Source organism: Phoxinus phoxinus, assembly GCF_949152265.1.
Source record: "Phoxinus phoxinus genome assembly, chromosome: 18".
In the NCBI taxonomy this organism is placed as follows: Eukaryota; Metazoa; Chordata; class Actinopteri; order Cypriniformes; family Leuciscidae; genus Phoxinus; species Phoxinus phoxinus.
Window position 1 is genome coordinate 8517204 of NC_136893.1, and position 144179 is coordinate 8661382.

At 37.1% G+C, this 144179-nt stretch overlaps 5 protein-coding genes and 1 long non-coding RNA gene across 9 annotated transcripts; 4 read left to right on the forward strand and 2 right to left on the reverse strand.

Annotated features, from left to right (window-relative positions):
• Positions 1-935: 935 nt before the first annotated feature.
• On the forward strand, positions 936-57743 carry itga5 (integrin, alpha 5 (fibronectin receptor, alpha polypeptide)). The gene is made up of 30 exons (XM_079587897.1): positions 936-1389; positions 15683-15813; positions 21350-21450; positions 21930-22053; positions 22144-22205; positions 22301-22346; positions 22977-23105; positions 23224-23268; positions 23676-23719; positions 23916-23969; positions 24897-24949; positions 25034-25242; positions 25954-26154; positions 26238-26283; positions 26609-26722; positions 28331-28386; positions 29409-29566; positions 30735-30872; positions 33571-33638; positions 35790-35937; positions 36699-36791; positions 39131-39210; positions 39825-39905; positions 40030-40135; positions 41098-41256; positions 42783-42890; positions 46192-46305; positions 47476-47577; positions 47664-47786; positions 55394-57743. Exons 1-30 carry the CDS (start codon positions 1193-1195, stop codon positions 55472-55474), a joined length of 3171 nt encoding a protein of 1056 aa, XP_079444023.1. The 5' UTR covers positions 936-1192; the 3' UTR covers positions 55475-57743.
• On the reverse strand, positions 57672-93353 carry rapgef3 (Rap guanine nucleotide exchange factor (GEF) 3). 3 transcript variants are annotated; one of them, XM_079587900.1, is made up of 28 exons: positions 93174-93353; positions 87564-87634; positions 80467-80511; positions 72315-72421; positions 71945-72066; positions 71630-71810; positions 71038-71122; positions 70884-70944; positions 69505-69581; positions 69226-69372; positions 69033-69145; positions 67843-67925; positions 67461-67539; positions 67192-67342; positions 66795-66877; positions 65905-65935; positions 64498-64576; positions 64248-64385; positions 63995-64092; positions 62851-62976; positions 61302-61483; positions 60211-60301; positions 59721-59771; positions 59550-59637; positions 59386-59450; positions 59209-59263; positions 58732-58803; positions 57672-58640 (listed from the first exon to the last, which is right to left on the reverse strand). In XM_079587900.1, the coding sequence occupies exons 2-28, from the start codon at positions 87615-87617 to the stop codon at positions 58522-58524; spliced, it is 2583 nt and encodes an 860-aa protein (XP_079444026.1). In that variant the 5' UTR covers positions 87618-87634; positions 93174-93353; the 3' UTR covers positions 57672-58521. The 3 variants fall into 3 exon arrangements, with proteins under 3 accessions (XP_079444026.1, XP_079444024.1, XP_079444025.1); XM_079587898.1 differs by lacking the exon at positions 93174-93353 and adding an exon at positions 90155-90318; XM_079587899.1 differs by lacking the exons at positions 87564-87634; positions 93174-93353 and adding an exon at positions 85043-85320.
• A 2166-nt stretch (positions 93354-95519) lies between these two features.
• On the forward strand, positions 95520-100404 carry slc48a1a (solute carrier family 48 member 1a). Its single transcript, XM_079588346.1, has 3 exons — positions 95520-95776; positions 96546-96713; positions 96831-100404. Exons 1-3 carry the CDS (start codon positions 95647-95649, stop codon positions 96965-96967), a joined length of 435 nt encoding a protein of 144 aa, XP_079444472.1. The 5' UTR covers positions 95520-95646; the 3' UTR covers positions 96968-100404.
• Positions 100405-101098: 694 nt separating this feature from the next.
• LOC306985936 (chitinase-like protein 3) lies at positions 101099-108355 on the forward strand. 2 transcript variants are annotated; one of them, XM_079588730.1, is made up of 11 exons: positions 101099-101469; positions 102127-102186; positions 103151-103183; positions 103390-103558; positions 104018-104065; positions 104490-104655; positions 104761-104870; positions 104966-105023; positions 106504-106692; positions 106793-106873; positions 106958-108355. In XM_079588730.1, the coding sequence occupies exons 2-11, from the start codon at positions 102153-102155 to the stop codon at positions 107324-107326; spliced, it is 1257 nt and encodes a 418-aa protein (XP_079444856.1). In that variant the 5' UTR covers positions 101099-101469; positions 102127-102152; the 3' UTR covers positions 107327-108355. The 2 variants fall into 2 exon arrangements, with proteins under 2 accessions (XP_079444856.1, XP_079444857.1); XM_079588731.1 differs by having other exon boundaries at positions 101373-101469; positions 102141-102186.
• Positions 108356-113054: 4699 nt separating this feature from the next.
• Positions 113055-124142, forward strand: LOC306986120. Its single transcript, XR_013794909.1, has 4 exons — positions 113055-113405; positions 113490-113648; positions 114672-114800; positions 124054-124142. It is a non-coding gene; the product is annotated as an uncharacterized lncRNA (long non-coding RNA).
• On the reverse strand, positions 118237-124341 carry tmdd1 (transmembrane and death domain 1). The gene is made up of 4 exons (XM_079589015.1): positions 124006-124341; positions 123513-123632; positions 120336-120473; positions 118237-118608 (listed from the first exon to the last, which is right to left on the reverse strand). Exons 1-4 carry the CDS (start codon positions 124205-124207, stop codon positions 118304-118306), a joined length of 765 nt encoding a protein of 254 aa, XP_079445141.1. The 5' UTR covers positions 124208-124341; the 3' UTR covers positions 118237-118303.
• Positions 124342-144179: the final 19838 nt, after the last annotated feature.

The following is a 144179-nucleotide window of genomic DNA, read 5'->3' on the forward strand; positions in this document are numbered from 1 at the left end:
TAGAAAGCTTCTCACGGCGAGTTCCCTGTAGCCATACAGCCAAATTTGGCTCCCCATTTCAATCCCTTGGGCAGAGGCTGAATCAACTAAAACAACATTCTAATTCCACTCTATAGAGAAGTGGCTTTTTACAGCTCGCGAAATTTCCCAGCTCCGTGTGTCCTGACGGTGTCAGATCTATAAATGGAGATTGCTCAGTGTACGCTTAAACATTTCTCTAAATTAACACAGACTCACACACGCGGAATTTCTAGTAGGCTATTGCTTCAAAACTTCTGTGATGGCTTGACAAGCTTTATCAGCATAGCGTCTATAAACTCGATGCCGAGAAGGTTTATGTTGAAGGCAACAAGTTTGGAGATCGTTGTTTGGAGGATAACGGACTTTGAAAACAGCCCTTTCTTTGTTTAAAGGGTTAATCATTTATTTAGCTATCTTTGACACATATGCAAAGAGTCCTTCAAGTGGACAGATGAACTGTTGAACATGTCACAAGTCTCACTTTTCTCCATTACTTGTTTAGTATTCTTTTTATTTCATTTTTAAAATATATATTTTTCTTTTTAGATATTAGTGGACATTATATGTTATCAGTAATTCTTGATAAAAAAGTAGGCTACACAATTTATATAATTTTTTTTTTTTTTTTTTTACAAAGCCATAAATTGCCCTATTAAAAAAATTTTTTTTTTGTAAAATGCATTCATTTCGAGAAATGAGCCCCTAAAAGGGTAATAATTAGTTAAGTTAATGTGTAGGCTATGCGTTTTTATAGTTCACTATTTGTCTCTTTGTTGTAGCCAATAGCCATTTATCCCCCTGCTTTTGCAATGTATTTCTCCTCATTTGATGAAGTTATCAATCTCAACATTGTACCACTCTATTTTCCCACTTTGTGAATTGTGCTCTTAGCTCCACCTCTATGGGAGTTTGTCACGAGTGGAAGAACTGAACCTCCTCCTTCTAATACCCCTTCAATTAAGCTTGAGGGAGGACGCAGAAAGGAGAGAAGGGGACAGATAGACGGAGGCGCGGATAGAGCGCTTGGAAAAATAAGGATCAAGCTGATACACTTCTTCACTGAGGCATGAGATTTGCGTGAGGCAGCATCTTCAGGAGGATTCCGTTCAAGTGCCCCCTTTTGTTCTGAAAGAAGTTTAATAAAGAAGTGGATTGTGACATAACGATTACAATGGGCTCCAAAAGGCATCGTTCAAAGATTTCAGCGTCTTCACACAACCCAAAATGCTCTCCAATGGGACTTTCACTCTTGCTTCTTCTACCTTTGTCTGTTGCCTTCAACTTGGATGTGGAGAACCCAGCGGTGTATAACGGACCCAACGGTAGTTACTTCGGGTACTCGGTGGACTTTTATATGACTGGGTCAAGGTAGGTTTCCTTCTTTGATTCCATATGTTGAATTTGAAGAGGCTTGGCGTGCATTCAGAGAGAATTACAACTAGACCAAGTTCACTGATCAGTGCCCACCATAGAGCTGTTTAATTTACGAAATGTACTATTTAAATGGTATTTAATAACTTTAATTGCCAAACATCACTGTTGATAGGCGTTTTGTCCTCCCTGATATTGCTGTACATCCTGATATTACTGTATGTATGTCATTTTTGACTCATATGCACTTTCATCTTAAAGAATTAGAATGGGAATTAGAAATTATAATGTAGTGACACCTTTGTGTCCTCAGAACAGAGAGTAATGTCTTATTTTTCAGTGTGATGAGAAAGAGTCTTTCAACCAATGGTCTCTGAATGTAGCCTACTCCATGTGTCCATAGAGAAGATATAGTATGTCATACATGGACATTTTTAACAGTTTATTGATTTCTAACTTTCTAACCAATGTTTTTTGATATATTTATTATAGTAATGTTAGCTAAGTTGTTTCGATACTCATTTGGTCCCTGGGTTGGCTGAGAGTTTGAGTTGGTGGTTTGGGTGTGTAAAGGTTGAAAACCATTGTCCTAAATTTAACCTAGTTCATTCTTTGATTCAATGTGTTTATCTTTCATCGTGTACTAGTCTTCTAGAGCTCAGTGTTAACACTGACCAGTCCAGGGGGCAATGAAACCAGGGGTATCCCCCAACTGTTGTTTACAAAGCCAACCCAGTCTGTGCACTGCCATTTACATCAAAGCACATCTCCACAGTTGGGGAGCAACAGTCCTAAAAGTGTGGTTTAGTGTTTGTGTAGTGCAAGCCTGAAGTGTTTGTGCATGTTTACATGTGAGCGGATGACAACACATGTACCTGTCAGTGGCATCGCTGGTGGTTTTTCCATTTATAGGACTTCACTAGTGGTTATTATGATGAAGTCACAGTAAGGTACCAGCTCTTCTCAAGAGGAATGCAAAGATCGCCCCCCATAATTATCTCTGATTGCACGTGTTATGGTCACTTAAAGTCTCCTGCATAATCTAGCATGATAATCTCCAACCATTCAAAGATGACCTTTGCTAGATTATGTGAGGGGAAAAGCCAAAAGTTAAATATCTCTGATCTGTATTCATACGCTATGTGTTCGCTTTAAACTTTTTTGATGTAGATGAGTCACACAACTCACTTTTAGAGTTTCAAAGACTAATTTGAAGTGATGCTTCATTACTTAGCTAATATACTGATTAACTGCTGATTCTGGGTGAGATCTTTCATGTTAAAGGAATAGTTATTAAAATTCATGTTGGCAAAAATATGTATGACTTTATTTCTTCAGTATAACACAAAATAAGATATTTCAAAGAATGTTTTAACTGTTTTTGTTTATATGATAAAACCTGAAGGCATCCAAAAATAACATTGGGACCCATTATGCAAAGTGCACACACATTTTTCATAATATCTTTTTTTGTTATTCACAGAGGAAATGAAGCCATCCAGGTATAAAATACCATGAGTAAATTACAGATTTCAATCTTTTTTTAACCATAAACCATCCCTTAAGTGCTTACTGATTAGTAATATTACCCTAGAAGCCAGTATAAGGTGGCTTTATATGTACCCCCCAAATACCGGCAGTCTGCCTTCGGCACAGTTTTGAATGGAGAATTTTGTTGAATGGAGCAGCAGTAATCGTAAATATAATCTTCTAGCTGTGATTGAAAGACCATATGATTACCTTCAACCCATAGATATTATCTTGGCATATGGTGAGGTGATAAATCCAAGGGGAAATCACAGAGTATGAGGCATGCCATTCAATCACACTGCTGATCTGTTGGGTTTCCCTGCCCTTTGGCTGCATTACTCACTGTTCGGAGGTATGATTGCAGTAATAATCAACTCACTCATGCCCTGACTAGAACACGCCACAATCAGCCATCTCCATCTGTGTTTGTCTGCTGGACTGTGTCTGGCCGTGCACAGCTGTAGAGGGGCTTTAGTCAGAGTGGGCTCACGCTGGCTCTGGTTTCTCGGGGGCGTTATTTTCAGGGAGCGCTTTCCTTTCCTCTAACATTGCTCACCTTCTCTAAAGCAGACCCTCCAGCTTTTGTTTTAGTCTGCCATAGGGTGTGTGTCTGGCATAGATGAATTTCAGAAGCAGCAGATGATTTAGAGCATGACGCATGGTTGAATGAGTCAGAGGAGTGTGTGTGTGCACCTACACGCGTGTGGGTCTCTGATGATGTAATTCGGCATGGTATTTAAACTCCTCACCCTCTATTCCAGTCTAATACTCTAGACTGTACCCCCCCCCCCACACACACACACACACTCTCCTATATGCAGTATATTGGCCTCATTCTTATGAACTGTGAAGTCATGGCAAGAGGCAGCTCTCTCAGCAATGACTTCATCTGAACTTTTCACTCCCGAGATGTCGTTGTGGAGGAGGATGGATGGGCCTCAAAGAGGCTGAGTGAAGGGGTGAAAGAATGCACAATATCAAGAGTTTTCTTCCCAGGCGTTTGATAGAATGTGTATTTCTAAGTTTTCCGGTGCTGTGTGTGATAGATGGTTGACTAGTCGGCCATCCTGCCCAAGAGCTGTCTATGGGGTATTGAAAATGACTAACAGATCATGACTAACTGAAGGTTTTTTTTAGCTTACATTTTTACCATATACATTTTTATTTAATCAAAAATAATCTTTTGTTACAAATTCACTAATTCAAGACAATTAGTCTACAAAACTTCAGATCGTCTATGGAGTAAGAATTATTTCATTGCGTTCTATTTTAGGTATTTGGTTTGTTTATATATTTGTTGAATTTACAACAGTTAGCCAGCCTATTGAATGGCTATGCATTTATTGATTTAATTATTTGTTTTAAATGTTAGGTTATGTAAACATGTAGACGATCATCTTTGACCCATGATTCCATTACTTTTGTCTTCCAGTTGTGAACATAAGAACATGTCCTTTATGGAAAACCTCATTAGAAACAGGTCCTGGCTGCGTTTCCCAAAAGCATTGTAAGCTTAAACAGATTGGTGCCAAATGCATGGTTTCTACAATCTATTTAGACTAACAGTGTTTTTGGGAAACACAGTCCTGAAGTGCATCCATATTATTATGGGTTTCAAAAAGTAGTGGTTTGATTAATGTGTATTTCTGTAAAATCATTGTCAAATTGGGGCAAAAAAGCTTGTCTACAGCTTTGTCTAAAAAAAGAATCTGGTGCTAGGAATAAACACTCTGTCTTGCATGTCCTCTCTCATTCTCTTGCTCTCTATATCTTCCTTTCTGACAAAACATTCACTCCTCACCTCGTCCACAGACTCCCTGATAGTCTGGCCTCAAAGGGGCATGAATAGGTCTGAGGAGAATAGCACTCCTTGGCACGCACTAATAGAATTAGCTAGTGTGCAGACCACCACAGAGAACTGCCCGAGGACAGGGTTCACGATCTTGTTGTCAGGGGGCTCTACAGCTATATACATGGAAGAGAAATTTATGGTTCTTGAAAGTTGAGAGAAGAACAGCACAGGTCCTATGTTGGGGCCTCCTCCGGATGGTCTGGTATATAAACCTAATTTGTCCTGAAGAATTGTGACTCTATGTTGAAAGTCCCACTTGTTCACTAGATTTGAGCTGAATTGAAATGTCTTCTAGTTGATTATTGCAACAAGTGTCTCCTTGTATATGTAACTTCTCATCAGATATCCATCAGTTTCTATGTCAGTGAAGTTAAAACTCTTCTACCACCACAAATGGTGATGTGCACCACATTCCTTAGTCTCTGTATTCTTTACCTTTGGATAAGAAGATGATCCTCTGTACTGTGAAAGGGCAAAGATCAGGGTCTGGATGTAGGGTTGAATGTCAGAAAACCAAATAGCTTTATTTGAAATGTTTATATTGCAGAAACAATAGAAACCGAATACCACCATCTCTGTTCCTGCTGGGATTTGTGTGGCTCCGGATGAGTGTTGTTTTCAGAGAATAATGTGTTACTATGCATAAATTCCTTTTGTGTTTATGATGTTCAAAAATATGTTTTTGGTGTTTGATGATTGTTGGCGAGCGTTTGAAGCTTGTGGTTGAATCCAAGGAGCTGGACTGTCTGCATTAGCAGCCAAAGGCAACAAATTTACAGCCACAATGGCAGGAATATTACTGTAAAAACTTTCTCACCTGCCTCAGTGTATTTTATTACCCGAAGATTCACAAAGTTGAGGTTTACCAAGTTGAGTTGGCTATTAAAACCACAGGGTTTTCTCTGATAGTGAGAAAAAAAAGAAAGTAAGTTCTTAAGATAAATTATAAAAAAACAAATATATTAAGAAGAATATCCCTAAGTGAAATTTTTGAAAAAAAATCAAAAGTCCTGATTGTACACCATCTTATTTGTGAGGTTGCCTTGTCTAATACAACAAATTTGAAACTTTACACTGGTAAGTTTTAACAATACATTTATCCATCTATTAACCTTTAAATAGCAATCAAAATGAAATTTTGTAGTAGTCATGTGTTTTTATATGTAGCTAGTCTTATGTTGACATTCTTAATATTTAAAAACAACCCAATGAATTCATGAGGATTTAAGACAAGTTGAAGGTTATCCAATCCTAAAGTTATTTACGATTATGTTAAGAACATTTCATTCAAGAATTTTAATTCTTAAGTTTGTTCTTAGGACTAAATTTCAGAAGGAGAAAGAAAATAACATTCTTAAAGGATTAGTTCACTTTCAAATGAAAATTAGCCCATGATTTACTCACCCTCATGTCATCCTAGGTGTATATGACTTTCTTCTTTAAGACGAATACAATCGGAGTTATATTAAAAATGCCCTGGATCTTCCAAGTTTTACAATGCCAGTGGATTAAAATACGAACTGATTAAAGCTTGTGCATCCATCCATCAAAAACAAACTCCAAATGGCTCCAGTAGGTTAATAAACACCTTCTGAAGCAAAACTATGAGTTTGTGTAAGAAAAATGTTAATATTTAAAACGTTATAATGTAAAATAACTAGCTTCTGGCTAGTTTGGAGTTTGTTTACAATGGATGGATGCACGTTTTTGAGCTTCAATCTGTTGGTTGCAATCCACTGCCATTATAAAACTTGGAAGAGCCAGGATATTTTTTAATATAACTCAGTCGTCTAAAAGAAGAAAGTCATATACACATAGGATGGCTTGAGGGGGAGTAAATCATGGGCTAATTTTAATTTTTAAAGTGAACTATTTCACTGCTATTTTAGGGAATACACTTTCTTTTTTTGCTTAAAAAATAAGAAAGAAATTGAAGTTAAGAAGAATCTTGTGCTTAAGAATGTTTCATTAATCTGTCCCTGGGTCTTGTGTATATAGAGAACGGCATATTTGATTTGCAAGATGGTTTGGCCGTGATATAGAGTACAGTAGGTCATCTTCAGCTGTGGTCATCATTCTCACAAAGTTTACCCTCTCTAAGAAGGTCATTGATAGATCAATGTTTACCTCAGACCTTGAGCTCAGTTTGGCTTTGCTAAATACAGAGGACCCACTTTAGCTAAACCAGGGTTTCGTCTGCTGTTTATCATTTCTACTCTTCCTCCTTGGATTAGGCTGTCTGTTGTCCATAGTCTTGCATCCAGCTGGAGATGGGTGTGTGTACGTTGGCTGCCAAGCTATTCTTCAACCAGGTTCTCCCTACGACGACTAGTGTTTTCCATGGAGTCGGTACAATAGAGGCCTTTGTGCATTGGTTGAAAGGTTTGCTGTTTTCAGTAGCAAAACTTTTCCATGTGACTTAAATCTCTATTTATTTATTCATGTTTTGGGCTCGTTTTCTTCATGATAAAGCCTTGTTTAGCTCTTTTGGCTTCATGACATTTGGCTCTGATGGTGGTGTCAATCAGATTGGCCTGTTGTAAAAATTATAGTCCTCTATTTTGCATGTTATAGGGTGCAACCTTAGCTGATTGGGACTGTGGGTTAGGTTGTCTTTACCATTCACAAGTTGTCTGCTTTTTATGACCTCGTGGGACCTGGCAAGCTTGTATAATAGGCTCTTGTGTGCAATGGTGTACATGTGCCCTGGTGGAAAAACAGGCATGTGTTCGATCACGGTAGAACAAATGCCCCAGTCAACTTTGCAGACATTTAGGCATTGGGCTCCACAATTGCCTGGGGTTGCCACCTGGAGTACTGCAGATCTCCATTGTTCCTGATGTACATTTTGGGTAGATCATTATCATCTTGATCTGTTCTGTTCTGGTTTACCAGGCCCCTGCTGGGCTGGCAACAACAATGAATGTCCAATCATCTGGCATTTAGATGGCCTGTTTATTGCCTGCAGGATTACAAACAAAGGACGTGAGGCATAGCATGCAAAGGTGAGCGATTGATGCTAATTGTTTGGACCTGATGATGGCCCCTTTTACTCTTTTCAAGTGTGAAGATGGGACTCCATGCTGAGTAAGCTCCCTCGGAGGTGTCGACGGCCAACTCGCTATGGGATGTTTTTTGGTCTTCGCGAATGTGTGAATTATAGGTCGTTGGGGGCTGGGGTTACAATTTGGTATCAAGAGATTTAAGAGGTAAAACCACACTCTGTGTTTATGTAAATGTCATGGGGTGCTTTAAATGTTGTCGTGTCACATATAAAATGTGGCGTGCCGTTGAATGACAAGGCTTGTGCTTTCTTAGATGCATTTTACAGACTGTTTTCTCCTAAAAGAGGTGTAGTTTGTTCTTTAAAGTGAGAACTTTTGTCCATTGTTAATGTGGGGACATCATATCCCTGCTTAAAATCAGCTGAATTCCTGCATCGGAAGTCGCATACTTCCCTATGAAATAGTAGGTGAAAAACATTGTTAAAAAATAGTAATATTTCTGAATTTACAGGATTCATAAACAGTAGACGAAAAGTATCTGGATGACCTAAAACTGGGTATCCGATGGATACTTTACAATCCTATTAGGGGATTTGTGAATGGTAGTGAAGTGACTCAACTGATGATGTAGGTCACATGACTATGATAACATGGTGAATGTAGTACGTCCAGATAACTTTATGGTTTCATAGCTAGTACATTAATGAGCATAGCTGGTAGGGCGATTTTTCAGATTTTTTTTTTCTATTAATTTAAATGTAATGTTTTGCCATAATTGTATTATTTTTGAATCGAGAAATCACAGTTTTTAATAAAAAATATTAGCAAACGTTACAATTAGACATGTTGATAATTCAGCAATGTTAACAGTTTAGACAAAACAATTATTAGACGTGAGTTAAACTTATTTAAACTTGATCACCACGTTTTTAGAATGCCGTCTCATGGGTGAGACAGTGCAAAAGACGTGAGACATGAGTGCAACAGCCAAACACGTCCGCCAAACATAAAAACAATAGGAAAAATAGCACAATGGAAAACCTGTAAAGAACTAGGCCTACTACTGTATGTCTGATATTTCATGTTTGCATGATTGGCTGAAAGGTGCTGTTATTTTCTGTTTTTACAAAGCATTTGCTTTTAATAATAGCCTCTTACTGGTGATATTTATTGCTAATACTTTTTGGCTAAGAAATATAGGTATGTATAGGATATGTTTAAGATAAGTTTGTATAATGTTTGCCTTCCTATTTCATGCATATTTTCTGCAAAGATATTTAAGAAAAGTTTTTTTTTTTACATTTACACCATGTCGATCACTTCAGGTGTGGTGCAATATAATTTTTTGAAAGATAATGTTACTTGAATCGAATTGTAGTTATGTTTTTAAGTTGACTAGTTAAACATTTTAAAAAATCGAAATCGTCAATCATTCTGAAAAATAAAAAATAAAATTCCAGATTTTGATTGATATCGCCCAGGCCTATTAGCAGGTAATGCAGATCTGGCTCTTTGCGAATCAAGCCAAGAGCTCTATATCTGGCTGATTTTTCAGCACCTGGTATATTATGTTAATTTGAACCATATCCTTTGAGAGGAAATGTTTTTGTGGTGACATTTAAAATATGCCTGTGTAAAACGGGGTGGGGTGTTTATCAGATCAACAGTCGAGGGCATGTGTGCAGATTTAACGGTTATTCCAGACCAGCACAACACTTCAGCAAACTTTGCATGAGTCCATTTTTTTACAAGGCCGTGAGGTTTTACTGTTGGAGCTGTAGATGGTTGTCGCATTTTGAATGCATTTTGCAAATTTTCCAACAGTTTGACTATGAATTAATCGGTTAATTGTTTTCATTGCAACAGTCTGAGTGTGTTTCGTTTTCTTGCGTTATATCATGTGAGCCGGTTTCATTTTTGTATTCATATAAGATTTAGTGACCGCTTTCTGTTGTCTTCCTCCATTACTATGCAGTTCTCCTCAGGGCTCTTGGCGCGCCAGCTGTGTGAGTGAGCTGTCGTCCCTCAGTGCCAGCTGACCCAGCGGTCACTGCTTTGCTCATCATCTTTGGGCCGCAGCTCCCAGACAGCAGAATAGAGCACGTGCAGATCAGGTCTACCGAGCACTTTTATCCGTCTCATTATTAGCTGCTTCCATCGCAACCGCTTAGCTGCTTAACGATCCAGAGACAGGCTGGCATCCCAGTTAAAGCTCGCTGGCGTCGCACAAAGAGCAAAAGACCCAAAAACGAACCGTCCGGGCCTTGAATTTCACTTTGGCTTTTCTTTGATTTTGAGAATGTTAGTTCATTGAGATCATTGAGATGCAAGAGTTGCAACAGTGTATGCTTTGTTTTGGATCCATTCCACATCTTCTGGGAGGACGTGGCATGCTATCACTGTAACCGTTTTTGCTAATAACAACATGCCTCTGAATAGCCGGATAATTGTTCGACTTTGTTTGCATAGATTTTCAGAAATGTTTCTAAGGCCACAAACTGCAATCAGTTAATATACATCTGTTTGGCATGGGAAAAGTGGGATAATCACAAATAAAGTTACTTACAGAAGTGACTGATGGTAATGAATTGTTCTTGGCGCACATATTGAGTTGCAGTTAGCTTGATTTATTTTGTTGTTGTTTTCTGAAGTTTGGGGTCGAAACTATTTTTTTGTGTTTTCGAGCAAACCCTCTTAAGCTCACCAAGGCTGCATTTATGTGAATAAAATCCAGCAAAAAGAGTAATATTATTACATTTAAAGTATTTTAATATATTTAATAATGTATACATTTTTATTTATGTCTGTGATGACAAAGCTGAATTTTCAGCATCATCACTCCAGTCTTCACGCATGATCCTTCAGAAATCAGTCTAATATGCTGATTTCTTGCTCAAGACACATTTCTTATTATTGTCAATGTTGAAAATATAAATATTTTTGTGGAAACTGTTTTTTTTGGATGTTTTGATGAAAAGAAAGTTCAAAAGAACAGTATTTATTTTAAATGCATGTTTTATTATATGTATATAAAAGGCTAAATAAAATAATTAATCTCAAAGTATTCAAAAATCTTACTGACCCCAAACTTTTTGGAACTGTAGTGTACATGTAACTTCTAATGTTATATATAAAGTTTCCCAGAAAATTCCTGGTTTCTGGATTTTTTGTGTGCTTTTAACACAAGCAGATTTCTGTGCCATTCACAATGGCAGACTTGTGTGTTTTGTCTGATTGTGATTTTCTTCCACCTTCATTAGCAACCAGTGTGGTTTCTTGGCAAGCTCAAGCTTTTATAACAGCGTTCAAGTGACATAAGCTAAACAGCTGGATGATAATGAAGTGTGAAATGGGTGGGAGAATGTTTTAGGCAGAAGAAGTTGGAAATTAAGGCATTTGCCATCTAATGGCCTCTAACCATTCGTGCCATTAGTTTTGCGCTATCAGCGTCTTTCACCCAGTATTTTCTCGCCACAACTTAAGGTGATGACATATGTGGCACTGGCACACCAATTTATTTTTATAGCTTTAATTCTGGTCTGATTACCAAACCTCAGAAGTGATGGGTTAAATGTTAAGACATACTTTGCTTCAGTGGTGAGCATCTAGCAAGCTTAGCATTTTAGTGGTAACACATTCAAGCCTGATTTTCAGACTAACTCAATTAGCTTAATTAGAGCCACACTGAGAATGGAGTTTGCGTCTTGGTTAGAGTCAGTGGTTGTCTGTTTTAGAGATGCCACAAAGGGTGTTAATGTTGTTTTTACTCTTAAAAATCAATGTAAAATCAAACTAACTCTGTTTACTTTATGCATGTTCCTTGCATCATTGAGTGAATTATTCTTTGGTGTTTCGCTTCTGAAATGCCTTTCAAAAAATCTATTTTGAAGAATGTTTCAAAGTGTTTTTTGTCTATATGAAAGTGAAATGGGCCCAAAACAAAATCGTGCCCTGTTTTTTTCCACTGATGGGCAGAAACAAAACGGAGACCAATTTCGAAATATAGTCAGAAAGAAAGCCACACAGGTTTGCAATGTCATGAGTGTGAGTAAATAGTGACAGAATTGTCCGTTTTGGCTGAAATATCTCTTTAAGACAACAGCCTCCAAAGACAATAACCTGACCTATAATTCTGATCACCAACTACTTACAGATGCTAATAGCAGTTAAAGCCAAATTTGTTCTTCGTATAACTGCATTGAAACAACATTCTGTTGTTCTCTTACAAGGCCAGATTGTTTTAATTAAAGTGAGCTTCACTTTGGCAATCCCTCTGCTGGAAGGCCTCCTGAAGTCTCTCTCATTTTATGTGGAGCCGTTACAAAAAGCTAGCATCTAAGCCAAGAGCAATCTGGCTCTTATCATTATGCTAATGTTAACCCAACGTTTAAGTATTCAGTGCATGGAGAAAAGAAGGAAATTTAGGAGAGATGAGATCTCCCCACAAGATAAACCCCCATTACATGCTAATTGTTTCTTATTTACAGTTCTTTCAGATCATTATCACAATGGTACGGTTTAGGCTACATTAGCTTGAGTGTTAGGCGGAAGACACAGTTATTTCCACTTGTTGATGAAAGCAATGTTGTGTTTCTAAAATTCCTTTTGAATGTGTTTGATGGTGAGTTTTGTATATTATAATTTTACATCAATTAAAGTGGCACATTTAGGTCTTAATGTACCGAACATAATGTGTGCCATGTAATTAGGTTTTTGTTATGCAAATGACAGCGGTTACTTGTTTTATCATGCTTAACAACCTTGTTTCTAGTTTTCTTTTTAAAGAATGAATATGTAAAACATAATTTTTGTACTTGTTTTGCATAGCTTGGAAACTACCAATAGCATTCAAGATAAAACTCAACTATAGTGAAACTGAATTTGAGTAACTTATCATAACAAAAGTGGAACGTTTGTAGCTTTACTGTAACTGTACACTTGTGAGCAGTCAGCCAAAGCGGTAGTGTAAGTGTACAGCATTCCAGGAACTCGAGGAAAAGAGTGAAAGTGCTTGGGAAAGTTAGTGAATATGCAGCTGTTAGACACACTTCACATGCATCATAGCAACATAACATTTCATCAGACTGGTGCACTTGAGTTCATTCATAGTGTGCTTGGGTTCAAATATGGTGGTGTATCAAGCCTGTTCTGTTCACATTTTAGTTTTAGACATCCCTAAGGTATTATCGATGAGATCTAGAGTAGGAATATTGCAAGATGTACCATTTAATTCTAAATTCCCTGGAGAAAGCCATGCATCGTGGGAATCTGGGATTGACATTACACCTCAGCTAGTGCTCTGTAACACCTCTGGGACACTCCCTCTGTCCATACACACATATGGCGGAAAAACTGGATACTCTCTCCAAGCCGGAAAAGGTCTTTGTTTTGGTTTCCCTTTTTAAAAAAACAAAATGAGCGTCTGCTTTTTTGTGTGTGTGTTTGTGCTCCACTTGTAGTGGCCTTGAAATCTGGTGTGACCCTAACAAACATTTCCATGTTTAATGTCCTGCCTATTTATCCGTCAGTCAATTGTTCAGGCCTTTTCCTTTTTGTCTGGTATTCCTCAGAATTTGGAAACTGTCCATGACTCCAAAGGCATAGCAAAAACAGCAAAAAATAAAGTCAATTTCCCAAAATTTGTAATTTTTTAATATTAAGAGTTTAAGAGCTACAAAATGTGATATATTTCCAAAGTGGGCCATGAAACTATAGACTTTGATGATGATGTACTTAACTTTGTTCAACTCTTTGAGTCCAGTCTTTGTAAATAACAGCTGAGAAAAACCAGCCCTCTCATTTAGGATGCGGTCAACTGTCTGTCTCCTGTTTGCTCTGCTGTTTTTGACCTAAATGGTCATCTGGTCCTACCTATATGACTCTATCTCGACAGTCCATCTAAAGTGGGCTTGAGTCTCCGGCTGACCGGAGGGTTTTCTGAATACAGCCTTTGTAAGGAAGTCCTCTGTTCCGCGTCACTGAGACCAGCCCAGGGGGCAGGAAAGGGTGTTCTCTTCCTGTACCTTAACCCCCCCTGGAGATGCCCTCAGTGCCCTCTCACAAACACCTCCACCACACCCCCATCCCCCATCTCTCAATGGACCGGCCTTAATGACAGGAAAGATGATAGTAAGTTTACAGACAATGAGGTCATGGCGGCACTGCACCAATCCATGCCGGCTCTTGGAAAATTAGACGCAGATTAGAAGAGCAGGGACTGTGGGAGTGGCTGTCTAACTGTTGGGTACTTTTCAGAGAGCTTGTTTCAAATGTCAAATCTCAAGATGCCATGTGTTATTACCGTTCTAAATGATCATTCTTACAGTTTTCAACCAGTAGATATAAGAATGGGTGGGAAAAATCCCATAGACTTACACTACCGTTCAAAAGACTGCTCGCCAAGACTGCATTTATTTGATCAAAAATACAGCAAAAACAGATATTGTTGACATTGTTATTTATTCCTGTGACGGCAAAGCTGAATTTTAAGCATCATTACTCCAGTCTTCAGGGTCACACGATCCTTCAGAAATCATTCTAATTATGATGATTTGCTGCTCAAGATGTTTGATGAATCTAATGCATCCTTGCTGAATAAAGGATTCAATAAAAAAAAAAATGTTATTGACCCCAAACTTTTTAATGGTAGTGTGCATAAAAGGAGGGAATTTAGCCATATTTAGAGACCAGAATATCATACAGACATACAACCACCTTGCAACCACATGGCAACCTGCTAAAGACCAATCAGAACACCTTAGAAGCCACATATCAATGTCCTGGCACTCACATTTTCTTCAGAGAATGTAAAAATGCAGTTTTAAACCGTTCATCCGCCTCCTTTCTCTCGTCCTGTCCAACTACAATTGTTTATTCTCTCTGGTTAGAAGTTTGTTTAGTTTGTGAAGTTTTAACATATGCATTAATTAGAGAACATGCTTTTAGATGTGTGGCTGTGTTTGTCTGTATGTGTTCAAATATTTATAATAACCCAGGGGGGAAAACAGCTGTAGGAGCAGAGCTAACTCGACTTTTGCAGGCTTGGCTCTTGTTTTCTCATTGACTTATTACCCAGTGGGACTGGTGTGTGTGGTTGTGTGTTGGTGGTCACATGTCGCCAAACAAGTTATTAACCAATGCACATGGCCACGCTGTTACATAATGTCTCTCTGTATGGTAGGAGACACTCGAAGATCCTCAAAGATTATATTTTATTTTTAAAGGGATAGTTCACCCAAAAATGAAAGTTCTGCCATTTGCCAAACCTGTATGAATTTCTTTCTTCTGCTGAATACAAAAGAAGATATTTTTGAAGAATGTCAGTAACCAAACAGTTGATGTGCCCCATTGACTTCCATAGTATTTCTTCCCATACCCATCAACTGTTTGGTTACCGACATTCTTCAGAAGATCTTCTTTTGTGTCCAGAAGAACTCAGAAATTCATACAGGTTTGGAAGAACTTTAGGGTCAGTAAATGATGACCGAATTTTCATTTTTGGAATTTTGAAACTATCCCTTTAATAAAACCTGAAAATTAGAGGCAAACTAAGCTAAGAAAACTTTTCCAATAACAAGCCAATTTTCATAGCGATGTATCATATGTTTTCAATGACTTGTTGAATTCTGTTTGGTTCAGTTTAGATCTTCAATTTTGACAGTAGCTTAAACAAGCTACTGTTATAAAAGTGCTTCTCAACACTGATGTTTTCATCTTTCTTCTTTAACATAGAAGGATTGTTTCTTTACAACTCTGATGTTTGAATCCAAACCTTTTGACAAATTGTCCCATATACTTTTTGTGAATTGGAACACTGTTGTGCTTCCTGCTCTCTTATTAATATTCATCATAGTCTTATTAGTATGCTAACATCTTCCTTCATCTTTTTTTCCTCCTTGAACAGTGTGAGTATTATAGTTGGAGCACCCAAAGCCAACACCAGTCAGCCCGACATCAGAGAAGGAGGATCAGTCTTCTACTGTCCATGGAGCCTCAGCCAATCACAATGCAGCAGCATAGAGTTCGATAGACAGGGTAAGTCTCACTAACCAGTTGCTGTGCTCCATTTAAACAATGAAACCTTTTAAACACCAATATTACACATGTGATGTGGGTGTTCACTAAAATATGTATTGAGACTACATTAGATGCACCAAATTGAGTTTTATAATGAAATTTGTTGAAGGTGCATCACTCGAATACACACTATGGTTTTGTTCCTCAAATCAAGTTTTTCAAGCTTGCGCAGCTAAATTAGCGCACAATGTACACTGCTAATTGTTTACCGGAACTTAAAGTGGATCCAGTATTTTGACTTAAGTTTCTACATCCTCCCTCAAAACAATCCCAGTGTTGATTGATATCTGCTCCTTCCATTATGTGGCTTCCTCCAAAGCTTTTTGGGTGGACAGCTCTCTGCCTTTCTTTGTGTAGACTTTGCTCTGAGAGGGTGACGGAAGATGGGATTTAGAGGAAGAGAAGGCAGACAAGTGCTCGAGCAGACTTCCTGATGTATATGCAGGCTCAGATCTTTCTTAAAGTATTTGATTTTCTCAACAAGGAAGGCAGAACATGATAGCTAGAAACTGCTAAATTGGCGTATAGAGATGGTTTTATGAAATTTGTTTCTGGAAGTCATATATTTACATCTAGAGCAAAAATATATCTGGAATGGTGTTACGTGACTGAAAAAATCTGATGTTATTGGTCCATGAAAAAAAAACCTACAGGAAGAAAAAAATGTCACAGGAAGTATTTCAAATTGTAAATATTTGATCTTGATATGAACTGTCTGTTTTGTGGCTGTCTTGTTTAGTGCCTGCATGTTGACATTGCTCGCATTGTTGGTCGTTGATCTACTCACCATGCCGGAATAATTTCTGTTGTGGCGGTGACGTAAAACATAAAAAATGCATTTTATTAGGACTCAGATTTCTGTGTGCTACAGCAGAGACCACAGCAAACACTCTATCAATTGTGAATTGTCTCTTGCTTGAATCAGACACAGTCTTAAGAACTGATCCAAGCTGCGGAGTATGTAGAACACATGTCAAGGGACAATGAAGTGTTCACAATGTCAGTGAGAGAATCTTGGCTTTCCTCCTGCAGAATCAGTCTCCTCTGAACATCCAAGCTGTGATTTACTGCATATTACTCAAACACAGGGAGAAAACTTCCAGCAAAAACTTTTTACAGATTCATTTTTATAATTATTTATCTCTGCATATGCCAGCGACGTCATCATATAGCAGATTTTCCTATGTAGGGCTGCAAGCACGCTGTGCGTTTAGTCATGTAAAACGTCATGCTCTTCTTTTTATTACGTTTGACTTTAATTAAAACATAATTTTGTTTTGGTTGAACTCAATAGCCTAGCAGAAGAGCATGATTGAGTTACGCTAATACCCTGTGACGTGTGATGCATGGTTTAGCCTTGGAGGTTAATGCTTATCCAATGATCATTCAATTAGATGTCAATACATCCTGACAGATCCAAAATGGTTGATATTTTGACAAGTGGTTTTTATGCAATTTTCATTAGTCTCAGCATTCGGGCAATAACCTGAAATAACCACCTTATAATTTATTTTATTTTATATTGTTGTTTTGTTTGGACGCAAATGTATAATTACTTAAGAGGTTGTGTTAGATCTTTCTAGTCAGAACATTTCTAGTAATTTCCCCTTTATTTTCCTTTTTTTTTTTTTTTTTTAACAGTTGAAAGCATATGTCATTGTTTAAGAGCTCATGTTAGGTCATTCATATGTTATTATTAAAAATCTATTTTGCTATGGAGAAAATAAATGACCGTTGTACTCTATTAACAGTTGACCCATTTAGTTTACGGCCATTAAGTCACTGCAAATACTGTAGGCTATATATCAACTAAAGATCTCACCACTTAAATCTGGGCTTGACCCTGCGGCCACTGATGCGTCATTGTGAACCTCTTGTGTGCCACTTAGAAAAGCCATAGTACTGTACTTCCTCCTGCCTAACATCCCTCAGTCAGAGAGAGTATTAGCTGACCGTGTCTTCAGATCTGACCTCTTTCCTCTTCCTCCCTGATAAGAAAATGATGAGAAAACGACAAAAGAGAGCGGGTGGGAATCAGAGGAGAGAGAGCGTTGACTCTTGTCTATTCTCATTTCCCTGTCTCTCGGCGTCTCCCTAGAGACGCTTGATGTGATGACTGAATTTAGCCATGTGGCTCGTGCCTTCCGCTACCCCTTCCTGACCCTCCCTTTCTCTTACACAGATCTAGATACTCCACTAATGGGGTGGTTCTCTCATCGCTGAAAGAGAGAGGTGCGTGTGTGTGACCCCTTCACCTCCACTATCCCACGAGAGAGTCGGCCGGGTCATCTTGGCCTGACTCCAGGATCTGAGAGCACTCATAGGATTAGCAATCGGGGGAATTTTGATTAAAATGGCTGTATATCACAGCAGAGGTGTCTCTTAAGGTGCCTTAATTGTTGGAATACTTCCTCTTAAATCCTCTAGGTTACATCAGAATTTGTCTCATGTTACCAGACTAAAGTCTCATCTAAATTGCAGATTATTCTGGACAAGAACCACCCACTCAGACATGTAAAGTAGTTTCACTTTTTATGTGACATTTAAGATGAAATTCGATTTAACCTTGAGCAAAACAAAATGTCTGGTTTAATTTCCGCAATTAAAATGCTTGAATATCTGTCAAAGATTCAGTTCAATGAATCATTAACCAAGTCCAGTTTCTAATTCTTTCACAGAAGCATCCATTGCTGCACGAGAACGTCATTTTAGTTTTCTTTTAGTTTTTATGTTTAGTCTTAGTTTTTATGTTTTCTAGTTTTACTTTTTATTTTATATTAAATATTAAAGTGTTACATTTCTCAGCACAGTCTCGTGTTGATGTTTTTTAGTGGCATTATTATGTTTCATGCAGGTGGATTGTTTTGAGTTTTATAATATAACATAAAAAAAACTAAAAGATTAACTGAAATTAACATGTTACATTTTTTTTTTACAGTTTAGGAGTCAACTTATTTGAGTGTATTTTGTTTTGCTTTTTTATTTCATTATTTTTTGTATTTATTTATTATTATTATTTTGTTCAAAGTTGATATCATTGTTGAAGAGCTCATGTTAGGTCTAGAAATCATATGTTACTAAAAATCAGTTTTTTTCTATAGAGAAAATGAATGACAGTCCTACTGTTGCACTCTTTTTACAATTGCTATTTAGCCACATAAATATTAAAACTAAATGTAGTCTAGATTTCGTTTACAATAATAAAACTGCTCGAGTTGAGTGAAGCCATTCAGTCAGATTAGAGCTTGCCATTTTTGTGTGTAAAACATGTGAAAAATGCCTAGAATCAATCTCCAACTGCTGTAACTCTACGGTATCTTGCATCCAAGTATTAAATAATCATGGTTGCCGTTCTGACACAAATATCACTCAGTTTTGGGTCGTTCTCCCCTAACTGTAACCAAACAACACTATTTCCCCCACCTTCCCCGCTGAGCTTTATCTTCCCACCTCACCCATGATGTGGAAAGTGAGATAATTGTTAGTTTTAACGGTCCACTTCCATTGACGTTGACTGATTCTCGTCCCACAAACTGTCCACCCCAACTGCGCACCAGGAGGACACGGCATCTTCCATATACCGTGTCTTGGAGCGCAGTACACACACTTGAGTTTTCAGTTGTAAGGACTCTCACAGGGGCAGGGCTGCTGGTTCTCTTTACTTTGGCAGTGAGAGAGGGAAAGACGGTGGAGGAAAAGAAAGAGAAAACCATCACCCTGGAGGTGACCATAAGGCATATATCCTCTAATGTTATTAGAGGGCTCTAATCCCCTCTGCTTTGCTACTGGGGTACCAAACATCCTTGAGAGAAGGAAACAAAAGATGTCTGGGGAAAAGGAGGCGCGTGTGTGTGTGTATCTGGGTTAAGGGGTGGTTTGGAAAGGAATAGGACAAGTCTACAGAGATGACAAGTAGAGGGAGATAAAGAAACCATACAAGATAGTAAAAGAATGAGTGGGAGTTGGTGGCTTAAACAGAGAAAATAATAAAGTGGAATTCCTAGAAAGGGATGACAGACTTTGAGAAAGGGAAGAGGAAGGTGAGGGGTGCTATGAACAGAGAGAGAGAGAGAGAGAGAGAGTCTGAGAGTGTGTGTGTTTGTATCTGTAGGAGTGTATCTGACAGATAGCTTGAGCTCCTGTTTTGCTTGGATGAGGATTCCTGGCACGGTTTCCTCTCTCAGAATGAGACGAAGTCCTTTTAGACCGTAAAATTGGGTCTTACCAATTGGACGAATCACGCTAAGCAATGTTTGGGTTATATTTCACCCTAGAATTGATAATTATGTTTGCATAAAGATTTTATTAGGCCTTTTTTAGTACCATTGTTTTTTTAATTTTTTTATTATGACATTATTTTAATGGCAATTATGCATATTTTTTTCCTGGATTATTTTTTTTCATTACTGTTATATGAAAAAAAAATTAATGATGATGCCTATTTTGGCTAATTTAATCATAGACTTGGTTTTCTTTGTACAAAATATAATTTCCTGTTCTTCTTTTGATTTGGGGCTGCACTATGATCCAGACATTTCTTGACAGTTTTCACAATATTAACCCACACAACTTGAGCTCCTGTTTTGTTTGGATGAAGGTTCCTGGCACAGTTTCTTCTCTCCGAATGAGACCAGCCCCTCTTCAGAGCCAGCTGAGAATTGTGTTACCGCCAGTTGTACCTTTCACTCATTTCTCCTCTTCCTCAATCTCTCGTTCCCCGTTCCCCTCCATCACACCACAGAACCCTGTTGCATCATGCTTGTAATTATGGTGCAACTGGAGAAATGTCTGTGGCCCAGTTCAGTTTGGCAGTCACGGATGGGAACCGAGTGTTTTGAAGGCGTTTGGATGTTCTGGCCTAGTGACTCCTCTGGCAGTTGAACCTGAGCTCTGATGGTCTTGGTCTAGTGATCTCTTTTTGAATCCCTACCCCTCTCATTGGTCAGAACATGTCACCTTTGTTTTGATTTCAGCCCATATGTGACCATCTGTCTTTTCTCCTTCTTGTGCCTTCTCCATGATATGACCTTTAACCTCAGTGGACACCTGAGCCTGCTTTGTACAGTCTGTTCTCTTTTTTTCACCTTGGACTTTTCATTTTATTATGGGTCTTAGTGCATTCACAACACATTTAACTTCAGTGATGTGACATTTCTAAGTGCAACAGAATTGTGAAATGCGATAGTTAATATTTTTTTCTTGCCCACACGACTGTTTCAGAGGAGGTTTATAAATTGATAAAACATTATTATTACTTATTCTTTCTTTATAATGACAATTAATGATGGATTGTGCACAATAACAACATTCACATTTATTACATTTGTGTTTTTGTAAGTAAACTGAGCAACACAATTAATTGATCATTTATTTTATTTATTTATCCTTTCATTTAATTGTTCATAAGTGGTATCATCATCATATTCATTTATATTATGTATATTAATATTATATATGAATATGCATATTTTTATGTATTTTTTTCTTGCTGTAGGAGATCTAAACGTGACTGTAAATGGAACACTCTATCAAGGAGAGTTCAAATCCCATCAGTGGTTTGGAGCAACAGTACGAGTGCATGAAGATAGTGTGCTGGTAAGATCTTTTTTTCTTATATTTTTGACCGTGTAAAAAAAAATAGTCAGTATAATATTCAGTTTGGACTCATTCAACAACAAAAAAAACTAAATCAGAACATTTGTGATTGAACGCATTACATTGCCTTTAATCACACATGCTCTAGAAGAAATAATGGTTCGTGACTCAAGTCTAAAAATGCTCTTAAATTGTCTGTGTTATAAACCGATCAGATCCAGCTCCTTATAATTCCTTCGTTTTCTTTCTGAATTCGAACTTTGGCTGGTGGATGATGCAGGATTACTGTCTGTAACATCAAAAGCCCAGGTGCTGTTCTTCATGGATTATCCTCAAACAGTGACCTGGATTCATGGTCATGGTTGCTTTACTCCAGAACTACTGTTGACCTCTCTTAGTGTCTTCTCTGCACTCAACTAGCATGTGGGTTTTGTCTTTATAGAGTTGACCTTTAACTTCTAGCATTATCCATTCCATAGGCTTGTGCCCCCCTTTACTCATGGAGAACCGTGGCGGACGTACCTCGTGCTGATACTACTGGCTCATGTTTTCTGGCCGTCGAAAACTTCACCAAGTTTGTGGAATACGCTCCGTGTCGCACAGGTGGGCTTGAAGTCGGCGATGATTTTTTGAGACACTGTCCAATAGAAGTTGTTTTGAAGTGAGAGTGACATAACTTGCTGTCCGTTGCAGAATTTCATGGAAGAAGAGGACAAGGCTACTGTCAAGGTGGATTCAGTGCTGATTTTACTCAGGTGAGACATTGTTAGAACTGAATTGAACGTATCATTTCAAAATGTAATGCATTTTCTTCTTCTGATCTCACCTAGAAACTGTTGCTATGTTACAGGAAGGAAAGGTGGTGCTTGGAGGTCCTGGCAGTTACTTCTGGCAAGGTTTGGCTTTCAAAATGTAAACTAGTTTGAGAATAGTCTTCTAAAAGCTCATCAGTCACATACTAATTTGGATTTATTATTTATATTAAGTATGGTATGACCACTTTAATTGAAAAAATTGGGGTCAGTAAGATTCTTTTTATCAAGGAAATGTGCATTAAATCAAAGGTGACAGTAAAATAAATGTATAAAGGCAGAAGAATGAACTGATTTGATGTAATTTCGAACAAAATCAGGCCAAACTGAGCTTCGTTTGTAGTTAGTTTTGGGAGTTCAAAACAGCTTGCCTAAGTGAACTTTCCGGAAAAGTTCGCTACGGCTGGTAAACACCTTTGTACTGCCATTGGTTCGTGGCGATTACGTAATAGGTACAGGTTATTATACTTTTCTGGTTCATTTCCTCTGTTAAGTCTATCCAGGTCGGACATCCGTAAGTAAAAATTTGAACGCACTCGAGTAATAAATGAACGTGACTTTACTGGCTTGACTTTGCTAGAGAGCCTAATTGCTCAAAAACAATAATTTTCTCTTCTCAAAATGTGAATATTTACATTTATTATTTGCATCGACTGTGACCTTTAGCTCAATGCAAGTGCAATTAAAAGATCAATTTCTCCTTGCAATCTCTAGGCCAATTGATCACTGCAGTTAAACAAGAAATCGTCAAGGCCTATTACCCGGGATACTTCTTGACATCAGTGGATGGCCAGATTCAGACCAAACAGAAAAAAGAGATCACATTTGATGACAACTACATGGGTACGTCTTTCCATCCCCCTTTTATTAGTTGAGTCGTTTTTATTATTGCCTTATCGCAGGGTGTTTCCTGTTTGTCACCACCCACATTTTCTTCTTTCCACATTCATTTGTTTAACAGGTTACTCATTGGCTGTGGGCGAGTTCAGTGGTGATGATATTGAAGGTGGGTGTCGTAACTCTAAAAAATCTAACCTCTACATCATAGTGCTCAATTAGGTTACCGTTTCACTAGATTATTTTGGTGTCATTTTTAATTTACCCATTTAAAATGGAAGTAGAATGACTGTGAAAGTGTTTTACCACAGATAATGATTTAACGTCATCATCTGCTGTTTGAATAACCATGGACAGAAGCATTAAATCGGAGCACTGTATGTAGAACCTTTCAAAGGAAGTGTTATGATTATACCCTATTATATCCATTTCACTTAAACAAACTTGAAAACAGAGCACTTGGAGCGGCTCTGATCACCAGAATTCTCCGAGTTCCTGAGGAACCAACACATTTCCATGTTTCCACTACTAAATCTTTCTCTTTTTCCTCCTTTTTTTTGGCTTGTCTGCTCTCAGACTTTGTGACTGGAGTTCCCAGGGGAGTCAGACTCCATGGACAGGTGAGAAGAAGCAGTAACGTTATCAACCGTGACATTTTAGCCAGATAACTTTTTTGCTCAAATTGGGGGTTACAGCAACTTTTCAGTGTGATGCATGTGACAAAATCCCTTACACGTCCCATAAAGTAACCCAGAGATTGATATGATGGTACTTAATGGAACAAAAATTATAGTGTGTTGCCTTTTTTAAAATCAGGTTTCCATTCTCAATGGCTCTCTGGATTTGCTGAAGACTTTTACTGGAGAACAGGTAAGTTTGATCCCATTTATTTTATTTCCAGTGTGACAAACATTAAACAAGTGCAACATTCGGATTATAGTAGTATTAAACTTTTGGTACATATCATATTCCACACTATCTAAGGTGAAATATGCATTGATGATTAAACAGACACAATTATCAGAGAGACTTGGTTATGGATTATTGTGGCCAGTAAGAAACCACAAAGTAACCTTGAACATTTTAGCAACCGCATAGGGATGCATAGTAACCATACAGAGCATCTTATACAAGTTTTGTATGGGCATGCACCACTGTTGCACCACCATTCAAATCTAGTTTCTAATTTGTTCTATTGGCCTTTGTGGTGCAATACTAATAATATATGACGGCAGCTATTTTTGGACGTGGCATTTAAACAGAAGTTTTGTCATCCTTACTGCTTTGCGAAGCTTCATCCCACCATGATATTCAAACTGTTGCACACTGATGATATAAGCAAAAATAATTTCCTTTAACAAGTCTCTTTAAACTGGGCTAGAGTGCTCTGTGGTGAGCAGTAAAGAACGGATTATGTGAGGCGAGAGCTTACGGGCAATTTTCCTAAACTAGCGCCACAGTTTTGCAAATGGAAATTGTTGGAGGCCTTTAACTGCTCTGATTGCCTCAGCTGAATAAATACAATCAAAAAGCATTTGTGTGTGTGCCCACCTCAGGGGGGCTAGAAAAAGAGCCACATCTGAATCATCAAAGAGCTCTTTTCATGTACTCGCACCGCAAACTGGAGTAAATGTCAATGTATGCCTTTAGGCCAAAAGTAATTGTTCATGTGACATTCATAAGATCCTAGATGCTGTTTGCATGTACAGTGTAAGAATGTGTAGCTTGTATCTGTGATGATTCAGATCAATTACAGGTTTTAGATTTGAATTCACCAGATGTTCCCAAATTTTTCAGATGGGCTCCTACTATGGCTACTCGGTGGCTGTTACTGACATCAACAATGACGGGTAGGTAATCATAACCAGGTTTAGACAAGAATGTGCCACAGGAATGTTATCAGTGTTTAAGTGTGTGGTTCGTATCACCTTCAGAATGACAGACCTGCTAGTTGGCGCTCCCATGTTCATGGTCCGTGACTCTGATGGGAGGTTAGAGGAGTTGGGTCGGGTCTACGTGTACTTGCAGAACGGACCTCTGGATCTCACACCTCAGCTACCTCACCTCACCGGCACACAGACGTTCGGCCGGTTTGGCAGCTCCATTACTCCTCTTGGAGATCTCAACCAAGATGGTTACAACGGTGAGAGATTTGTCCAGATTTTTTGCATTTGTTTATTTTTACCATATCGGTTATCAGCCGATATTGGAGTTTCATCATCAGTGTTGGTTGTTATTAGATCTATATCGGACAATATTTAACTGTGCATGCTTATTTGTCTAACTTTGTAGTCATCTAAAACTCACTTAAGTACAGGAATAATAATTTAATAAATAAAAAAAGAACACTGTGAAATGTAATCTTTAGCAAATCTCAAAATGAATATCATTCATATTGTACGTTATAATTGTTATGATGCCTAAATTCACTTAAAGAATTTAAATATCTGTGACTTATCGGTTAATTTAAAATAATTATGATTTTTTTTTATTGCCTATATAGAATTTTAATATCTATCATTTATCGGTTAATTTTAAATGATTAACTTTAGTTTTTAGTGTTTAAAAAAACAATATTTAGAGAATATAATATGGAATTTTATTTGTAGTTTTATTTATGTAGACAAAATGATATCGAATTTTTATATCTGTCTTTTATCTGTTCATTTAAAATGATTACTTTCAAAAATAAAACAATAAAAACGAATTTATTGAGACAAGACCATAATATGGAATTTTTACATCTGTTATTTATCATTTATCAGCCATAACATGGAAGTAATTATCAAATTTTTGGTATTGGCCAGAAATGTAATTGCAGTGCACCCCTAATTCTGCAATCTGCTCTCAACAGATGTGGCCATCAGCTGTCCGTTTGGTGGGGAAAACAAACAAGGATTGGTGCTCATCTATAACGGACATGCTGGAGGACTCAGGGAAAAGCCCTCTCAGGTGATCGCTGGCCAATGGGCTTCTGCCGCACCGTCAGCTCTACCTGCCAGTTTTGGTTACGCCCTTCGTGGAGGCAAAGACCTGGATAACAATGGCTACCCAGGTGAGAAAGCTTAGTCTGTTGAGCTATCATAGACCACCACTACTTTTGAAATTTAGTCTGATATCATGTTTTTGTTGTTGCAGATCTCATTGTTGGTGCATTTGGTCAGGACACAGCCTTTCTTTACCGGTCAGTCAAATAAATGTCGTTATTTTGAACTCCCTATTCATGAAAGAATCCAAAAAATGTATGTCAGTTTCAACAAAAATTAAGCAGCACAACACTTTTCAACATTGATAATCGTAAGAATGTTTCTGAAGCTCCAAATCAGAAATAATATTTCACAATTTAATTGTTTTTACTGTATTTATGATTAAATAAACAAAGCATCTGTAAGCAGAAGAGAGTACTTTCATAACCTTTCAAAGGGTAGTGTAGCTTTGGAAAGCTATTACATTTTTTTTTATCATAAAACTGTTTAAAATGCTAAATACTGATGTTATGCTATTTCCAGGTCTCGTCCTATTGTGAACACCAGTGCCACCTTGACTGTGTACCCAACTATGATTAATCCTGAGGAGAAAGTTTGCCCCATAAGCCGTGGGAATGAGACCCTGCATGTGTCCTGGTATGTCTGCCATCAGAATTTGTTGTATTCCTGGTTCAATGTGGTAAATAGGATTTGGATAAACTTTAAATTGTCGGGCCTAATAAAGTCTGAGCTTTCAAAAAGCAATAATATGGTACAAGATCATGATCTTTTACATTTAACATCAGTTAAGCAGCATTGAAGTGCACTTTTGTAGGAATTTTACAAATCTAATTTAGTAAATTAAGGTTACTTGATTACATCCACAGTCGGGCTTTCTGTGTCCGGCCGAGCATATGGAAAGGTGTAGTTATGCTATCGGCAGATGCTTTTTTCCAAATGGTTTGGACACGCTATGCTGGTTGAGAATGAGTCAGGAAGGTGGCGAAAAGCATGAAATGGTCCTTTCCCACCTCCATTACGTGCGTTTTTGAAATATGCATCCTATCTGTGGAGGGAAAGGAAACTCCACGGGGCTGGTCTCCATCTGACGTAAAACGTCTGTGTCTCCGCCTGTTCTGTTTTATACAGGGAAAGTTTGTATACGTATGTCTTGATTACAAGTCGTTGCCTAGACACAGAGGCTTTTGGGAGAATTTAGAGAGCGAGAGAGAGAGAGGTCTAGCAGTGGCTTTGAATGAGATATTGTTAAGTGGTGGAACAGCTGGGAAACATCAGGACGCACTGAGCTGCACACACACACACACACACACACACACACACACACACACACACACACACACACACACACACACACACACACACACACACACACACACACAGATGTATGCTGAGGCTTAGAAACACACATGGGAACACACTGCGTTTATTGCACAGGTCAGAAGTAGGCTGGATTGTGATTTTTCTTTTTCTTATTCACTCTTTCACTCTTCCCCTTCTGTATCTTGTTTCTTTTGTGTTCTTTGTTTTGTGTATCCTTTTTATACTTGTATCATTATTATAGCATCCTTTCCTGTTACTTTTTCTCTCTTTGGAAACTTGTCTTTGAACTTTTTCAGACCTTTTTTAAACTGGTTAACTTTTTCCAATCCTTTTCTAAAAGGTTTTCATTCTTTCATTCAATTGCATTCAATTGATCAAAAGTAAAACTAAAGACATTTATGATATTACAAAAAGAGATATATTTCAAATGAATAACTTTCTATTCATCAAAGAATCCTGACTAAAATGTTTCACCGTTTCCACAAAAACTATTTTCAACATTGATAATAATAAGAAATATTTATTGAGCGCCAAATCGGCATATTAGAAGGATTTCTGAAAGATCATGTGACACTGAAGACTAGAGTAATAACTGGTGAAAAATGCTGGAATTAATTACTACTTCAAATTAAAATAGGAAAAATAATATTTCACAATATTATAGTATTTTTTACTGTAGTTTTGATCAATTAAATGCACACTTAGTGAGCATAAGGTTTTTTTTTTTTCAAAAACATGAAAAAATTAGACCGACCCCTTCACTTTTGTTGGGTACATTACATCAGTTAAATCACCTTTCTCACACATCACCTTCATTCCTTCCTTTCTTCAAGCTCTCAAAGCGATGCAACCAATGTGTTTCTAATGCCTCATTGTAATAAATCCACTTCATCTCTCATCATTTGTCTGCTGTGCTTCTTACAGTGTCAACCTGAGCTTTTGCCTAACAGCCAATGGGAAGCACCTACCAAATGATCTCGGTAAGCCACATCTGCTCCCGTTCACATACCTATAGGATCCCCTTTGCAAAGTTATCTTAAATAATATTCCTTTTTAGATAAGCAACCACCTGTAACACCCAAGCATTGTGGTGGAAAGTTATTCTAGGTTAAATTTCTTAAGTAACCATAAAATATTTTTTTTTGCAGAGCTTTGCTTAATATTTCTGTTTCCAATTCCATCCATAAGCCTTTCTTTGTCCATATGCAACCTTTACAATGCATTTATTCAGTAATTGCTTCCCTCTATATGGAAGGCATTTTATGCCAATTTGAAATAAATAAATTAAATGATGAAAAATGAAAACTAAAACCAGATTAACAATTTTATTATAGAAAACTGTATGCACAATACGTGACAAAATTGAAAATGAAATTATTTAATTTTAGTTTTCACATTGACAATGCATCATCCCTGTCAAATCACCAATTGCATTTTATTTTTCAATTTGACAGGGATGATGCACCTTAAAAATCATTTAATTTTCAATTTTGTCACCCATTTAGCATGCAGTTTTCTATAATGAAATGGTTAATCTGGTTTTAGTTTTGATTTTTTTTTTTATCATTTCATTTATTTATTTAAAATTGGCAGAAAATGCCTTCCATACCTCTATTCCCCCCGGGCTAATGATACCACCATATGCCCTGGCATTAGAGGCCTAGACTATGTGTGAAGAATAACACCTACTACACACGCTCAGATAACTGAGCACAGGTGCTTAACATACATCTGAATGGCATGCAAATTCCTTCATGCCCATTAAAAGCATTATGGCTTTTCTTATAGTCATTCTCTTCAGGTTTTGGATGATGATAAAACCTAAATGTTTGGGAGAACTTTCCACTCTTGCCAAAGCAAAAATTCTGATCTGACCAATGGGCTTTGAGATTTAGTGGCGTGTCAGCATGGCGCCGACCTGCACCTGTGCGTGGAGCCAATACTTAAAAGCACCGTGCCCAAAAGACTTCTAAATATTTCTGTTAATGGGTCTGTGTTGTAGAGTTTAACGTTGAAGTTCAGCTGGACCGTCTGAAGCAGCAGCAGAAGGGGGCCGTACGGAGAGCTCTGTTTTTAGACACCCATCTTCCCGTACAGAAGAGGACTATGACTGTGCCAAATGGAGGCAGATTCTGCAGCGACACTAAGATCTACTTGCGGGTGAGTTTTATCTACAAAACTTTTGTAAACCGGGAGATTAATGATATTACTAGAAATATAACAATACACTTATGTCATGTTTCAGTTCGATACACAATACTGATCTCACGAGACAATACTCTCAACAACTTTAACAACTTAAAGGGTTAGTTCACCCAAAAAATGTCATTATGTTATCGTTTACTCAAATTGTTCCAAACCTGTATGAATTTCTTTGTTCTGCTGTACACAAAGGAAGATATTTGGAAGAAAGGAAAGCATATTTCGCCCCCATTGACTACCATAGCTATGGTAGTCAATGGGGGGGGTGAGATCTGCTTGGTTACAAACATTCTTCCAAATATTTTCCTTTGTGTACAGCAGAACAAATACATGTTTGGGTGAACTATTCTTTTAATACTTTTATACTTCAAACAAATCCCCAATAGAGTTAAAATGGGATAAAAAAAAATATAAAAAGATAACTTCTTAGACATATGATAAACAGTTAATTAAAAAAGTAGTTAATTAAAATGCTAAATTTGGTATTACATCAGTAATGGATTTGAACAGGGCAATGGTGACACCAGCATAGAACTATTCATAATTCTAATTTTGTTAGATGCAAATGTTTGCGGTCTATCCCATGACTACACATATTTAATATGCTATATTATTAAATAATGTATTTTAATGTATTATATTTAGTAATACACATGGAAGTACAATGTGTGACCTTCTGGGATGACCATATTTGATGTGGCATTGTCATATTTGATGCTAAATAAAATATTTATTTCTGTACATGATGCATATTGTTTTCATCCATGATATATATTGTTGCATTTTTGCATTGCGATGTATTGTGACACTCCTAGGTATTACTGTTGCTAATCTATTAAATTTAGGCATGTAATCATGTCCTAACGTGGCATTCAGAAGATATTTGTTGTTTATTAATGTACATTTTATAAGCAAGGGGATTGTGAGCCAATGAGAATTAAGAGTAGGCGGGGTTAACCAATGGAAATTGGCTTGAAGTGTGAATTCTTTCCATTTATTAGTTCTAGATACGTGTTATAAGTGAAGATAAGTGCGGCAACACAAAAAAATGCAGCGAGGGATTAAGAGGGTCATTTCACTTTCTGACCTTTCTCACGAACTCCCTCTCTGTTTCCCCGGAGTGTAGGATGAGAAGGACTTCAGGGATAAGTTGTCTCCCATCTTCGTTGCGCTCAACTTCAGCCTGAACCCTCAATCCGCGGCAGACAGACACGGCCTGCGGCCCATCCTCAACTACCAGACGGCGGAGCTCATCGAACAGAAAGTACGTACATTTTCCGCTGCAGATATCCCACAATGCTTTGCAGGAGTAAACCGAGATATTGCATGGTGCGGTGTGTTCTTCTCCCCCTTCATGATGAGATTATCAAAACATACATCTGGGATGTTCTCCAAATTGTCTGGAAAGCCGTTTGAGAGCCAGAGGAAACGTGTAGCGTGTACAGAGGAGAACTTTTCACTGTCCCACCAGGAGAAGCTCTCTGGGCATTGTGGAAACTCCACTGTAGAGGTGTTTGTGTGTATAAAGGGTTAATAGATTTCTGTTTTTTTCCGGGCGGGCCCTCACAGGCCATATGCCGTCTGTTTAGGTTTAACGTTTTGGGTGGCAGTTTTCTCTCGGTAGTCATTGAGGCCGTGCCGAACACATGGGCCGCTGTGTTTCTGCATATGGTCATTCTAATCAGAGGTCTTGGAAACATTGCAGATGGAGCGGTGCCCTAAAACCTTCGCTTATTCGGGCCAAGTGCAAGCTCTTTCATTCAGGATAAACGATTATCCATGATGATAATCAAAAGGAAAATTCTTGTTCATGTTGGTTTCATATGATTTTAAATAAATAAATAAATAAATAAACATAAACTGTTAAACTATTTTTATTTTAAAATGTGATTACACTAAAATATCATTTTGTAATCATTTATTATTATTTATAATAATTGTTATTAGGACTACTATTAAGAATATTACACTATTATTATAAATATTGCATATGTTTAACATAAAAATACTGTGAAAAAATAGATATACAGTGTATATGTGTGTGTGTGTGTATATATATATATATATATATATATATATATATTGTGTATATATATTGTGTGTGTGTAAAATATATGCAATATTATTATTAATAATGAAAGGGTAATACTATTACTACTAATTTTTTATTTATTTACTTTGTTACCGCAATATTTTTTTATATATAGAATAAACATTATATAAATATCCACAATGTTTTAGAGTACTTACCGTAACTAAATAATATTGTTGTTGTTGTTGTTGTTGTAACCACAATATATTTTTAGAGAGTATAAATACTAATATTGTTGGTAACTTATAAAAAATATATTGTGGTAACAACAATATCATTAATATTAATTACTCTAAAACATTGTGGATATTTATATATTAGAGTAATTACATTTATACAACATAATAAAATACTTCTTTATTAAATAATATTTTTTCCTAATAAAAAATAAGAGATTATGCCGAACTAAGGCTTTTTTTTTTCGTTAATTAATTGGATTAAATCAATAGATCTGACAAAAAGCTTGTGTGTGGTTTTTATTTGCATGGGACTATTAATGTGAGGCTCCATATTCGCCATCGTCTTGCCTTTTGACGAGAGATGTTTTGGACCTCCTTTGATAAATGTTGTGAGTGATCTCGCTTGGCGCCCTCCAGTTTGCTGACCCAATCATGCTGTTTGCAGACCTTGACACTTCCGTAAACACTTGATGGTGGTTTTGGCTGAGGGTCAGCTTGGACATATGCACATGTGACCTCCACTTGGGCTTCGAGTTGTTTGGTTGCTGCAGTGAACCCAAACAACCCTCTCCAGGAGGTTCAGAGTTGTGGAAAGGGGTGGGTTGTAATTAGAGCTCAGCGATCGCTGATTACAGGGAAGCCACTTTGCTCTTTCTAATCTCCCATTCTATTTTTTTATCCTCATCGTCATGTTGCGTCATCCTCGCACATGTTGGAAATACGGCATCAGGTGGAAGCAATTAGCCGTGGCACGACTTTCCCCCTTTCTTGATGTTTTAGATTCATTCATGAATTGTATATGGAGATGGATTCTCTCTCATTAATGTGTGTGTGCTTTATGTGAGTGTGGTGAGAGTTGGGTGGTGTCGCGTGCAGCTAGCATGCGGTTTAAGGGTGGCAGCCTCTGATGTGGATGTTGGTGGCAGAAAGAACAGCCATAGCTCTTTATTCCTTTAAATGAGCTCTATACGTTTTTGAAGCCAATACACATCTGCTCTTCAGCCCAGAATTCATTCAGCGTTGTTTACTATTCAAAAACTTATTTCGGGCGGCTGAGAAGTGATGTTTACCAATGCAAATGGTAATGTTTATAGTCATATTGTATTTTATTCTTGGGTTTTATTCCAGGGTTGCCATGTCAGCTGTTTTTCCGCAGAACTATATAGGGTACTTTTAAACTTGCTGCGGGTTGATGACTTTTTTAAAGGTTTATTTGACTGAAATGCTTGTATTGAGATATTTTGCTCATTTTACATTCTAACAATGATACGACTGTGCTAGATGATGAGTTTTGTGAGGAAGGGCACTGATAGGGAGCTAATTTATTAAAACAGACTTTTAACAGACAGCATTTGATTACTGCTATATAGTGGTTTTCAAGTTGAGTTGTGTATAACACATACATTCTAGGTATGGGAGTGGCATATTTTGAGTTTTGATATTTGGGGAAGGGTAATTGGGCTACTTTGATTTAAACTTTGGGCTAGTTTTGTTACCTGGCAACCCTGGCAACCCTGCTGCCTGCCGTCATTCTGGTTGCCCAATATTCAACATCCAAACGATTTCTGAAACCCTGTTTCACTCAGAAATAAGCCGCATTACAAAAGTAAAATGGGTTGCAAATTGACAATACAATAATCTCTCTGACATTAAGTAACTTACCTTAACTTTTTTCCTGGCTTTTGCTCTAGGCCCAGATTTTATTGGACTGTGGAGAGGACAACATTTGCGTCCCTGACCTGAAACTCTCCGTGCACGGGTAAGATGATCAGCTAAAAATGCAAATAAACAAAATAAAGACCTGGGGTTTAGTTTGCTTGTTGCGAAGTTTGCAGTAACGCATATAAAGTAGAACAATTTTAGGCTCAAGAAAGAATGAGTAATTGTTATTCCAGATACTGTTTAGATGAGAAATTTAGATAAATATATGTGATTCATATATTGTCATGCTTTGAGTCACAGCTTTTAGAAAGTCTCAGTAATGGATAGAGTTGTCCCAGGTGAGAATGGTGACACACATGCACAGATACACACTGACTTAAAGAAAAGAAAAAAACAGGAAGGAGGGCTAAGCAACAGGTGCTGGGATTGGCTGATTTAGCTAGCTTAAAAAAAAAAGAAAATGGATAGATGAACCGGATAAGTTTGGAATATTCAGTTCCCTGCAGTTGATTTGTGAAATCTGTGGGTATTTTCTCTGTCTTTTATACACCGATTTGTTTGCATTTGCTGTTATTCTTCGACCGCAAAAATGCGCCTTACCAAAAACATTACAGATTCGTTGCATTTGTCTTAGGTCACATATTTATGAAACTGCGTAGGGCATTAATTCTCTCCGCAGAGTGATTTGGATTATCTTGACATTCAACAAGCAGAGGGAATAATACGACTTGGAAATTCACTGAAGGGGTTATTCTTTAAGCGAAAATGTGAAACTACATCTAGACGGCTTCCCAGAGAATGCCCGGGACAACATGTCTTTTCTTTAGTACCACTGTCAGCATCTGCTTCCCAGGTCCATGTTGAGCAAACCCAGCCAAGTTCTCTGTTTAACTCAAATTAACTCTTTGTACTGAGTCACTTCCATGTGATTATTAGAGCTCACTGGTGTTAATTTGTTGTGAGGATCGTGATATTTATTTTGATTAGCAGTTGAATGCAAATCTTGACCTTCTTGTGACATGAACCCAACCTCATATGTGCCATCTGAAGGGGTTTGTTATGAAAGTGCAGCAAGCGACGGCTTCCATGTAGGTTGGAGTCCCCCACCAGCCGAGTGCCAGTGTTTGAGTTCAGTGTGTGCCGCTCCCCCAGCATGGCTTTACGAGGCCAGGCGGTAATTGGAAGCGTCTGTGTGGCCCTCGCATGGAATTTCTCATTGTGTCTGAGATGTAGAGAGAAAAGAAAGGGGGTGAGGGAACATGTAGGAATAGAAAAAGGGAACTTTGCGGAATGTTTCACAATCTTTGTCGTTGTATGTTGAACTTTATTGCTACAATGGAAATTAGGGGTTTTTAATAGGAAATGTGTGTGAAATGTGTGTGTAATGCAGGAGGAAGGGCTTCCTGTCGGAAAGATCTGGATGATATTTCACCGCTAGATCAGCAGAATTACACTTTCTTTTTTGAAAAGAAATTAATACTTTTATTCAGCACAGATTGATAAAAAATAACACATTAATAATGTTACAGGAGATTTCTATTTCAAATAAATGCTGTTCTTTGGAACTTTCTGTTCATTAAAAAATCCTGAAGAAAATGTATCAGGGTTTCACAAAATATTTATGCAGCACAACTGTGTTTTTTTTAAACATTGATAATAATAATGACATGTTTTTTGTGCACCAAATCAGCATATTAAAATGATTTCTGAAGGATCATGTGACACTGATCTGAGTAAAAATGGATGGAGTAAAAATGGTGAAAATTCAGCTTTGCCATCACTGGAATAAATTACATTTTTAAAATATATTTATATAGAAAACAGGTTTTTTAGATGCAATAACATTTTACATCTTATATTTTTGATCAAATAAGTGCAGCCTTTGTGAGCATAATAAACGTATTTAATTTAAAAAAAATTTTTTATCATACCGACCTCAAACTTTTGAATGGTAATTTCCTCCATGGTTTATACTTTGCAACAAAATTACAAAATGTAGGTGTATATCTATCTACTTTTTTGTTGATTAATTAGTGGTGCTTGTTAACACACTAAAGCTATTGCTTATATTCAGGGTTAGAGATTTAAATAAACATTGGCCAATACCTCCTCCCACAACGTTTGTACCATTGCTCTAAGATTAAATCAGCACTTGATAAACTCCATAGAAGACCCAGACCCTATAGAAGGTAAATTAGCTGCCAAGGCAAGAGTTGAATGTTTTTTCTTCATGTTTTGGGTACTGCAGGGACAGGAAGGAAGTGTACATGGGCGATGACAACTCTCTGACCCTGACTTTCAACGCGAAGAACGACGGAGGCGGAGCTTATGAAGCCGAGCTGTATGTGGTCTTGCCACCAGAGGCCGACTACAGCGGAATAGCCCGCAATAATGAGGTGAGATATGGAGACCCTCCCTCCAGGTGCTGCCTATTACACGGACGTGTGCCAGATCCCGTCCATTAACTCCTACATGTGTTCAGCATTTCAGCTGAGAAAGACCTTTGTTCTGTTACTTTGATACTCAACAAAAGATGTGTTTTTTATTAATGGAGACATGTGATGAGAAATCCCGTAGTGAGGCAAAACTTGACAGCGGTCGGTGTTTTAATGTGGCGGTTTTCAAACTGGTGCTTAGGGGATCTGTGGGACATTTAAGAGACAGAAAAAGACGATTTCAGTCTTTTGTATTTAATTTTAGGATTTTTTTTAAATGAAAATATTTTCATTATAAATATTTTTTTTTGTTAAATTATAAAATTTATTCAAATAAAATATTTTAACAATTTGATTAATTATTTTTGCTTTAGTACAATGATAATTATTTGATTTGGTAAACAACATGTCTTTATAATAATAACACTATTATTTTCTTACACAGTATAAATTGATTTTTATACATGAATATATATAGATGACTATTCAAGGAAGAAGTGTCTCTCACAAAAGGGGTCATGGGCATCAAAAAGGGCTAACACCAGTTTTAATGAATTACTTGAACATATTTTCATCCCTAAGGATAATTTAGAGCAAAAATGTAACATTCAACAGTAGTACCAGAACTGGTCTAAACAGTCAAGACATGAGTCAGGAGTATGGAGTGTGTGTGCGTGTGTTTTCCAAAATTTACAGGTCTTTTTCTCTATTTCTCTGGACAGAGTCTGACCCAGCTGACCTGCAGTTATGAGACGGAAAATCAGACCCGTTACCTCAGCTGTGACCTGGGGAACCCCATGAAATCAGGCACCAGCGTAAGCACACTTACACTCGTCTTTCTGTTTGTGTGCGTTACACACTAGAGTGACTTGAGGTTTCACATTGTGATTGAAAAAGCACCAAATACGATTGAGTCTTACTAATTTCCCAGTGTGTCTGAAAATTGTTATTTTGACAGTCATGGAAATGTGTAGTCTCTCTCTCTATATATTGTCTATATCTATCTACATCTATCTACATCTATCGTCTCTATCGTCTCTATCGTCTCTATCGTCTCTATCGTCTCTATCGTCTCTATCGTCTCTATCGTCTCTATCTATCTATCTATCTATCTATCTATCTATCTATCTATCTATCTATCTATCTATCTATCTATCTATCTATCTATCTATCTATCTATCTATCTATCTATCTATCTATCTATCTATCTATCTATCTATCTATCTATCTAATATCTATCTATCTATCTAATATCTATCTATCTATCTATCTATCTATCTATCTATCTATCTATCTATCTATCTATCTATCTATCTATCTATCTATCTATCTATCTATCTATCTATCTATCTATCTATCTATCTATCTATCTATCTATCTATCTATCTATCTATCTATCTATCTATCTATCTATCTATCTATCTATCTATCTATCTATCTATCTATCTATCTATCTATCTATCTATCTATCTATCTATCTATCTATCTATCTATCTATCTATCTATCTATCTATCTATCTATCTATCTATCTATCTATCTATCTATCTATCTATCTATCTATCTATCTAATCTATCTTGTGTCTATATCTATCTACGTCTCTCGTCTCTATATCTATTTATCAGTCTTTATTGTCTCTATATATATTTATAGTTCTATTTATTCTCAACTATAACATTTTTCCTTGGATAGAAATAGCTTTTTGTGTGTGCAATTTCTATAAAATAATTTTTTAACAATCCAGTTATGCTTATCCAGTAATCAATATTCTGAATACTGACATCTAGCATTCTACCAAATGAAATCCAGACCTCCAGCAACCACAATTGTGTGTCATGTTAGTCATGTAACCTTTATTAGTCACCTAACCTGTTAGTCAGCTCGTAGTGCTGTCTGGGGGTCTTGTTAAGGGCTGTGTTGGATCATGTTTGGAGGAAGTTTCCACTAGCCATGCAGGAAGTGACAGTCATGTAGGCTCTGCCCTCTTAGAGAGTGGAGTTCCCCTTTCCAAAATGCCACTGTGTGAAGATGGAGAGATTTGTGGCTTTTTAATGTGTCCGCAGAGTTTGAACAATTACCCAATTATACTCCATGTCAATATGTGTGTCCAGACACCTCTGTATGTTTCAGTCAGCGCAGCAACGCTGCTCTCATTAGTTCAAGGCAGGTTATCTGGGTGATTTATTCAGCAATTTTATTATTAACGCTATTTTTAGATTCCAGGACCACCAAAGAGGTTCCCCGCAACAACTGGCCTGTATCTGTAATCGTATCTTATTTAATGAGATATTCAGAAATCACACCTACCCCCACGCGCACACACACCCACACGCAAACTCTCACGCATGAGCTGAGTGAAAACGAGAGCCGCTCGTATAGGGTCTGTGTGCCAGAGTTTGTGTGCGTGCGGTGGGAGCATAAAACCACAATTATAAAAGGGAGGCTGGAACTCCCATGCAGTCTGGGGGTTGTGTAGGTGACTTCAGCACTTTAGGGATGAGGGTAGTAACTAACTGGAGTGCTTTTGACAGTGCAGCTAAACATGACATCACTAAGATGAATGAGAGAGGATACATTTTAGTGTTTCCACTTGTGTTTTTTGGATGGAGTACAGGAAAGAAACATTCCACCAACCTCAACATCCATCCTGTTGCTATGGTAGACAGTGCATTATGGGTGATTTGTATGTTCTGTGTGCTGTAGAGAATTCTCTGGGGTAATTCATGGACAGCTGAAATTCAGTATCGTGACATTGCAAATATTGTTGGCTCCTTTATGATAAATTGCTTGTGTCGTTTTAGCTAAAATTACCTGATGAATGAAATGTACGTTTATATATATAAGGGATGTGTGTAAGGGATAATGTATAGTGAGGCGGTTGTTATAGCGAATACAACCACAACAGGCTGATCGGACTGCAATCGTTGAAGAACACCGTGTCCATGGCAACGCTCTGTTTTTCATGGCAACGGTGTGTTATACTTAGTAGCAGCGGTCTGTTATCAAAAAATAACTACATTAGCATTCTACATTAGAATTTAACCAAGTCATGTAATAAATATATATATATATATATATATATGTGGAGGAATAAAGTTGACATTACCTTATGGGATAGTATGATTTAGAAATGTGTATTGTTACATTTTTTGCAGCTATGGGCCGGACTGCGATTCACAGTACCACGTCTCAAGGACACACACAAATTTGTGCAGTTTGACCTACAGATCCGTAGGTATGAAACTTGAGAATATACACAAATAAACACAGCTTATTTTTATATATGTATTTGTTTTTTGAAAATAAACATTCACACGATACTGTACAGTAAATAAAATCTATACAGTAGCAAGCATGGATAACTGTTTAGTACTGTTAGTAAAAGATCATTCTGCTTGAGTTATAAAATATAATATATATATAGTTTATGTATACATGTCAATATATACATACATACTACATACATATTATTATTATTATTATTATTATTATTAATAAAAGTTTGTGTTTACATAATATATGTGTGTCTACTGTGTATAATTAATTTGTATACATAAATCCACACGCACATGCATGTATATATTTAAGAAATAAAATAAATTCACATTTGTATTCATATTTAAAAATATATATGATTGACAACATTAAATACATTAATTTAACGATTCATTTAAAAATATAATTAATACTGGACATATGTTTTATTTTATTTTATTTTTTAAATTTTTTACTATTATAAAAAAAATAAGTCAGACTGTTATGGTATCATGCATCTGTAATATACGGTCAGGTTAGTTGCAAATGCCCTAAATATGCTCTTTATTAAGATCTGCTTCTGTCCATCTGCAGTAAGAATGAGAATAACTCCCAGAGTGAAGTCGTCCCCTACAAGTTGGAGGTGGTGGTCCAGTCTGATGTTATTCTGCAGGGGTGAGTTCACATGCAGAACCCATTTCGAAGTGCTTCACGAGACCATAGCTCTTCTGGAGCTCTCACTAGGAAGCTCTCCCTGTTCCCTCACCTTCTCATTTTCTCTTTATCTCTCGTTTTACAGTGTTTCCAGACCAGACAAGGTCTTCTTCCCCCCTCCGAACTGGAAGTTGACCAAGAATGTAATGGTTGAACAGGATGTCGGACCCTCCGTCCAGCACACGTACGAGGTAAAGACCTCGCCTGAGTCCTTCAGTTGGAAGGACTTGAAGAGTGGCCTGTCATTGATAGTGATTTACAGCCATTAGTCTGGATTCCTATGTACAATTTTTGGATGTACGGTTGCCTAGCAACTAGCAGTTAAATTTGCAGCATCTAAAATGTCTGCCCTTCTAGTTTTTTGACCTTAAGACTTCAAATCATTTCATAATTTATTTTCATGAACCGAATATATATATGAAGAGTTCAGATGCAAAAGCATCTAAGTGCCATCTGAAATTTTCTTCTAGAATGATCATTTTTTTATCAAGCTCGTTCAGTAATTTCACTTAAATGACAATTAATAGGTTATTTTCATTGCCAGTTAAGTGAAATTTATTGTTTTATTGAAAATTAAGTGAAAGTGAAACTTAAATATACAAGCTTGATAAAAATGATAATTCTTGAAGAAAATGTAAGATGGCACTTAGAGGCTTTTGCATCTGAACTCTTCATATACACATCATTTAATTTTTTTATTTTAGGTTATTTTATTTATATTTTTTATTGGATTTCATTTGAAGTCCATTTCATATATATCTTTTTTTTTTTTATGTCAGTGAGTGCCGCTGTAATTGCTGCTTGCAGTCTGGTTTCTTTATACATACAGTCTGCCAGGATTCTGAGTCATGCAAACAACTTGTACATGGAGAAGTTGTCATGGAGAATCTCCAACAGTTACACATAGGTCCTGAAATAGCGCAAGGCATCAAGTCATCCTTTTATGATGACCAGAGAGTACAGAAACACCTGTGGAGCACGACTTCTTGAAATCTGTGGTTTTGATGGCGTACGTGTAATCATGAAAATAACAAAGCCACGGCCTTGATGTTAAACCAATGTGGTTGAGAGGGTTTATTATGACAACATACACTCGACTCATCTCTCTCTCTCTCTCTCTCTCTCTCTCTCTCTCTCTCTCTCTCTGTCTCAGTTGGTGAACAACGGGCCGAGCCGCATCAGTCACACTCTTCTTCAGCTCAGATGCCCCATGAGACTTCAAAGTAACAGGTTCATTTACCCACTGGAGGTCACGACGGAGGGGCCTGTTAACTGCACCACCCACAACATAGTCAACCCCTCGAACCTCAAGGTAAGACGCCCCGGGTTAACTGCAGGGCAGAGATTTGATCAGGGTTCACCTGATGAAGTGATTAATACTGGAGTGCTGTCTGTCATTATGTGCATGACTTTGATCTATCAGGCTTTTCTTTTAAAGCACTGTTTACGTGCGAGTCTAATGAAACTTACCAGGAACGTGTCTGGATCATATATCACCCAAAATAAAAAATGATGCCTATTTCTAGACCCATAGGCTTGAATACATTATTTTCATGAGAAATCTCATTAACGCAATGGAAAAATGTCATTCTCATTATTATAAAAAAAAGAAAAAAAGATTTATATATCACGGTTGTATTTGTTGTGCTGGCCTTGTTGATTTTAAAACAAAGAAATTGTATTAAATTGTATATAAAATAATACACACACACACACACAAACACACACACACACACACACACACACACACACACACACACAAAACCATTAATATTGAGAATAATGACACAAAACATAAAGTAAAGTAGAGTAAATTAGAATAATGATAATTTGAAATTGTGCCTAATTGTAATGAAAATAGTAATGTAAAAAGCTTTAGTTTAAATAAAATGTGTTTAATTTCCCTCATGGGAAAAAATTAAATAGGTTTTTTTGAGAAATATTTTTGAAATTTTCTTTTTTAAAGATAGCAATGTATGCTGTAAAGATATTAGACCGGAGACTCGCATGCAGTCATGTGAGGAGAGAACAGAACCTCTTAAAGGAGACAGAGCTTGTTGATGACCAGCTAAATTTCAACTCAAGGGACATCCGCTGTCAGTAACACCCAGTATGTCCCAATACAGTCTCAAATACATATGCCAAACACATGAACACACCACCCATCCATCCACATTTCCTAATATGTCCACCCTGTCCCTCGAACAGCCCCACCCAAGGGCATTAAACCAGCCTTTGATCCTCCTGCCATACTCTCATCTCAATCTGCTTCCGCTTCGTTCTTCACGTCCCACTGCTGTCTATATAAACACAGCCATCAGCTCAATCAGAGCTTCTTATGATAGACCCCTCAACAACACTTCCCTCTCACCAATGATCTGAACAAATGTGGGATCTCGCGTTAAAAAAAACGTATTTGAATCTCAATAAATGTTTTCTATTTTCTACTAGTTATAAGTTTCTCTCTATTCTGTCCCATCTGATGGGCGTCTGGATGATTCGTAACACAAAACTGCTGTTACATCTGGGATTGCGCAGAACTCCTCTCCGAAGTGGTTGTTTGTTCAGTTTCTCATGCTGTTTAGGGTGTTTTCTTGGGTTTTGAGGAGAGTATGAGTCTGCACAATGGAGAAGTTGAGTAAAATTCAGACATCTGTTGCAAAATACCCCCTTGTGTCCGGCACGTTGTGTCCCTCCCGTTGAGCTCACGGCTGAATGTCAGTGATGAGTCAGAGGGCGTCAGTACAGATTGAACCGTGATGTCAGTGTCCACAATGTCCAAAAGGGTGGCGAGTTTCCATTCAATGTTCTGTTCTCTCTTTCTCACTCTGTCTTTAGCTCCAGCAGTCTTCTACCGAGCAGCCTCCTTTGCGAGACGCGGCACGGGAACACCACATCGAGAAGAGGGAAACGCACAAGGGCGAGCTGTCCCAGCTGACCAATCTGGTGAGATTTCTTCAATGTGAAGAGGGGAAAAGGTTTATAAAAAAGGCAAAACGCAAAGAAAGCGAGTGAAACATTAGCTCTGTTCAGAAACCTAGAGAGCTGCCTTCTAAGACAACATCCTAACTGAACCAGAACCTCATAAGTGAGTCATTTGACGCAATCTGCATATAGTCAGCAACTCAAATAAACCAATTAGCACTTCTTGCAACTGATTCCAGTAGAGTTAGTAAGCTAATGACTTCTCTGCTGAAAAGACATCTTATGCCATCATGAACTGGCTTGCTGGTCTTAGTTGTTCTCCTAGCCTTGTCAGGCTGGTCTGTTGGCTGATTTTGGAGTGGGTTTTGGAAACTTTTCAGCTGGTCAGGCTGGGAGACCAGATAAACACCAGCTCAGCCATGCTGAGAGACCTTCTTAACCCTTAAACACATACCAAGACCCGGGACGTCATTCACTACCCTCCTCCTCATTCATTTTTTTTTTTAAATTAGACATCAACCTTCTTAGTATTCCTCAATACATTTATTATAAACAATATAACAAGAATTATTATAAAAAAAATTGTAAAAATTGTATCGGGTCGCTAACAACCCGAGCTGTGTAACAGTGTAAATATATTTTTCTGCTCAACGAGCAGTTTTCAATTATGAATTCAATTCATAATTTAATCTTTGATGACTGAATAAGTGCAATTCACCTTTATTCCACAAGGTGGCAATGTCTGATACACAGTGATGAAGTGACGTTTCACTTATAGTTGTCGTAGGCAGAAAACAAAATCAAAGGAAGTATCATCAGCAAAACTTAGCGATTTACTGCAGAGCAAGTACTGAACGCAATTGAATAGTGTTACTGTCACTTGATGGTGGATCTGGTGGAGAAGCTGTCAGAGATCATAATATTGATTTTGAAGATGTTGAAAATGATAGTTTTGAGAATATGATCACGAATATGAGCCAGATGTTGAATCTATTGGGAAATGAGCTCTGATGACGAGGACAGTGGTGATTGTATAAAACATCTGCTCAAACTGAACCCTTCCAAGCTCCAAAATGTAACAAAATATGCTTATAGATCCGGGTCGCTAAAGACCCGAATATGTCAAAATGATTGGCGAAACATTCATGTATTTATAGGTTACAGCAGCTAAGAACAACAAACCAGCGCTGCATTTCCCAAAAGCATCGTGAGCTAAGTTGATGGTAGAGAACATCGGTGGCAATGGTCTCCTCCGAACATGGTTGGGTCTTTACAGCTGGGATTATACTCTAATAAAAAAACATAACCCACATACAGTATTTTTAATCAGTACTTTTCAGTATTAAATGTACTTGGATGCCAAAGTGACTTAGGGATGAAAAAAAATTAAATGTTCCCTCACAAACCATATTTTACCACCATTTTGGATGCATACATTCAGGATTACCTTCGCTGAGAAATGCAAATGTTGAACAAACACATCCAACATGGCGTCTGAGGTCATGAGAATGCAGCGAGACCTTTCGTTCACTAGTGTAGTAACTCAGAAGAAGGTCGAGTCACACAGGGTCAAAGATCTACTCTGACTGATTGGCCGCGATTAAAGATGTTTTGCTTGGTCGGTCTAGGTGCATGTGTGCGTGTTTGTGTGCTCGCGTATGTGCGTGACCATTAATGACCTCATTACTCTCCAGAGTGATGGGTCTGCCGAAATGTCCTCGCTCTACCCTCTAATTCCCGGTTGTTCTCTGCGTCATTATCCGCTCCAGCTACCAGCTCTCTCAGACAGCAGCTGCTTGTGTAGTCCAGCTGTAGGTAGCTGTACCTGACCAAATGAAAGAGGGCTTTGTCGCCTGTTGCGCTCAATCGCCCACATTTATCATCTCTTGCTTGATGAAGTGTTCCTAGAGGGCTATTTATTTCTTCGCCTGTTCCCTTGTGCTAATTTTGTTGAGGGAGAGCAGGAGTCTCCGTTGACATGTTCTGTTAGTGGAGATGTGTTACAGGACTCAAAAGGTTTGACATCTCTCGACTAGGATGAGGTGTTAATAGACGGTGACACTTTACAATAAGGCTTCATTTGTTAACATGAACTATCAATGAAAAAAAGCATTTATTAATCTGACTTATTTACTTGTACGTTAATAAAATCAAAAGATGGACCTGTTCATATTATTTAATGATAACATGAACTAACAATGAATAGTTATACTTTTACTAACTAACCTTAACAAAGATGAATAAATACTGAAACATGAATTGCTTATTGTTAGTTCATATTAGTTAATGAAAAATGAACTAATTGGAACTTATTGTAAAGTGTTACCAAATAGACTTAAAAATATTGAAAAAGATACATGTACTTGACATTTTTGCTTATATTATAATATATTTTTCTTATCTTATTGGCAAATAGTTTTTCTTGTTTTAACCATTAATTAACTTCAATAATTAGTGTACATAAAAATGACAAATCTATAGAAATAATACGTGAATATATTTACATCAAGTATTTACACACACACACACATGCGCGCGCATATATGCATTTATATTTATATATATATATATATATATACAATTATTTATAAAAAATTAAATCAAGTTTATTTTTCTTAACTATTTGTAATATATAGATATATATAGTATAAATATTATATTAAATATGATATGCTGTACAAGAGCTGGGGGGGCTCATGTAAAGTTGGGGTTGTACCACTATAGGGAAAAATGTATGTTCCGTGATCATTTTTTCCCACCCTCCTAATGAAAGGAATTTGACGTTACAGGGATCCGTTGATGAACGTGGTAATGCACAGCTTGTAAAGACCAGGGAGCTGAATGTTATTGCATCTGTGGGTTGGAATTTGACTTCAGGCAACTGTAGGCAGGATTTTACTGTCCTGTGACTCTTCTACTGATTTCCCACTAATTTAAAGCAGTCGATGCACGAGACGCTAACATTAGGTCCTTTGTCACTGCCGTTGGCTCGTGACGCTAATGTCTGTCCCATGGTCCCGTCTCTCCATCCGGATCCTCACATTCAGAATTATTGTTGGGTTTTTAATTAATGCTTGTGTCTCAAATGACAGCCAGGCATGCTTTTATGGTGATTTTATTTATTTCTGCCAGGAAATTTAACTTGTTTGTTTAAAAGGCACATCTTTTATAGCATCATTACAATTCAGTGTCAATTGTTTATTTGAATAACTGCAGTTATGAAGGGTTTGTAATGAGTTATGACATGAGCTAAAATGCACTGTGATGAAATAGTTCTGCAAACTTCCATAAACTGATTATTAACTCTGTTTTTCTGATGTAGTCTTGCTCCAGTGTGGATTGCTGGACTCTTACGTGTAACGTTGGCCTGTTGGAGCGAGGGACGAGTGCCATACTGCATGTTCGCTCGCGAATCTGGGCCGAAACATTTATGGAGGTGAGCGGAAAAAACCTTGGTGCAAGCAGTCCAAAGCTGTCGTCTCAATAGATTATTACTAATACTGCAATACAAGCAAGTACAAGCTTGTTAGTCTTATTTGAGACTCAAACAAGAGCTTGCATACCTCTCAACGGCTGTCCCATGATTATACTGGTTAAATTGATTATACTTTATAGTTTTTATTGTAAAGTGTGACTGCTTCCTGTGCGAGTGTCTGTTCATGTATGTTAAAGAGAGTCAGATGATGTCTCCAAACAGGAGCTCTTTTGAGAGACGCCTTACATGCTCTCTGCAGTTCTAGCCAATACAAAGCTTATAAGTGAGTGCATTGAAAATACATTAGGAGAAATCCTGAGAGCTCAGCGGATTGGAATGTCAGAGGGGTTTTGTGAGAACCAAAGCCAGAAACACTGGGATTCAGTGAAGCAATACCGCCCCCAGGTGGACGCAAGTGGGATTGTTACATAAATCAAACTAGGCACATTCAAATTAATGCACAGACAGTTTTACGTGTGTGTGAGATTTGAAGTTGCATTTTCTCTTAAATTGTAATGTTTACATATTTGTTTTTAAAAACTGTAGTGAATAATTTTTTTAAATATTTTTTTTATATTATAATATAAAATATACAATTATAGTTGTACAATAAGCAAAATAAAATGTATTATTATTATTATTATCATCATTATTTTCTTAACATTTCAACATTTCAAAACATAATTGAGACTACTGACATTATCCAAAATGTATATATAATTTTCTATAAAACCTAGACTTTTATTTATTTATTTCCGTATTAGTGTTACAAATGTAGTGTGTGTGTGTGTGTGTGTATGTGTGTGTGCGCGTGGCTTTGCATATATATATATATTTGTATTTTAATATGTATTTTCTCTTAAATCATAATGTTTACATATTTTTAAAAACTATCGAGAATTTAATTTTTTTAAATAAAAAAACAGTAAAAATGCTATATTAAAGTTATACAATGTACAAAATAAAATATTGTTGTTATTAATAATATCATCATTATCATTATTTTCTTGTCTTATTTCAAACTGATATTATCCATAATGTTTATTTATTTTCTGTAAAACCTAGACTTTTATTTTCTATTTATTTCACATATTGAGGTTACAAATGTAGTTGTTGTGCTTTCATTTGCAGAATCCTTATAAAAGCTTCATTCTGGAGTGCCTTGCTAGTTACAAAGTGGAAAAGATGCCATATGCCATTTTGCCCAAGTTGACTCCTAGCGGTGCTAAAAAGGTAAACATTCAAGTTCATCACCAGACATAATCTATAGTTCTTCTTAAAAATCATCCAGTGATGCTCATCTTTTCTCTGTGAACTAGTTGGTGACTCCTGTGGTGTGGAATAAGCCAGACAGTACATACGCCGTTCCTCTGTGGATCATCATTCTGGCTATTCTAGCCGGCCTTCTGCTGCTCGCTCTGCTGATCTACGTCCTCTACAAGGTCAGTGTCTGCCATTTTGATTTCTAGTTCAAGATGGATAATCATAAACAAATGATTTTCCTTTACTATTGGTTGCAAACCTGTCTGACTGCAAAGTAATTTTAAAACTTACAATTAATCATAAATGAACATGTAACTTTCATAAAGGGACTAACTTGTAGCTAATTCTAAAATAAATCTTATCCTTCATCCTAGAAGTAGATTATTACCAATTGTAAACTGATTTGTATTCATTGTTGCCACTAGTTGACAATCATGAACAAATCTTAATCTTTGTAGTTAAGCAAGTAAGTCATTAATTATAAGTTAAATATTATCCTATACATTAAGAAACACTTGTAACTAATCATAACATAAATCTTATTCTTAGTCCGACTATCTTTTAACTAATCGTGAACCAATTCTTATTCTTCAGTCGAATTTACTAATTGTAAATAAATCCCTATCTTTCATAATGGAACTAACTTGTGGCTAACCATAAACTAAATTGTATCAACCTAAACTAATCTTTTGTAGTCAGACTATTTATCTTTTGTAGTCGGGCTATTTTGTAACTAATCGTAAATCTTATTCTCAGACTATTATAACTAAGCATAATAACCAAGTATAAACAAATTCTTATCAGTTATAGTAGGACTAATTTGTAAATAAATGTGAAAAACGTCTTATCCTCCTTAGTTTGCAGGGTTATTATAGTTCACTGAATAAATATAAATGAAAATAAATCCCTAAAAAAAACTTTACTTACTTGAAATAAAGTAAACGCGTTAAGTGAAATAAAATATAAATATAAATATATATATATATATATATATATATATATATATATATATATATAAAAAACCGCCACCCCGGTGCCTTTAGGGTTCCTGTGCACAACGGGCAATAACGTAACTCCGCTTTGACTGTCGAGAAGAAGTCTGCTTTAGAGCTTGCATCAGTGTGGGTTTTGCAAAAGTGCGCATCGAGGGCACATATAAGAAAAACAATTGTGTATATATATATATATATATATATATATATATATATATATATATATATATACCGGTATGTGTGTATATTCTCCCCCCTGTAAATTAGAAAGTTGTCCGGCTCAAGGAGAAGAATATATATATAGATTTTTGTGACTGTAGGTAAAACTAACCCCCCCTCTTGTGTCAAAAGTATCTTGAAAGTGACACACTTCCTGCTGCCAGTTGGTGGCGCTATAACTTTGACTCACAATAGTCACATCCATGTGATCGGCCTCTTACAGCGAACACACTGCTGAAGTTTCATCAAGATCAGTTAATGTATGAGGATGTTATAACACACTTCCTGTTTCCAATATTCGCCTTAAATTTGTTTCCTCGCCACGGCCAAACCGTTCGAGATATCAAAAATCCCCTGGCAATTTAGCATCCTCCATGTCTTGACTTCATGCTGACCGAGTTTCGTGGTCATCGGATGAATTCTCTGGGAGAAGTGTTTCAAATGCCAGAACATGCGTTTCCATACAACCCATAATAGCCGACTTTCTGTTGGACTGGCGTAAAACTTAGAGCACGAAAGTTGTTCGGCCCGATGAGATCTATATGTGTACCGAGTTTCATATTATTCCATGCAAGCGTGTTTTATATATGGACATGTTTTTGAATCCCATTCCAGGGGGCGCTGCCGAGCCCCCCTGCCACATCCGGGTACCAGCTTCAGTTGTTCTGACATTTGTGCAAAGTTTCAAGAGTTTATTAGCACGTTAAGTCCCCCAAAAGTGCACAAAAGGTAGTAAAATAATAATAATAATAATAATAATTAAAGCTGCAAGCAGCGATTGCGGGCCCAAGCCGGTGGCACCGCCACCCTGGTGCCTTTAGTTGCACTAAAGGCACCGGGTGGCGGTGCTACCGGCTTGGGCCCTCCATCGCTGCTTGCAGCTTTAATTATATATATATATATATATATATATGCTTGGAAACATCACAGTGGAGCGGTGCTTACTGTGAACGGTACGAACTGTACAACTGACTATTTAAACAGAGCAGTGTAATTTTTTTATGTTAGGTTGACTATTTTATTATTAAATTTTATTAAGGCTATGATGAACATGCTGCGATGTCAAGATTGGAATGCTGTGTGTGTGTGTGTGTGTGTGTGTGTGTGTGGCTCGATCGAATGGAGACATAAAAACATACTCCGTCATTTTGTTCACACAGGACATCATTCAAAGTGTTTCTCTATATTTGTGTACACTCGCAATAAAGCACAACATTGTGCTTTTGTTAAACTATAAACTCTTGTCAAACTGTAACCTACAACTGTCACCCAACCAAAATATCACACACACACACACACACACACACACACACACACACACACACACACACACACACACACACACACACACACACACACACACACACACACAGAATGGCAGAGAGACAGAGAGAGACACAATCCACATTCAAACCACAATATCTGACTTCCTGTTGGTCGGAGCTAATGACTGTAAATTAGAAAGTTGTTCGGCTTGATAAGATCAATATACACGCTGAGTTTTGTAACTGTAGGTAAAACTATAACTAAGTTATAACACACTTTATGCATCCTTTTTTAATCATAAATTTGTTTCCTCGCCACGGCCAAACCGTTCGAGATATCAAAAATCCCCTGGCAATTTATCATCCTCCATGTCTTGACTTCATGCTGACCGAGTTTCGTGGTCATCGGATGAATTCTCTAAGAGAAGTGTTTCAAATGCGAGAGCAAGCGTTCTCCAATCAACCCGTAATAGCCGACTTCCTGTTGGGCTGGCGTAAAACTTGACCCAGGGAAAGTTGTTCGGCCCGATTAAATCTATAAGTGTACCGAGTTTCATATTAATTCATGCAAGCGTGTTTGATACACGGACAAGTGTTCGAATCCCATTCCAGGGGGCGCTGTCGAGCCCCCCTGCCACGCCCGGGTACCAGCTTCAGCCCGGCCCTAATGGCCGCGGGTTCTGACCTGTGTGCAAAATTTCAAGAGTTTTCGAGCATGTTAAGGCCCTCAAAAGTGCCAGAGATTTTGCACACAGCAGAGAAATGGTTAAACTAAACTAGCCCCCCTCCTCACACACACACACACAGGGGGGCAGAGGGAAAATGCTCCAAACAGTACACATTCAAACCAAAATATCTGAATTCCTGTTGGTCGGAGCTAATGACTGTAAATTAGAAAGTTGTCTGGATCGAAGAGAAGAATATACGTACCGAGTTTGGTTACTGTAGGTAAAACTAATACCCCATTTTTGACTAAAGGTGGCGCTACTGAGCCCCTTACCACGCCCGTTTCTGAAACTTCGCACATGTCTATTACACAATAAATGTCAAATGCATGTTGAGTTTCATGCAATTTAAAGCATGTTAAGAGCCTCAAATGAATAAAAGAATATAAAAGTTGAAAGCGTTGCCATGGCGACAGTATTAAAGATATCAATAATCCTTTAACAGGTCTACATCTGTCGTGTGTTTACATTATACAGATGAAGTTTGAAGCAAATCGGGTAAAAATAAGAGGGTGATTTCAAAGCATTTTGAAAGTGACACACTTCCTGCTGCCAGTTGGTGGCGCTATAACTTTGACTCACAATAGTCACATCCATGTGATCGGCCTCTGACAGCGAACACACTGCTGAAGTTTCATCAAGATCAATGAATGTATGCAGAAGTTATAACACACTTCCTTTTTCCAATATTCGCCATAAATTCGTTTCCTCGCCACGGCCAAACCGTTCGAGATATCAAAAATCCCCTCGCAACTTTTCATCCTCAATGTCTTGACTTCATGCACACCGAGTTTCGTGGTGATTGTTTGAATCGTCTAGGAGGAGTATTTTAAATTCCATTGCATGTGTTTTTTAAACTACGCCAAATAGCCGACTTCCTGTTGGGCTGGGGTAAAAAGTCAGAGCATGAAGGATATATGAACCGATGAGTTCTATAAGTGTACCGAGTTTCATATTATTTCATGCAAGCGTGTTTGATTTATGGACCAAGTTTTCGGACCCCGTTCCAGGGGGCGCTGTCGAGCCCCCCTGCCACGCCCGGGTACCAGCTTCAGTCCGGCTCTAATGGCCGCGGGTTCTGACATTTGTGCAAAGTTTCAAGAGTTTTTGAGCATGTTAAGGCCCCCAAAAGTGGCAAAAACCTTGAAAAAAAAATTATTATAAAGAAGAAGAAGAAGAAGAAGAATAACAAAAAACCCTTAGAAGAACAACAGGGCTCTGCGCCCTTTCAGGGCTTGGGCCCTAATAATAGGCACCGGGCTGGCGCTGCCACCGGCTTGGGCCCTCCATCGCTGCTTGCAGCTATATTTATTTATATATATATATATATATATATATATATATATATATATATATATATATATATATATATATATATATAAAAAGCCGCCACCCCGTTGTCTTTCGGGTTCCTGTGCACGACGGGCAATAACGTAACCCCGCTTTGACTGTCGAGAAGAAGTCTGCTTTAGAGCTTGCATCAGTGTGAGTTAGAGGATGGATACCCGACCCGAGCCCGACGAGACCCGCCGGTACCCGACGGGCCGGGCCGGGTTCGGACAGATATTTAGAAATGATGTTCGGGTTCGGGTCGGGCTCGGTCACATCAGCACGATAAGGCATTGAACATTTTAAATTTAAAACAGCTTATTATGTAGGTAGCCGATGTGCCTGATGCTTTCACTTGATGCAAACGTTCGTTTTTGTGATTAAAATACATGTAAAATATTACCATAACATCCGTCTTCCTGTGTGCGGACATTTGTTTATGTAGCCGTGACAACGAAACGCGTGCATAATGTGCGCGCGCCAGGTGTTAAGAGCGCTTGTTGCTCCGCGCGCTGATGCGCTTGTCCTGTTGACATTTCCGATTGCCTTCCTACAGTTGCTTAATAAAAGCGGGCTTTCCACACAAAAAAACGTACAATTGTCATTAGTATGAGAAAAAAATGGGATTTTAACTGTCGGGCTCGGGTCGGGCTCGAACATAAATATCTTTATGCCTGTCGGGCTCGGGTCGGGTTCGGTTACTGCTCTGTCGGACGCGGGCTGGGCTCGGACTGAAAAATTTGGCCCGATCCGCACTCTAGTGTGAGTCTTTCTGCTCCCCTCCAAACACACACAGAAAAGGGGGGGGCTGTCTGTGTGTGTGCCCTCCCTCCCTCCCCACACACACACACACACACACACACACACACACAGAGAATGGCAGGGGGAACTCTGTCAGAGAGAGACAAAACCACATTCAAACCAAAATATCTGACTTCCTGTTGGTCGGAGCTAATGACTGTAAATGAGAAAGTTGTCCGGATCGATAAGCACAATATACAGACCGAGTTTTGTGACTGTAGGTAAAAATAACCCACCCACTTTAGTCAAAAGTATCTTAAAAGTAACACACTTCCTGCTGCCAGTTGGTGGCGCTATAACTTTGACTCACAATAGTCACATCCATGTGATCGCCCTCTTACAACAAACGCACTGCTGAAGTTTCATCAAGATCAATAAATGTATGAAGACGTTATAACACATTGTGTTTTTCTTTTCTCGCCATAACTTCGTTTCCTCGCCACGGCCAAACCGTTCGAGATATCAAAAATCCGTCCGCAATTTAGCGTCCTCAATGTCTTGACTTCATGCTGACCGAGTTTGGTGGCGATAGGATAATTTTTCTTGGAGGAGTATATCAAATTCCAGGGGCTTGCATTTTCATACAGCCCATAATAGCCGACTTCCTGTTGGACTGGCGTAAAACTTAGAGCACGAAAGTTGTTCGGCCCGATTAAATCTATATGTGTACCGAGTTTCATATTATTACATGCAAACGTGTTTGATATATGGACCAAGTTTTTCGGACCACGTTCAAGGGGGCGCTGTTGAGCTCCCCTGCCACGCCCGGGTACCAGCTTCAGCCCAGCCCTGATGGCCGCAGGTTCTGACCTGTGTGCAAAGTTTCAAGAGTTTTCGAGCACGTTAAGGGCCCCAAAAGTGCCCGAGAAGTCCCACACAGCAGAGAAAGGGTTAAAATAAAGCCCCCCCTCCTCTCTCACACACACAGACACTGAGAGAGACTGGCAAAATTCCCATCAAATCACATTCAAACCAAAATATCTGACTTCCTGTTGGTCGGAGCTAATGACTGTCAATTAGAAAGTTGTCCGGCTCGGGGAGATAAATATAAATACCGATTTTTGTTACTGTAGGTAAAACTAATACCCCATTTTTGACTAAAGGTGGCGCTACTGAGCCCCTCCACCGCGCCCGTTTCTGAAACTTCACACATGCCTAGTACCTAATAAATCTGATATGCATGTTGAGTTTCATGCAATTTGAAGCATGTTAAGAGCCTCAAATGCACCCAAAAAGAATATTAAAGTTTGATGCGTTGCCATGGCAACAGTATTTAAGATATCAATAATCCTTTCACAGGTCTACATCTGCCGTGTGTTTACATTATACAGATGAAGTTTGAAGCAAATCGGGTAAAAATAAGAGGGTGATTTCAAAGCATTTTGAAAGTGACACACTTCCTGCTGCCAGTTGGTGGCGCTATAACTTTGACTCACAATAGTCACATCCATGTGATCGGCCTCTTACAACAAACACACTGCTGAAGTTTCATCAAGATCAGTTAATGTATGAGGATGTTATAACACACTTCCTGTTTCCAATATTCGCCATAAATTTGTTTCCTCGCCACGGCCAAACCGTTCGAGATATCAAAAATCCCCTCGCAATTTAGCATCCTCCATGTCTTGACTTCATGCACACCGAGTTTCGTGGTCATCCGATGAATTCTCTAGGACAAGTGTTTCAAATGCCAGAACATGCGTTTCCATACAGCCCATAATAGCCGACTTCCTGTTGGACTGGCGTAAAACTTAGAGCACGAAAGTTGTTTGGCCCGATGAGATCTATATGTGTATCGAGTTTCATATTATTACATGCAAGCGTGTTTGAGATATGGACATGTTTTTGAATCCCATTCCAGGGGGCGCTGGCGAGCCCCCCTGCCACGCCCGGGTCCCAGCTTCAGTCGGGCCCTGATGGCCGCAGGTTCTGACATTTGTGCAAAGTTTCAAGAGTTTTTGAGCACGTTAAGGCCCCCAAAAGTGCCCAAAAGGTAGTAAAATAATAATAATAATAATAAAGAAGAATAATAATCCGAAGAAAAACAATAGGGCCTTCGCCCTTTCAGGGCTTGGGCCCTAATAAATAATAATAATCCTAAGAAAAACAATAGGGCCTTCGCCTTTTCAAGGCTTGGGCCCTAAAAATACATTTTACTAAAATAACTAAAATAAAAATAAATTAATAAACTATATAGGCATTCAAAAAAAAAAATATATATTCAAAATTACCAAAAATACACAACAAAATATTCAAAATTTGTATAAAAAATACAATAGTATCTCAATGGATTTTTGTAATAAAAATCCGCAATAGGAATATAATTTAACTATATATTTTGCACATATTCTATTTACAAATGTTATGTCAGATGCTATTAATTGATTTGACAGCACTCCGTGTAGCCAATTGCAAATGATTTTTGATTTTTGTCTCCTTTTCTTGATTCCTGTAGCTCGGCTTCTTCAAGAGAACTCCGTACGGCACCGCCATGGAAAAAGCCGAGCTCAAACCCCAGGCTGCATCCGAGGCCTAAACTACCCGGGAGCATTCGGAGAACACGTCCCAAAGAATGTTCTTAACCAGAGCTCATCCTAAGAGAAGGTTACTTGCTGTTTAACAAAGACAAAGACTAGACTGCAGTAGAGGAATGTGGAGGAAAGATCACTGGATCTTCACTGTACTGCACTAGATGACGAGACCCTGAGGACTTAAAGCCAAATGAATGTTGACATAGTTTATTTTATCTTATTGAATTTCCTTGATGTGGGTTTCCTTGATTTTTAACCACCACTTCTAGCCAACCACTTACAAAACAGTTTGGGTTCATCTTAACCAAAGCTCAGGTTCACTTGCCTTGCCCGGCAGCAAACGCTCAAGACAGACACGACCTGCACTAACATTAAGAGTATGTTTCAATTTTAAACAATTTCACTTAGTTTTAAATCTGCAGTGTAGCTTTTTTCATTTTTTGCGTGTTATTTCACTAAACACACACACACGTTTAACCAAAAAAAAAGGTCTATGCAGTATTTCACAACCAACCAAAGATACTGATACAGGTTTTGTTCATTTATTGTGTTTTGAAAGTGAGAATGAACCCTCATCATGGACCCTCATCTCCATTTACCTGCTGTCTTTTAATTTCTTCTTTTATTTTTATGAAGACATTTTAAATGTTTTTGTTTTGTCATGTGATTTCTATTGGAATGGGTTTTCACTTCGAATGAGATGTTTTCAGCTCAGTCACCTCTATATCTTCCAAAGAAAACAAGCCAAGCTGGTTTCACTCTCAGGTGATGGTGATCGAGTGGCCGCGTTTCCGCTGAAAATATCCGTCAGGACCCATCGCGGAAGGCGTCCGTTCTTCCCTGCTGAACGTCAGCCGTTTCTGTCCTGTTATCTCGGCAACGTCGCCTCAAAAGTCATCTGGGACACAACTGGATCCTGTGAAACCTCACCAATGCCTTGAAGCAGAGCTGTGCTTTGCCATTCCTCTAACGGACTCTTGGGCCAAAGAGCGGAAGGGTCGCCCTCCGAACTTCTGTGGGTGAACGGAGAACCACTGTGGACTTGAACGGAGATTTCCGCAAATGTTGGTGCAAAATGAACTGAAAGCAAACCTCTTCCAAGGCAGCAGGCCTCATCCAGGGACTGAATGTTGAAATACACCTGTATACTTTTTGTTTTGTTTTGTGCGCGTATGGTTGAGGATATGAGAGATTTCTGTCCACAGTCAGTGTAGAAATGCCTCCGTACATCATGGTGCTGAAGTGGCGGAATCGGGACAGGAAGTAACTGCAATCACCCATCGTGAACTTCCTGTTTCAGCGAGCCACCTAGAAAGGGAAAGCAGCTGGAACTGTGGGATGCGTAGGAAATCTGTATGGAAGTGCAATATTGTTGTATTTTTTTCTTCTTCTTAAAGTTCATTTCAAATTGTTTTGTCATGTGTATGTTAATACTATATTTTAGTAAAGTTCTCAGAAATAAGTATTATTTGAAGACAACACCCAGTTCGAGGGTTGAAATTAGCCCAGATGTTAAAAAAAACAGTGTAATGCTGTAGTTTAAAAATACAGAAACATGACTTAATTGCCAAAAAGGTCTAGATTTTATTGGTAAAATGTGACAATTTCAATCTTTCGTCAAATCTAAACTGCATTTATTGTATATGCAGGTTTTGGCAAACAAATATGGTTGTTTGAATTGGTACACAACCAAAAACTGACACACCACTTGAATCCTTCGTAATGTTTTTGAATCTCTTTTGTACATTTTCAAAAAATTATTTATTCCTCCAAAAGTTAGATTTTTAGCCTTGAGATTTTTGTATTTTAGGCGGGAGGAAACACTGGGTATGTCTTCATTTTTTTCTTTCTATTTTTAAAAGCTGCCCCAAACCCCGTTTGTGTTTTTTGAGTTGTAAATATGTTTGGTGAGGAGATTATTTTAATTTTCAGCTGATACTGATTTGACTTATTTCATCGCCCCATATTGGGGAGAATCAGAGGGATGTTCAAGTGATTATTTGTATTTACAGTTTGCATTTTAAATAAATTTCAGTTTTTTTTTTTTTTTTTTTACAACTGCGTATTGAATTGTTTTTGATTTTTTTTCTTTAGATTATTTGGCATGATGGGGAAAATAATTTGTATGTGGGTTTTGATAGTGGATACTTGGTGCATAAACGCACAATATATTTTAAACCCCCCAAAAAAGAAAAAGAAATAGCAACACAAATGTTCAATAATTTATTTATAAAAAATAAACACTTCATTAGAAAAAATGCATAAGATATATATTTTCATATATAATGTCTACAAACTGTTTTGTGCAATGTGCTCTCTTCATAGGATTCTGGTGTTATTTGGCTTTTATATACAGCAGCTAGTGAAAATCTGTACATTCTGTTCGCCAGTGCTTGCTTGCTATGAAATTCAAAGGTTAATATTCAGAACAGGCCATAATACTGTTACATAGGGAATGAGTGTTGACAGACCACAGATGTATTGAAAAGCAATGCATTTATGTGCATTCATTTTCTGTAATCCACTGGTTTAGTCTATTACTCCGCTTACACCATAGTTAGCGCATATACATGTCTATATAATGTTTATTTACCAAGACATTTTTCAGGGTTTTGTCCCTAAACAACTTCTTTAAACCCCACTTTATGCATCTACAACACAGCCTAAGCCAGTGTTGCTAGTTTGGAAAGAATATGGCGAAGAAGTAGTCAGAATCAACATGGTCATACTATATATATATATATATTAATAAATAACAGTTAATGCCAGCAGCACTAAAGTGAAATCCTTTGCTCATGGTGTAGGGTGTCAGATACGGCCCAAACGGTCACAGCAGTCAGATCAGAACACTTCTGATAAGGCATCCAAAGGAAATGTCAGCATTTTCCAAGCCAATGCACAGCTTATCACAGTCCACGCCGCACTGACTTGACAAAGTGTGTGATAATTTACACCAATTAACCACACATAAGGTGATCATGGATTCCCTCAGTCATTTTTTTTCTCCAATATGGAGCAGGACGGACTGAAGAAAAGCAGTCTTTGCGGTGCGTCAGCGCTCTATGGCTCTGGAGAGCTGAGTTAGTTTCTTCTGATTGTCGATCACTTTAAGGTTCTGGACGTACAGTCTCACATTGGTTGCACTGCGCAGGGTCAAGGACTGCTCTGAATCTACAAGATATGAGAGGGGGAAATCAAATTTATGCTGATTTATTCCAGTCTGTTTTTAAAATCATTTTTGAGGAAGAAAAACAAAACATACATGTTGATATTCGTATAGCTTGGGCATCCAAGAACATTCTCTCGGTCAAGCCTTTCTGTGGAGATGAAGGCACTGCAAAAGCATAAAAATAACAGAATATCTCTTAGTTGCAGAGTTCAGATACAAATTATTTGTTAAACGACATGAGGGAGTTAAAGGGATAGTTCACCCAAAAATAAAAATGTCATCATTTACTCTCCCTCATGTTGTTCCAAACCTGTATGAGTTTCTTTCTTCTGTTGAACACAAAAGTAGATATTTTAAAGAATGTTAATAACCAGACAGTTGACTGTAGCCATTGACTTCCTTGTATTCCGGCACTCTTCAAAGTTTCTTCTTTTGTGTTCAACAGAAGAAACTCGTACAGGTTTGGAACAACTTGAGGCTGAGTAAGTTATGACAAAAAAATTATTTTTAGGTGAACTATCTCTGTAAACTGTGGCGTGCTGTGATCCACTCCACTAGGGGGAGCCGTACCGTAAGGCTGGCTTCGACACTCTCGAATCATCTTCAATGTCCTGGCTATCATGCGCTGAAAATGTAAAAAGCACATGTTAAAAGTTTTTCTCTCATTTTCTCTAATGTCTCTAAGGCATGGAGTTTAAGTTTAAAGCATAATTTCAATTAAATAAAATACTCTCACCACAAACTCACCATTTTCTCAAAATTGACCAGTTTATCAGTGTAGTTCTGGTTTCCCTCATGTATAAACGTCATATCTGTACAGGGAAATAAGTAGGTGATAGATTAAGTTGACTGCTATCCACCAAATAGTCATGACATACATTATAGTAAGTAATGTGAATGAGATTCGGTACCTTTAAGCAGCAGAGGCATGAAGGGAATGTATGGAGGGCTGAGTTTGGCTACGGCCAGCCTGTAGGCCCTGTGGTTACGAGATGGATCCTACAACACATAAGATAGATGATTACTTTTCAAATAGTACATAGACATATCTTGGACAAAACCATGTAAACATTCGCTCTTACCATCAGTCTTTCATATGCACAGTAGATCCTCTTGGTTTTGTTTGGGAGTCTCTGATCATTAAGATAAAATAAACAGCAATATTTTCAGTCAAGTCATTGATTTGCATAGAGCTTTTGACACTACACACCGATTCAAAGCAGCTTTACAGAAAATCGTGATGTTAATGCTCATAATGTCTATCTTCTATCTGCATTTAGCAGATTAGTGCTGGTTGATAATATAGTTCACATTTTGCTACGATACAATCAAGTTTAGATTTGCTATATTGGCATAAGCGAGAACACTGTATGTGGATAAAGTTGGACATACATATTCAAGAGCTGGGTGATAATATAGTATAGTTACATTTGTGAATGCAAAGTCTTTTAAATGATTGGTCTTTCGATATGTGTTAGTGATCACTGAAAAAATGTTGATGCTGGTATTTTACACAGAAATAAAACAACAAAAGATGATTTATCTAGACTAAGAGAACATACTTGTCCTTACCTCCCATGTCTTATTGAGCCTCTGCACTGCACTGTTACTGAGGCCGAACATCACTGCAAAAAATGAGTTCAGGTTCTTCTGCTCTTTTAAACTGAAATAGATCAAATCAGATGTCCATGAGCTCATAATCCCTCAAATGTGTTTGTTTCACTGTAAAATATTGGTGGTATGATATTACAAAAAATAGTTATTTGTGAATAAGTCATGTGAACGGCTGGGACAGTCGAATATTTTGGCTTCCTCTAGTAGCCACAAATGGGCATGCATTATAAAAATGGTCATGATTTTACATGATTTAAAGTCACCTTAAAATGGAAAATTCTTTTTTTTTAAATGGAATATTGGAGTATTTATTATTAACGATTCATCTGTGCACACAAAACACATTATTCAACACCCTCATAATCTAATCAAAATAACTTCCCCTCCCGCTTGCATCATCGTCATATCTTCTCTTCTCTGATGATGCATTTAATGGCGTGAGGGCGGGGCATCTGTCACTCACATGACATCACAGCAATAGCAAACCACAACCATCAAATCAATTCCCAGTGGAAAAAAATCAAGTCCCACCCTACATTTATTTTCTTGTTCGAGAAGCAGAATATTCTCGGATAGCCATAACAATACGGAAGAAAAGACTATTGCAACTTCAGTTTCATGCTGACTTTAACACGTTTTTTTTTTTTTTACAAATAAATATAATGTATTCAGATTGTTTTTGTCATTTTTAGGCTTTTTAACATAACCAATCATTGTTAAATAAAAATAAAATAATTTATGCAGTAAATAGCAGTATAATAAAATTTTTTTTGCATTTATTACTAACATATATTGGTATAATTTGTGCATTCTCTTCTACAAGTGCTTTAGCTGTAGAGCTGCAAAACACAAAAGTTTGTTTAAAGATTATGTGAATTAATGGATACAGTGAGTCAAATTGATATGGTGAAGCTGAACTTATGCAATAGTATGACTATGACGTAAAGAGAGACTATTGTAATGGCATTAATGATTAAACCACTGACAGATGTGGGATATCCTCCACTAGTGTGTGAATGCTGTATGGCAGCTGACCGTCTTGTACTCACACAACAGCCATCTTGATGAACTTCTTCAGTAGTATGGCTCTCTTGAGCAGGTCCTCACAGAGACACAGCTCAGTCACCACCCAGTACTGAACCTCGTTGAAGCGACGGAGAAACCGCTCAAGGTTAGCCGTAGTGGCTCCTGGGAACTTTTCCCGTCCGAAAACGTAGTAGACCAGCTCCACCTGTAGTACAGCAAGCTATCTTTACTACCAACCCGTATTAAATTAAAATGTCCAATTTAATGATTTAACTTTTTATTTTATTTAGAGTACATAGTATGTCCATAAACATATTCTATATTTGTATGCGGCAAGTTGAGACTTTGCCTGGCAACCACTGTTTATTCATATTATAAAAATGTATAAAAAATTATTATATATTTTTTAAAATTGATAACTTTTTATTACTGTTCCAACCAATTTTTCCACTTTTCATTGTGCCTAGTTTTATAATATCATATGTAAATCTATTATGAATAAATATATAATTATATAATAATAATATATATTATGTTCAAATATTTTTGATCAAAAGTGACAGTAATTTTAGATTGTTACAAAAAATTCTATTTCAAATAAATGCTTTTCTTCCTATTCATCAATGAATCCTGAAAAAAATGGTCACAGTTTCCACAAAAATATTAAGCGACACAACTGTTTTTAAATTTTATATTAATAACAAGAAATATTTCTTGAGCAGCAAATCAGCATATAGAATGTTTTCTGAAGGATCATGTGACACTGAAGACTGGAGTATTGATGCTGAAAAATCTGCTTTTCCATCACATGAATAAATACATTTATACAAATTTTTTTTTTATATAATACATTTTAAAAACATTTAACTTTTTTTTTTTTTACTGTATTTCTAATCAAATAAATGCAGCCTTGATAAGCATTAGATACTTTTTTCAAACACACATTAATAAAATCTTACTGACCCCAAAGTTTTGAACGCTAGTAATAAATGTAAGAAATGTAAACAAAATGTTTTTCCCCATTCATAAACTATTTGTTCTTTAAATAAACTATTAGCATAACTCTACAAGATTGCTTTTATCTGCTCTGTACTAGTTTCAGGTGAACTTTGGATGTTTTTGATTGTTCTGGACGTAAAAACAAATAGTCATTAAAATGACACTTGTGTCCACTTCACTTCCTTCTTGCATTCATTCATCTGTTCTGCACATATGCAGACGCCAGGTATTTGTTTACCCAGCAGGTGTAAGTCAGGCGTGCGATTCAGACGGCTCGGCTGCAGAATGTTTCAATGACTCGTGCTCTCTGACATGTCTGATTCTCGAACAGATACCGTGACATTCGTGTCCGTGTGAGATGCCAAGTACACACTGATATTTACAGCATTATGTCATAGAAGTGTCACACTGATGTGATGCTCTAACTGTGGTTAGCAATGCTGCCGATTAGATTTTAGTATTAGTATTTAGTCATGTTGTTCAATGTTCCTTCTTTATCTGGCAACTGCCGTGAAAGAACGTAATGAATTGTGTTGTGCCAGTGACGAATTTGTGTGTTGGTTTGGCTGTTACCTCATGCATGGCCATGAAGAGCTCCCAGTCGTAGCTGGTGTGCTGACTGGCCATGTCCTTGGAGCACATCTGCTCCAGAGTGTCCATGGTGCTCTTCTCTGGCACCAGCTGCTCGCTCACGGGGGTCTGTCAGGGGTAAAACACACACACTTGTTGTGTTTTCATGTTTTATGGGGACTTTCCATAGACTTAATGATTATTATACTGTACAAACTGTATATTCCATCACCTTACACTAAACCTACCCACAGAAAACGTTATGCACTTTTACATTTTCAAGAAACATCACGTAGTATGATTTATAAACTTTTTTTTCTCATGGGGACCAAAAAAAATTCCTCACAAAGACAAGGATTTTGATATTTGTTGTGACATATTATCCCCATAATGTAGGGTTTACTAGGACACACACACACATCTTCAAATTTCACACATTACATTATTATGGAAAATATATTAAATGGAACACTACTTTTTTTAGAAGTCAATATATTATAGTATGGAGTATAGACCACTTTTATTTTATTTTTATGGTGCTTTTGTGTCCTTTTTGAAGCTTGAAGTCAAGTAAAAATGTATCTGAGCACATTATTATTATTTATTTATTTTATTCATGCGCCCTCATAATCTTTCATCAAAATAACTTCCCCTCCCTAATATTGCAGCAACATCTCTTTTCTGATGACGTTTGCAGGCGTGAGGGCGAGAACATGACATGAGATCAACCAATAGCAAACCACAACAATCCAACTATTTTATCAATTCCCGGTGGACCAAATCAAGTCCCGCCCTACATTCTTTCTTGTTTAAGAAGCAGTTTCACTTGGATACCGGTATAAGCCACAATAGGGAATAAAAGACTATCACGACTTTAAAAGTTTTAGTCCCCACTCATTATAATTGCATATCATAAACAAATATTACATGAAAAAAAAAAGTTCCTTTGGATGAACTAATTATTTGAATCTCAAAAAAAAAAAAGAAGTCCAAAAACATTTTATAACTAGTTTTGCAAAGTTTCAAACTATGTAAATGTACAGAACAATACATTTGTCACAGTTTATGTATATTTACAGCTGACTTGTATGGCTAGAGTGAGGAACTGTTACTGTGAATCAGCAATAATTCTGCTGGCATCTCTCACCAGTTGTTCCACTTGGCTGGCAGAGCAGAGGAAAAGCCTCTCGTTCACTCCCAAAGAGGCAGACACTGCCATGGTCTCCAGCTTGAGCTGGACTCTGTCTGCAACAAGCAAAGCAGAAGACACCTTGATCACATGAAAATTCTGATCTCTTAGGTAGGACAAAAACTAATATTGACTTCAATCTGAAACTGTAACAGTTCTGGCCCGGTCAGAGGAAACTCTGAAGCCGAATCATCTGAATCTCATAGCTTACCTCCTGAGGAATTCATCTTGACCAGCACATAGTTTCTCTCAGGATCCACTAATGTAGTCAAGATGTCATTCACTGAAGCGTCGACTGGCAGCATCACAGTGACGGCCTTATGATCCGGTTTAAAGATCTCATATAAGACTGCAAACGGACAATTTTGATTAATGCGAGCAATTTCAATTTTTGGATATTATCCTTGTTATATCTGCTCTTTTATCATTTATTTGTATCATGGGTTTGTACTTTTACAAACCTTTATCTTGAGCTTTAATCGACCTTAATTTTCCCACTGGCTCTTCATAAGCAGAAAACCAATCAAACTTTTGGTTTAGCTGAAACAAACAGATGATGATATTGGATATTAGAGCTTGCAGGGCAGTTTTCAACATGTGTAGGAAGACTGTGTGTCTGAAGTACATGGACAGCATTGATGATCTCGGGTATGATGGATTTTCTGTGCCTGAGAAAATAAGTGCGGTTCTTATTCCAAGAATTTGAGGAATCAGACGGAAGATCAGATATCAGTGAAGGATGGTCAATATGGCATTTTAAAACCATTTGTTAGGATGCCTCCCTACTAGTTCCTACTAGTATGTTTACTGTACTGCTCTACAGTGTTTCCTACAGAATTGTTTTACATACACACACACTATAAATAAACACAATACCACATCACACGGGTGGTGGCAAGTAAGTCTTAATGATACAACTGATGTGTTTTAAAAACGATGATTTATTTAGCAACGGAACAAGTAAAGGATTTAATCAATAATTCGCTCAAAAGAGATTTTTTCCAAAGTACTTATTCGTTCAGGAATAAAACATGCTGTAAACCCTAACGCTCAACGCTTAGTTTGAGTAGGGTAAATGTAAATTAAACAAATTAGTTCAAACAAATGAACATTTTTGAGTTTAGAACTTTCTTTTGAGTTCACAAAACTGACACATTTCAAGTAAATTGAATCGTTTCATTGTTTTGAGTTTTATGAACTTGTTTCTTTTAATTTAGACAAACTTAAAGTTAACTGAAACTGGGCTGGGATTTTAGCATTTACTGAATTAGCTAGTTAAACATAGCTTCCTCTACTAATAAATACATTGAGATTATATAATTTTAAGTTAAATGAATGAATTCATAACTCAAATATTTCATGTTAAGAGCAATTCAAATGTTTGAGTACAAAATAAAAAAATATGCAAGTTCACCTTACTTAAATTTTTCTAAAACTTAATTTGCAAGTGCTTCCCTTTGCATAACATTGCAACTCACATTCACAACCAAGGTAATAATTGTATTTTTCTTATAACTTACTTTATTTTTAAGTGTTGCACTACATGTATTGTTGTACATACCGGTATATGTAATTGTTATTTAAACACCTGTTCCCAAATACAGTGCAAACTATATAACGGATGACTGGGTTTTATGTGACCATGGATACAGCTGACCTACTTTTAGTGTACAATTCAATGCTCTGTCAGAAAGGGATTTACTTTTGTTTAGTTCTCTGAATTCGTCTAAAGACCTGTGGCCACAGAGATGTTGACTTTTCCACTGGAGAGTCTGTTTATTATGCTGTGTCATAAAGTAAGTAGGATTTATTGGTTGGTCTCTTATCGCTGCAAGTTTCACATAGAACAAGAAACCAGTGCCTCTTACCTTCGTCAGAGTGTGACATCCATTCTCGGTTCTGTAAGGAGTATAATAGGGAGTACATATTAACGTAGGATTAAGTAGAGGTTTGATGACATACAGTAGAAGACTCAAGAGTAAAGGTGTGGACTTTAAAAAAGCAGGTCAAATAAAGATTAAGTATGGTATTTATTTTATTATTTGATGACATCAACTTCAAAGTGTGAAGTCATAATGTAAGAGACCTGATTGTGGTCATTTTGACTAAAGTGAAATAAAGCAAGCGCGAGTGAGAAACCTAATAGTGAAGCTTGTTGGTCATTGCTGAGAAATATAATGTAGCTTTCAGTAGTGAAGCTGTTTTATTTATAAAAGTCACAGGCAGAGGTTGAGAACCAGCTCCTGAATGTTTCTGTGTTCGCACAATTTATTTTCTTTACAAAGATTAATATGAAGTTCCCACCTCAATAAAAAGCTGTGAGCGAACGCACACGGGCACGTCTGCCTCATAACACAACATTAAAAAGTTATCTTTGTGAATAAACGTGTCGTCCTCGCCTCGTGGAATTGGAATTCAAAGGGAAATCGGATATGCGTGTTTAGACGTAGGTCGTACAGATATTGGATATGTATCTGATTTAAAACCACATTTGGAAGTGGCTCAGATCAGATGCGAAATAAATCAGATTTCGAGTAAAAGTAAAAGATCGGATTTTTTGTGCCAGTGTAAACGCAGCCCAAGTATTTGAAGGTTGAGCAGCAAGCTCAATGGCTACTGATACAGCAGGAACCAATCAGCTGTGCCCTATAGAGAATGATGCGATTGCAAGCAGCCTGCACCATCTAGAGTTTCATGACAGAACTGTATGTGTGCAGGTGTACAAATGTAGGCTACATTTGGCAAATGTTTTACTTACATTTTTGTCTTCCTTCTGTCCCTCAGCTGTTCTTTGAGCATGCTGGAAAGTCTCGAGTCAGCCATCACCCCCTCCCTGAATTTCTATCATAAAGTCATAAAGATCGATTTCACTTCAGGATTAACATTTTAGGTTATGACATTGTTGATAAATATTTTTCCAGCATTATGTTACCAGAAAAGCCATTTTAGAGGCAAAAACTGTTTTATATATATACAATTATTAGATTTTTTTTAACAACAACATGAAATGATGAATAATGCACAATAAGCACATTCATTAAGACGGTAATCAAATTATTGGTTTTTATTTAATGAAGTACCGTGCTATCAAAATCTAAACTTGTGAAACGTTAAAGACATGAAAAATGGTGCTACAGCATTTAACCCATTTTTACCTCTAGGAATTCAAAGGCCACAGGATTGTCCCTCAGTAAGAAACCATACAGAGCCACCCAATGACCCACCAGTTTCACAACCTTTTGCTTGGTGTTGAGAGCATACGCTGCCTTCTCTAGGTCTGAGCCTTCTGATGGCTCCGCTTGGTAGGTGCAAATTCAGGTTAAGGAGTGAAATTTGACCAAAAAATAACAATAAGTATAACAATAACAACACAGATATATCAAAATGAAGCAGATTGTCAGTGTTTCCTGTAGTAGAAGGATATTGATGCTGGAGGGCCGCACAGAGCTGACTGTAGGGCATGAAGAGTGGATGCGTTAGGAGGAAGTCACTTACACTGGGATCTGTAGAATCACAAAATAGAAACTTCATTAACAAGGACTTGTTTACTTGGCAGAGCTGCGCTGAGAAACCCAGAAGAATCTGAATCATCTGACTGCTGGTTTTAAATGGATGCGTAAACACCAAATGAACAGGAATGTTTTGGTCTCTCCCTCAGTCCGTTCTTCTGCAATGCGCCTGTGGTACATAACTGAACTCAAACAAACAAATACTACATTTCTAAAGTATTTTTTGTGTAGTAAGTTTTACATAAGTTTTATGTAGCTTAAATGTTACACAAGTTACAAACCATGGATCTGCCATACCTATAAAATCACTGGTTTCCAGTTTAATCGTCTCCAGCATGTGTTCTAGGATCTTCTCTGGCGTTCCTGACATTACTGTGTACCTGCGAGAGGAGGATAATTCAAATCGATAATTAAGTGTCCTCCATTTCCATCATTCATAATTGGTTTAATGCACTTGAAACCAAATAATAGTGATGACTAATGATTTAGCTTGCATTTCATTGTACAATAGCACTTCTGTAGGTGAAGTATTTACATGAATCATCTACAGTGGTTGCACTAGCAGACGTTTTTAAATGTGAACTGCTTTACCTTATCTGGATATTTATTATTCAGGGCTCGTTTCACTTGCTGATTTTATATAAATGGTTTTTGAAGATGCATTTGAATTGGCTGATTTAATTTACTCACATGCATGCTAAAATAGGCTTAATGCTGCGAGTAGATATTATCATAAATTCAATAAATGCAGTTCAAATTACTAAGTAATTGTTTTTATTAAATCATCTGTGCGAGCTAAAATCTGTTATTATTTTGTTGAAAGGGAATCTGGCTTGGGCTAAAACATGGACACACCGTTTTATGAACTATCGTTAAAAAGTTTGGGGTCAGTAAGGTTAAAAAAAGAAGAAGAAATTAATACTTTTATTCAGCAAGGATGCATTAAAATGATCAAAAGTGACAGTAAAGACATGTATAATGTTACAAAGATATCTTTCTAATAAGTGTTGTTCTTTTGGACTTTATTCATCAAAAAATCCTGAAACAAAAATATAAATCACCAAAACTGTTTCTAACATTGATATTGATTATGATAATAATCGGACAGCAAATCAGCATATTAGAATGATTTCTGAAGGATCATGTGACAGCTTTGCCATCACAGAAATAAATTACATTTTAATACTTCACAAAATATTTTTTACTGTATTTTGATCAAATAAATGCAGCTTTGGTGAGCATAAGAGAGTTCTTAAAGTTGAAAAACATAAAAAGAAATAATACCGAAACCAAACTTTTGAATGGTAATGTATGCTGTAATAATAAGAATTAAAAATGAAGTGTATAATTTGTTACGCTCAAATAGTTTTACATTAAATTTTAACATAAAAAAATTGTGATGCTTGTGGTGCAGAGATTACACACTTTGGCTTCAATTAAATCATTGAGATGTGCAATTTAATACATATTTTGACAGAATCATTTACTTGTTGCTGCTTGCTGATCCTCCCTGATAGGTGGACTCCTGCGCCGAGCTCTTTTCAAGGACCAGAACCACTTTACCATGTTCCTCCAGGCGGACGGTGTTGGCCTCGACATCCTGCAGTTCAATTCAGGTTATAGATTACCATAGACACACATCCGCACATGCAGATGCTCAGCTATGCACACAAAACCTACCTTAAGGATACGTATAAAGTCCTGCTTGTCCACCCGCAGGAAGTGGCAGTTGTCCTCTCTTAGGATGATGGTGGCAGAACGAGGGGCGTCGTTCACCAAGGCCAACTGCCCAAAGTCGTCTCCCTCATGGAGCGTGGTCACCAAGCCCTGTGTGACACACATACACAAGATCATCTTTCCTTAAGAGGAACAGTATGAATAAACTTCAAACAATGCAAGTATCTATATTTAAACTCAATGACTTGTTAAGGTCACTCAGCTGAAGTTAAATGGTTCTACCTTGCCGTGTGTGATGACATTAACAGAGCCTCTCCAGATGATGTACCAGGAAGTCCCTTTGTCCCCCTGACTGAATACTGACATAAAACACAAACACATTACATTGTATTCTTAAAATAAACACAAACTTACCCTAAATTGCAATAAGCTTGCGGAGCAAAGCGAGCGTTTTCAGTTCATTCCATAGGAATGACGCACCGTCACTCGTCTTATTCGCTCCGATTAAATCATTCCCGCAGGTTTCATGCTCACACCAAAAGCACGCGCACCAATTAACTATATTAGTGGCGCTCACATACAGCGTCCTCTCAAACACCTCATGAGTATCAAATGGACTTTTTAAATGGCTTAATGCGCTTAAACGGTCAAATACATACATCATGTCAAAATGCCCGTCTTGCCGAGAACAAAAGACAGAGAAAGTCACTCTTTGCTATTGACTGAATAGCTTTTGTAACTTTAATTGTAAGCATTAATCTGTATTTAATTTTTACAATGAAGACTATCCAGTGAAAAACTTAAAGCAGTTTATTTCATTTGTCTCCTGATTCTACTGTATTTATTTGTGCTATCATTTGCGATTTGTTGATTTTTCTTATTTTATTACTGTCTGTTTACTTGTATTTTTTGTCAATTTAGTGCAATGATTCAAATAAAGCCTCCCTGTTATGCGTGTAAGCTGTGTTTTGCAACAAAATGACCCAAAGTATCAAGATTATGAGATAATAACAAATATCTGTATGGCAGTATATATGGCAGTTTTCCCCGTGGTATCGAAAAATCTATATTTTTCAAGGTATCTTATCATCCTATATTTTTTTTAATCTTGTTGAATATCCTGTTTCACTCAGCAGTATGTACCATTATAGAAAAACTGTTCTTTATGTTTCATAAACCCAATTAATTCTAACAACTAAAAATATCCATGTCTGAGTCCACTGGATCCATTTAAAAATAATTTAATCTTAATATCAGAATAAAACATGCAGCATCAATATGCTTTTAAAAATAAAAAAAGAATCCAAATAAAATAATCTACAATAATGAGTTTATGAAACTTTATTCATCAGTGTCTCTGCTTCCTACTCGTGCTATTCACTATGCATGAATGACACGCCAGACGTTGCTGTATGTGCTTTCTGTTTTTCCTTTATCTCTCAGTTTGCTGATATTACGATGTCAATCATCCAATTCATCACAAAACAAGGGAATTACACAATAAAATGATTTAATCATCTCATTCACATGCTGTTTGCTATGGTGCCTAACCAGAAAGTTTGCTGCTCATTTTTAGTCTGGCTATGCGCTAATTCAATATTAGCAACGTTCCTTCATCCCGCCCACCATTAATGAAATGTCATCATTGCTTTCACACTCACAGACTGTTCCTGCCTTGGCATGGCTTTCAAAAACCACCACTGCTGCCAGCTCCTTACGAACCTACGGGAAAGAGTGAAGGATAAAAGAAACGAGGGATGAATGAAGATTTTAGGCGCAAACAAACTTGACGGGTGTCAGCGTGTGTTAACTCACAGATGTAGATATGTGGGCCACAGCTTTGATGTGCAGAAGTTCTTCGTAAATAACTTCCAGATCATCAGGAGTTCTCTGGTTCGGGCTAAGACGTTGACACACAAATTATTACACACAGAAATCTTATGCTGTTTATAACAGAGATTAAACGTGAAGTGTGTCTACTAGACATTCTAATAACTATAAGTAACTTTGCAACTACATGTCAAATAACTCTCAGAGTATTAGTAGACAGTCTTCTTAATATCTGGTAACACTATATTTGGATGGTTCCCCAACAGACATTCATTCTACTAACTATAAGTAACTTGGCAACTACATGTCAATTTTTTCTACTAACTCGAACCCTAACACTTAAAACTAACGGCCTAATAACAGCAAACTAAGGGTTTATTGACATGCAATTGCAAAGTTACATATAGTTACTAGAGTGTCTAAAGTGTAACCTTAAATGTATATTGGGTATTTAAATTTTAATTAAACTGAACCATTTTAATAATACTTTTCAGTATATTTATAATCAGCAAACAAATATAACCTGTTTATGAATGTAATTTTTTAGGCTGTTTTAGCTAAATTTCTCGCATCTTACCATTTACGCAGTATCATAGTCAGAAGAGCATCTGGACCCATTTGGACTAGTAGCGATAAACTCTCTTGGAGTTCATCGTCTTTGGAGTCTTTCTCATTAGTTGTGTGGTTAAGGTCAAAGTCGGCCTCCATAAAGCGGTAAAACTGTGTGTCTTTGTCATGGAAGTTTAACTCCTGTTTCACTGTTCATTTGGACAGAGACATAGGTTGTCAGTTAGTCACTGTACCATTTTTTTTTTTTACATCACTGTACCATTTTTATTTTATTTTTTGCAAAAAAACATGTGTAGATATCTAAATTGTTGTTAATACTCACCATGAACCAGAATCCCCTCATCCACCAAAACTTGCCACATTCCGACCGCCTGACTCCGTGACAGGAAACAATCATTGAGTTTCATTAGCCAATCCACAAGTTCCTTCCCACTGCTGCACTGTCTGTGGGACAAACCAGAGAACCAAAACCAGTCAAAACCGCTGTCAAAAAGCTGAGTAGTGACTTTAAAGTGTTACACGTTTATCTGCATGTCTTTGTGGTTGATTGAATAATGTAAGTTGATTTATTTGTTTCTTCAAAGGATGCTGAGTGGGAATGCTTAGATGTTTTAGAATGCTTAGATTTCCGTCACAATCAGAAATATAACAAGTTTGGCACAAGCACATGACATACGGAGTGAAAGCTGCACCTGTAGGTCTTGAGATGGTGTTTTCTGTCTCTTATCAAGCCTGGATTACGCTCCAACAGAGTGATGTAAACCACCCGTGCAGCCTTCAGGATTCGTTCCGACAAAAACTGACGGAGAGAACAAGAAAAAAGGTAATTAACAATTGTCATTTTGTTTGGTGACACTAAGCACCACATTATGCAAGTTAACTCTTTCCCCACCAGTGTTTTTTTTATTTTTTTTATTTTTTTATTTTTTTAGTTGCCAGCCACCACCAGCGTTTTTGACCATTTTCACAAAATACTTCATGGCCCCCAGAATACTTTGTAGTATGAATACCTGAACATGCAATATATCAATATATCAGACCCTCTGCTTTTTTTCATGCGTTCTTTTAACACTTGAATGTGGGTAAGTTTCATTTAAAAAAAGCTAAATTTTTTTTTTAAAAGACTACATCTGGATCAGATTCAGAACGATGATCAAACCATATATGGAGTAGATCCAGTCCATCAACACCTCTGATGCTTGCACAGTCCTATAGCTCGTCCTGCGTCGACATTTCATTCAGTAACATTATGGCAGTTTTGATTTATATGTGGTCTAATGTTGATAATCGCATTGTTTTACATATGCATTTCCTTACATATGATATTGCTTGTTTCTGCTTCTTCTTCACATGTGTTTTGATCAGGAGATTCAGGACTCTTTCAGAAGTTGTGTAATAGCGCTCCTTAACGTATAACAGTGAAAACAAGGAAGCCCGGAAAATCCCGTCAATGGTGGGGAAGCGTTTTCTCACAAATGACGAAAATTTTCGCCAATAGCAGCAAAATAATTAAATGCAGTGCAATTGCGGTTTCATGTTGTCTTTGAATTGGATGAAAGTTTGCTCATTTCCATAGGAAGACAGAGAAAGTTTACTCTTGTCCGCATTCATACAGAAAAATTCCTTTATGATTATTTGAGCTGTATAGAAACACAGCGAGTTGGGTGTTTAACTGAACAGGTGAGTGGCGGGTGAGAATGTGCCACATTTTTTCCAACACCTCCTCCTCCGCCGAGTTGAATTTACCAGACCAAAGATCGCTACCGTTCACACTCCTCCCCCGTATGAAAGCTGTTTCTCTGCTCGTCTGTTTTCCTTCTAATAACTTGCTCTGTTTTCATCCATCCCTCCCTTTCAGGACTTCTGTTTTCATTCCACGTCTCCTCCTATCCAACCTTTAGCTCTGTTGGACCCCCCGCAGATGGCGCGTCCCGCTCCAACTCCCAAACAGACTGAGAAAACTGGAGTGTAAGAACTCGACCTCATTGATTGAGGCTACGGTTTATTGAACTACTGAAGCATGCCATCGTTGTTGCTACGCAGCCTTAGTTTTTTTTTCTGCATGCCTGCCAAGACCAACTCACATGATGATAAAACTGGTTTGGCGCATTGACACTGTAAAAACTGTCGAAGTGGAGACAAACACAGGAGACAAACGAGTAGGGATGGCAAGCATTGCATTAGAAGATTTTCATGCTAAAAAGGCATCAAGTTCCAAGCTGGTTTTAGTGCTGGTGTACCAACGAAAGGAGGCTTGCTGGTTTAGCTAGTTAAGAATATTTTAGGCACACTGGCATCCAAAACGCAACATATCCTGGTCTTTTCACTATGTAAGTGATTGAAGTGGTTTTAGTAGAGATCACACACACCAAAATACACCTAATTTTTACATTTATGCTTTAGAACATCAAAAGCTGCAAGTTCAAAGCCGAACGCCTCAAGCTGTTGCATGAGGCCGAAAACAGCATTGCATCCAAAGTAAATCTGATAACTGTTTGTGCATTTACTGAAGAAAATTAGAGTTGTGATGGCGACAAAACTAGCTGGCATGATGTTAGGGTGTTGTGTGGCTGTGAGCGGTTGCTAGGGCATTGCTTTGTGGTTGCTAAGGTGTTCTGTGTGGTTGCTTATTGGTCCAAAAGTACATACACTACTGTTCAAAAGATTGGGGTCAGTATGTTAAAAAAAAAAAAAAAAATGCATTTATTGATCACAAATGCAGTAAAAAATAAAAAAATAAACAGTATTGTTGTTAAATATTTCTACATTTTAAAAATAGATATTTTCTATTCTAATTCCTGTGATGGCAAAGCTAAATTTTCAGCATCATTACTCCAGTCTTCAGTGTCACATGATACTTCAGAAATAATTCTTATATTCTGATTTGGTGCTCAATAATACATTTCTTATTATTATCAATGTTGTGCTGCTTAATATTCTTGAGGAAACTGTGAGAAAATTTACAGCAAATCATTTAAACAGATATCTTTTGTAACATTGTAAATGTCGTTACCGTCACATTTTATCAATTTAATACATCTTTGTTGAATAAAAGTATTAATTTCTTTAAAAAATCGTATTGACCCAACCTTTTAAAGGGTAGTGTATTTTTAGAAAGCAATACAGTATATCAAGTAGTGAGACATACTAGCATTTTTTCTTAACATCTAGCTAAATTTATTTAGCTTATGATTACTAGATTTGGATTAATATGACAAAAAAAAATAATTATAATATATCCAACCACTGTGACACTCAGAGTTGCCTTGCTAGCAATCTCTCTACAACAGAAGTCAAAAGAGAACAGTCACAAACAGTCACGGCAATATTAGCCCAAAAAGCATGAGCACCTTAAAAATCTTCAGGAAATATACAAGCAATTTCCTAAAAACACATTGCAATCTTGCATACTATTTTGGATGGATGGTATGTGATTTGGGACCCGCCCTATCATTCTTCATGTGACTTTCTGGAAAGTTTGAACCTTTATTTATTTGTTCTGTATCCTCTGCAGAACAGTTTGTCCCAGGATGAGGTCTTCAACTTGAATCGCCTTCATTTCTCACACTTCATTTGTTGTGGTTGTTGCTGAGGGCGGTGAAGTGTGCCTCTTCTTGAAGGCCCCTGGCCTGGTCGCTCAGTCACGGTGATGTAATTGGCTTCTGACCCGTGAGGGATCGGCTGACCCGTCTTTTCAGTCCAAAAGGAGGCCACATCTACAGCGCTGTTCTCACAAGTCCACTTCACTAAACGCTGCACAAGAACAGTGCTTATTCTCCACTCCACATTATCCAGGGGCAATTTCAGAGTTATAACTCTCCTAATGCCTGTTAATGCAACTCATTTGGTAATTAGTATTCAAGTTAAGCCAACTAAGCAGCACAGAGCATGTGGTCAACCTCCATCTAGCCTGTATCCTCCGAGACTTACACAGCGCAGAGCTCTCCATCTAGCTCACTTTACACAGCGTGTGCCCAGACACAGTGTCTGCAGACCCTGAGCATGTAAATCTCTCCCCTGTCATCTCTGCTGCTTGATTCTGTCCCTAGGGATGAGGGTATGGGAACTGGCAGCTTATTCCCAGCATTCTACAGTCTCCTCGGGAATAATTACTTCACTGTGGAGCACTGACTCTGACTACTCTGCTGAACACCTGGGAATACATGTATCATAGGAAACCTGTGACAACAGAGAGCTACTCTTGAGTCAATCTCCTATCATATATGAACTTCAATTTCTTAGGTCACTTTAGTGGATACAAAGTTTGGGTCTGTATAAGCCTCTTATGCTCACCAAAACACATTGAATTGATCACAAACACAGTAAAAACCTAATATTATTACATTTAAAATTTAATTTATTCATGGAACATAAAAAATAATCATTACTCTTAGTCTTCAGTGTCACATGATCCTTCAGAAATCATTCTAGCTGATTTGGTGCTCAAGAAACATTTCTTATTATCAATGTTGAAATTAGCTGTGCTGCTTAATAATTTGTATGGAAATCATGATTCAAGATTATTTGATGACTAGAAAATCAGCATTTAAAATAAAATCGTTTGTAACAATAGATAAGTCTTCACAGTCAGATTTGATTAATTTAATGTATCCTTGCTGAAAGAAAGTATTAATTTCTTCTTTTTTTTTTTTCTCCAAATCTTACTGACTCTTGAAAGGTAGTATACATGTTTACCACATTAACTTTGGACATGTTCCACTGATGTTTGACAACCTGAAAGTGTGCAAATAAGTCTTATTTTTGGATATATCTATTATTTCACCTTGCAAAATATTTGGCTTACAAAATGTGTTCCTGCTGTATTTTCATATATATACTTGCTTTTCTGATTCTCTCAGGTGTGCCTAAGGATCCCAGGAAAGCTCCAACCAAACAACACTGAACAATGCTAATGTGACATCTCCACATGAGTAAGGGTTTGTCCAGAGGGAGAGGGTGGCGTTGTCAGACTGCTATACAAACAGTCACCAAAAACAATGTAGAAAGGCAACATGATAGTACTTACTGTACAATATAGATGCGTATAATGTTTCACCACAGAGGTTTCTAAACATAGTGTGAACTTTCCTACTGAAATGTCCTCAAACCAGGGCTCAAGTACTTCTAATTCAGTTAATGTGACAAAAATACTGTACACCACAACTACTGTACAGTACACGAAAAAAATATGTATTGTTCAGCCGTTTGTTCGAATATGAATAGCTGCTCAACACAACAGAGCCTCACCCTATTGAGCTTTGCAAACCTCTAACACAATACCTCATCTAGAAAGTTTTGTTGGTGCTTCCTTTGTATGCAAGTGTTAGTCACCCACATGCTTTGGGTTTTTTAAGTAGCAGCAGAGCAGACCCGTCCACCTCTGTTGTGTGGGGAGGAAACAGGCTGTGTTTTCCATCTGTGGGCGACATTACAGCGGAGGCAGTCGTGATGCTGTGACCTTGGTGAGCCATTCCGTACAATACACACCGCACTCACAATAGAGGTGGGCAGAAATCATATCAGAAACACTGAGGCCACTCAGCATTACAGTTATGAACATATCAGGAATGTTAGCATGAACTAAAACTAGAAAAGAAAAAAACATTTTAATTTGTTAATTGAAATCAAATCAAATCAAAATATTAGATGAAAAACTTATTTTATTTAGCAGCCAAAGAATAATTTCAAATGTTTTATTTAGTTTAAATTTATTAAAGTTAATAAGTAATAAATAAAAACGAACAGAAATAAAATAAGCCTAAATAGTCGTGGTTCAACGGATCACAAAACTCACGGTTCTAATCATATTATGTTTTTTGAGTCACCGTTCAAACCATTTGTCGGATCAGCAAGAACAAATATAATATTTTGTGGGTGGGGGGTAACATTCCTTAAAGTTCACTTTGAGTACTCCGAAAAACGACTTGCCTAACTAATAAAGTTACAACAATATTAAAAGGCAAGTGAACAACAAAATAGAACAAAAAACAAACCATTATTTGGTTATATTTCAGCATAAATATGCATCTCTAGACAGGTAATGAACATAACCTAGCTAGGATTTATAATTTATTTACGGCTGAAATGTTACACGTATATGGCACAACTATTTATCATAATATACTTTGGATAACATAAAAAAAGGAAGATATCAGTTCTGCTGTTGTTAATAAATACCAATAGTTATGTTGCACCATGAGGACATTGCCATGTCATTGGAAATAAAGCCATAAGTGACCCAATTTGTGGTCCTTACCAGTGCCCGAATTCGTGAACACTATATACTGATTCACCACCTTGGAATCTAGGGAGCTTATTGAGAGACGCACACATTGTTATCTGGTTGCTAAGGTGTTCTGCTCACAGGCACAAGTCAAACCCACCCTCAAATCTCTTACATTCTGGTCTTCAGAAATGTCTCAGGTTCCTCCTTATTTAATGTAAATCTACAATAAACCCTCATTCAGAAAACCATACTGATTGCCCCAAGTATGAACGATAATAATAGCGATGCTTGCCTTAAAAAGCCCAGCTAAGAACATAAAAGATTAGAGGGCTCAGATGAATACAGCTTTCCTTGTTCTCTTTCTGTTCAGAGAAACACACTCCAGGAATCACTTGTGCCCACAAAAAAAAAAAACACTCCAGGACCTGAGAGCATTCCACAGATGAAACATCCTTCCAGAGCCCTGATAAACCACATTAAAATCCTTAGCAATATTGCCTTTTCTCCCATTGGACACAACCAATACCCAAATATCCAAGCCCAGATGTCTGCTTAAAATCACCTACTGAAAAACAAACGGCAAGCTTAGGTTTATCAATTCTTCCCCTTTTGTGTTCAATACAGAATCACACAAGTGAAGAACAGAAAGGTGTGGGCAAAGAAAATAGGTCTTTATGGTAATTAAGTGCATGCTTTCAAGTCACAAAACAGACTCATTTGAGGTTTAAAATGGGTTAGGCAGCTGCTCATTAGATAAGCTGGATAAAAACAATAGCTTTCCAGATGTACCCTCAAATAAGTCTCACTTATCACTGGCTACACTTTAAGGAATGATAGATAAGCCCGAATGAACTAAGGTGGGGTTTGGGTGTAGCGTAAAAAAGGGTTTAGCCTCTGGACCTTGCGTGGAATTTGTTTGAGATCTCAAAAATGTCTGAAAATATCCTCAGATTTGTTAAGATATCAAAGTCTGCAAACAAAAGTCAAAGGATTTAATTACAACTCAAACATTTCTCATCAAATTCTTCAAACGATAACAATCGTCTGAGCTCTCAACAACCGTCTCATTTGTTTTTATATATCTCCTATAAAAAAAAAAAAACAGGACAAAGTTGATACTCGCATGAAGTTGATAAAGAGCTACTGACCTAGTTTATCAAGTTTTTTTGAAGATGTACTGTATTCGAGATAGGCAGAGCCAGTACAACAACATATTTACAGTGGCTTCCTCCCTCAGGGCCTCACATGATGAATACTGAAGGGACATGTATCATATGAGCAGAGAGAAGTGACACTGCATTACTAGAACCGTCTGAGGTAATGAAATAGCTGTGAAGGATCAGTAAAATATGTAGGCAATCATTCTACTTTACTGTTAAATTGAGTTTGAAAACTTTACAAATGCATTATAATTGCACAAAATATTGCAAATTAAGGCTTGAAACAGCCATTCCTTTTGCAGTCCACTTGAAATGAAATGACAGACCTGTGTTTTGATCACTATCAGGAGTAATTATGGCGGTTTTTTATCTATTTATTGTGGCCTCACACATTCTGGAGGAATTCTGTGATATATGGGTGAGTAGGGAAGGAAAAATTGCTCCACAAGGTATATACGAATGCATTTAGCATGTTGTGTTTTGAGCCATATTTAGAGTTTCATCAGCCCTTTTATGTCCTTAACAAAATTGTAGAGCGCCACCCTCTACAATCTCTGTGAGCATGATATTATAAACACACAGAGGTCAGAGGTGTGAAGATAAAAGCATGCTTTCTGTTAAAGAGATATGCAATGCCACACATTCCTATGAACACACTGGAGCATAGTAGAGCTTATTTAAAGAGATAGATCACCTAAAAATTCCATTACCATTTAGCTCTGTGCAAGTCAAAGTATTTTAAAAATGATCCATATGACTAATGCAAATTCAATGTTCCTCACAAAGCTATCATTTGGCTTCAGAAGACTTGGATTATAGTGGATGAGTTATATGGGCTGCTTTTACGATACTTTTGGGGTGCTTTTGTCTACTCTTTGAAGCTTCAGTCTCCATTTATTGTAGATGCATGATTTTTTTTGTTCCACAGAAGAAAGTTAAATGGTTTGGAACGACATGAGGGTGACTAAGGCTACGTTTACATTACAGCGATGTACTAAAAATGGAAATATTAGCATTTGCGTACAGGCGACAATGTTGTTGAAACAATCTCAGTTCACACAGATCCGTGAAAACGATTAAAAAACCTGTATTATGCTGTCAGGCTAGTAGTTATCAAAGTCAATTTGAAAAGAAACACTACGCGCCTATAGACTAAACATATAATACGTTTTCACAGATTCACGTTTTTGCAGTTTACACTGAGACAATAACAATATAATTTTTTTTAAACTTGCACTTTGAAAGGCCTTTTCAAAAGTTAGCAATTGGCCCCCAAAATGGCATTGTTGTGTAAATGAATGGCCATAAAAAGTTTTCAGTTTTTACAAGTTGAAAACAGTGTCGTGTAAACGGCCCCCAAGTGATGACAAAAAAAATATTTGTGGGTGAGCTCTCCCTTTAAGGCTTGTTAACATAGGCCTATACTAAACCCAGACCACTGTTCAAAGGCCGTCATACCTGTTTGATGGTGTCTTTTGTATCCACAGCTTCTGGCAGAGGTGTCTGTGAGGAGAAAAACAGAGAGAATAAGTGTTAACGATAAGAATTGACACTGCAGACTACAGCATTGTGGTGGCCTATTCACCAGTCCTAAGCACCAGTCACCACGTCAAAATCTAGTTTCAAAGTATTATAGAGGTTATTAAACCAATCTGTCACTGGCAAAATGGCATTTTGGCCATCATGTACAGCGTCAACAATATTAAGTCACAGAAGGCTAAAGAATGTCAGAAGACATGCCATACTAATGCAGTCATGTATGGTATTTGACACTAGCCCTGCACATGTCTTCACCACCTGCCTCCCTCTCAGCAAGACTAATTAACAGCAATAATTTAATTAAGGTTCACACAAGAATTCAAGAGGAATGTTTGGCTCTATAGGTTTGTGAGGTGGAGGAAGGACAGAAGTTTAGCCTTTGTCCTTACAATACAACTTGCTTGACTGAGTGCTGTGCAAAATGCAAAACATTAAACAATAGGGTAGATAAGGGCATTATTTTACACTACATAAGACTAATTCAATACGGCTAATTAGCATTTTGTAGAAAAATTAAACATTCAATAATTAAATAAAAATATTTTATATAATACAATGTTTGTAAGTAACATAAAAATAATAGCCTATTATATATATATAAACTAAATATCTAAATTGTATATACATGTGAAACTCGAAAAATTAGAATATCGTGCAAAAGTTAATTTATTTCAGTAATTCAACTTAAAGGGTGAAACTAATCTATTATATAGACTCATTACATGCAAAGTGAGATATTTCAAGCCTTTATTTGTTATCATTTTGATCATTATGACTTATGAAAACCCCAAATTCAAAATTAGAATATTGTGAAAGGTTTTCATCGCTGTAAGCCATAATCATCAAAATTATAACAAATAAAGGCTTGAAATATCTCACTTTGCATGTAATGAGTCTATATAATAGATTTGTTTCACCGTTTAAGTTGAATTACTGAAGTAAATGAAATTTTGAGTGATATTCTAATTTTTTGAGTTTCACCTGCTGTATCAAATATCAGTGTGTATTCATCAGAACTGTGTAATAATGTCTGTGCAATAATGTATAACTTTTGGACTGTCACACAAACGACGATGACAATGCTCCTATACAAGACTAAGAAATGACATTTTTCATTTCTGCAAGAACTGTTCCTTTAATGGCCATTGTGTCATTGAAAATACAAGTCACTGAAATGACACTTTAAAAAGAGGACGGATGCATTCGAGTGATTTCAACCAGCTGAACTGGACCACATACTTGAGAATGAACAGGTTGTAATCATGCATATCTGATGGGATCCCTGCTCAAGAGGCACTCAAGTTTTTGGTTCTCTGTCCAGCCATTAACTAACAACAATCGCCATCAGCTCTGCTCTCTGTCTGCGATCAAGAGGCAAGAAAAGCATCTCTCTCCTTTACATGATGAAATTAGAGCATCAATACTGAAGAGAGAATTATGGATGAACTGCGTTTAAATATTTATTGGTAAGCTGGTAACCACTAGTGATTTAGATGCCCAAATGCATTTTAGCTATTGATTCTGAAATGATCTGACCTATAGGGTCATCTCTGGATAATGCATCATATCATATTTCAATGTGCAGGTGCATAACCACATGGATTCTGCGTGCCACAGAATTGGCATGTCATTCACAATGCCATAAACACCTCAAGCTCTATCCATGCAAGTTTATTAAATATTATTTTATTTTGCTATCAGCCATCAACCAGAGTGTGGTATTCTCAGCTCTGTTTAACTGTCAAAACCTCAATATGTTTAGTATTGTATGAAAAAAAAAAAAACATTTTAGCCTGGTTTGAGGGAGAATGTATGATAACATTGTTGTCATATTTCATCTCTGATTTGAAGTGTTACTGAAATGCAAGCTTGGAGATTTCAGTCTCATTCGCGCTGTACTTGCGCGACTAGAAAATAGCTACAGGGGGCGTTGCCATGATGTCCAGGTGAACCGACTTGAGCTACCAGTTGAGATGCTGCTAGCATTCTAGACCTCAGACAAAGAGAAAATCTCCAGAGTCTTGAACTGCCCAAATTCCCCCTGATTATATCATATGGCAGAGAGTCCATAACTCCGTTTTCATGAGGCATTATCAGTCTCTGTTCCCATGGCAGGTGTTACTCAGCATCAGCTGACTAATTATGTGAAGCATTAAGAAGCATATCCTGCTATTTATGAGCTTGTATCTTTATAGGTTTTGTGAAAACCTGCACTGACCGGCCACTTACAATTCATGGTTATCATAATACTTAAGGCTTTCTCCTTTCTTTGTCCGATTTGGATAGTTCTATCATGATTTAGTCACGCTAATGTCATTCAAAACCAATAGGATTCCACTAAACTGTGTTCCACAGAGGAAAGTCAGCCAGCAGGTTTGGAACGACATGCGGGTGAGTACATGATTTTTTACTCTTATAAGCACCACACCACGCAGGGAGTTAATACCGCAGACGCCTACAGAAAACGCATCAGCTTTGAGTCAACAGTGCCAACATTTAAGGCCGATGTATCATTTCTCAAAAAGATCTTGCGATAAGCTGATTTGTTTTGTTTTTTTCCCCCTCAGCATTTTCCCTGCTTGGTTTCCCTTTTCAACTGCAGCAATAGACAAGTGAAAATGGTTGGATGATCCTCAGGTCAGGTTCACTGCATCCTCATGCTTGATTTACCTTTGTATAAGGTTAGCCAGCGTGGAGATCTCTCCACCCTGTGGCTCTGTTGACTGAGTAAACTGTGCAGAGTGAAACTGCAGCCGGCTGGATCACATGCTCCGGTACGAGAGGGAAATTACAAGATATTGACTCTAAGTCTAATGACGGTGCTGGGAAGTGTCTGAGATCACCTGTTTGTCAAATGCTATTGACAGGTGTCTTCATTTAATTTTATAGATAGATAGATAGATAGATAGATAGATAGATAGATAGATAGATAGATAGATAGATAGATAGATAGATAGATAGATAGATAGATAGATAGATAGATAGATAGAATCATTGCTGTCAAACATGTATTTAATTAGCTTTACATTATTCAAAATCTTATAAGATTTATATCAAATTACTGCATCTCAAGCTTCATGGCAGTAAAAACAAATCATAAATAAATGAGATACGGCTTGCCCTTTATCTTAGAAACTCTTATTGGAATCCTACTTATGTGGTCGACACAAATATTATATAGCCTATGATGAATTTCAGGATGGTCTTAGACAGATGTTTCAGGCTGAGGTTTGGTGGTTTTCTATTATGAAGACAAAAAAACACAAAAAAAAAACACTCCAACCCTCATGATGGAGTGCAGACCGTGGCACATTGACATAACACATTCTCTTTAAATGAGCCTCTTTATCTCTTTCTCAGGGGGTCCTTGAGCAACGTGAGGTATTTCATCCTGAGTCACGACATTATTGCTGGAATGTATAGGAAAGGGACATTTGGGTCTCGACATAAAAGACCACTGCTCCACGACAACTAACAATCATCAGTGCAGAAGCAGTTTCCTGACTGGAGCATCTGTTTAACGTGTATTTGAATAGAAAGTGTACGTTCAAGTTAATAGTGTTTAATGTGATACGGAATGGGAAATCACCCCGTAAGGTTTACACAGTGCCCTACGTATCCTGATCTCGTGTTTTGAGTATTTTCTTTTTGATATTGACATGAAAGCCACATGATCAAAACCAGAAATGAATGTAATCTAAAAGAGATCAGTGTCTTTTTGAATTTAGATCCTTTTTTTGGGAAAACATGCTCATTATATGAGTAGTAGTTCACTAAAGTTCACTATTGTTCACTAAGGTCTATAGCGGTGTGGGTCTTCCTGTGCACATTCTTTTCCAAACCGTAAGGGAACAAACCTTAAGATGGACAATGAACAATACGCTATAAATAACTCATCCTCGATTAACCCTTTAACAACATGTAAACACAAAAACATATACAACAAAAATTCAAAGCTCTGGATGTTTGGGGTCATGCTCAATGTCTGTGTCTCTGGATTCATTGAGTTTCAATGCCATCAACACTTCACATCCTGACACACAAACTGATGCACTTTAGTACACAGTTAATATGATGCTCTGAGAAAATTGTACCATAACATTCAAAAATAGAACATATTGTTTGAGTTATTTCAAGAAAAGGGTGCCTTTTGTGAATATGTGTAAAGGATGAAAAGCACACCTAATATTTTCTAATGTAGCCTATTATAAACTTTTTTTTTAATGTTTTCCATATTATTCTTTCTCCATGGCGATAACTTTTGGCATTTTAAATCAAAATCGAAAAGTTTTTAAAGCAACATATTCACACACTATGATTTATCAACATTAACAAATTAATTGAAAGAATGTTTCAAATCTTTTCAAACCTTTTCAAACAAGCACATATTTCGTTGAATAACCACACAATATAGCCTAGAAGTTTTCATAACCTCTCTCTCTCTCTCGAATAACAATTCTACATGTTTATTATTATTTATTATATGCCCACTTACCCAGCTGATTCCCCGGATCTGAGGTGTTTTTTCATTGGAACAACGATCGGGAAAGATTCGGTAATTACAACTCCGAAAAAGATGCATGTTTCAATCAAGATCCGATGTCTCACAAATGATTTTACTTCGAGATCATCTGTTGCAGCAACACATGGCGAAAACTACATCTCCAATAAGGATTTGACAGTCCCTGCTTAAAGACAACCCGACCTGCACGCTGCATTCCTACGTGCGTGTGAGTCCAGGCTGCGAATGCCATTAAAAACCTGCTGTTCGCTGTCAGACGAGCCTGCGCGCTCCCGCTCCCGCTCCCGCTCCCGCCCCTGTGAGGGCGCGCGCCTCATAGTGCTTCACTAAATTAACCAGCGTCCGCTTTGCAGGTGTTTGTTTACATCAAAAATTGATCTAACGAACTTTACTATCGTATAGTCTTTTGTTTTCGCTTGGTGTTTATACTTTGTGTGAAATAATCATGGAAAAACTTCCTATGACATTCACTTCGTGGTAAATGTGGGTACACTTCTAAATGCGAATGTTGTCATTGTTTTGGAGCGCACTAATCATAGGCTACTAAAAGCCCCAAAACTTCATGGGGACTTTAAGTAAAATCATTAAACACATTTTGTTATATTAAATAAATGTAGGCCTAATGTTAACTTTGAAATAGCGTAATGAAATATAAACTTATTTTATTTCAGATAGTTTCCAAGGCAACATTTCTTGTTTTCATGTAACAGTTTATGTAAATAATAAAAAATGCTCTATATAGGGATAAGCTGTGATTAAAAACACAGACTAATAAAAATGTAAAAAACAACAAATTACTACAACTTTAACTAAAATTAAAATTGAGAATGTAAAATATAAAAATTCAAAATAATTCAAAATATTAATAAAAAATGTAACAATAGTATCTAAATGGTGCTAAAATAACAATGTATCAAACATGGTTGTACCATAGTCATTAATCAGTTAAACAGATCAGTAAATTATGTACATTAAAATATGAATACTGAATTAGACACTCTAATAAATAAAAAAAGTAAAACAGCTGTCACTGGGGCAGCACCCTTTCAAAAGGTGCCTATACCCTAGGGGTAAATAAGGTACAAAGGCAGTGACAGCTTTCATATTTTTCATATTGTACAGACTGTACATTAAAATATACAAGACATATTTTGTGACATATATAAACATTTAAATGTGCATGATTGAATAATCTCTTAAGCATAATAAAATGTTTGGACATTATAGCAATAAACATTTTAAGAGACAGAAAAGAAGGTTATGAAGTGGAACAAAAAACAGCTTCCCATTTACGCAGTCTCATAGACTGAAGGATTATTCCGTCTGCATCCAGATATGTAGAACTTAGCATTACAGACCTCTGCATCATGCAGTAAAAGAAACGCTAGAGCAGGAAAAAATAATGCGTTTGACTCAATAACACACTCCGTCTCTCCTTCAACTCTCTTATCTGTGTGTTCCAGCTGCATGATAAACCTTGAGGGGTTGAGGATCAGGGGGCGTGTCCATAACCCACCTTGCTTACTGATGCAGGTGCCAAGGTTGAAGTGAAACAGTAAATTAAAAGTAAATTGTAGCACTAGCTGGGATTAAAATCCTTTTGAACTTTGAATAGGACACATTTTCCCAACTTTGCTTAAAATCCTTTTGAAATTTGAACACACTTCCCCCTTTTCAAAATGAGTTTTGAATGTTTACAATGTAGAAAAATGGGGGTTGCTGTGTTTGATTTAGAGTTGGTGCATGAGATAAGTAAAAGATAAATTAATAGTTGAATTTATGTTTTTAAAAAAAGTAAAAATAATTTTTAAAAGTAAATTTCACATATGGAATTAAGTGAACTCTACTTAAGTTAAGTGAAAGTAACAAAGAAAATAAGAAATTTTAACTTGGCTAATAAAAGCTTGAGTAATATCTATTTAGTTGAAGTTTCCTGTGCAATACATTTCACTCAAACAATATAACATTAAATTAATCCACACTTTTAAAGTATATATGCTTTAGAAACATCTAAGTAATTGATACAATAGATATTGTGTGAGACACTATAACAGAAGTTACGCGTGAACACAGAGACCTCAGTACTTGGTAGACAATACACAATGACGGTAACATTTGATGGATCGTTTGAATGTCATTTTGAGTAAAAAAAAATGAAATCCAAATGTCGCAAAATGGCAAGTTACTATTCCTAACAACAAAAGCAATGATAAAACAGTGTAAATACAGCTTGAAAGCAATGAAAAAGCAACCTCTTGAATTCATTATTCAAGGCCCAGTGCATGATGGGAACACCAGTATCAGAAAAGTTTTCACGCTTTCATTTCTACATGCTTGAATTGAGTACTAATATATTATTTAATTTTTTTATTCTTGCCCGAACCAACTTTTTCATGTAAATTACATTGTTTTTTTCTGTAGTCACAAAATATTTTTTATCAGTGTCTGACCCCACATAAGACATATATCTTAAGTTATAATCTTTATTCTGTACCTGTTCCAGGGACGAGCGCAGAGACGACCGGAAGATTGTGTCTGCCGAACACATGACTGCTGCTGGAGCCTCTGAGGAGACAAGAGTAAAGAAAGAAAGGACGTCAGTGCTGTTTGATTCAATCTGCTCTCCTTTTACTGTTACATCATGCTATTTCCCATCTCATGCTTATGATTTGTGAGATCTCATGACTCCCACAAAACCCAGTGGATGGATATTGTGAACTCTGATGAAAAGTATTGTGTTTGCTTATACTGTTTATTGTAAGTTGTTCCAATGATAGAAACTCTAGCTCTGTTCCAAAATCTAGTGCGTTGCCTCACTGTCTAGCAACTGCATCCTAACCGAAAAGAAACCTCGAACAGTAACTGGCTTAATGTGCAGCAACTCCATAACACACGCTTCCCAAATAATAACATTCCTTATGAAAAGAACTATACTATTTGGAGCAATGTCAAAATATGCTGCATATAGGTGTCCAGCTCACATAAGGATTGAAACAGCACTTATACTAAACCAGGTGTCCAATACTAAAGTTTTTTTTTTGAGAAATGAGTGTCATTCACTTTAATAGGCATCATCCCAACGTGGGGCAATACTGTACGTCCTCCCTATACCCACAGGTCACTCTGGGGGCGATCTTAAAACCTGTCCCAATCTGAGAATGTCCATGTGCGCTGGAGGTCAGGGAACATTACATAATATTTGTTTAGACCCCGGCTATTGTTTCAGGAGTATCTTCCCTTCCTGGAGAAGCGAAAATATAACAAAACTGAGTCGCTAGACTGTTTTTGGGGAGTTTATCAGCCACTTCTGTGTTCTGTTACTCTGTTCCAAAATAGTGAAATACCAGTATGTTGCTGCTATTTTTCATATGCATGTTAATTGGGAATTACAATGATATGTGAAGCTTTGGAGATACACACAAGGCAACAGAAAAGTTGTCTTGCAATCCAAGCTGTGTATTAGGTCTCACGTTTACTAAATTAGGAACATTGGTTTAACACTAACCGCTTTAATTGTGTGATAATGTGTTATGCTAAACTCCTGGCTGTGAGTAATGAATGATTATGTGTGTGTTGTCACAGAGTGGTTGCAAAGATTCCCTGAATTAGCACAGTTTTTGGAAGCTTGTCCCTGTTCTGGCTCTTTTCACCTGCCTTCTTCCACGAGGGCCTCAACATATTTCTCAACTGTTGCCCTGAGTATATTATCTCTGCAGAAACAGACCCACAAAACCAACATCTTTCTCCAAAACTGCTGGAGCGCAAGCAGTCAGTGTTTCAACATGAGCTTGACAAAGTTACGTGAGACGTAAGTATATGGCACATTTCATGAATGGTACACTTTGATGTTCCATGACTAAAAATAATTAGAGGCTCAAATCCTATTACATTAATCTGCCATTAAAAGTGTCTTGTTTTAAGGAACACGTCGACTTTTTGGGACTTTAGCTTATTCACCGTATCCCCCAGAGTTAGATAAGTCCACACATACCCTTCTCATCTCCGTGCGTGCCGTAACTCTGTCTGACGCACCCACTGCTAGCCTACCTTAGCACAAAGACTGGAGGTAAATGGCTCCAGCTAGCATACTGCTCCCAATAAGTGACAAAATAACGTTTGAGCCATTTACCTCCAGTCTTTGTGCTAAGCTAGGCTAGCGGTCCCAAAAAGTTGTCGTGTTCCTTTAAACATTAAATGTCTGTACTTTTTTTAAATGTTTGGCATGGACATGTCAAGAGTTAAAATCATGCAAAAATATGATTTTGACACAATTTGTTGAACTGATGTTAAATGTCATAAAACATGTTTAATGACTGACTAATGCTATTAACAAGAATTTAGGTATATAGCTCTTTATTTTACAGTCCTGTTCGCCATAACATACTATGTACTTATTAAACTAATTGCAATAACTGGGTAATTACTACTAACCCTGAAGCTACCCCTAAACCTTAACCCATAGTTGCCCTATATTATTACCTAGTACTTTTTTAGGCAAGTACACTGTAAGTGCGTTAAATAAAATGCCAAAATTCAAAATTGTTCCATATTTTGCATCCTGACTTGATTTTTATGTAGGCCTAAGTAAATTGTTTAAGAATATAATATTGATTTTGCATAAGAATATAAGTAAACTCATTTGTAGCTTTTTTTTTTACAGCATTGACCAGAAGGCAAGCAAATTCCATTCAAATTCAGTTCATTCCATTTGATATTTTTTTGACAAATATGTTTGTGTTTGAAGTCATTTGTCAAGCTCAACCATTCAATCCTGATACCTACTGTATGCTATTACAAAAAAATATATATATTCTTTCATTTGATAAACCCTAAACTATCCATCCATCCATTTTTTTGTATTTATTTAATGACTTTTGTATTATTATTTTGAGTGTCAAGACATCTCTTGTACCCTATTTATTGAAAGTGCTATACACAAGTGCTGGCACATGCATTTGTGCACTCAAGTCAAAAACTCATCGCTATGTGAACTGATGTTCACACACTCTCACAACACTGATCATGAGTTCTAACACACGCAAAACAGGCATCCACTTCAACAGAACAGTATCAGATTTGTCTTACCGAATCTGTTTTTCTTCTTAGCAGACAAGATCTGTTTAAAGAACGAAAACATTCTGGCATGTATATATCCTCCATGTACTTCGCACTTCACAGCAACTGTAATGATATAAACCCTGAGCCTGCAGTAAATGAAAGTAAGACGTTCCACAATCGCTTCTTTTAGCTGTGTGCCAGACTATTTCTCTGCATATTTCAAAGTGTTTGTGTGTGTGTCAGTGACAGGACTCAGAAATCCAGTTCTCCTGCATGTGATCCTCACAAGGCACATAAACATAGTTTGTATCCGATGAAGAGTTAAAGAGAGATAAAGAGTTTTAACTCAGATCAGACAGAAAGAGACACTTCTGCCATTGTTTTAGAGGGTCAAAATGTGTTTGTGTGCAGTGGAGATGTAAAGATGTGGATACCTTTTCTAGAGAGGTAGTTGCTGCGTTGAGAACAAAAGATATTTTAGATCTATCAACTCACATAGTACTTGAAGACAATAGGCTATTAACACAACTAGTTCACTTAGACAGGACTGCTGAATTAGAAGAAACATGCAAAGCCCTAGTTACCTGTAAAATATAATGGCAAAATCAAAAATAGTGAAAATCATTTATTTTACTCCTAAATCGTTTTTTTTTTTTTACCGCTGTTTGAGCTGACCGTGATGTTAAATATCTTATTAACATTTTTTATGTTTTCATGTATCGTGTCTTATTTTTTGTAATGTCTTGCCCAGGACTCTTGTAAAAGAGATTTTAAATATCAACAGTTTTTATTTTCCTGGTAAAACACTCTTATAATATAAAGGTTCAGAAAGGCAATGCCATACATTTAAAATACCCACTGTTTTCGCAGCAACACCGTTTTTGATTCCCTAACCTAACCTTCCCTAATCTATTTTTATTCAAAATTTTATTTGACTAAATACATTTATTTATTTAAAATAAATTAAATAAATAAAATTTAAAATTACATTTATTTCCATAGGCCTATGTATTTTATCTTAAATATAAATGTTATGTATATTTATTTTATTATAATATTTCAATATTATATTTAAAAGTATTACAGTAATATTAATTATTTGTACTTTATATGTATTATTATTACAAATATATTTAAATAAATATTGTTTTAAAATACATAATACATAAAGTTGTCAAAATTGTAATATAATATGTGTGATTGAAAAGTTGAAAATAACATTAAACTAATAATCAATAAACTGATAAATCAATTTGAGGTTTTATTACTGTTGGTAGCATAAAAGGTTGTTATGAGCCAAAGTTAAAAAATCAGGGGGGTCATATTCAAATCAATAACCAAAAGAATGAGCAATAGTGATGCTTGCTTGAACAAGAACTTAGTGTGCCCTCTAGTGTGCGTTTATAGCTAGTGCATTTTACATACTTATATGTACTTACCATACTGGTCCCAAAAAGAAACCAATTTTGTGAAGATGTTTTACAGAAGGTCTTAAGAATCTTAGTATTCTATATATCCATAAAACACCCCACCCAGAATGTACACTTACAGCTGGTTTTAACTGGCAGACCAGTCCTAGCCAACATATAAAACCTTTCCCATCACAGACAAAGCACACAGTTCCTATGGGAAAGGGTGTAGGACTTCCTGCAACAAATCACAGCCTTCTGTAATCAATCATCAGCTCCCTGTAGACACAATTTTAAAACCGAAACAAAAATCACACGCATTAATGTCCTGCACACTGGAATCTCGAGCTTCGAAGATTGTTCCGGTTTCTTGCCCATCCATCTGTAGTTCCAGAACACTGTGTGATTTTACATGCTCATAAATCCTGTCATTCCAAATCAGCCTTTCCTTCCCATACCAGCCCATGGAGGAAGGAAATATTGTTTATATTGGACCTCCAGTGATAAATGAAGCGATGAAAGCAGAGGGAGGGAGACAGAGAAAAGACAGAGATGTTTTAAATGCACACCTTCTCACATCCATCGTGTTGCTTCCTGTGTGCTATTTGGGGGCTTCTCTCTCTCTCTCTCTCTCTCTCTCTCTCTCTCTCTCTCTCTCTCTCTCTCTCTCTCTCTCTCTCTCTCTATCTCTCTCTCGCCCACCTGTCACCTACAAGCCGCTTAACTTTCCCAGCATCACGGTGAATCATTGGCCCACAGAATTTCCAACAGTTTATCTGGACATTTTTAACAGTTTGAGACACCATTTTAGCCACATGTTGTAAAACAGCCACTTTTGGACTGCGGCCTGTTCCATATTTCAGGATAAACGTACGTAGGCAAATCTGCCTATTTTTTTCTATCAGCACTGTAAAATATTTTGCAGTAAGGTACCCGTGTGTCATGCGTACACCTTTAAATTAATTTTATTCTAAATGTGTTTGAAATTAGTCAAAAACACCGGTAACACTTATAACACAATAAGGTTTCATTTGTTAACGCAACGGTTACTCTTTATTTTAGGGCGATAGTTACATTGTACTCAAATAAGTAGTAATATTAATTACCTACATGTACTTATATGAGTTACGGGTTTTGTTTAGAGTTAGTTACCTGTAATCATGCCTAATTTACTGTTATTACTAGAGTTAGTAGGCTACATAACTGTCCCCTTATAATAAAGTGTTACCAAACTAACAATGAGCAATACATTTAATACAGTTTATAAATTTATTCATCATTGTTTGTTCATGTTACTTTACGGTGCATTAGCTAATGTAAAAAAAAAAAAAACCCCACACACACACACACACACATATTTTGATTTTAAAAATGTATTAGTAAATGTTGAATTTAACATTAAAGATTAATAAATGCTGAAGTACAGTTAATTTGAATAATCTAAAGAACCCTTCTCCACTATAAAGAACCTTTTGTGTAATAAAAAGGGATGTTAAAGCTTCTTCATGAAAGCAGCAATGCCAATAAAGAACCTTTATATAAGAGTGCAAGGTTACACATAATCACAGATTTTCTCAAATAAAAAAAAAGTTAATGTGTTTGCATCTTTCAGTGATATATTTCACAAACACACTTACCTGTATGTCTGGTATATGATGCTGTGTGTTTATTTCTCCAAATAGTTTTCTTTAATGCCAGTCTGGACAATCTTGTCTTTTTTTGTCTTTAAGGCGAGCGCCAAATGCTAATTTGTCTTGCGATGTCTATCTCTGCTTTCTCTCAATCTCGATCTGTTTGTGTGTCTCTGTGTTGCCTGTGAAGCAGTCAGAGGAAACCACTGAGTTTTGATCTCGCTGGCATCGCTGAAGCCACCGGCTTCCTGCTGCTCTCTCATTGGTGACAAACAATGTGGCCTGCTGTTTATTTCATAAAGGTTGACTTAAGAAGGTGTGGAAGCTTGATGATTTTTTGTTGTCTCAGTTCCTCGAATTAGAAGTAAAAGCCATAATATTTCAATTATCAACGGTGACAGGGGGAAATGAGGCCAAAGTACATCTGTGACCCCTTGAGTTAGTTCACTTCCCACTTGACTTTCATTCTGCGTATGTGCATCAGCATCTTCCCAACACTTGAGATTTGAGAATCTGAATGGATCTGACTCTGTTTATTTGATCTTTTCTGTTCTGGGTTGCACTTTATTTTATAGTAGGCTACATGTACTTATGTGTACGTACACTGTATACTTACCTAAGAAAGTATTGAGTAATATACAGTAACAACATAAGTTTGGGTTTAAGGGTATGTTCAGGGTTAGTACCTTTTTACTCAATTATCATAATTATGAGTAGTATGTAGGAAATAGGACTGTGTTATATGTCATGTTGTCTGTGCAGCTAATGAATTAATAATACACACTTTTCCTCAGTTTTTATATGATCACTTTTTGTTTAATTAATCATTTTTAAGTGACTGTGTATTTTAGTACACTAAGTAGGCAAGCCAAAAGCAACAGTGGCAAGGAACCAAAACTCCATCAGGTGACAGAATGGAGATAAAAAGAAACCAGGCTCAGTCGGGGGCCAGTTCTCCTCTGTGTATGATTATGATTCAGGCAGCATTACAGGTCAGAAGTCAGATTTGATCAGAAGATTCACAATATTTATCCAGTTCCATCTGGTTGGAGGTCGGAGTCATCACGCCGGTACGGAGACGAGTTTGTTGTGGTGTCCATTCATGCATGAGGGCCGATGAGGCTGGCACTTCAGGGATGCGTTGTGGTCGTGTCCAGACGCAGGTTCACCATCTGATCTGGATACGGCCCGGTGATAAATTCTGGGGTATAGCATTTCTTCTATTCTACAATGGAATAATGATCACTTCCACCCGGTTTTGCAACCTACTTTTGCAATTGAGTTTGTGTCACGAATCATACTGAGCTCTGAGAATCAGTTTCAGATGAAAACCACTGAGAAAAGATCAAACTGATTAAAGCCATCTTCAGTGCTGCACAAACAACAAGAGAAATGTGTGACATTGTCTATATATTGCGGTGATTCTCAATCTTTAAAGGCCCACCATTGTTCAACACAATTTTCAAATAAAAGTATTTTTGGTATAATTATGAAAAAAACTTTTTGTATATATATAAGAAAATGGGAATTATTAGCTATTGGGGGGAAATACTATGAAGAAATATGATGTCTCCATTTTATGTTACTGTTTTTTTTTTTTATTGTTTTTTTTATTAATAATTTGAATAATTTAAGTCATCCTCCTTCGGCCCCTAGTGGTTCCCTGCCCACTGGTTGAGAAACACTATTGGCTCTAACGCAGGCACGCAGCATTTATTGGTAAACTACTAAAAATGTCTACACACTTTTACTCAGTTTTAGATTATCACCTTTTGTTTGTTTATTCTGCATTAGGCCTTGAAAGAAAATAAAGTTATAGGATGTCTGTCTTATGCATTTATACAATTAAACATGGGAAATAAAAAAAATAGGTGCATACCACATTTCATAAATATTGTATTATTTTGCAATACTAGCCTATTTATTATATTATTTTGCAACCTTCGGTCACATTTTATACCCATGTTATTATAGACTATTGTAATTATCTAAAATAAACAATGAGTATTTAATGAGCATGCATATAGCCTGTAAATGTAATTTTTCACGAGTAGCCTAAATACTAAATTCTCAGTCATGAACAAACATAGCCTACACTTAATGCGTACAGTAACTGGGGCACATGATAGATTTTGAGTAGCCAATGTTGTCTAATGAAATTACAGTAATTATAAGTATGGATAACTATTTGTATATACAATTCTAAATGTATGACATAAAATTATGACTCGGTGATATGATATAGAAAATATTTTGTTGGTTTAAATGCATATTTAAATATAATAAAACGTTTTGTTCAACTAAACATCCGGGACTGCGAGGTTGTTGATGGTTGCTTTGGTGATACGCGGAGCTCTTCCGGGTCTTAAAGTCATGTTTACGAAGAAGCAGCGGTGAATTGCATAATCCCCCATCGATGGTGTAATCGTTCTGCCCAGCCTCTTCCTACAGCTTTATTGCGGTACTTTATATATCATTAATGGGTCCAAACAGAATATACATTAGTGTAGGTTATGCCACATTCGGCATGTTGGTGGGGTTTTCGGCGTTTATCGTGTGGAATGTGGTTTATAAACAACCGTGGACGGCGGCGATGGGCGGATTATCAGGTCTGTAAATAAGAAGGCCACAGCCTTCACACATCCACTGTCAAATATAAAGATTTCACATCCTGTTTATTTTACTGTCATGATTTTTTAATTAGGTGAATTGCATACTTGTGTGATCTTGCGGTTGACACGATCTGCTGTCACATTGTGTAAAATAAGTCTCACGTGGAAGGTTATGCCTTTCCGATAAAACTGGTTATAAATTATATTATTTATTTATTTTTTTAAATCTGCCTGCTATATTCTTAGAATGAGTTTGGAAATAATAACCCATAAATATGCAGATATTTGGCCATTTGTACGCAGACAGAGAGACGAATAAAGAAACACACAGTAGCCTACATGCAGTGCGCTGCAAAAGTCATTGAATAAACAGAAAATGTTTAAAATAATAAGTTAATTTTATTAATTCGAGTTAATAAGTTATGATAAAAGTAATCATCATTTAATAATGTATATTTAAATATTTTACACCAACGAATCAAATAAGCAGTGTTTGTGCACTCCTTTTGTTTCCACTTGAATTTGTTTTCACTTTTTGAGTTTTATTTAAATTTTCACTCAAATTGTTATGCTGATATGAATCTGATTTATAATTTATTTTGTATAAAAATGGAAATAGCAAAAAAAAATCCCTCATGGTCTCAGTGTTTTGGGTCCCACTGTAATTATAATTGCTGAATGTTTTATAACTTCATAAACCTTTTATAGATAGGTAGATACTTTATTAATCTCATGATGTGCGTATGTTATGTGTTTAAATCCACAGGCGTTCTGGCACTCTGGGCATTGGTCACTCACATTATGTACATTCAGGACTACTGGCGCACATGGCTGAAGGGACTAAAGTTCTTCATGTTTGTTAGTTCTGTCTTCTCCCTCCTGGCTGTTGCTGCTTTTGCCACCTTCATAACTCTAGCCGTTATAGAAAAGCAGTGTAAGTACCTTCACATGGACAGCTTTGTCGAATGCAATATTCCTCCACACAAAATAATTAATAATAATTTGCAAGATTAGAATGTCTGTAATCCGTTCTGTATGTTTTTGTCTTCAGCATTAACTGACCCCAAGAGCTTCTATCTGTCGGCCGTGTGGAGCTTCATGACTCTGAAATGGGCCTTCCTGCTGGGCATGTACTCCTTCCGTTACCGCCAGGAGTTTGCTGACATCAGCATCCTCAGTGACTTTTGATTGGCTGCTTCAGCTGCAAAGGATTTGTAGTTGCAATCGGTGGCTTCACCTGCCAATGTGGAGATGAAGGATGGATTGATGGTTCTCCTTTTTTAATACCGTCTTAACGGCCTCCTTGCTTTCACAGAAAAGACTCAAATATCAGCCCCTCCTTCCCCTCAGATCCGGGCCCTGGAGTAAGAAGTTGGCGAATGTCTGTGATCTGCCCCTTTCCTATCTTTTTGAGTTAATAGGGGGGTTTATATTGACATTTTGGTCAAAGTGTTTCGAAGGCAGTGGATGCACTAGGATGTGTTCACAGGTAGTTGTTACTTTACTCAGGGCAACTTCTTTACAAATGTCAGATGTGAAGTGATCGCTCCACTTCACTGTCGGAAAAATAAATAGCAAAAGTTGTACATTTAGGGGTGCAAAAACTTGTCACTGGGTCAGTACCCTTAAAGAGACACCTTTGTAACTTATTTACCCCTTAATAAGGATGCATATTGGCAGTCTCTTGAATGCTAGTCATTTCACACGGTGGCCATCTTTGAAGATTATTCATGTGTCCATCCATATACATACATGCATAGATTCCTCATTAGCGGCTGTTTCTGTGGGACGCTATATGTAAGCCGTCCGCCATATTGGAATGGTCAAAGCCGGTCCGTGAACTCTCGAGAGCAAGTTGACTGTGCGTATGCAATCGTAGTTATATGCATATGAATATCTATATCGGCAAAGGACAGCAGATGATTTTGCTAAACAAACACAATACAAGACGCAAATGTCAGCTAACATGACATTAAAAAAGTTACCATATTTGCCAAGTTACCATAAAAACCTGTAATATTGAGTTAATCCATATAAAAACACAAACCAACACATTCTCACCTGTGAAAGGTTATCCCATTTCTTCAGGAATTAGGTGCGTCTTAAAAAACAGTATGTCAAAAGAGTAGTATGTAGTATACATAGTATTCGAAAAGTAGGCAAAAAATGGGCACTTTACCCCGTGAGGCCACAGGAGAGAATTTATGAATTTCAGTGAAGCGACCCAAGTGACTCTGGTTGGTCACGTGACAATAATAACATGGCGGATGTAGTACATCCAAATTTAATTCGTAATACCCATATTCATACTATATAGAGCATACTTTTTTTAATAATCACAAAGTAAATTTGAATGTAGTACCTACTCGGACAGTGCACGATTTCGGACGCAGCGTTTGATTGCTTACTGTGAGTGACAACAGCATCTGCAATGTTGACTGTTCCAACATGGCGGACATCAACGTGTCTTTGGAGGGGTCTAATGTGACCTAAGTATACATATCTATGGTGACTTTGCCATGCGATTTCTATGTCTATGCGTTTTACCCAAAGTTTTTTTACCCAAATATTTTTCAAATTTCTGCGACGTGAAAAAATCCCCCGCCTCGTCACGCTGCTGGCTTTCTTAAATTTGCAGTGCTCCCATTGAAAAGAATTGAAATAATACACTGGTAATAGGAAACAACACAAATAATATGCAGTCTTTAGGTACTCCTGTGAACCCATTTGGGGCAGATATAATATATAAAAAAAAGTTGCTTTTAGGGGACTGCTGTTGTGACAAGTTGTTGTAACTTTAAAGGTAAAAAATAATCTGCAGAGCTGTAGGCCATCTAGGAGCTTCAGTCAGCGATGGTGAAATTGACTTTAATGTTGGTTTTAATGTTGCTATAGATTTCAGACATAGACAGTGTTCTTTATTGTTTGCCATTTGTCATTGCTTTTTAAATGTTGTTTATACTTAGTTTTATTTATAATTGGAAGTTGAGAATTATTTGTGACTGTGTTCGGAACAGCATACTACCGTACTACTAATTCTACAGTAAACTACCATTTAAAATGTTGGGGGCGGTGTAATATGTTTTTTTTTTTAATTATGAAAGAACTAGAAGTCTCTTATGCTGAACAAGGCAGTAAAAGAGTAAAACACATTTTAAAATGTAATTTAATCCTGTGATGCAAAGCTGAATTTTCAGCATCATTACTCCAGTCTTCAGTGTCACATGATCAAATCCTTCTTAAATGCTTAGATGATTTTGTTGCCTTTTTTAGGATTCTTTGATGAATAGAAAGTTCAAAAGAACAGTATATATTTTTTTTTTAAATAGAACATTTTTGTATCAATTTTAAAAACTTTATGGTCACTTTTGATCGTTTTAATGCATCCTCGCTGAAGAAAAAAAAAGATTAGTTTTTTTAAAGTACTATAAAAAATCGAAAAGCAGGCCTACCGACCCCATACTTTTGAACAGTAGTGTAAACAAAGCTGTCTGAACAACCTACAACATTTGCCAAAAAGTGCAGTATACAACTGCACACGCTGCACAGAATTTCAGACATTTTAAACATCTTGACTCATTTGATCAGAGTACTAAAAGGCAAGGCATGCAAAAATGAAAATTATCATGCATTATTTATTACTCGCTCATAATGTAGCATTCCAAGTTGATTATTGCATCATGCCTTCTGTTTCACATACTATCTTTATATGCACAGTACTGTAATATTTGGCAGTATGACTAGTAGGCTATTCCGTTCCGCACGATGCATTATTATTATTTCGCAGTTCCTCTCTTTGCCCCTACTGGGGGTGATGGAGAAATTGAATGAAGGACTAACTGGTGCTTAGGCGCCATCTGCAGATATTGTTTTTAGTTACATATAATCACTAAATTGTAGCTGAATTCACAATATTGTTGAATACTAAATCTGTGTTATGTCAACTGAAATGTTACTTTTCTTTAGAATGTTCTGCCAGACAAAACAAGTTTGTGTTTGTTTGTTTTTAAATTCATGTGCTTTGAAAGATGAGTGTTTTTTTTTGTCCGTCTGTCTGTTGAGCAGATATTAAGTGTGGTTGTAGTGATTTTAAATGTTAAAGGAATAGTTTTTCCAAAATTCAGTCATTTATTCACTGTCATGTCATTCCAATCCAAAGTATAGTATTTTATACAGCCCTCATAAAGCTTTGTATGAGAAAAAGACCAGCATTTAATTAGTTATCCCCTCATAATCTTCTCTGTTGTGTCCAATGAAAGGAAAAAACATGGTTTTGAACCAGGTAAATAATTTTTGAATTGACTATTTATTTAAGTCTTTTGACAAATAATTCTTTTTTTAAGAGCCAAAAAGGAACAAAACATGATCACATTGCACTAGGTCACAAAGAAATGTTAAATGTATTATTTGTTTAAACCAATAGAAAAGGTCACCTTCAAACAAACTTTTACAGACAATATTTCACTCTATAGCATGTATGTGAAGTAGTTTTTGTATCACGTTTGCTTTTAACCACGTATGCAAATGTATCCCTGATTAAACTACCTGCAGTTTAAAACTTTGCACAGTACTTGTTACATTTGGAACATTTAAGGGGATTAAAGTACTGTTTTAATCTCTCCCACAAATCCTGTGTTGCCTCATTTTTTCCACTTTGGAGAGTCCCTGATGTACAAACTGATCTGAAGCCATGAATTTTGTAGTGGTAATTTTGGTTACACTTCATTTCGATAGTCCACTTTAGGCGTTCTAACTATAAGTAAGTTTGCAACTACATGAGTTAACTCTTGTTAGAGTATTAGTAGACTGTTAGGTTAAGGTTAGTAGAATAAATTGACGTACTTGGCTGCAAAGTTACTTGTAGTCAGTCGAATGTCTAAAGTGGGATATTGAATTACAGTTACTGTAATTTTTTGCAAGTTTGAGCATATTACACTTCTTACCAGCAGGGAGCAGTAACAGTTAGTTCATAATATTATTTTACTTCAGCTTCCACATGAGTCCTGACCATAGTCCTGACAACTTAAGTTTTTTTGTGGTTAGTGTTTTCCATTTAAAGTTTAGCATTCGAACATTTGCTTGTAAATAACTTTACATTGTGGTTTATATCTGCGGAATCATTGACTAAACAGATGTAGGCTAGCCTATAGAAATAGTTCTGTAGGACTGACTCACCATTGTGACTCAAATGTAAACCTTAAATACAAATTGTTAAATTAAGGATGTATACAGGCTGAAACATGACCTTCACTCCTTTTCAAGAGGTGGCGATATGCTGCTCTTCGAGTTGGTTCAAAAAAACAAAGCTTAATCTGGAGTGCAGAAGGGGATCACAGTCTTTAAACCCATCAGCAGGGTTGCCAAACCCACGTTTTCACCGCGGAATAGGGATACTTTAAACAGTCGCCGCTGGTTAAAGGTTTGACATATAGTACTTAATTTATATTCGACTAAAATGCTTGTATTAAAAAGGTTTTAGATAAAACTGTGCCTGGTGTTAAGTTTTGCGAAGGAGGGACATCGGGAGCCTTAAATTGAGTGTTGTTTTTGGGATATTTGTGGTCGGTTTTTGTTCGGCCATTGAGTTAGTTTTGTTACGCAAACCTGGCAACCCTGTCAGGTCTGATTCAACAGGCGTCGTGAAATCTCACGTAAACCACACGAAATGAGCTAAATTTCAGAATCTACATGTAAGTACTTCTTAAAGAATCACGGGTAACACTTTATTTTACAGTGTCCTTGTTACACATTTTACATGTAGGTACAGTAATAACTATAAATTAAACATAATTGCATGCAACTAACCTAAGAAACCCAAAACAAACCCAAATCCTAACCCTAATGTACATGTAGTTATTATTACACTGTTACTGTAACACAGAGACCTTAAAATAAAGTGTAATCGAATCATGCCATAATTTCAATATGCCTAGCCTACATTGTAAAACTGTTATTATGAAATTGCAGCGTGTGTGTCACTTTTTTTTATGTAATCACCATAGACTGGGTAATCACATAATACATTAACTCTGAATACATGGCAAGAGATTGCAGACCTAATACAATTAATCAGAAATCTATTGGCAGAAAATGCTCAAGTTTAGCAGTGTCAAATAATAATAGTCATGTTGTTCTGTGCAGTAGCTATGCATGTTTTGCTAACTTAATAAATACAATCAACAACACATTGTTTTAACATAAATGTAGCATGTGTAGAAACAGCACAGGCCTGTTGTACAACACTAGTCTTCAGGATGTGGGCTTGTCATCAGCAAAGTGTAAAAGCAGAGGGGAAACTGTTGGGACAAGTGTTGACAGGAAGTGGTTTCTGTGTTTATTATGTACAGTTTGTCTTCATCAGACCGTACACCAGATGACTGCTTCTGGCACAATGCAGCTCAACAGAGGCAAGTATACTCTGCGTTGTTTTGTATTTTAAATGTTATTGTGTGACTGTTATTTTTGATCTTCAAACCATTTAATTGTGCCTTTGACATTTAAATGTTGTTATTAAACCAGTATTTTCAGCAGATGATAGTTTTCCATGTTTTACTAAGGGGCTTAAAAGTGATGAATCATTTTTCTTTTAACATATTTTAAATTCACTATACCGTTCAAAAGTTTGGGGTCAGTAAGATTGTTTTTCTTTTTCAATGGAATACATTACATTGATCAAATGTTCAATTTTAAATAAATTTTTTTTTTAAACTTTCTATTCTTCAATCATAACAACCAGCACTGTTTGTAAGCAATTTGTCAATTTGTAAGCGTTGCCATCACTAGAATAAATTACATTTGAAATAAATATAAAATAGTTGCATTCAACTTTAATAATATTTAACAATATTACTTTTACTGTAATAATATATACAGCAAATACTTCTTCTTTTTTTATACATGCTTATTTTTTTAAATAAGAGACTACAAAAATCTTACTAACAACAACATTTTGAACAGTGCAGTAGCCTATATTAATATCCAAAGTAGCAATTCGCTGATGTTGAATTTGAATCTGTCAAAAAAGAACAGATTCTTGTCACATACCACAAAATATAATTAAATAACATAAAATGACTCAGTATGTAAGACCTCTTAAAGGTATTGCATCTAATATGTTGTATCTTTTTTTTGCCATTCGTTGCTACAAAATTGTGCAGTTGAATATTTAGTGTAAAAACACTCACACCGACATCAGGAAGTGGTTTTTAATGCAGGTTTCCGGAACACTGGAACAGCCACAGACCTTCTAACTTACACTAAAAAACAACTGTTGCGAACTCATTTTTAACATCTGTCGTTTAAAATCTTGAATATCGATGAATGTATCAAGTTATTAATAATGATTTTCCTATTGTTGTTGTTTTTTTACAGCTTTTGCATTCCTGTGCTTGGTGATTTCAGTGGGTAAGTGCACTACCTGTTTAAAATGTCATTCAACCACCTCTCAAGGAGAACGTTGTATTTGGTACATGACCGCTGCTAGATTAGAGAGTACTCGAGAGGGACACTTTTGAGAGGCAGAGCAAGCTTTAACTGAAATAGTAACCTTAGGCTGCTGCTGAGGGCATGTGATCTTGAAGATGATGTTCTGCTTCACTCGTCCATCTCAGGTGCGCAGAAGAATCACCGACTGACCTGCTATCTGGATGTTTTAACACACCGCACACGTGAGGGTCCGTGCACTCATATCATTCTCCCCTCCATCTCCAGTGAAGAAGACCTTTACCGCCAAAGCTTGTCGGATGATGACCGCATTATTCTTAGAAAGATGAAGGAGAGGTCTGATTATTGATATCTCTTTCTAGACTCATTATTTGACTGGTGTTCTGACATTTTTACGAATTGACAATAAAACATATATTCATATATATCATATATTCCTCCATCCATCCATCCATCCATCCATCCATCCATCCATCCATTCATCCATCCATCCATCCATCCATCCATCCATCCATCCATCCATCCATCCATCCATCCATCCATCCATCTATATACAGTATACTGTATATATTATATATATATATATATATATATATATATATATATATATATATATATATATATATTGCATGGATTGTTTTCAGTAAACTTTATTTGTACTGTATATATTTAGCAGTAAACTTTATTTAGCAGTAGTTGTCCATTTTGACCACAGCTAATGTCATTTCAGTCTTTTACACAGACTTTTATTCAAATAATATATATATATTCATAGAAATATATAACTTTCCCCAGAAATCCAACTTTGAAGGTTTTGCTTGGATTGGAAGTCCGATCATCAAGGTACCAAAAATTTCATCCTACTAAAATCACACCATTAATGATAACTATAACGGTAACTATATTAGCGTCCACACCAGCGCACAATATTGTTGTTTATAATTAGTGTGTGCTCGTTAAAAGTTAGATGAATTCTGATTGGCTCTCAGTGTTTTTATCGTTCATCAGGTCATTGTGAAAGTGATTCCAAGATCGTTTCTCTGTCGTTATCATTACAGTTCTGGTGTACTCATCTATTTTTTTATTTTAGCTTAAATGTTTTTAAAACTGTCTTTATTGTAATCATCAGAGTTATCGTCTGTGGTGTGAACAGGCCTTAAGATTGAAAACTGTTTTTTTTGGACCACTTTAAATGTAGTTCATTGGATGAAGTATTTACAGTTCACATTAGCATCACCTGACACCAACTAAATGTGCTGTTGTTTAGGTTGGAGCTGATGTCTGCTAATGAGGGCAGTGTTGAGAATTTCACTCAAATGGTATTGACATTCTTGAAGGACAAGAGTTTAGACGGTCTAGACGTGATTTGGCTGGACGGCCCCACTTCTGACACATCTACCAGAAGCAAAGAGCTGTTCTCAAATTTCCTGAAGGCAAGGACGACTATTTTCACACAAATCACCATTTAATGAGTTTTACTGTAGAAACAACAAATATATAAATCTAATTTTAATCACAAACTTCCATGTTGTCTGCAGAGTCTAAAAGGCACTTTTGATGAAGAAACGGATCCTCTACTTTTATCGGTGTCTGTACTAGAGCCCATTGACAGCAGTGCGGTCAGTTATGATGAACAAACACTTTCACAGTGAGTCTCGTTCTTATGCACCATTCATATTTCACTTCTGCTTAGTTATTATTATATATATATTTTGTACTTAATAGTTTCTTTATTTTTGATAGGTATGTGGACTTCATCTCCATTCTGCCGGCTCATCTTGAAAATGATGGACTATACTTTGTAAATTGCTCACATTTATTACAATTTTCTATGAGAGTCATTTATTTGTTTGAAATATACCATATTGCATCCTGCGTGATGTAAACGAACAATAAGTCAAACACCATTTCTACCACTAAAACCATTTCCCAAAAGGAAAAATTAGCATTTGTAGCATTTGTAACTCTGTTTATACACGCTGTGAGTGTGTGTTACGAATCAGGAATGGTGAGAGAACATCGTGCTTGGTACGTTTTTCATCTTCAAACCAAACTTGGGTCTTCAGCCAACAAATTTTAAATCCCGTCTGGCTAGCGCACTTCCCATAATGTTTACCCATTAAGTCAGTAGGCGGAGAGGAAGCGGTCTTTTGTGGTTGTTCAAACACATAAGCGTTTACACTATGAAAGCAATGCGGTCAAATGCGTTTGACTACCTCTGGGAGTGGTCAAAGTGGACAAGCTCAAAATGTTTTAGACCTCATTTCCACCATCTTAATACCAGTATGTAGATCTGTAATATTTATGTAAATCATATATACATGTAGTTGTTACCCAGCTAACAAAAATATGTTCTTAGAGTGTTTTGCTAACGTTCCCGTTAAAGCAACACTAAATCATTTTTTTTACCTTAAAATAATGTTTCCAAAATCATGTCAGTGGTTCATCAAGTCGTAACAGGGTGAGAGGCACTTCTGGATTCGCTTTGCGGCCCTATATCTCCTATAACTGCACTATGCAAGTTTGCCAGATCGGGTAGCGTTTCTGTAGTTCGAATTGTTCGAGACATAAGAAAACTACAAATTTGACTTGCTTAACGTCAAGCGTTACAATTGTCATTATTTTGTTTTTCTTCGTTTCTGATGTCGCAATACATCATACTTTCATGAAATCATGCAACATACTCTCTAACTTGTCTGTGGACATCGTTCATTTCAAAGCCCGTGCTGGATAAACAGCGAGCGTGTGCGTGCAAAAGTAGGCTGCGGTAGGCTAAATTATTTACGACATCGGTAATTCCGCTTCCAACCTGTAGGGCGACCAAAGAGGAAAAGTTCTTTAGTGTTGCTTCAAGTTATGAAAACGCTATTTCTAATCGTTCAAAATGTCCAGTTTTTTTATTTATTTATTAAAAACAACAAAGGGTTATGCGAATTTTAAAGGAACATTCCTTTTTGTAATTTTGAAAACATTATGGGAACATTACTTTTAAATGATCTCTGAACGTTCTGAAACAAGTATAATATTAAAAATGTTAGAACGTTTCAGAATTTTTTTTCCATGAATGATTTAAAAATAATGTTTTTGCAACAACTTTTTGAGAGCTTTATAAAAGACCAGATAGCTTTGAACTGATGTTCTATTACCATTACTGGAAGAACGTTTGTTCATAACTTTGAGAGAACCTTGCCAGAACGTTAGCCAAAGTTCTGAGAACGTTTGCTGGTTAGCACATTAGCATTCTAACTCTGTGTTTAACTCATATTTCTTTTACTTTATAGAACAAATTAGTCCAACACTGGAAGGATCAGCAAGTTGACCTGCAAAAGCTCAATCTAGTCATGCCTGGTTTTCTCCGGAGGTCACGTCGAAGGCATCATCACAGACATCAGCCCACGCATGAGGACATGAAGTCAGAGGAAGGAAAGAAGGATCACATCCATGTTTTGGGCTTATACATGGGTGGTCAGGTAGGCTATAACCATATTATTAGCTTAGCATTCATTATTAGCTTCCTCGGGGAGAGCTTAGGCAAAATTGTTTAATGATCTGAAACTCTTATCCTTTCAGGTGTGTCAGGTCATTAAAAGTGGACAAGAGCAGTTTATTACTTTAACAATTCTTTCAGATGAGCATAGTCTTGTTAAGGAGGTAAGTAAATTATATTTTAAACCAGTAACAGAATGTAAACCACTAAACAGATAATCAGAAGATATTGCATTTATTAATGTCCAGGTGCTCCAGGAAGGCTTTGGTGGCATAGGGGTTGTCTTCATAGATCTAGACGTCTTCGTTAACTCCATATGTGTAAACATTAATCAAGATGAAAGGAAAATTGTTGAATCAAAAGTGATTATGCATTCACATCATGGGCGTGATGATCATCATGACAGAAGGGACCATCACCACAGCCACCACCATCATCACTCCTCCCATCTTCCTCATGGCAGCCATGATACTGGTCACCATCACCACAGACATCATCCCCACAGACATGGACATCATCACCATGGTCATCATCGTCGCCATCACCATCAGCATCACCATCATCCAATAACTCCTCAAAGCAACATGACCCGGGAGGAACAGCAGGGCGCGGAGTGAACTTGCATGGGATGTATGTTAATGAAATCCATGCAAATGTGGTGTTTTAAGTTTGGCAGGTTTAAATAATCAAATTATATATATATATGTATTATATAATACTTATGTGACCCTGGATCCCAAAACCAAAGATATTTTGTAAATTTCCTACTGTAAATATATAAAACATTTATTTTTGTGAGTGGATGCAGCACAATCGGGACCATAAATGGACAACTTTAAAGGCGATTTTCTCAATGTTTAGATTTTTGATCAGATTCCAGATTTTCAAATAGTTGTATCTCGGCCAAATATTGTCCTATCCTAACAAACCATACATCAATGGAAAGCTTATTTATTCAGCTTTCAGATGATGTATACATCTCAAAATATTTGGGCCAGGGTCACACATATGATATTAATAATACAACATTTAAATATTACTTTTTACACATTACAAGTTTAAGTTTGAGGCAAAATAATCAAACTTTATATATAATATAAATCACACGAAATGTACAATTTAAATATTACTTCTTCCGCATTATATTGATGAGCTTTATTTTTTTTGCATTCTAGTCAATGTCAATGACATTGCAATATGGTAATGAAAATGATTATTTTTTTGTATTACTGTAATGAAAAATTCTCATTACAGTAATACAAAATAATAATTTACATTACCATATTGCAATGTCATTGAATCAATGTATGCACTGTAGTACTGAGAATGATATATTTGTGCATTATTGCATTATGGTAATGAGATGTTTTTACTAATTGCTTATTATCAGTGGTGGAAATGGCTGAGATTATTTGGGGGACCGGGACCCTTGTTGGGGACATATTTTGTATTTTTAAACCATAGATGCAGAAAATCCCTGCATCCCTGGAAATCCATTCATTTGCAGCCCTGCTTTTGAGAACGTAACAATATAATCATGCTTTTTTTTTTTCAGTGTTAAAACACAAATTGTGTTATTGTGTGTCAGAGAGCTTGATAACAGATCAATACAGCATTATGAAATAAATTTGTAGCCCAGACATCTCAGAGGTTTCACATTCTTTTCTTGGACAGTAATGCAAAGCTGTAAGAGATGCATGCTTGTGCATGTGGATGCTCCTCAGCATATGAGCTCATTAAGCTCCAAAGCTATAATTGTATGACCGAAATTACGGTTCCAGCAAAAGCTTATTAAAACCAGGCTTGGATGAACCACAGCTCGAGCCTCTTGAGGGAGATTGGCTTTGCGTTTGGAGCGGCAGGTGTAGGCATGGCTGGCCCAATGGCGGTGAGATCTGCTTTAGTTTATGCATGAGTAGATTTATAAGGCTATTACTTGGACGTCCTGGGGTACATCACACAAACACGCACACACACCTGGTTCTCCGGCTGCCTGTGGCTCAGAAGTGCAGTGGCACAGTGGGTATGTACAAGGATCCTGCGGCTTCAGGCTTTAATTGGGAGCATTTGCAGACTCGTGTAAATTACGGGCCATTCTCTCCTTGTGTGAGAACACGTTCCTTAATGTCATCTCTGCATCACAGGCTGATGATTGTCATTTAGCATCTTTTAGAGAAGAATGTGTTTGTGTTAATGCATATTGCACATTTTTGTAATTCAGATCAGTTTTTCCCCCATAAAAACTGATGGCAAGTATTTAGTAGCATCTTGGCATGATTAATGTAACTTTTGTTCTTTATTTTCTTATTTTGGAACACTATTGAGGCAAATGATCATAAAACAAAACAATTCTAAGATGGTGTTTTCTAAGATTACTTTTCCTTTTTTTTAACAATGATCACAGAAATGACAAAAAACTTTTGTAGGGAGCCCATAAAGGGACATGGTGATTGAAAAAAATATGAGATGGAAGGAATAATAATATGTACAATGCTTTTGCTTTCACCCGAGAAACATTTCAGATCGCAAATAACAGAAGTTTTCTGAGGAAACGCAGTTTCTTGAGGGAAAACAAAAGGATTGATTTTTCCTCCCATCTCATATTTTTCATCATGTCCCTTTAGGGGCTCCATAGTTCGTTCAATGAATTAATCCATCCATCCATCCACATCCATCCATCCATCCATCCATCCATCCATCCATCCATCCATCCATCCATCCATCCATCTATCTATCTTAATATTATTTCATAAACTCTTTTAAATTATGTTTTTATTTTGAGTATCCTGACTACTTGACATCTTTTCATAAACGAAAAGTGACATGTTCGTCATCATATTTTAGAATAACCCTGTAGTACTGCATGCCTTTAAGAGTTTAATGTCAATTATTTCCCCTCATTTCTCACATCTGCATGACATTTGACTCAAAATGTCTTTTAAAAAAAAGTTACAAGATTATTTAATCAATATCCAAGTTGAGCAAGTGATCCATATCCCACTTTGGGCAGCTATTCAATTATAGTTCCTGCCAGGACACTGTGAAATGGCAAAACCAGGCAACAATCTAACTTCTTCTGAACCATTTGTCCATTTTCTGTCAAGTGAATTAGAGAAGGGGAAATTGGAAGCACAAGATAATTGTCTTTTGGGACCGTTTTTTCCTAGTGCCATTTTGATAAAGATACAGTACAGTCCCCATTTAATTGTGTCTTTGAGCGTTTGAAGTTTATTAATCTATAAAACTCATACGCAAGGCTGAAAACAAACCAACAGCACTGAGATATGTTCCTCTCTGTCCTTTCATTAAAATGGAAATTCCAATTTGCAGCACCCTAACAAGCAGCTGACAGCATAAATAAACCACTTCATTTTAGCCAGACTTACAGATGACACACAAGCGCTTTTACAGAATCAAACAACCTTTGGACAGTGATCAACTAGTGTGATTAATCGTACAGATCTTCTCTTGACAAAATCTGTTGTTTACAGAATATGGCGCTATAAATCTCTGGCCAGCGCTGGCCATTACAAACCAATTCTGGACATTGCTGGTTGGCTAATATTATAATTTATATGTTTTCCATTGTCTCACTCCACTGGTCTGATTGCAAATAAATGTTCCATGAATGGTATTAGTAATTAATTTAGGCATAAAATCGCAAAGCCTCTGCATTTGGTTAGAGGGTTTTTAATTGCTTAAAGTCCACTTGAGCAACTGGGCCATGCATCATATAGCATACAATTAACTCTGTTGTCTGTCTGCTCCAATTTGAGAAATGATATTCTCTGAGAAAAGGGATTTATGCCAGGTTGTTTATGTGAAGTTGCTATGTTCTGAGTGGCGTTTTACCACGTTATGTGGTGTTTTGGGGGTTACTTGGTCAAAAGAGACTCCTTCAGTGTACGTTTATAAGACTTTCACCTCTTTTAGCAATCGAAAATCAAGAATCACTCCCAAAATTCACACCCCTCCTTATTAAGCTGAACGATTTTCATCACGTTTGTAGCCCAAACGATGAATGTGCAAAACATTCCTGCCCCTAACCCACTGAATAACCCTACCCCTAAACCTACCCCTACCCCTAAACCTAACCCTACCCATAAGTTATCCCTAAAATCAGAGAGAAATTATGTGAATAACACTGATGTTGAAGCACCTAATAGTTGTAAGCTAAAACTGGGCATAACCTGTAAACGTGTCCCTCAAATCTGATTGGTTGATTGGAATGTTGTTCCAGAATCAACAAAGATGTCGATCCAGGAACATGTTGTACTTTGTGAAATCAGGCTCAAAAGGCAGAAACACATGGTACGAGTTTGAAGGTCTCTTTAAGGTAAGTCTACATGCAGCCATCTTGACAACACCACCAGGGAACTGTTTCCAGTAATGCAACTACAATTCCAATCTACTTGAATGGGGAAACATTTAGTTATAGCAGGCTACTTTGATATTTCACTCACTTTTTTCCCCATCATATCTCTGTAAAAAGTGATCAGTTGACTGAACTTAAAAAAGTGAGGAAAATTAGTTCACATAACTTATTTTTTTTCAATTACGCATTAAGTTTATTACTTAATTTTAAGGCAACGGGTTTCCTCACATTTTTAAAGTTAAGACAACTGATCACTTTTTACGTAGTTATACACATACATTCTCTGCAAAGTGCCATCTGTCTGATTATGCACAGAGTCTCTCTCTCTCTTGACCTGTGTAAACAATGATAAACCCGTATTCTTAAAAAAAAAGCATTAAGAGAAATCCTTGAGAAAAGAACTCGTCGGCGGATAAAAAAGAGCTGGCAAGGAGCCAATGTCATTTTTCTTCAGTTGAGCTGAAATGATTGGCAGCATTCATGAAATTCAGATGTTAAAGATATCTTCTTCTAATTAATGCAAATGGTGGCCCGGGCTTTGTTCAGTGGCCGGACAGAAATTTAAACGGACCGTGTAAAGCTGTAAACATGCTCCTGAGGGATCTCATTATGAACTATATGAAGAGGTCAATGCACACTCTGTCGCCTCCATGCATGTTAATATTGTAAAATGCTTGTATGTGCTGAGTGGTTGATTATGTAGTGGGGTGATTTCCATTATTACACTGACTCTAAAAAACAGCTCCATGCTCATAACTGAGTTTACTGGGGTAATGAGTGTGGTTAGCTGTGTGTTTGTTTGAAAAAAAAAATGTAATGGCTGTTTGATGCTAACCATGCAGCGTGATTCTGCTTTAGTGTATGTGCCTGTTTTCCCCATCAGCAAATCTGAGCAGCACGCTTATCTTACACATGCACACACACATATGGTGTCCACTTTTACTGTCAATCACAGCTCCATCTGATTATGTCGTTCAGCGTATATTTTGTGGTTGGCAAAAATGGCCAATAGAGCACATGCCGTGAGCGCAGGAGGCAATGGAGGTGACCATAGTGACCCATGCAGCTATTTACTTAAAAAAATGATTTCAGTTGCATGTGAGGTCACGATGGCAGATTCGGGTTCGCAATCCATCCTACCAAAACTAGCTGTTCAGAAACCGCATGTGGTAATCAATAAAAGTTCATTTTCTCTGACCTTTAGACCGATAACGAGGCAGTTATTTGTGTGCTAGTGTTAAGTGATGTGAACTAGCAGTAGCAGAATATATATATATACACACACACACACATATATATATATATATATATATATATATATATATATATATATATATATATATATATATGAAGACTTCAGATGCAAAAGTGCTCTAAGTGCTGAAATCTGAAATTTTCTTCTAAAAATGATATTTTTTTTATCAAGCTTGTATGTTTATGTTCAGGTATTTCACCTTAATGGCAATGAAAATTACCTATTAATTGTCATTAAAATGAAATTACTGAACTTAAATATACGAGCTTGATAACAATGCTCATTTTAGTAGAACATTTCAGATGCCACTTAGAGACTTTTGCATCTGAAGTCTTCATATATTGTTCTTATTTTACACTTGTCAAAAGGAGTAACCCAAAGCTTCTTGATACTCAAAAATACTCAAACAATTACATGAATATGACGAAAGTTTTAGTAATTTTTAGGCTACATGATGGTGGTTACACCACCCTCAGATTTTTTGAGTTTGCAGAAAATTGTATTACGCAGGCCTATACAAAAATGAAAGCAAAGGCTACGTTTCTAAAAAGTGACACATCTCTTTTATCATCTTAGTCTTTCTTTTAGTGCCTTATTTTAACCATATTTTTTATATAAAACAAATCTTCTTGGCGAATCCAGCGAGAAAAAATAAAACAAAACAGATCAAATATGATCTGCAGTGTTTATCTGGACCACTGGAGGGCACTGTGGTTCTGTCAAGTCAACCTGGAGAGCTTGAGTAAAACTTCAATGAAGAGACTCGTCTGTGTTCTGAAGGAAGCCGTCACACAACTTCGGAAACATACGGTTTAAAAAGTTAGCTTTTACATCACAGATGTAATCTCAACAGTATACGTGAGTAGGAGATGGCTTACAGACGGGATCTGTCTGTGTTAAATGCGCGTGGGTACCCGAGAGATGTTAAAGATGCAAATGCACAAATCAGGTAAAATCATCTAATGATACTAAACATTCCATGGAGACCCGATCGCTTTGGTGCAGGGGAGAAGGATGATGATCTAAGACTGAGGGGACTCAGGGGAGGGGGGAGCATGAAGCACAGGTATTTGAAATCCCCATTAAAGTTGAAGGGAACATATAGATAAAAAAAAAAAAAAAAACTTTGAAATGTTAATTTTCACAACAGTTACACACTCGGATTACTCATGGGATTACTCAAAAGAAAAGGCAAAAAGTACCCGGATGACTTTCTACTTCCGGCGAGATTCTGGAGTGTGCATATGGACACTTTACTGTCCCATGAGGCCACTGGAAAGGATTTATGAATGGCAATGAAGCGATGCAAGTATGTCCAGTTTACACTCATACTACACAGAGTCATACTATTTAGAACATACTTTTTTACATGTCGTGATTACTTATTCAAAATAAGTACCTACTCAAGAAAGTATGCAATTTCGGACGCAGCCATTCTGTTTGTCATGTGAGTTACGAATAGGTTGAATGAATGATTCAGTGACTCATTTATAACACAAGGTCACTCAGTTTTCACCATCTACAACCCAAGAACCCTATGAAATTAAAAGGCAAGAGTTTATTTGATGACTTAATGTAATATATTGTATTAATAATATAGACAAATCACACATAAATAACAACATTTAGAAATAAATGTTTAAACACATTGCATTATAGACATTTCTGTATGTCTTAAATTTGTCAATATATCTGTCTATTAAACCCCGGTTGAAAAACCATTGAGGAAAAAGCTGAATTAAGAGGATGTCAATCAATCATTCTCGACAGAAGAACATTGGTTTGATGTCCATCTGTTAAGAGCTTTATTGTAGAGATCATATTTGACATTAGGCTTGCTAATGGAAAGCACATGCTGTTAAAACGCTTTCAAGTCAGTGCAGATGCTATATTTTTTTTATATGATGTGACAGACAGAGGTAGTCTGTTCAATGTTGTTCCGATGTGAACCTAACAAACTTTAAATATGTCTTTTTATTCGACAAAACGCATTATTTTGAATGTTTCAAATAGGATGCTTACATCTATTTTTGGGCTCTAATGAATTATATTTTTTATGCTTCTCTTTTTAAATATCTCCGTTAGCATGTCACACAATGCAAAAATGCCTACTGTACATGCATCATCTTATTCAAAGTTTGGATGAGACTTTGTGAGAATGCATGGACGAGTCTGTTAAGCCATGTGTGTCTCCATCTGTTTTCATGCGCGTGTGAGAGAGACAGAATGACTTTTTTTGACATTTATATGTGTGCATGAGGGACAAACAAAAATAGTAGTTGTCAGAGAGAGTGGCAATATACTCATGTTGTTATGTATTTCTCTCTGACAGAGCCCATCTGCACCAAGGCATTGTCTTCATTGCGCTGTATAGATGAGTTTTTGGCTGCTTGCTGTGTCATGGCATTTCAACACCATCAGCAAATCATTACTGATCGTAGAGGAACAGGAAGACAGACATGTCAGATGTACTGTAAGATATTCTTTGTGTCACACGTCATTTTTTGTTTGCAAAGGCTGCATTCTTGCATTACAACTGGGAGGAACATAATGGACTTTTATAAGCGCGTTAACTCCAATACACTGCCGCTAGAGAAGCTTATTAGATACATCTGATTGGTCCATTGTTGTACTGTACAACAAATATTGAGCCACAGTTTCCAGTTTTTTTTTTTTTACTTGACCCTGTGTCTTAAACGCTGCAAAATACAGCAACATTTTAACCTCCTAGTAATATGATGATTGTCTTCTTTGTTCAGATTCTGTAACTATTTCAAAATGGCTCATGCTTCATATTAGCGGTCATTTAATGGCTGTTTAAATAAGAACTACCAATTTGGGTTGCTGAAAATGTTTAAGGGTTACTGCATGTTTAAACCTGCCACATTCACAATACAAGAAAGAACCAGCCAAAAGAAGCACACACCACAGATAAAGGAGCAAAAACTGCATTTAAACTTAAAGGGATAGGTCACATAAAATGAGAATTATGTCATCATTTACTCACTGGTATGGGGTTTTTTTTCTCTGTAGGGCATAAAAGATATTTTGAGATGGTTTTTTTTTTGTGTCCGTACAAGGAAAGTCAGTGTGGTCTAATCTTCTGGTCATACTGTTCAGTATGTCTTCTTTTGTTCCGTAGAGAAAATAAAAGCATACAGGTTTGGAGCAACGTGAGGGTGAGAAAATACAGACTTTTCATTTTTGATGAACTACTCCTTTATGTTCGGATTCAGTTGTGGCTCCTTTTTTGTGGTGTCGAATTCAGTGCACTTTTGGGTGTATGGAAACACAGTTCTTGTGTGTATATCATCATCAATGCATTAACTGGCAGAAGTAAAGATTCTTCTGCCTATTATAGCTATTGTATGGCTTTAGAAGACTTTTGAATACTGGAAGAACTGTAATGATTTGTTCAACTTTACGGCACTTATTTGAAATCTTGTCTGTGAAATCACCACCTATAGGGTAAGCAAGTTTGTTCCTAGAGAGCTACTGTCCTGCAGAGTTTGGCTCCAACCCTGATAAAATAAACCCTCACCTGTCTATAGCCTTAGTAATCCTGAAGACTTTGATTAGCTTGTTCAGGTGTGTTTGATTAGGGGTGGAGCTAAACTATGCAGGACAGTCACTCTAGGACCGAACTTGCCTACCCCTGTATACCCTTAAATAGGGCACTATTTGACAGGACAGCCTTTTGTAGTGGTGTCCGAAACCATAGTGGACATTATCGAGTGCACTTATTCAATCCTACAATGCACCGTAATAACGAGTGTTCAACCAATGGAAGAATCTGAAATTGCCCACTATTCCCTCGACGATTTTGGATTCAGCCTATGTATGCTCATCGCCTGGACTAGAGAATATCCGACTGAATTCCCGCATCTGACCTGAAGATGGCGCCCGCAGCTGAATCATCAATTTTCCAAACCGCTGGTCCAATGTGGCTTTAGCGTAATGTCATACAGGTATAAAATCCTTTTTTAAATTTATTAAATTGTTTAATTAAGGTTTATACATAGTTTCCATGACTACTGGAGCTGTCAGATTGCTAAATTTCAAATAATTATTAGCAAGCACAAACTATGCAAAAGCGGTAGCCCTTCTGGCACACTGTCCGAATTTGCTCACTCGTTCAAACTGGTCATGAAACAGCCATTACCCTCTGCTTACTCACCATGCATACAATTAATGAATATATAATGTATGAATATATACACACAAAACAAATGACCAAGAATACGTATGAAAGAAAAGCATACCGGTAGTAGGTTTTCTAGGGCTTACCAATGTAAATAATTAATATAATAGCTAATATATATATTTTTTTATTAATTTCAGACATAACTATTCCCAACTGCACATTTTAGAAAAATACTGTTAATAATTCACGGAGATAATTCTCATCTCATTTTTTATTAGAATGTTTCATCACCAGTTAAAATATTTCAATGACCTCGACGCTCAAATTGGACCTGAAAATTCCATATATGCATTTAATTGGAACTCTATGCAGAGGTGTCTTGACAGCCTCAGTTCTATTGTAAACGCTTATGTGTCCGAATAGCCACAAAAGGCCGCCTCTCTCCGCCTACTGACCTAATGCATTAACATTATAGCAAGTGCGCTAGCCAGACGGGATTTAAACTTTGTCGGATAAAGACCCAAGTTTGGTTTGACGAAAAACATACCAAGCACAATGTTCTCTCACCGTTGCTGATTTCTAACACACACTCACAGTGTTCGGAGTAGTTTTGCGGCTGTCAGAGCAGAAACGAAAGCTGATGTCTCCGTATGTTTTTCCGTCGTGTTCATCTGTAAATTGCGTGAGCTTATTTAATCCATTACATCGAAAGATCAGAAAAAGCCCATACATTTACCCACCCATAGACCCCCCTCGAAGAAATAAGGACAGAAGTGGTTGAAAGTGGACAAAAGACACGGATTAAAACACCAGTAAACGGAAGTGTCTCCCTCATCTTAACACCAGATGCAATCAGAACCTTAAAGTTTGAGTATGTGGCCTTTTGGCCCTCGCAGTGTTTTGAATATACAACACCTCCCCTCCCCGGCACTATAATTTGTTTAGATGTTGATTTATGAACTAATTGCCTATAATTGCTGCTTAGCACCACTATTAATCCATGATGTGTGGTTCCAGGAGCACATTAGTCTGGATTTGTATAATGAAGTAATTAGTTCAATTATAGAAGAAATAAAAGGAAAGAAAAAGGACGAGGATGAGGAAGGGGCATGTTTTTTTTTTTTTTTTAGAACAAGAGAAGCACTTAAATGATAAGAGAGACCCAGTGTGCGCGAGAGACACTTTGCTTGCGTATGAGCTCATTTCCTGCTGCATTGCTCATCTTGGTGAATTAGTTCCTTCTGTACTGCGTTCCAAACCATTCAGCGCTCTCTCCCGTGTGTTTTCATTGCCACACTCGCCCAGTCTCTGTCTCTCTGAGGTTGACGTACTGACTGCATTGTCTGCAGGCATTGTCATTGTTATTAGCCTTGTGGATTGCTTCAGGGGGCATGTGCAAGCTCAGGGGAGAAGAAGCCAGGCTGGATAATTAGTTTTTCCTCAATGCCAGACGAGCACACCGCCACTGTCGCGGACTGGAAACAGGAAGTGCTAAGATTGTCAAGGCAACAGCATTCCAGCGCAGCCTCCCCTACACACCATCAAATCACTGACAGGACAATGGCAGCAGTCCCGATGGAGGTAACAGATTGCTGTCATTATGTTCTGTCAGGTGCTTTATTGCAGAAACGTCTTTATGAGAGGCAGTGGGAACTGTCTGCGCTGAAGGTGTCTGCATAGGCGGTCTAACTATAGTTTAAATAGCACACTAGATGAGATAACAGCCAATAAGAAGGCACTTTGAGACAAGTAGCACAGGTCATAATCAGCCATCTAAGGCACATTTAATAATTAATTTCATACTGATGAACATGGCTTCATTATTGTCCTGAACATTCATTACTCGGTATGCGTGTGTCCTCTGGGTGACATACCTCTGATGATGTCACAACACTGAGGAGGGGACAGCAACAGGGTTTATGCTCAGACCTGGATTTGGTTCTGTTGCCACGGGATACATATATGCTAATAAGAAAGATGGCCACGCTCATGAGCAGCGCGATGGCAAATCCAGACAGGAGGCCGTAAAGTAAAGGCCATGTTCTGTCTAGCAGTTGGTGCTGATAAGGTGGCACTGGTTGCCTTTTCACCACCAAGTCCAAGTCTTTCCAGGTGAACCCTCTGGCTGTGAAGCAATCAGAGTTGTTAGCATGAGTCATTGATTTTCAGATAAGTTACAGTTGCTTATAGACAACTATGTTTAGTACGTTAAAAAAAAGATATTAATACTTGTATTCAGCAAGGACGCATGGACGCAATCTGATCAAAAGTGACAGTAAATACTTTTACATTGTTACAAAAAATTATATTGAAATAAATGCTGTTCTTTTGAATTTTCTATCCATCAACAGAGATCCATGATAAATGTTTCTTGAGCAGCAAATCAGCATATTAAAATGATTTCTGAAGAATCATGTGACACTGAAGACTGGAGTAATGATGCTGAAAATACAGCTTTGCCATCACAGGAATAAATGACATTTTAAGAAAACGGTTACTTTTAAATTGCAATAATATTTCACAATATTACTGTTTTCACTGCATTTTGATCAATTAAATGTAGTCTTTCTTAGAATAAGAAGCTTCTTTCAAAACAAATGACAAATCACTACTGGTTTCACAAACAGAGCTCAGATTAAGCCAGGATTAGGCCTTAGTTCAATTAGGACATTTAAGTAGCTTTTATAAACATGCCTTAGAAAAAAAACATTACTGGTGTGAAAAACAATGGCAGTTACATATTTTAAGATATATCAGTGCAAGTAGCTTTCATTCAAATCTACACTGTGTAGGATTTACTCCCATTTAGCAGTGAAATTGTATATGACTACCAACTGAAAATTACTTTCTAGCCCCTCCTATTCCGAGGGCGTTTTAACTCCTACGGTGGCCGTATTATCTGCCGGCAGTCGCGAGTAATCTCCCCCTCGCATTCGTCACGGTGCCACAGTGTAAGGCGAAGCTTGAATTTCCAGGTATGTCCCTCTATGGCTAATGTATTTTCAAGATGGAGGTGCAACAGGGCTGCCGCCATTCAAGCGACTCGCTCGTATGTATTCTGAATGGCAGATTCTACGCTTACGAGAATACTTGATTAGTTGGTGGAAGTAATTACAGATGAATGAGCACATATAATTTTGAAAGAACAAAGATTTTTTTTGCTAAGAATCAACTTCAACAGTGTAGCTTTAAAACAGCTCAAACATGCCTTTTAGTCTGGGACTAGGCTTAAACCTTGTGTGTGAAACCGGGGGTAAATATTGCCAACCGCAAACATATGAACATAATATTTAGATTTTTAAAAAAATAATAATAGTAGTGGGGCCAGTTCAGCAGAAACTGATACTAAGCAGACAAAATTGCTTGTTCTGAGATCCTCAGGTTTTTGACGTCGAAGACCCAAAATATTAACGCATGACCTCCAAGGTTTGTTCATCAACAACGCCTAATCAGTGCTCAGAAACTTGACGACTCCTAGACTAGGGCTGTCCAAACCTGCTCCTGAGGGCCACTGTCCTGCAGTGTTAAGCTCAAACTTGATTCAACACCCCTTCCCGGAACTGTCTAGTATGTAAGAGCTTGATTAGCTGGTTCAGGTGTGTTTCATTGGGGTTGGAGCTGAACTCTGCAGGACAGTGGACCTCCAGGAGCAGGATTGGACACCCCTGATCTAGACTAACATTATAAGAGGACTTCAGGGGGAAAAAGACTTATGTAATATTACCACTTTAAAATGTACTTGTATAATAACATATTTTATGGGTAGATAAAATAGAGACCCAAGAATACCACTCAAATGATTTAAAACACATCAGTCTTTCTATAATCTGTAAACTGTCTGAGGCATCTCACCCTGTTTTGCAGAGTACTGCAGAACCTCCTCATGATCTTCTGGTTGATGCTTCTCCATTTGGCTAACAAGTTCATGGTAGCCTTCCACATATCTCTGTATAGCAAGAGTTTTGTCCTGGTTGATGTTCTTACCCACCTCTGTTAGATAAAAAGCACATGCATTACTTCCGGTCCAGTTGTCTAGTGGTGACCGTTGTCTTTACTCAGGGTTTTTAACATGAATTCACTTCATTACTTGATGACAATAATGCTGGAGGCAGCTCTAGCAGCGGTTTATTTGTGACATTCATTTCATATTCGTACAAGACACCAGCAATTCTTGCAGCACATTAAGAAATCAAACACAGAGTAATAGCCTCCGTGAACGCCTTGAAATGAGATTAACTAAGTGTGCAGGGCCCAATAAATGTACCAAGCATAATGAAGCAAGAACAACTGAAGAAGACACACATGCCGGAACATAAGTATGCAATTTATCCAAGGTGCTGTCGCTGAGTGGCTACTGCTCATCATAGCCCGCCAATTAAAGCTCTTGTAATTGCGGCATTGTGCATTTCCCATACGCGTCAGTTTCTGTGTTTGCAGAGGAATCATTTTTATTTTCTGCAATGCACCGCTTTTGACTGAAGGATGTTCTTGGGCTGTCTAGCCTGTCATCTCCCCCCCCCCCCCCCCCTCTCTCCTTCCCTGTTTATCCCTTTCTCCCTTTAACGGAGATGATGAAAGGAACAGATGGCGTGTAGTGAAACTGGTGTCAGCTCCAGCGAGCCTGCTGTCATATCGTTTGCACCTTCTCATATCCGATGCCATTCGGCTGTGGAGTCGCCTGTACGCCGGACCACAATCACTGGCAGAGGAGTGACAGGGTGCAAAGTGCGTTCTATCAGAAATGTATAAAAATAACATTATGCAGTCAGCTGAGTTTCATCTTTTGGCGTGTAAGATGAATGACTGTGAATTAGCTCTGTGCTCGTTGCATTAGTGGTGTGCAAAAACAAAAGAAGAAGAGATGGAAAAAGTTTTGTAAAAGTTTTTGACAAACTTTAATGTTGGTAAATGAATATCATGTTAGCTGTGGCTTTGTAGGGGTCCTTAAAGTTGAAATATGTCGTTTTACTATGTTAAAATTCGGACTACCCTCTAGTAGTCAACCAAACATTACTCGACAAAACGAGGCTTAGTCGATCAAATAAATTTTAAATCCACAACGAACAGATTGTTAGGTTACACTTTATTTTAAGGTGTCCATGTTACAGTGTAATTATACAGTACGAATAGGGGTTGGTTTAGGGTTAGTTGCATGCAATTATACATAATTTATAGTTATTATTACAGTAACTACAAATAACAAGGACACTGTTAAATAAGGTGTTACCGATTGTTAACATGGATGTTCCATGTTGTAATTATAGTATGTTGGGTAGGAAATCCAAATGTTTGCTTATTATTCATTCTCAATCATGGCTTATCATTTGAAGCATGTAAGTAGTAGCCTAAGTTCACATGGTCTCTTGCTCTAACGTTGACGATAATTGTGCGCTGTAATTAGGCGCATATCCAAGTGTTCGTGCGGAGTATGGAAGCTAAATTATACCTTGCTTACTGCTTGACATGTTTAAATGAACATGCATTTCAGTCGGCACATCCACTATCCCGTTGAGATGATCGGTCAGCATCTGCGGCAAGCTTTACGTGTGCACTTGAGCGCTTCATTTATTATGGTTTTAGTATTTTTCTGTATTGTAGAACAATGTTAGCAATGTTACATATAAGATTTTTTCTTAGCCCTGAAACTCAAGCCATTTTCCCATGCTACTCTCCCAGTGTATATATATGTAAGTAATTAAATTAATATCATAAACGTGCGACTAGTCAACTAATGGGTTAAATGAACGACTACTAGTCTACTAGAAAAATGGGTCACACTTTAGTTTAGGGTCCAATTCTCACTATTAACTACAACTTTTGCCTCAATAAACTCCCAATAACTGCTTATTAATAGTTAGTAAGGTAGTTGTTCAGTTTAGGTATTGGGTAGGATGCAGAATATGGCCATGCAGAAATGAATAAGGCATTAATATGTGCTTTATAAGTACTAATAAACAGCCAATATCCTATATATGCATGCAAATAAATAACTAGTTTATAGTGAGAATTGGACCCTATAAACTAAAGTGTTAACAAAAAATCTTTAGTTAGGGGCAGCCTTAGTTAAAATACTTTCTTCTGCAAAGTAGAGCATTTGGTCATTTATAATAAACAAAAAAATCAAATGTAGAGAAATGTTTACGACTCTGAATTTTGGAAAGTGAATAGTAGACCCCTTAGAAACAACGATAAAACTCAACTATTTGATACTATTTTGTGTTTAATAAAATGAGAAATATAACACTAAAACATAAAACATTAAAAACTAAAATCAATCATTTTAATAATTTAACATGTGACTTTAAGCATCATGTTATAATGATATATAAATCATTTTTACATTATCATTTTTATAAGTATTACATTTAAGTGAAAGTTGGAGGTATACAGTAGAATGTAAAAAAGGATGGACAACTTCCTTCCACCAAACGAAGCCAAAATATCCCAGTAATTGTGATGACATCATTTGGAGCCCGAGTCCTGGCAGTGATCCTGAGGCGCACAGCTGTCAATCATGATGCTACACCCCAATTTTATAGCATCTAATAACTAACTAAAACCAAACGTATTGGTAAAACACTTGAACATACAGCAGTGTGATTAAAAACGACAGAAAAGTGTACTTGGATTTTTTAGTTTGGCTTGCGTCCCATTTGATTACATGGAGAGGGCGGGGTTCATGATCTATACTGAAGCCAGCCACCAGGGGGGCGTTTGAATTCTTTTGGCTTTACTTTTCAAGATGTGTGCGGCACACAACGGTAGTCTAAATGATATAAAATAAACAAAAATAGAGGACATGAGCATGCACAATTAAATATTCAATATCTGATCAATTCACACATACTTTATCAAAAATACGCCTAAATTTAAGAGCATCTATTATACGATATATTGTGCATCTCAACTCAATAGTGTACAGATTATTGTAGTATCAGTTTGACTGTTTACTGAGTGTGGTGGTGCAGTGCATGTACTGTGTGTGTGTGTGTGTGTATGTGTGTGTGAGTGTTGTTGTGTGCAGCCGACCTATGGCGATGTCAGTCCTGCCGATCTGTTGCAGTGCACGAGACAGCCTGTCGTAGTATATCTGCTTGCCGTGAGTCTGCAGCCAGTCCTTCAGCGCCGAACGACAGGGGGGCTTCTTGTCTGACAATCACACACACACATGCAAAATATCAAACGTGCTCCAGACAGGCAGAAGGAAAGCAGCCAGCTCTTCAGTTGTTCAGGCAATTAAACAATTCAATCATGTCCCACTACCTCGATAGATTTCATTTCTGATGAAAAGGTATTATATCAACAATTCGTCTGCTTGAGATGTCTCTCGAGTGGACCACTCAACGGCAGACTGATGTGTGCAGTGGAGATAAACAAATACATTTGGCTGCTCATGACCTCTTCATTTACTGCAGGATGTGTCTCGTCACACACCGCACTGCTGGGTTTCATTAGCATACAACAAATAAGTATCAATTTATTAGAGATGATTTAAACTACGCTTGTGTTTATCACGGTTTACCTGTGTGTCTGCGTCTTCTTGACTGCAGTAACTGGTTCCTTTCTGCAGATAGTCGGTCCAAGTGTTGGAAGATGTCGTCCTCGGGTTGAGTCATGGCCGAGATGAACTCCTCACACTCACTATCTGTCAGTAGCTCCACCAGACGCTCCAGCTGGTGAGGTCCAATGTCCTCGGCCACTGTGGCAGAAGAGGAAAAACACATTTCAACGTGTTGTTCCCCCCTCCTCTCTCAGGTTATTTGCACTAGAAAGTTGTAATTTAGTTTAACATGACCATTGTTCTATATGTAAATCACCTCTTTTGTGACTGACTAATCGTTTTGTGTGTGAAATGAGTAACCACGCCTCCAGCAAGTTTTTGATATGTAAATGTGCACGGTCATATTCTAATCTACACTTGGTTATGAATATGAATGAGTGGTCTTTTTGAAATGTTGGATGTTATCAGAACTTTGGGGTCACTTAATAAGATATGTTTTTTTTAAAAGAAGTCTCTCAAAGCTGCATTTATTTGATCAAAGATTCAGCAAAATAGTAGTATTGTGAAATAATATTAGAGTTTAAATTGTTTTCTATTTTATTGTTTTTTGAAATGTAATCATTACTCCAGTCTTCAGCGTCACATAATCCTTCAGAAATCATTCTAATATGCTGATTTGCTGCTCAAGAAACATTTATCATTATTATCAATGTTGAAAACAGTTCTGCTGCTTGATATTTTTGTAGGAACCGTGATACTTTTGTTCGTTTATTTATTTATTAGGATCCCCATTAGCTGATGCAACAAAATGCATCCGCTACTCTTGTGTGGGGTCCACACAAAACACATAACAATAATAAAAAAAATTCTCATGAAATACAAATACACATATATACATACACACACATAAATATACACACATACATACACATATATATACATATACATACACACATACGATATACTCTATCTACTAATATAGGCTAAGCTAACATAAAAAATTCCTTTATTTGTTTTTTAAAACCAATATTATTTTGAGTTTTAACAATATGACCTGGAAGAGAGTTCCATTCAACCAGCACTATGCAACACTGCACGTTGTTTTGAATTTGTTCTGGATTTTGGAATAATATATTTACCAACAACGGCATGCCTCGTTAGATATGTATGTAGAACTCAGAGTAAGTTGCCTATACAAACAGTCAGGAGTTTTCCATGCATTAATTTAGTTTATAAACCCAAGAAGTGATGCTTTTAACCTCCCATCAACCGTTAACCAGAATAGTTTGTCGTGCATTTTGTTAACATTAGCCCTTATTGTACAGAAAAAAAGGCTAAACGAGCAGCTCTATTCTCAACCCTCTGTAGTTTCCCTAAATTCTTCTTTGTAGTTCCTGACCAAATCACAGAACAATAATCTAAGTGTGATAACACTAGGGTCTGCAAAACATGTTTAGTTAAATATGGATTTAAAAACGAATAACACCTTTTAACTACAGATATATTTCTCCCCATCTTTTTCACCACTTCTTCTATATGTCTTGACCACGACAAAGTACAGTCTAAGGTTACTCCAAGAAGCTTTATTTCATGTACCTGCTCAACCGCAACATTATTTAGTACTAAATCCAACATGGGCCTTGTTTTTAATGAACATTTAGTTCCAAATAAGATACTTTTAGTCTTGGCTATATTTATGACAAGTTTATTATCAATAACCCAATTAGATACCATCTGCAACACATTGTTGAGAGCTGAAGGTAATGTTTTCTAAAGCTAGTGCAGGCATATAAAGTGTTACATCATCCGCATACATAGACACAGAAGCTCTTTTACAGACCAGAGGGAGATCATTCGTAAAGATAGAAAAAAGCAATGGTCCTAATGAAGACCCTTGTGGAATCCCACATGCTACAGACCTCACCTCAGAGAAGCTTCCATTGAAATACACCCTCTGTGTTCAAGTAGCTCTCTACCCATGCTAATGCAGATGGTGTAAAACCATAACATTTGAGTTTCCCTATACACTCTAAAAAATGCTGGGTTGTTTCAACCCAATTTTGGGTCAAATATGGACAAACCCAGCCGTTGGGTTAAATTTTTAAATTACATTTTTAACCCAACGTTTGGGGTTTGTCCATATTTGACCCAAAATTGGGTTGAAACAACCCAGCATTTTTTAGAGTGTAATAACAATCTATGGTCGATTATGTCAAAGGCAGCACTAAAATCTAATAATACTGCTCTGACAATATGTTGGTGATCAATATACTTTAACCAATCATCTGTCATTTGTACAAGAGCTGTACAAGTTGAATGTCCTTCTCTATAGGCATGCTGGTATTTGCTTAACAATTCATTCATAGTGAAATAACCTTGTATCTGGTTAAATATTTTTTTTTTTCTAAAAGTTTACTTAAAGCAGGTAACAAACTAATTGGTCGACTGTTAGAGCCAGAAAAAACAGCACGAGCAATTTTCGCTAAGGGAATTACCTTTGCTTCTTTCCACACTTGTGGGCACACTTTCCTCTCAAGACTCAGATTAAAAATATAACATATGGAAGTGGCAATGTGGTCTGCTACCATCCTCAATAGCTTTCCATCCAGGTTGTCCGTACCGGGTGGCTTATCATTATTAATAGACAATAATAGTTGTTTTACTTCTTCTCTTGTCACTTTTCGAAATTTAAATGAACAGTTCTTGTCATTCATTATTTCTTCTGATATACATGAATAAGTTGACACAGTATAATGTTGGCATTTTCTGCCTTAGTCTACAAACTTTATCAATGAAATAATCATTAAAATAATTTGCAATGTCTACAGGTTTAGTTATAAACAATCCTTCCACTTCAATCCATGATGGGGTCAAATTACTCTATCTACCCATGATATTATTTAAGGTGCTCCAGAGCTTTTTTCCATCATGTTTTATACAATTAATCCTAGATTCATAGTACAATTTCTTCTTCTTTCTATTCAGGTTGGTGACATAATTCCTGTGACATGTTCAGGATTCTTTGATGAATAGTAGGCCTACGTATTTCTTAGGGACATGGTGTTTGGAAAAAATCTGAAATCATGGGAGAAAAAAAAAATATTTCAATGCTTTTGTGTGTTTTCTATTTAGGGGCTCCGTAGAATAGAAAGTTCAAAAGAACAGCATTTATTTGAAATGGAAAATAAAGCAATAAGCCACGCGAAGCCGTGATTTACAGTGAATTTAGAACAGCTAAGGTGGAGTGCCTAAAACCCCCTCAGCTGTTCTATATTCACTGTAAAACACGGCTTCAGGGGGCTTATTGCTAATAAAACGGTTACTCCATAAAAATTATTCATTTTAATATTTATTTTATTCATAAAATAAACGCCAGCAACAAAAAATATAACGTTATAACACATTTATTCCTCCAGCGCCAAGCAATGTAGTTCCAAAGAGGTTGCCAAGCAACACATGCAGCAACAAAGAATCACAAACGGCAGTTGAGCAGAAATACTAATGTAATGCGGTCACAGATGTGTTTGTTGAGTAATTTACAAGAATCAAGGACCGGAACTATCCGTTTTATAAATCTTTGTAACTATGTAAAAGTCTTTACTGTCACTTTCAGTCTAATTAAAGCATTCTTGCTAAAAAATAAAAGTAATTTCTTTCGAAACAATCTATCTGGCCCCAAACTTATGAATGATAGTATACACTTTAGATATATGGGTAAGAGAGAGAATAACTGGGTAAAGCATGGAAATTTCTTTTTCTTATTAGTTAAAAAAATTACTATTTCTATCATATTTTTTTTTACATTGTGTGATTGGTTATAGCAGTAATGAACACTCTGGAGGAGGAGCACACACGCCAGACATGTTCTTCAAACTTCAAACAGCTGTATTGCAACCGAATGAAATGTAATGCATTTTACAGCACAAGCGTTTATTTTTTTAAAGATTTTTTTTTAACTAGCCATATTAATAACATGACATTTATGATGGCTTTTCAACATTTTATTCAATGGATCAGTTACGTTAATGTCTTGAGATGCGCGCACACACACACACACACACACACACACACACACACACACACACACACACACACACACACACACACACACACACACAATGTATACATACAGTACCTGTATCACGCTTCATGGCAGCTGTTATGATGGCAGCTGATACCATCCTTTGAGGAATGTAACGTTATAGAACAGCTGTGAAAATCATGGGAGCGGCAGACGCGTGACATTGTGGGGAAGAGGTGTAATCAATTAATGGGGATGTGTGATAGGAGACGCATTTCCCTCTCTATCACTGTCACCTTCAGTGAATAAGCCATCCTCTCATGTCAATACCGCACAGCAGGTGGATCAGTCACACACAACTCTGTGTCTATTCATTATTTGCATCTGCTGTAAGCCATCTCCACTTACCTGTATCGTCAGCGAGACTTGGGCTGAAGAAAAGGAGGAGGAAGAAGCTGAGCACCAATTCTCGCATTGTAACTGAAATCTTTGAGATGGCAGTTACATCTGTGGGTCTGTCTTTATTTTCAAACTGTCCGGAATTATGAGTCGTCATGCGTGGAATTTGAAACTAAACAGTCTGTTCTGTTCTGTGGACAAATGGCTGTATTTGGCCGGTTTCTGCTAAAGGAACAGCCAGTGCTGGAAGCTATAATCACCACGGCCTGAATAGTCAAGGTCCTCGACAAGGACGCCTTCCATTTCTCCTTATTCTCTGTTTCTTCTCCTGGAGGATTTAAATTAATAAACACCATGATTGTGAATTTAGCACCAAGTAATATTTTCAGCCAAAAGATTAATATTTGCTCAAGACATGATACTTTTTTCACAGCATTTCAACGTACATCCCCGCAACCACCCAGTGATTAAACCCCCTCAATAACTGACCCTCTATATATATATACACATATATATATTGTAGAGTGGTTTAGAATAGAGGAACAGGGCTTGTTTCTTGCTACACCCTCCTGTTAATTTGAGCAGTTTTAGTGAAATATAGTTCTTCTGAACAATATCTGAGATCTATCATGCATGTTATATTTTTAAAAAGGCTGTTTGCATTTAATGGGGATATTGAAGTATTTAACTGTGGTGTTTGGCAAGCTGTCTGGCAGGCAAAAACCAAAAATCACAGGAAAATAAGTCATTGTACTTCAAACACTGCCTTGATGCAGTTCCAGCTTTTTAAAATGCGATGCTGCCATGGTTCACATCAATGGAAAACAGGAAAGCACAGTGCTGTGCCTTAAAAGTGAACACATTTGTAGCACATTGATCTTAGATTGTTTAGATTGTTTCAACAGCGGCCCTCTACAACAGGATTTTATTTCAAGGACCTCAAAAATGTGATGATGAGAAACAATTTTAATTCAATTAAATTCCCCCCCCCCTTTTCATACATTTCTCACAGACCCTCTTGTGGCCAGCGTGGTGTCTGGAATACTTCTTTCTAATTGGTTTTTCATTGCATTCAGTGTTCAAATATCTCAATTATTAAAATAATGTAAACCCAGATCAGCATTGCATGTCCTTGTGCTGTATATCTGTTTATTTATATATTATTACATTTATGCATTTGGCAGACACTATTCAAAGCGACTTACTTTTCACTTAAGGTATATATTTGACCAGTTCATGCTTTCCTTGGGAATCAAACCTGGCATTGGTAGTGTAAGCTACGAGAATCCCAAAAAAAGAGCTGAATTTCTTTTGTTTATACCATTTTTAACACGTATATGGATTGGCAGGTGTTATGTAAGGTATAATATACAGTCAGTCTGTCATTATCACAAAATAAACCCCTTCAGTGTGATGGAAGACCTCTTTGCTTTGCATCAAGGTTTAATTTGTGATAATGACCAGCCTAACATTATCTCTTACATAACCCTCTTTAACAGCGTTATTAGCAAAGCAATGTTCGAAAATGAGCAATTATGTGTGAGGTTCCTTAGTGCTTTACATTTGGCTGAACATGCAGGTTATCTAGACGCATGTATAAAAGGGTTTGATCATGTCAAAACATGATTTAACAGTGAAAACAGTTTTGTTGTGCACGAGAAGCCAGAGGCGTAACCTTGAGGCACAACTCTAACTTTGCATTTATTTTTCATTTTCGAGGAGCATGTCTGTCGACAAGGGGAATCAACCAAACAGCTAAAAGTTTTTTTTTTTGTTTTTTTTTTTTTGTTTTTGCATTGAATGTTGATGAACTTTAAAGCCCTCTGTACAGATGGGGGTGTCTCAGTACACGTGCCTTGCTTTGAACTCGCTTCACCTCAGCTTGACTTTTTGTGAAATCATTTTCCAAGATTAACATCATCTCGGCCTCCACCGCATGAATGCAAAGAGCAGGTCACATATTTGGAGCACATTTGGTGGACTAATTGAAATTCATAAACCACAACATTCATACTACAAATGCCAGGGCAGCGAGTGAGGGCTTGTTTTTATTAGAGTAGTTTATTGTCAGGATTAAGCAATTCACACAAACACATTTTGTAAAGTGAGTTTATTAGTGTGGGTTGAGAGAATAAAGTCTGAACCAGCATACATAAATACATCTTGGCAGGCTTTGTGAATCTTGCTCATGTGTGTGTGTGTGTGTGTGTGTACTTAGCCCGCCTTGGCTCTCTCCACAACAGCAAATGAACAAACATGCCATGTTTTGCAGAGCTAAAGGGCAGGGTGAGGTACGTTGCTTTACATAGATGTTTAGATATGCTGAACTTAAAAGCGTTCACTGCATAATAGGACAGCTGAGGTTTAACATTCACAGCGTTTAGCATACAGCTTTCACGACCTGCGTGAATCCGTGCAAGAATGAAGCACATGGCAAATTATTCTACAACTGAAAACCAGTCAAGCATGCTTTCTTAAGCTATGTATCTGTGCTGTTTTCCCCCCTGCCTGTTAAAACGAGACAGGCCTTCGCAGGTTGTGGAAGGTGATGAGATCTTTCCATGTCTCCTACACTTCACACCACTGAAATCTGATTGGACAGCTACACAGACTCCGGTGGAATGAAGGATAGAATTCACAGAGCAGATAAACCATCTTTACGGCTTCCGCAGCTCTTCCGTGCCTGTACGAAGTAAGACACAACATAAGCACGCTGTCAATAAATGAATCACAGGGATTACACACCATTCAACACACTGTACTCATTCGAAGTGCAAAAAAAGTTTAGAAAATGTACATTTTAAATCGAACTGATTATTTGTTGTGCAGGTTCAGGATGTTCCACGCTCAAGGCTGTTGTTGCAATGAGAGTGTGAGAGAAAGTATCCTGTGACTTGGCCTCTCCCTTCAGCGAGCCCAAACCTGTCTCTCCCTTCATGCCTGTAGGTCATACAGGTACGAGGCCTGTTTGCTTTGCCAGCCACAAAAAAAACCCGTTCATTTTGACTCCCAACACAGTGTAACCCAACCCTAAACCCCCACCCCCCCCTGCGAACATGCTTGTGTGCTTGATAAGGGGGTTTCCAAGTGTTTTGATGCTAATCTGTACTGATTTACTCTCTTACATGCACACACTCATCAGTTCTTATTACCGAAGTTGTAATATATGTATATACATACGTATTTTAATCTTTGTTCAAAAGTACTTTTTTAGTTTATTTTTTTTAACATCATCGCAGCCAATCAGTATGTAGAAAGACTTTAGGTCAACTTGAAACAAAAACAATTCAACAGAATATTTAAAATACGATACAAATGTCAGTTTCTTAAGACAATGTTGAATGATAAATGTTACCCACCTTGATTTTGACCACACACTCACCTTGTACATGGTGTTAGATCCCACTTGGTGCTAAACAAACAACAAACATCGTTTTCTGTCAAAAATAAAAAAGGCCTAAACGTTTAGTATGAAGTACTTGAACGTTCTTTTTTTTTTAGTTGGTCCCAATGTGCGTGCGAGTCCCATCGCGGTGAGCAGCAGTGTGATCCTCTTTCTCAGGTCTCTTTATTTGCCTACCTGCTTCAGGTAGCGCTGCTACACCAGCAGCCAGCGACCAATGGGAATTAACCTTTTTTTTGTAAACCGCACCCCTCCGTATCATAAATCTGAACCACACCTAGTGCCACTAACTCACTAAGTGTAATGTTCATTTATAATAGAATTTAAGTTCGATACTAGATATTTTACTGCACACTCTTACATGCAGATTAATCTCCAATACATTTGACAATTTGCGTTAGTTTTTTAATGGTTGGCTTTTGCATACATATTCAATCGTTTTTACTGTAAAATGGGCAAAATAAATAAATAAATAACAGTACCATTACCTGTGCTGACATGACAAACAGCCACAGACTTTGGTCTTTATGACTTTTATTCCTTACACATTGTATCAAAAATCGTGTTTAAAACAGCATGTTTTTTTTTTTTTAGGTTTTTATTTTACAATGTGCCGTGAGCTCAAGTCTGAACAGGAGCAGGAATGCCCCACCCCTCCTGTTGATTTCTATAGGCATTCGGAGCAAGACAATGGGCATGTGGGTAGGAAGCAGCGGGGGTTTGACTGTTTACAGATCTGATGGAATTCCTGAGCTCTAATTCTCACAATCACCTGGGAATATGATTTCATAGCACATTTTGAGAGCTGTGTTTATTTTGTAGGATTTTTGTCTCGCTCATCTTGTGTAATCTGCCAAAATTGCAAGCTGATACGATGATATGATAAAGTTAATTAGAGCAGCTTCTGGAAATTGTCACAACGATATAAAGTGTACTAAGACACACTTTGCAAATGCCTGCAAAAAAAAAAAAAGAGAATGTGGCACTCAATAGTTTGACCCAGTCCACTCTATATAATGCGGCATGACACCACATTTGAGGTATTGCAGAATGTCAATTAGTTTTCTGTTTTGGCTAAAACGTGGTTCATGTTTAGTGTCGACCGCTCCTACAAAGAAAATAGAAGCTATTGAACTTATTTCACTTCATTGGATGTTCTGAGGCAATTTTTGTACATTATGAATCTGTATGAGGAGTCAGCAGAGCTGTCTGAGCATGCAGTGACCACCCATTCTTTCTCTTTCTGTCTCTTCTCAACCCCAGGAACTCTACACCAGAGGGGGAGGTTTGAAATCCTGTCAGATAAGATCTCTGCTGCAGGTGTGTCACTCTCAGCACTGTCTCTGTGAGTGTCTCCAAGCACTTACGAGCACAATTACTTATACTTTTAATTTGAATTTGTCCCTTTGTTCAGCAATGATGCATTACATTGATCGACGTTTATAATCTTACAAAAGAGTTCCATTTCAAATAAATGTTACTTTGCATTCATCAAAGAATACTGAAATATATATATATATATATTGAATCCACAAAATTCTTAAGCAGCACTATTTTCAACATTGATAATGATAAATGTGTCTTGAGCACCAAAATCAGTATAAATGCGAAACGGTTAATATAAATTGTAATATTTCACAATATTACTGGTTTATTGTTTTTTGCTTTTGTTTTGAGAAAATAAATACAGCCTCTGTGAGCATAAGATGCTTGGAGAGAGAACTTTTAAAAGGTAGTGTATTTCTATATGGACATCAAGAACATCATATTTGTATCAGTTTGTGTGATTTATAATGAAAAATTCCTATTTGCACTAGACTTTTGTCCCCCACTGTTTGCTCTCAAGACCACTGCAGCATTCTTAAACTGACAAGGCAAGCACTGGGTCACAACCCTAAGAGAAAAAAAAACAAAGAATCAGGCCTCTCCAAAAAAAAAAAAATCAGTAGTTTAACTGACCCAAGTCAAACTTTGGGGGAAAACAAAAGCTGTGTCAAAGGAGGTTAAAAGCAAACATCCTCCCTTCTGTGTGAGGGTGAAGTCTTTGTGCCCAAGTGTTTGTCCAAACAATCAGATGCAGAAATCACTCATTCTCTCCACATCTTAAATCTTATATACACACTAGAATGGATACCATGTTAATGATGTGAAAATGTATTATTCTGTATTATAATTTATATATATATATATGTATATATATATAATCTAAAAAATCACACTACTTACCGTATATTTATTATCTATTTTAGGTACAGTTTTGGGAGTGGTGGACGAACTACACAAATTAAGTAGGCTACTAGAGTAAAAGTACAGAGGTACTCAATTTTTAATGTAATAAAAGTAAAAAGTACTGATTGTGAACTGAAATTTTATATATTTGCAATTTTATACTCCATCCCCCTACTGCTCAAGATATGTGGGTGGGGGCTAAATATTTATATTTATTTATATATAACATATAGTATATAAAAATGAGGAAAAACTAAATGTGTGTAGCCTAAATGAAACGAAAAAATGCATCACATATTTGGCAAAATGTGTTAACATTTTAAAAAGAACACTATGCAAACATATTTAAAAAGTATATCATTTGAAACTGCCATGGCAGCGGGGAAGATGCATGGTCATTCATTTGCATTATTATAACGTTATGTTTAGATTTGATATAAAGCCTACCCGTTCAGATGGTAATACACACATGTGGACATGTCCATACACAAGCATTTCATATAGTGGGCTTTTACAGTAGATTTAGTTCACAAACAACTGACAGTCGTGATCTAAAAATGATTTTTATATACACTGACAGTAGAATTAGCCATTAGTAACTTTTCGTGGCATCAGCGCACTCAAGCTCAGAAGATCTCCTGTTCTTGGCTCATTTTGAGTCGGACGTGGATTCAGTGAATTGTTAACTGGAGGCCGGACCGTTTGAATGAGTGAGTTGTTGACTCTAGAACAGATGTAATCGATTCGATCCAATTCACAAATGAATCGTTCAGAGGTTGATTGAAAAGAATCAGCTCGTTCACGAATCAGACAGAGCCGTCACTATTTCTTCAGTTAGCGAGGAACGACATGTTTTTATGAAATGTAGTGGTGTAAAAAAAAAAAAACGATATTATGCTTTGCAATGTAGTAAAGTAAAAGTTTCCCAAAATAAAAATATTCTGATAAAGTACAGATACTTGAAAAATATACTTTTTTAAAGTTAATGTCCACCACTGACTTTGCAGACAGAGTATTTGATTTCTACAGCTGATAGATATTACATGAGCATACATTATATATATAAAACACTTTCTAATGACATGAATGATGTCTTATTTTATTGAATCACTTTTGCAATAGAGAAAAAGTTCAGGAAAGTTGCTTGCAATCGATGCGTAAATGTTTCTGCGGTCACTGTTTGTTACCTTGAGTTAATTTGATTATTGATTGCATTTTTACTTAAATCAGAGAACACTACAAGTTAATTCAGGTTAAAAGAGACAATTGAATGTAGACTCAGACCAGCTTTATTGGTAGTGCGATGAGACTATGCTCTGGCACTGGGGAAGAGATGGCCTACTGGTCAACAAACCAGGCATGTGTAATATACATGGCTGTATTACTTTGAAACTTCAGGTCAGTGCATAGTTATGCTTCTCTGATCCCCATCAAATAGACACACACTCACACACACTCACAAACACACAATGGTGCTGGGTTACAGTAGCCTTTTCCCTGTAGGCGGCAAATCTGTCTCAACGCGTCCAGGAATGTATTCATTCGTTCTCTCCGTGTGTGTGTGTGTGTGTGTGTGTGTGTGTGTGTGTGTGTGTGTGTGCGCGCAAGTCCAGAGAAAGCTAGATCTACCTCAGAATCTACCTTTACTCTTTTCTGTCTCCCATGAGAGCATGAATACTGATCGGTTTAAAGAATCAAATGCGTCCCGTTTCCCCCACGTCTGACTCATGCATGCTAGAATGCAGCTGTATTGTGGTTCTCTGCTCTGCTCATGCGAAAGCCTTCCGCTTGCACACTACGACACGAAAGCCATGATTAGAAAATATCCCCCGACACCTAAAACAAGTCCATGCGCTTCACCTTCAAACTGCTTTTAGACAAAGTAACCTGTAATACTTGGCAAAGATGCTTCAGATTAAATGTGGTAAACTTATATAACTTGTCATGAAGGTGGGGGCTTCCATATAGCTGATGTATGCTCTGTTCTATATTCTCTGCTCATCTCTCTCCATTGCTGATGGGAATGCTGCTCCTCGTTGCCAGGGTCTGTTCTGACTTGCCCAAGATGGAATGCGGCAGCCATCTAATGTACTTTTATGTCCAAGCAAATTGACAATGAAGAGTAGCATTATTTTACAGAATAAATTTGACATTCCCGGTTTGGATGCAAATTGGCTTTGCCATTGGAATACGGATAGGCTTTATTTGCTCAGTGCTAACTCTGAATGGGATTTGTGTGTGTGTGTGTGTGTGTGTGTGTGTGTGTGTGTGTGTGTGTGTGTGTGTGTGTGTGTGTGTGTGTGTGTGTGTGTGTGTTTGTGTGGGACAATCGCTCAGTCACGTTCCAGGAAGACTGTTAGTTACAGTAGGTTGCATTTCCAGAAATTTAAATACAAGGTTTCACAGCATCAGTCTTTTATAAATGGGGAAAAAAGTGAATCTCTTTCCTCTTGTTTTGTTGTTAATTCTTTCACAAATTGCAAAAAAACTAAAAGTTGTAGATATTCTAGTGTACTAAAAGTCCCACTAAAACGAATGCTGCACACAGGCCTGATTGACCACCTCTACACATGATGTTCACTGATTTTTATTTTATTTTTTATTTACCAAATTTGAAAAGCATTGATTGATAAAATCAAAATGCTTTCCGTCATTTCTTGCTTTTCCTTTCTGTACAAACACTTTTAGCAAAGAAAATTAATTGCACTTAGAAGTGAATAAAAAAGAAGAAAGTATTTCTTTGGGGAAAGATGAGATTCCAAATTGAATTCAGTGAAATAATTTGTTGGATATTGTTGATTGCAACCGATGAACAAATCACAAGAGTGCTGTGTCTGTTCCTTTTTAACATTGCGAGTGCAGAATTAAAATAATAAAATGCAATCCGCAAAAGTGCTTGCACATTCATCAAAGCGATATGATCATTTGCAGCTTAACCTCAATACATATTACGTGTGTAGCTGAATGCAGATAACATAACGCATTTGGTCAAAATCTATCCGAGACCACCACCAAATTTGCTTTCAGTAATCCGTTCACATTGCGTCTGTTAATGTATTCAAGCATCGAGCATCTGATCATTATCCAATCACAGAAAAACGCATGTTAATGCAGGTGTAAATGGGTCCATAGTTTCTACGCTTGTATACTTGCAGTAATGTGCCCTTTCGTACTTTCTTGCTTTCTTTCACGGAGGAACTCATTGAATACATATATATTTTCCATTCTGCCACCTCGTGTGTTTTGTGAGGATGCCCTGAGCATCTCATATGCACAGTCCCCTTCATTAGACATGAGAAACCAGTGCTTTTACGCCCCTCTTCCTGACACGCTGTAATTAAAAGCTGGGTAATGACAGTGGAGGGTTGGCATCCCAGCGGGCCATCATCAAAATGCTCTTTTCTCTCAGCCTCACTTTTGGCCCAATCAACACATTAGTACCATCTCACTGACTCCCCGGCTCACCGCGGGCGCTTCAGACCATCAGCAAACTCCTAAAGTCTACTGGTTCTGCCTGCTACGGAGACTGACAAAATGCCCCCAAAACATTTTTTTTTGTTGTTGGTGAGCTAGTGTTTGCTTGGGACATTTTTGCACAGTTACCCGCTTGCCGTTGAGAGGCGCACATATTTATTGGGGTCGGAGCACGTCTAAGGGTTGACGACCAGGCGTCCCCATGCGAGGCAAAATGACTTGCCAAAAGCACTCCACCCACTTTAAGAGTTGCCTTGCTTGAGCCTGTGCATGCCTGTTCCGTGAGCTAAATTCCTGGTGTTCTGTAAAACTCTTTGGAACCCTCGTCACCATCACTATGGTAACTTAAACCTTGCCAAGGAAAGAACAGCTGGAGGGCCTGATTAGAACGGAGTGCATCCCTCTGTGGACGAGACCGTGCACGCTTCGCACAGGTTGCAGGTTGAAGCGCTGTCCTCAGAGCCACAGGAATTTGCAGGGCCTTGTTTAATTCGACGTTCATGTGAAGGAGAATATTTTAACAGCATATTCGCATCCTAGGGTGTATTGCATAATTAAATCCAGAACTTATTGCTTTTTCACTGCTAGAAGCTAAAGCGTATACGTTGAGAAGAAAAGTTTCGATCAGAGACAACTGTGTGGGAGCTGGACAGGCAGAGCCCGACCCAAGTAGTAATAAAGCCAAGTGCCTTGTGGGATAGGAGAGAAAGTAATTCTGCAGAATAGGATTCGACCACCGTGAAGTAAATATTCAGAGTGTATGTTGGATCCTGAAGCCTTGTTCTTTTTCTCGAATAGATGCTCTTTGGTTTTCTAAACGTTCCTAGATATGAGCCGAGAGCAAGATCAACCACAGTGTCATTGGCGTAAACTTGACACAAATCATTATAGAACTGAAATCTAGTGCTTGGTATTTAAAGGTGATTTGTGCCATTTTCCCCAATGGTAAAATACTTTCTCAGCTTGATAATCAGATAAAACTATAAGTAGAATGTTGATTTTCTCTGAAATGTGTAAACATCGGAACTTTAGTTCAACAATTTGCTATTATTATTGCTCAAAAAGTCATTATTTTTTAAATTCGGTTCGGCGAATGAATTAAATATTAAGTTTTTGCAGAAATGACTGATTTTACCTTTAAAAGACTTTAATTGTTCTTAGCTTATCTGTCTGCTTTGCACTGAAAGAGACATGTAAAGCTATTTAATAAGAACAAAAACTACACAGGCATAATGATTTAATTTCACATTTTAGTTCTCAGAACTGTTCATCAGTAGAGGTAATTTCTGAAGTTGTCAATCAGTTTAATCTATTGTTCCTTTTGTAGTAACGGACAGAAAGGGAATTAAAGTTTTGTTGGAGTTCTAAAGTTTTGTCAGACCTTTTCATGGATTGACCTTGTTTTTTTTTTTTGTGCCCAACACATGTCAATGCCTCATGACACTCTCTCAAATCTTTTCATTTCACTGGTACCTGCAGAAATAATGAGACTCTGATTAGGGTGCCGAGCTTGTCTAGATTAAACCGAATCCTGTGAGCGTCGTGCAAAAAAAGAGTCAATGGAAACTAATTTGAACTGACGGACAAAACATGTCTGGGAGGGGTGAAGGGAATATGTGGACCGTTGGTATCTCTGACTTTAAAGGCTTGGTTTACCCAAAAGTTAAAATTCTGTATTAATTTACTCAAAATGTTCCAAACCCGTATGTAGACGAAGATATTTCTAACCAAACACACTGTAAAAAAATATTTCCATGATTTGTTATCACAACTTTTTATCTTTTGTCAAATCAACTTTGATAACTAATGTGTGAAGATAACATACTATTTTAAGTTTCTGTTTATTAAACCATTCTTCTTCATTGTATTAACAAACATTTTTATTACAATGAAGTAAAAATTTTAAGGCAACAAGGTAACTTGTTTTTACAGTGAGTTGATGGAAGCTATTGACTTCCAAAGTATGGAAAAATACAGTCAATGGCTACCGTCAACTGTTTGGTTACCCACAATCTTTAAAATATCTTCTTCTGTGTTCAGCATATAAACATATAGGTTTGGAACAACTTAATTTTCTTAATTTTGGGTGAACTATCCCTTCAGTGCATTGATTGCCACTGTCTTGGCTCTTAAAAGAATGTGTTTACCCTTTAGACATGTTGCAAATCGTAACACCCACCAGAACATGGTATGAAAGCTGATTTAGATGAAGAAAAGCTTTGTGAGAATACTTATCCATGCAGCCTATTATTTTCACCCACGATCCTAAAGCAGAATCGAAAAACGATGAGTCAGTCACACATCTGAGATTTTATAGGGTCGAAGTGTGATAAAACGCCTCACTGCACGAATGCTAAAAGACCACCAGACAACAATGGGAAAAAAATGTCACACTCATCCATGGTGGCCATAATATGTGAACACTGCAGACAGCTGAGATGATACTAAAATAAAACTAGTGCTAATATAAAAGGGGGGAAAAAAAGGTGTGAAGAAAAATCGAGAGAAATAATTTCCGGTGAAAGCCGGCTAAGAGAAACGGCTATAGTTACTTTAGTGCAAAGGGATCAGTTTCAAAAGAAGCAGTGCTATAGATGTGACCACATAGGAGGAGCAAGTCCTGTGTGATGTTCATAAAGAATTTCTGAAACATTCCTTGTCCAGGCGTGTAAAACTCCCTTTTATGGCCACTTTCTGCATTATTACTAGTTCCAGGATGCAGTTGGAGTGAGCTCTGGATTATATAGTGTGCTTTAACAGGAACCCCAGTGGACCTAGAGAAGTCTACGATATCTGTGTTATGGGATTATCTGTCTAATCCTGTCAGAGCTTCAACCAAGTTTACTTCAACAGTAATTTAAGAAGAGATGAGCCCAGATCAGCCCTCAAAGTCTATTTTTTTTTCTCTTTTCATGCTTTCTCCTCCATCCTATTCCCATTTTCTTTCGCATCACTAAAGATTGTACAAACCCTTTTTTACCCCAAGCGCAGAGTATGCTTTACAAGTTGACTATGATAGGTTGCTTTTTAAAGATCAGAAAAATACATGTTACATGTGTCATGTATCTAAGAGGATCATTTATTTAAATTGTATGCTTGTTCGTTTACATTTAACAGCCCACAGCTGGGATATGTGACTCAAGCTGTGTGTCACGGAAGAGTCAGTGAACAAAAGAGGTATTATCATACGGTATTACATCAACGCTTGTTTGAATTGTTATACGGATGCTTGATCTGATTTAAGCCTGCGTTGAAACAAACTTTTAGCAGCTGTTGTTTGTGACAAGTTACATGTGACGAATGTTCATTTTTAGAGCTTTTTGTTTTAGTCATTGTTTTTATCTTGTTTGCACAAATATAATTTTAATTTACATTAGTAAAACATTCATTCAAATGGGGTCGGTAGGATTTTTTCAAATGTTTTTGAAAGAAGTGTCTTATGCTAACCAAGGCTGCATTTATTTGCACCTTTTTCATCTCGACTTTATTACCGTTGACAAATTAAAATATCGCTAGTAATTTTACACCATATATGAGCATGTCACACTCAGTAGCACCTTTTTTTCATTATAGACTCAAATAATTTAATAATACTAGATTTGATAGAGGAATGAAATGATTTAGCATCACGGAGTACAATAGAGAATAAAACTCTGAAGGTCAGTCGAGCTAAATTGATGGTTTTTAATCTTTTCCAGTCTATTTTTGAATTGTTCCTTATCTGCATGAAACATTAGCTTCAGAGTGAGGCTGTGAAAATATGATCCTCCAGCCCCTGGCTTAACATATTTATTTTATGCCAAAGGTTGGATAAAGCTGGCGGGAAAAGTAAATTATGAATCTACCTCCAATTTTTTTTTTTTTTTTTTTTTTGTGGCGGCAAACTCAATGCTTTATCTGGGAAGGGAGTGACAAAGCCAGCAGACGTACAGTCTCCCACGCTAGATTTATCACCAAGGAAAAGATATGTATAGAGAGAGATGCATATTTTCCATTTCAGAAGTAGATAAGGGAAGCTTGCTTCTTGTGTTTGCAGTGATGGAAAACTGACAGCCATACCTTGTCTAAAATGACCTTCTCCTCTGTTGGACTGGCACTTTAAAATGACATATGCTCTGATCTCTAGTAGTACATTCAGAATTTTAACTGTCTTGTGATGCGCTACATGAGTTACAGGACATATGTATCCACTGCGTCCATCGTGTATGATTTTATTTGATGGGTAGAATGTTCTGGAATATTGATAGATTTATTTTCTCGGGGTGCAAAATGGCGACGGCAGCATTGACAGGGTTATCATTTTCATTCTGCTTAATAGCCGTCAGCACTTCCTAAAACATCCCCGCGATAAATACGTTTTGAGGGGTGGAGACGTTCGCTGGGAGTGAGAGAGCGACTGTGACAGGCCCATTGCTGATGGTGATTTAAATAGCTAATGCAATCTGCCTCTAAAATGGAGGCCTGTTCCTGGGCAGACAGTTCAGACGTGTCTATGACAAGAAATGACTGGGATATTACAAAAGCCCGGGAACCAGAACCAGCAGCCGCCATTTAGCGAGGCAGGGAGCCGGGCGATGAGTGACAGGTGAAAATGTTGACACAAGCCTTCCGAATGGCCCTTCGAACAAATTAGTTTGGCACGACATAATTGACACAATAAGGGGGCTTATAGCAGGAATAAATATTTGCCGGGGTAAATATCTTTGAGTGATGTTGCCTGTGGTTCTTTCTAACGTTTGAATTGAGGCCAGTACATCTCTGTGTTTTGATTTGAATTTTTCAGCAATCAAACAAGCTTTGAAAGTTTGGCAACTGAAAGTACCATACCTATCAGACGTTGTTTTGATGAGATGCAGCTAAAATGAAGGCATTTATCCAATGATGAACACAATGTCAAAAACATCTGTTGATGTATTTCTTTGCGTAGTATATAATCTCAAATGTGCTTGTCTGAACAGCACGAAAGTTGTCAAACAAGTATTGAGTTGTCATTTCCGTGAGATCGAGCACTTAAGTATGGTGGCTGAGAGAGCTCAACGTGCCAAATCAACGTCAACCAAATACAAAAAATGTGCTGCAAATACTCACAATGCAACCAGATACAGAAACGCGCTGCAAATACTCACAACGCGACCAAATACAGAAACACTCTGTAAATTATCACAATGCAACCAAATACAGAAACGCCCTGCATATACTTACAACGCAACCAAATACAGAAACGTGCTGCAAATACTCAACACTCACACAATGCTAATTTGCGCTGTTTAGTAAATCTGGCTCATAATTTAATATTTAGCAAATCTCAAAATCCATTTTTCATACTGTAATGTGATGCCTAAATTCACTAGTTGCATTTAAAATGACTGATTTTAGTTTTTAATGTTTTATTTGAAAAGAATTTAGGCAAAATAGCAGTTTACCAGTCATCCACCAATAACATAAATATAAAATAAAAATCAGCTTATCATCAGTCAGATAGAATTGTAATATCAGTGCATCCTTACCGCACCATATATACAGTATATAAGTTTTAGTATACAAACACACCAAAACCTAGTCTGAATCCACCATGATATATACAGCTTATCAACTGATATTTTTTTTAATTGATCAGTATTGGCCAATATTGTTTAATATATTGCACATGCTCATTTCTCCTATTTTTACTTTTGCGTTTGTTGCACCGCTCATTTAAAGTTCATCTTTAAAAACAGTAATAATTTAATAACACTTAATGTAATCTTTAGCAAATCTCAAAATGAATATCCATTCATTTCATACTGAACATAATGTTTGCAATGCCCAAATGCCCAAAAACAATTGATTTAAGTTTATTTATTTAGACAAACATAAGTATAATAATAATAATTGGCTCATTAGTTTCGTCCAGAATTGTATAATTAGTGCATCCATTACCTACCGCACGATCTACAGTTAGTTTTAGGGTTAGGGTTATAGGGATCTATATGTGTGAGTTTTAGTCAAGCATATCAAAATCTAAAGTACACTGAGAAAGAGCATTTAGTTGAATTTCTTCCTCCTATCTTGCATCATAATGGAATTTTCCGTGAGGTAGCAGAACAGAGCCGAGAGATCTGGAATGCGAGCAGGATGAGACTTGCCTTCTTTACTTTGGAATCCGCAACCTGCAAGAACTAACTCCGTTTTACAGCGTCTGACTGAGCCGCACCTCTTCTGAGAGCGGGTCTGAGACCTCAGAGCCCCATTTCTGAGTCCTAATTATCTGTCCTCCTAATTACACCACCCCAGATTTCTAACCGAAGCTCCTTTGTGTCATAGTGAGACGATTAACACAAACCTTATAGAATGTTGAACAAATCCCCAAACAACATATCACATTCTAACCTCATGCTCCAGACAGCATTTGATGGAAGATAGTCCCTTATATGTCACTCAAAGCTCTTTATTGTCATGATTATAATTGTATAATATCATCTTTGCATATTACAATATCATGAATCGCTCATTACACAGATAAACACAGCAGAGAGCTCGTGTGTTTATTTAATGATCAAACCTTGTAGATCCATGTAAGCTTTAGCAGAGATAAGGAAACTTGATAATAGAAGAGAAAATATGAGTAAATGCACATGCAGAAAAGAGTGTGTGCTTGGATTGCTATTTAGGATGTGGAAAAGACAGTTT

Excerpts from the sequence above, each read along its gene's own strand:
- rapgef3 (XM_079587898.1), bottom strand. The coding sequence starts at position 90,206 with ATGTTTTCGTTCTTTAAACAGATCTTGTCTGCTAAGAAGAAAAACAGA. Across the intron at positions 71,123-71,629 it reads ACTATGATACTGCGTAAATG|CCCGAACCAGAGAACTCCTG; the intron begins GTAAGATGCGAG and ends TCAACGTCTTAG. Across the intron at positions 60,302-61,301 it reads TTCATCAAGATGGCTGTTGT|TTTAAAAGAGCAGAAGAACC; the intron begins GTGAGTACAAGA and ends GATCTATTTCAG.
- itga5 (XM_079587897.1), top strand. The coding sequence starts at position 1,193 with ATGGGCTCCAAAAGGCATCGTTCAAAGATTTCAGCGTCTTCACACAAC. Across the intron at positions 22,054-22,143 it reads ATACGCTCCGTGTCGCACAG|AATTTCATGGAAGAAGAGGA; the intron begins GTGGGCTTGAAG and ends TGTCCGTTGCAG. Across the intron at positions 23,970-24,896 it reads AGACTTTTACTGGAGAACAG|ATGGGCTCCTACTATGGCTA; the intron begins GTAAGTTTGATC and ends CAAATTTTTCAG.
- slc48a1a (XM_079588346.1), top strand. The coding sequence starts at position 95,647 with ATGGGTCCAAACAGAATATACATTAGTGTAGGTTATGCCACATTCGGC. Across the intron at positions 95,777-96,545 it reads GGCGATGGGCGGATTATCAG|GCGTTCTGGCACTCTGGGCA; the intron begins GTCTGTAAATAA and ends TTAAATCCACAG. Across the intron at positions 96,714-96,830 it reads AGCCGTTATAGAAAAGCAGT|CATTAACTGACCCCAAGAGC; the intron begins GTAAGTACCTTC and ends TTTTGTCTTCAG.
- tmdd1 (XM_079589015.1), bottom strand. The coding sequence starts at position 124,207 with ATGTGTTTTTCCTCTTCTGCCACAGTGGCCGAGGACATTGGACCTCAC. Across the intron at positions 123,633-124,005 it reads AAGAAGACGCAGACACACAG|ACAAGAAGCCCCCCTGTCGT; the intron begins GTAAACCGTGAT and ends TGTGATTGTCAG. Across the intron at positions 118,609-120,335 it reads GCAGTACTCTGCAAAACAGG|CCAGAGGGTTCACCTGGAAA; the intron begins GTGAGATGCCTC and ends ATTGCTTCACAG.
- LOC306985936 (XM_079588730.1), top strand. The coding sequence starts at position 102,153 with ATGACTGCTTCTGGCACAATGCAGCTCAACAGAG. Across the intron at positions 102,187-103,150 it reads CACAATGCAGCTCAACAGAG|CTTTTGCATTCCTGTGCTTG; the intron begins GCAAGTATACTC and ends GTTTTTTTACAG. Across the intron at positions 103,184-103,389 it reads GTGCTTGGTGATTTCAGTGG|GTGCGCAGAAGAATCACCGA; the intron begins GTAAGTGCACTA and ends CGTCCATCTCAG.